Source organism: Anoplopoma fimbria, chromosome 19 (assembly GCF_027596085.1).
Source record: "Anoplopoma fimbria isolate UVic2021 breed Golden Eagle Sablefish chromosome 19, Afim_UVic_2022, whole genome shotgun sequence".
Lineage (NCBI taxonomy): Eukaryota > Metazoa > Chordata > Actinopteri > Perciformes > Anoplopomatidae > Anoplopoma > Anoplopoma fimbria.
In genome coordinates, this window is record NC_072467.1 from 20,566,191 (window position 1) to 20,710,369 (window position 144,179).

Below are 144,179 nucleotides of genomic sequence, written 5' to 3' on the forward strand. Positions count from 1 at the left end.
CCTCCAAGGTGTTGTTGAAAGAATCTAAGGGGTTGTTGGATAATTCATATTAACACAAGAGGGAAAATGCTCTTCTACAGAAAATGACTGTTGTTGTCGTTATTTTTAAGGTACTTCAAATATATTCCTATGTTAGCCATGCTAAACGCATACCTCTGTGCATAGAATCGTCTGTCTGTCAGTTAGTATTCCAACAAATATTACAATTTAGTGAAGATAGATCACATTACCTAAAGGACTACTTTTAATGTTGTTGATCCCCTAACTTTTACTGTAGCGCCACCTTGAGGTTAACATTTGTAATAATGCGTGTAATGAGGTATAAATCAATATGCTTTGTTTTGCCTTTTTGAGGTGAGTGGACTGCCTTAACATAAATTAGTTTGCTTAATCACTGTCAATTTCAAATTCAAGGTTCATTAATTGTCAGTGTACGACACAGGGTTGCATTTTCAGTTGTACTTTATATTCATAGCTAATTAGCAAGTGTTAGCATGCTTACATGCAAAACTAGGTGTTGGAAAATATTAAACCTGCTAGGCTAATATGATACAAAATGTATGGTATTGAACTTCACAAAAAGTCAAGAGTAAGAGTAATCTAAAAAGTCATAGTATAAAATGTCATAAAAAGTAATAAAAAGGTCACATAGTTTTTCATAGAAAGTAATATTGTAATATGTCATTAGAAATGCTATAAAAAAGTCATAAATCATAAAATGCCATAACAAGTAATAAAAAATCATAGTATAGTATGTCAGCAAAAAAGTCACAGTTTGATATTTCATAAAAATGTCCTAACAAGGCATAGTATGTAATGTCGTCAAAAGATTATAAGAACCATAGTATAGTATGAAATCAAAAAGTTATTAAAAAATCATAGTGTGTGGTATAGTATCACTTCCAAAATATTCAAAAGAAGATGTAGTATAGTAAGTCATGAAAATCTAATTCAAAACATAAAAATGAATAGTATAGAATGACATATAATGTTGGTTAAAAAAGTAATTGTTTAATGTATCATATAATGTCATAAAATGTATAATGTATATTATATATATATTTTATCTTTAAATGTCATAAAATAGTCATAGTACGTACTATATGATATTTATGAAAAGAGGCTGCAAGTAGATATTACTTCCCTTTAAAGTTAATATCCAGAGGAGTTAGCTATCAAAGACAAGCTTTGCATGTTATTTCATGAAACAACACCGACCGTGTTAAAACCACGCAGCTGAACATCTGAGGTCAGCTGCTTGTTGTTTTTCTCCGAAAGTATATTTCATTGTCAGAGAGCGTAAGCTATTTGACTGAGGCCTCTTCTAAGTCTGCCATTGGGCTGAGAGATGAGGTATTGATTTTTGGAGGACCATGCAATAATTGAAAGAACACATCAAAAACGAGTTTCAAACATGTTTGTGGGTTATTGAGGCCTTGTGCCCATGTTGTGTTAACAGTGTATTGACTACCTCCTTAATGCAGTGAATGCATTTTTTGTTAAGAGCATTCTTGATTGATTGCATTTGGCTTTTAATCAAAAGAGGCTTTCTGGACGCCTTTTTGAAACATTGCTCATTATTTACAAGTTGCTCTGTTTGCATGTCTTCTAGTACCAAAACAAAAAAGACAAAAGAACTAGGTTTGAAAAATTCAACTGCTCTACAGCTAAATATAAACCAAAAAAGACCCCGAGAGGAGGCGAGTCACAGCTACAGATCAACTGGAATCTCCTCTAGTGTCTTTGAGCTATTCTCCAATTAGATCAGTGTATCATGTCCTGGCATGGCCCATCAGTCTGTGCTGACAGCTCCATGACTCTGGGAGACCCTGTGAAATTTATCGTGCAGTCAGTCCCAGCCAGCTAGCAGGTTTACCCCTCAGTCCTTTTTACCGAGCCCAAGGTGGTTTCTGTCCCCAGTGGCCACAAGGGAAACAGAATTACTCTCAAATTTCTTCTGCAGGTTTCTGATAAACTGAACAGAGGAACATATGGTTATATATATGGATATATTTCTCAATATATCCAACAATTCATTTGGAGGACTGAATCCCCAGACATGGGTTTGTGATAATGATGTCTGCCTTAATATTCTTCTATGGGGGAAAGGGGATTTGGGTTTATTCTAATTGTTCTTCAGTCAAATCAAGAGAGAATAAGAATATAGAAATGAATGTTGCAGTGCTGTAATGCTTTGTAGCAGACAGTGATAGAAACCACTGTTAAATAAAAAAGAAGGATGTTGGACTCATAAAATGTGTAGGACTCACAAAATCAGAATAGAGATCTGCTGTACAATTGCAAAAAATATCTTAATATTTTTGTGCTCATTTAAGTTCATTCTTGACTTTGGAAACCTTGATGTAGGACTCTGAAGTAATAAAAAAAACACATTGCAGCAAGTCGAAATGCTCGGCCAATTAAGGGAAACAAAAGAAAAATGTAGTTTGAAATATCATAATATAACAATATAATATAATAATATAACTCAAGGCCGACTCACTCACTTTTATCTGTATCTCACAGTCTCCCCCGGCAAACTACTTATTTTTCTTCTTTATGTAAATTGTAAAAATAATCGGAAATTGGTTAAATGAGGCCTTTCATAAGTTCAGATTCCTCCACTGATAAATAATCATGTTTTTTATTCTGATAAATCTCTCTCATTCCGAGTATGATATAAATTGAAACAATATGGGTCGGAGTATGCTCCAACAAAACTGCTTGTAAAAGATTTTGTAATTAGCACCAAACACAAAGTTCATCTGAGGCTGATGGCATGGTCATTCATTTTGAAGGTATGTTTTTCTTGATGGTGCTAAATGAAAAAAGCACTGGGTCAAGTTATTATAATTCATCCTGAGGGGGCCATAAATAGTTGTTGACGTATTACACCACATAACAAATATATCAACCTCCTGGTGGCCCTACAGGAAAAGTCAGGGGATCAACAAAGTCATGATGAGTCATCATCTCGGAACCACGAATGTCCCTTCATGATGAAATGGCAATCCATCCAGGAGTTTTGGGGATATTTTAGTCTTCACCAAAGTGATGGAGCAAACCACATTTCGATCTTTAGATACAGACATGGTTTACAGATGTAATATGAGGATACAGCTATAGCAGCCGGATAGTTTGATTTGGTGTTCTTTTAATTTTAAGAGGACTAATGAAAACATTTGCCAAATAGTACAGAAATGTACACGGAGAGAACCAGTGCCGTCCTGCTTAGTTTAGCTGCAGCCACATTTAAATCCGGAAAACAAAACCATAGGCACCGTGGGACTGTAGAGCATTTGTACTTGTCTGTGTGTTTGTTTTCATACAGACAAATACGGCAATTCAAAGTGACTTCCCTTATTATACTGGCTGAGGCGCTATATGTTTGTGCATTCAAGTCAATCAAATAAACAGAAAAGCTCAGAGTTTACACTGCGATATGAGGTAAATATTCTACAAGTAAATACTTGTTCATGTAATTTTCCTATACTTACTGCATAGATGATAATTGCCAAGAGATAGCACGATCCTGTTCCCTCTCTCTTTTTCTCCACAGAGATCTCTTTAACAGCACACTGAATTTTACAGACCAATTAGAGCCATTTGATAAATGGAAGATCTCTGAAAACTTAATGAAAAAACTGCTATAAAGCACACCAGTATTGCATGCTAATGCATTTAAAGTCTCTACTAAAGTAAAACTGACTTTTCTCTGTTGCCTTGCTTCACCAGACACAATCACAATGATATGTGTGGTCATTAACGGTGAATATAGGACAGGCAGTGAAGTGGACTCCCTGTGGGTCCCGGCATCTGTTGCAGAGGGTTCAGCACTGCCATGGAAAATTGGACATTTAGGAGCCAGCTGGAGGACCAGTGTGCCCTGCTGTGCCACCACTACTCAGGTGCCCACTGGCTCCACGCCACCACCAGCTAGAAGCCACTGGACCAAAGCAGGCCAGATGGTGCCCTTGCCAACCCAAGAGCAGCCGCTGTGAACTGCCCACCGTCCACTGCCCATGTCCCCTGCCCTGTCATTCAACTCAGGGATGAGTTTAGAATCAGGATAACCTGAGGTAGAAAGTTTTTTGTGGGGGGAAGAAATGCTCAACTGAGCAGAGAGTGTGTTGGAATAAAAATGGGCCCTGTTACGCTGTGTGTTTGTTAATGTAAGCAGCTGCGAGGTAGAGTCAGAGAATCAGTTAGTATGGGAGAGGATGCTCCGCGGGGAAATAAAGCCATCTCAAGGCTGAACTCATTTGTCCGCAGCTGTGAACTGATAGATAATTATATTAGGAGCTTTAAGTGCTCCTTTGCAATACAAGTATTACTACCATCTCCAGAGGCACAGGACAAAGTAGGGAGGAGAGGAATCTGTGTGCTACAACGGCCCTTTCTCTGCCTCCGAAGATGCGTTTGTTGAAGTGTATTCAACACCAGGGGCCCAATTTAAAATCCAAATCATGTAGCAACACTGTTAGTATTGGATCCATGAAAGCCACAAATTTGATTTTACTTATTTAATTTACAGATTGTTGGTGTCTGATAGTGGAAGGCAAACTCTCAGCAGTATTGATAACCGTTTTAACAAAACACTTTTAATCTAGTGTGATATTACTGGTGGTACATGTAAAGCACTAGGTTTATGTTAACCTATTAACATGTGCAGTTAGCCCATTGACCCATCCAATCCAGGTTTTTCTCTCGGTTGTGTAACCAAACAGTGACTAGTTTCATAAACATACTGTACAAAGAGTCAGGCCACAAAAGCTACACGTATATTGCACTTGTATTCCTTTATAAATATAATATAATAACGTTGAGTTGACTGATCATTTATTTAACCATTTAAGATTATCTCAACAAACAATGAGCAATGTACATCTATGGAATGCCGTGTTACATTTTAAGGTAACACAAATATAGAATATATTTATTCACATATTATACAAGATAAATGAAAGAAAATTAATATGGTGTTGTCGGCAAAATATTCTCATTTTAAGGGCTTGATTACAGTATGTTGGTGTTTGTAAAGTCGATTCTAAACTTTGAAACTATTTTATCTTTTACAAAGACTTTGGCTTTGATAATCCGTCATATATTTTATCTTCATAAAAGTGTTCCTAAACAGTGTTTTAAACTTTAATAAAGCCATTATTTACAACTTACCCTTTATAACACAAGCCCTAGAGTAGAACCCCGAACCTGATTAAAACTGTGTGCAAGACCACGGAGCCAAATATTCATACATCTAGCCAATTAAATGAGGGCTGATACACCAATTAGTTATGCTTTTGACTGTTTTTTGTTAATTAAACTTTATCATTTTGGAGGATGTAGTTTGTGGTGCTGTTGAACTGTATTGCTTTATACAGAGAGGATTTATTTAGCCACCCCTCATTGATATAAATGGAGTGGACAAAATAATAGAAACACGGAAGTTATAATCTTCATAAAGGTAGGAATTGTTGTATTACACTGCCTCTGTTTTGGCTAGGTGTACCTAATAAACTAGCAACTGAATGTTGTCTTTAAGCACAATGAAAACACACTCATACATGAGCCAAACACAATAATTAAATGTAAATGGAAATACTTTATTTCACTATTACACAATAACAAGCTTGGAAAGAAAAAATTACAAAAAAAAAAGAGAAATGGAACAAAATGCTACAAAGCACCACATAATATAGACAATTCATAAATGTGGCAACGGAACCTTAAGCTAACTGCCTTTACTCTATCTAAGGTATCATCACTGAGAATTTAGAAATCAGCAAAAATGTTTGGGACATCAAGCACAGTCATGCCAGTAATAGTAATATCTTACAGGTTTATGTAGCGATGATGCAGAGTGGGGAACAGTGATCCTTAAAGGTTCACTCTAAAGTGGAGAGACAGAACAAAGAGAGTGGGTTGGAGGAAACTGTAGTCCATCATCTGTTTGGTATGATATAGGTCTGCTTTTGGTATAAAGAGGAGTTGAGGGGGCAGACGAGGGTCACAGAGTATTTGCAAAAACACACTCTTACTGCTTGACGTTCATGAGGTACCAGTTGGCTGGGGTTTACAATGTAGAGCACACAAGAAGAAGCAGAAATCATCAGAAAGTACCTGAAGGTTAAATTTGTACAATTGTCTGTATTTGACAATGTGACATAGTATAAATGATATTGATTCGTAAACCCAATCCATCTGGTCCAGCAGGCTAAATCAAATCCTAACAATGCAAACACTCTCTGACCTACGCCTGTGAGGAGGACAGTGAGGAGACATAAGGGTGGTGTTACTTCGTTTTTACATGGAGAACACTGTACAGGTGCCTTCAGGTCTGCCGGGACTAAAGGCACATGGGGTCCACTGAGCAACAGATGTGTCCGTTCTGGAAGTGAGAGGAGAGAGAGAAGGCAAATAAACATCATGAAGGGATCATGGTCACACTTTAACCACATCAAAGTCCTTGTGAAGCTCAACGGTTAATATTTTCAGGTAGCGGCGATGCTGCAGCATACAGATTCAGTTTGGCATTTAAGATCCCTCTGTGTGTCATTTCGGCACCAACTGATCCAAGGCGGAGTTATTCTACTGAGAATACAAACGTGAACGGTCTCAGAATAATTTTGCTTTAAACCAGGGGGAAAGATAAACTCGCTGGATGGCTAAAGGTTTTCAGGCACAGCGCTGTATGTGCTTAATCATCGAACTGACCAAATCAGAGTGCTATTAAACTGACTGGACCTGTTCAAAAATAATAAATCCACTCTCATATATTTGAATTCAATTGACATTTTTTGAAAGGTAGCATATATTTAATGGCTGTCATCCTTTTTGAAAGATGTAGACATCTTCGTCTGGCAGGCAGAGAGAAAATATTCCATCCTAGAAACTCCGGCAGGGGAGTCAGTCTTTGTGGATTAGTCCTAAAACTGAGGCAAACAATTTATGCTCACAATTGTTAATGAAGAGGATATTCGCCTGCATAGTTTACTTTTCCCAGTGATTGTTTTGTGTCACAAGTCCCAAAATAAAAACTTCTGCAGAGAAGCATTTTCTCCCCGAGAAAGTTTGAGTTTTCTAGATAGAATATCTGAGGCTCTGTACAGATTTTTAACAGTAATGAAGGATACAACGTGTTAATAAGTTAGCTTTAGAGGTGCTAGCAGGCAGATTTTATTAATGTTGGACAGAGCTTGGCTAGTCCAGTTTTAATGCTAAGCTAAACTAATTGGCTGCTAGCTGTAGCTTCATATATAGCAGACAAAGAAAGGGAAAATGCACATTTCCCCGAACAAATTTCAAACAAAAATTCAAAGAAAAGTGATTGAATATTCTTGCCTATAAAATGGCCATAAATTGTTCCCTAATAATATCGACTTTTGAAAGCAAAGTTCTCATATGGAACATCGCTTTTTATTTGTTATTTTCTCTGCTCTTTATTGTGCTTTCGAACAAAAAAACATTTTTTTTGAGTATGAATACTGATTTTTTGGTCTACAAAATAGATTGAGAGTTACTTATTTCATTAACCTCCTTTACTTTTATTTTTATTTTGTTGTACTGCTCTTTGAAATTTGGTCAGATATGTGTTGCTACCTGCAAAGATTTATGTGCAGATCAGATTTGGCAGACAGACAACTTAATCAACACCTACAGCCATATTTACCCCCATGTGTAATAAATACAGTCATGAGGTCTCAAAGATGCACAAACTGCCTCCCTAGTACAAAGTCTGGACCACAGTGTACTCTTCTTTCTCTGACAAAACAAAGAGGGTTCTCAATTTCCAAACCATATTCTTTGGGTATCTCGTCTGCCACTGAACTAGGCAAACTATCATTTGCTGTTTTGGGGGCTGCCCGCGGGGCTCGGTGCCTTACCTTGCACTGGCACAGGGTGCACTCTGTGCCATGTTTAATCCAGGAGGAGCCGCTGAAGCGTGAGATGTTGTGCTCGTCCGTGCACGTCTTGGTGATGTCGTTGCGGATGGTGTCTGCCTGGCAGGGGTCGGTGACACAGCGGGGACAGCACTCGCCCTCGGGCACCACGGTAAACTCGCAGTCCACGGGCGGGCAAGGCAGAGGCCAGCAGTCCACCTGCCCCTGCTGTAGAGGTGGAGGGAGACAATTTGAGAAAGATAGACAGACATGAAGCAGAAGAGAAACCGTTCAAAAATAATAAAAATCGCATTTTCCAGCCTTAAACAGGTTATTCATGCAAATACACATATTTCTCCTGACGCTGTATATTTGCATGCTAGAGGGAGCGTCTCCACTTGATACTAAGTTGTTAAGGTACCTAGAAAATATAGATGAGCAGAGCAATCTTCCAACACAGTCAGCATTTTTTCTTTTTTTTCAGACTGTAAAAGTAAATGCTCCAGCTTTTTAATTGACTTGTTCTCGTCCTCCTCTCTCATTGTTGTTCCCATATTAAATCTCACAGCAAACTTTCAGCACAGAGAGCGATATTGGATTCCTCCCCGTTGCCATTTTCTTTATTGCCCTGAGAAAATATATATGTGACCTTATTCATCTTAAATACTATACACTACATCATTCTGGATTGACCCACTTCTGCTTACACTGCTATCCATGAGCCTCCTCTGCTCCACACCTACTGTGGAAATGAAATATGGGCTCAGACTATACATGTTTAAGCACAGACGCAGACACAAAAGGCATACACACACATTAAGTTACAAGAGGCCTGATGCAAGGGTCCCACTGGGGATATTTAATATCACTGGAAATCGTATGGCTCAGCATTTTAGAAATGTTGTAGTAAATTAGGCCCGGCTATAAGGCAAAGGCTCATGCGGTGCTAATGCCCACTCCCTGCCTCCGCGTGGTGTGTAAACATTTGAAGAGGGAAATCCCCCCGAGTGGCACTCTTTGCTCGTAGCCAGGGGGAGGGATTGAATGTAGCCTCAGGTATCTGTCCCACGCAGCGAAAAAGGACATTATCATCTTTGTCTGTTTATGCAGATGTGGCCTATGATCACATAGGAGAAAGAGATTTTGCAATCAGCTCTTATTTTCCTTTCGCACAGAGCGGTGCGCCGTGGAAATTTGATAAACCTAGAACCGAAGCTTTTCTTTGATCTATTTGTGATATTTCACAAGGTTCTTATTTTGATCTGGCTTTGCATTCAGCGAGCATAGTATCTGTTATTTAATCTCTTTGCTTCTACTTAGACAGATGTAAGGATTCACTATGTTGCAACAAAATGCCTCCAGTAGATTAAAACTAGTGACATTTATATTTGCCTGGGAATCAGCCGGCATGTAATCACGCTCTTTCCTTTTATCCGCCCCGACCTATAGTGCAACCTATGGTGGAAGAAATTTGCTTCTTTGATCTGCTGGTGATTTAACAAGATAGGGAATCACAAGGGGGCCCATGTTTGCACATTCTACAAAGGCCATATTCCTGATTTCAAATGATTGCACGGGTAGCGGAGAAGGATTCGCATCTTGGTCTTGGGAGAATGATTTGCCCATCTGGCTGCTGTCACTGTGTATTTTAAGGCCCCTGCTGAGCCTGGACAGCCATGGCTCTGCTAAGTGTAGCAGCATTCAAGGTTCATTTCACGTCCCTGTCACGCTACTGGAGCCCCGGTACGGGATCGCACAGCAGCCCTCTCGCTTCGCCCCTTCAAAATGCTGCTCTCTGTACCGTGCGGCTGGTGGTCTTTTGATTTACTTCTAAGTTCCTGTGCATCTTTATTCAAGTGTGTTTTAATGCCCGACTGTGTGTATGCGTGGATGTATGAAAGCACGTGCATGTGTTGTGGTGGTGACGGGCGTGGCTGCATTCTCAAACATCGACCACATGTGTGCGTAACCGGTGAATACGAGGTACTCACTCGTGTTTGTATGCTGCATGTGTGCGCGTTTGCTCTGCTGCCGAGACCGGTGCGCCTGCTTTCTCAAATGCGTTTGTGTCTGTTTGTGTCAACATATATAAGTGCCTACAGAGTGCACAGCCTCAGCGAGAGTGAAGCCGAGCGAGCCCATTTTCAGCCGACTGTGCTTCCCCGCTGCCTCTCAGCTGAGCAGTGATTTCCCTGCTCTTCTATAATGGCTCGCTGTAAGAAATCTAAAACGCAACCCTCGGGTCCGGGGCATCAGGACAGCATTATAATGGCAGAAGGGAGGGGGGGCGGAATGGCATTAGCGTTGCTTCTCAGACCATAAATCTATCAGAGTGGAGCCAACTTATATCCTCTAGTATGGCGGATCTTTAATAGCAACAAAAGGGGGAGAAATAGGAAGGAGAAAAAGGAGTTGTAAAGTGCTTGTCTGAGATTCCACAGTGAGGATGATTTGTGAGTCACTGAACAGAAGGAGTGACACCAGTGTGGGTGTGTGGTACAGCGAGAGTGTGGCGGAGGCAAGACAGTGTGGTAGAACGTAAAGGATGACATTTGCATTTCATATGCATAATGGGTATGTGGTAGAGAGAGGCATCACAGGTAGAAGGATTTACTGTTGCTGTCAGGTTTACTGGGAAACACTTATGAAATGCCTCCCCGTTGTTTGAACAGCAGCACTGTGTAAACCTCGGAAAAGGTCGACACAGCAGAAGACCACAAAGAGAATAGTGCACATGTCTTACTGCGAAAGATTTATACGATGAACACAATGTTATCATGTTTTGTATGAGGAATAGGGTTGCATGTAGAGGACCGTCGACACCACAAACACACACACCTGCTGCAAACCCTCGTCAATCAACATAACCTTCTCAAAGAGAGGAGACAAAGTGTCACACCTCCCACTCTCCAGGCACACACATTTTCTCCTGTTCTCTCAACCTTGGAAGTGTCCTTCAATAAAAATGTATAATTCCATCACAGCATACAACAGTGCAGAGGGGTCCTTTGAATTCAATAAAATCTCACTAATCACTCAATCCTTTTCCACGAGTTGTAAAAGCAATCTTCTTTTTTACTCCTCTCTGCAACCTTCCTATTCACCTCTTAATCACTCCCTATCTGTGGCCACAGAAAATCTCTCTTTGACTTTTCTTTACATAGCGCCTCTACAATTTGTGAGCATTTCCATGGAGACTGGAGTATTTATTTTGTTTCTTGTATTGGCACTGTGGCACAGCGCTGAACGCTTACGGTGTTTTGGCTGTCACCGCAAATTGCTCGTGATAAAAGCATCGACTAAATGAATGCAATGCAAGCTTTATAAAACATGTGGGGGTTTATTCATCCCGGCCTTACTTACCAGGCACTGGCACTGCTGGCAGTTCTCCACCCATGTGTCCCCGCTGCCGTAGGTGAGCACGCCGTTCTGGTGCAGACACTGGCTGCTCAGTCGAGGGTCGCACTCGGGGCAGCAGAACAGGTCGGCGTTGGGGTTGTCGCAGTCGCAGACCATCCTGCGGCACATCACTTGGCCTGCCTTTGGACGGGGAGTACAAACACGTACATCACGTGAACACACACACATATATATATATACACGCATGCAAAGACAAGGCCGTTTGTTTGACGGGATCGTTAAACATGTATGCTGATAATAAATGTTGTAATAAAAGCTGGGTAGCCTAGCAACTGATTTGTGGGTTCTGTTTTATGTCTTTTCAGTCTGAGGGAAAAAGACACACAAGATTTAAATATATTTTATGATCAGTGAAGCTCAGTGGTTCTCCGTGAGTTTCTGATCATCAGTGTGGTGTTTGAAGGAGTGTTACTTGGCTGTCTAGCTGTCTCAGTGATTTAAGGTGCCTTCCACATACAAGAACAGCTCCGGGTCTGAACTCAACTCATTACCTTTGTCACTCACATCTGATGCTGCCACTTTAATGTACAGTTGTCTGAGGAAATAAACGTAGCAATGTTTGTTCCAGACACATGAAAAAAAAATCCGTTGATAGATCAATTCGTTGATTGACAGAAAATTAATCTGCACATTTTTTTCTGGCATTTTCATGCCTTTCTGAGATTATTGACAGAAGAGGGATGGCAGCAAATGAGAGGCGAGAGAGACAAATTTATACCTGCAGGTTCTTCAGTGTCCGAATACTATTTTGTGCACTAGTTTTTCTGTAGGATTCTGGACCACTTGCCCTGGAGCTGCAAGCGATACATAGAGTTTATGTAATTTGTGTTCCTCACGCCAATTAAATATAAGTAGTTTTATTTCTGAAATGTTTTTGAAATTAGCTGCCCCGCTGATAGATGCACTCGAGCGCTAAACCCCCTCCCATCTGGTGCTCCAAGCAGATTGAAACAATTAACTATTTGCATATTGCTCGACCTCAGTCTGGACACATCCCAGTCTTTGTCCCCTCTGTGTTGCTTGACCTTGGTTTCCCCCATCAATTAGTGGCAGCTCTCCATCTCATATCCAGCTGTGTCCGTCTAAACAATATCGTGTTCATCCCTCTGCTTCATCATTCGCTCAATACAAATAATTTTGACAGGCAGCTCTTCAATCTCTCAAATCAATTAATATGACTCATTTAATTAAGGAGCGATTTCTGCCCTGGTCCTTTGTAATCAAATGAATAATTTGTTGCTTGATCATTCACTACCGACACTAATCCACTATAATCACCTTCCACTACTGCCAGACACTTAGCATAATGTTGAGTGAAACGCTGAAATGCAAAGTATGGCTGGTCCATGACCTTATAATCATGGAGAGAAAATGTGTATTTGGGACTATAGTATTGTTCCAAATAGACTATAAGTGTTTCGGACCGACGGTTTCCAGATTTCTTGTCACTGGGGTGTCAGAAATTAATCAAAGTAGCTCCATGAAAAGCCTGAGTCACTCTGGTAAACCTTTAAAAATCACTACATATAGGTTTCCAGATTCCTTGTCACTGGGGTGTCAGAAATTAATCAAAGTAGCTCCATGAAAAGCCTGAGTCACTCTGGTAAACCTTTAAAAATCACTACATATAGCTCATGCTGTACTTAAGTGAAATTGCTCATCAAAACAGCACATCTGTCATTGTCAACAGCGATGTCACATCGGGGTTTTTGTTGTACCAGTGTTTCCATCCGCACACACTTTTTGTCTCTTTTCCATGCCCACACATTTTATTTGTTTGTTTTAAAAAAGGCAAAGGGGTGTAGACGAGGACAGTCTTTCATTTTTTGCAGCATTTGATTAATCACATCACTGCATTCTAACATTACCAAAAATGACTCAGCCTTAAGGGGTCACAAGCTACATTTAATAGCTAAAGATAAGCACGCCTGATGACACATCAATGTTTAAATGTGTATTTGTTTAAATAAATACCAGAAGTGTTAAGGTAGTCCAGAGCTGTGTTTAGTGTACAACAAGACCTATCTTCATTTATGATTCTATAACTTAAATTGGAGTTGTGCTTCTGATGACCTAATGAAGTCCAATGTTTACACTGTTTTTAGCTCTCTTTAGGTCTCCCTCAGCTCCTATCAGAAATATCTGCTCTTCAACTGCTAAAAGCTCCATTTAGTTGTTAACTTTGTCTCCTGTTTGGTGCTGGGAAGGTAGTGTATGTACAGTGGGGTTGGTCGAGCTGTTTAGCTAAAAACTGCTGCCTTCTGTGGCCATGAAACAAAAACATGAGTTGAAAGACACTGTATATAGAAGTGACACTAACCAACATGTTGTTAATAATTACATCTGGGTTCATCACTACGAACGACCCCTTATACATTTAATTTAGACCTTTTTCCAGATAACCAAAGTGAATGAAACAGCAAACTGGAACCTGAGATGCTCCTGAAGAATTTTACTTCACTGTCACAACTGTTTTGGGTTTTAATACTTTTTACCTAAAGGTGGCATGACATTGGTCTTTCATGCACAGTCACGTCGTGTCTAATTAAAAAATATCTCTTCCATTTCACCACTGTGCTTCAATCATTTTTTTTATAAATACCACGGATTGGTTCAAGGGGAGCAGTATGATTACAGGACAAAACAAGGTGACTTTGTTGCTGATTGGCACTGTGGGAGACGTCATCATTCATAGGCAAGAACAGGTTCACAGTTGCTTTGTTTTTCTTTGTTTAGACACTGGGATAGCAGAGGGAGGATAAACAAAGAACAGAAAACTCAATCATAGACCAGTTGAGTGCACATGCAGTGATAGAGAGAGGGAACATCATTACTCAACTCTCTATGGCACATGGCACATTTCTTCTGTTTCTATCGGCCTCCAAATCTTTTTTTATCTCATCCATCTTTCCACTTGTCCATCTTGGTCTAATTCAGTCAGTCCATCTACCTCTGCTTTGACTTCTCTCTGTCTGTCTCTTCTCTCTCTGTGATCTACATGTCCATCTCCGTCTGTTTCTTACCTGGCAGGAGCACACGGAGCACCTATCGCTGTCCAGCACCCAGATCTGCCCACTGTGCTTGACCTTGTTGTCATGGATACAGTCACCGGTGCAGTTGTGCCCGTGGGGGCACCGGCAGTCGTAGCCTCCGTCCAAGTTGAAGCACACGGTGTCGTTGGCACAGGTGTTCCTCCCCGTCTTGCATTCATTAATATCTACGGGGAGCATTAAATAAATGACATCATGCATATGCTCAGTGCAGGTTACACAGTTTATGCATAGCCTGTGGAAATGGGGATTTTTTTTTAATAACAAGCTCAGTAATATTTTCACTAGTAGCATGTTGGCAAGGTAAAAGAGCATGTCCTGTTACAGAATGGTTCAAAGCATAATAAATATTTGGCCTAGACAATGACCTGCTCTATGAACCCTTAAGTTGCAGCTCAAATGCGGCTTTAAAAATGTAGCAGTACAACATTTTTCAAATCTAATGTAACCCAGAAACCTACTTTTGGTGAAATTATAACTTTGCTTTGTGAAGCCCGGGCAGGTTTTTCTTTTATTTATTTTTTTGGATAGTGCCTTTCATGTGCCTTTTTTTCCTGCCTCTGCCAACTCAAATTGACAGGCAAGATGGGGTCAACGAGTCGAGCAGCGCTAGTACTATTGTTACAGGCAATGCTTCAATGTTGCCGTAGATTGAGGGTTTCCATTTTGACAGCTGACACTTCTCCTGACAGGCTGTATCAGAGAGAATGTTAGAGAAAATGAGCAGTCTGCAAAAAAAAAGCAATCTGACGTTTTGAGAGGAAAACACACTGATAATGACACACCTATCCCATCATACCACTATTTACAGGAGTGTAACGACACATCTCATGAAAGAAAAAGTTTTTGCTGGCGGGTGACTCATACTTCAACAAAGTTCTTTCTAATTAAGAGACACTATTTTCAGTGCTTGCTTCTCTAATCTGTCAACCCTGAATCAAGAAATCAAAGAGGAGACCTTTTAATCTGTGATGAGACTGAGTTCTTAAATCAGGGGCCATTCAATGGAAAATTGATTGTGTGTTTTCTACTAATGTGCCATTCTGGAGCTTTAAGATCGTATTCCTGCAATGCTTAAAACTATGAACCAGAATTTAAACCTCGTTTGAGTGTAAGAACTCTTAAATCTGAGGTGATGTGACATTGTCATGTTGAAGATTTTACGTCAAATTGGCATCACAACTTAAAAAGTTCAAAGCGACATTTAAAAAATGTAAACTTTAACACAAGAAAATATAAATAAAATTCAAACATAATCAACATGTATGGGGATATACTATCCTGGAAAAAAATAAGAAAATAAAAAAGAATTTCCTCATCGCTTGAAACATTCACAAAATGTCATGTTTTACACATGATGAACTCAAAGAAAATCTCAGAAAAATCAAATGATTCCCTTTGATATATCCAAGCTGCATTCCAAAAACCCGATAAAAATTAAACCATTTTCACCATCATTTTGTACCTTTGTGTGTAAAAGTTGGACTACTCACCTACGCACGATTCCCCACTGGCGGAAAACAAGCCGTTGTCATGGTAGCCATCACGGCATTCACAGTGGTACCAGCCGGGCAAGTTGACACAAGTTGATTTGCTATCACACTCGACAAAGCCGTCCGCACACTCATCAATATCTGAAGAGAAGAACAATAAGACATCCATATACAGTAGCTGTCTTGTTGGATTCAAAATATGCTCTTAACAGTGAATGGGCTATTGAGCTACATTACTGCCTGGTAGGCATTTTCAACATTGACTGACTTATAATTGATATAACAACATGGATAGTGTTTGAGTGAATCTAGTCCGTAGGCTTCATTGATCTAGCACAGTCGCATAGCCAGAGAAGGACATCTGTATCAATAAAAGATAGCAGGGAATGAATGAATCTAATATAACAAGCCTATTCGTAGAAGCCAGAGATTTAACCGGCTTGCATTTTGAAATGCCAGTAAAAAAGAAAATCCTACACAGTCTAATCCTCCAAAACATGCAGGCAAACAAATCCTGAGGTGTGTGTACACTTTTATTGAACTTTGCTTGGACATTAGGAGTTAATATGAGGTGACATGCACAGAAGCTCATCAAAGGGCTTTAACGCAGCTTCTAACGCGTCCTGTGGGCGGTTGTCAATAGATGGAGCTCATGTTTGTTTTCACTGGGCTCCACTTAGAAATATCCTTGACTCTGCCTCCTCCTTCAGCTCTTGTCTTTAATAAAAGACTTTGATTACATGCTCTGACGCTCTCCTCGCTGTCGTTTTTTTCCCTTTTCTTTTTCTTTTTTACTCTCTAACTCCCCGTTTCTGTTTACAATAGGCCAACATCCAACCCTTTTCTTTCAACAGGGGAGCGGGCAACTTTTCTGCAAACATCAACCAAGAACAAATCTAATATAATTTTCCAACAATGAGCATAATACAAACAGAGGGACGGATCACTCTGATATTTCAGCTAACATTTAATTAAACTGAGGGCAAGGCCCACACGAGGGAGGAAATAAATCGGGCTAAATATGTTAGGCCCAGACATGCACCGTGATTAAATGTGTCTGTATGGTCTGTGATGTTTTTTTTATGATTGTGCATGATGCATGATGCTCTGCTCTCATTATGAAAATGGCAGTGTGCCGTGTCTGACCTTCTCCACCACTGCCTGCAACAGTATCCCCCATGAGCATCAGACAGACGGGCTCATGGTCCCCCACCGCCCAGGCAGTAATGGGATTAAGATCTATTGGCTAATGAGCCCACAGCCTTTTAATAGAATTTCTGCAGCAGATTAACTGTTGATGAAATGTCCTGCAGATTAGGGCCCTATCTATTCAAAAAATGACCCGCATTTGTCTGAGAAGCAGGTTTGCTTAGAAACCTGCAGCATATTTCTTTTTTCTTTTTTTTCCTGTTTTCCATACTGGCCAGGTTCAAAAAGCTCTCTCTTTTGAAGTGGCAGACTTTAAAGCAAAAGCTCACATTTTACTAATTACATCAGTTTGGTGAGAGCAGAGCACCTCGTTCTCTCCCCTCAGGTCAGCAACGCTGGGTTAAAAGGACACTGCTTAAAAATCATGAGATACTCTTAACTACCTATCTCTTAAAAAAAGGAATATGAATTCTCCCCCACTCCTGAAGAGGAACATCCAATGCTCTTTGCTGCCTGTGTATTTGAGTAGGATAAAAGTGCAGGGAACTTTTAAAGGGAAAAGCTGCATGAGGTCTACCGGTATAAAAAAAACCAAAAGAAAAAAAAATGAAGCTGAATTTGTTTGGATCATCCTCTTCTCCCCCATAAGGCTGGATGAAACTGAGCAGTTGGATACTATTTATAGCAAACACTGATGGTGGTGGGAGTCTAAAAATATGTAAATAGCTATTTTCAGTCAGTTTCATTCAGGTGTTTTTAAAAACTTGACTGTCTAGCTATAACAACAGAGGGTTACACCCTCGACAAAAGATTCATCGTTTTCTCTTTTTACCGAGCCAAAACTGTCAGCTGCAATTAAAAGCCGCTGCTTCTCATCCTGCTGTCAAATCAACTCTTAAAGTGCTGCGGCGTTTTAGGATGACGAAACTCACTGTCGTCGCACCTTGGACTTGACAAGATAGAAACGTGTGAGGTACAGCAAGGACACAACATGCTTCCAAAAGTATGGCCTTCTTCTTTTATCATCTGGCGAAAAGGATAATGGAAGATCATTGTAATTATATCATCAACAGTGACAATCAGACGAGGGCGCTGCCTGAAAGCTCTGTCTCCTCTGAATCATGAGTGGAATCATGCGGGTGGCGCAGTATATTTTTCACTTGTTAAATCATGTCATGTTTTTCCTCTCTCTGTTCTAGAAGAAAAAGAAAAAAAAGACTATACAAAGAAAATAAAATTTGGCTTTTCTGAATCCATCTCCTGGAGGGGTCAAGGCCACGGAAGAACAGCTATTTTGGAGTTACCTTGCTTATGAAAGATGTGGAAACCTACACAAAGAGAGGAGGATGAGGACGGGCTAGATGAGGAGGAGGAGGAAAGGCGATGAGACAAACTGCGGTTAGTCTTCTCGTTATCCTGATTGGCAGCCCGGATACAAGGGCTCTATTAAGGCAGCTCTCCGAGGACAAAGTGAGGAACAAGCAGACGGTCTTTCTGCACCCTCCTGGGCTTGTTATGCCACTCTGCCGCGACCACCTCCTCCTACTCTTTCTTCATCCTCTGCCTTCGCCTCTCCATGCGTTCCCTTTTTCTCTTCACTATCTCTGTCTCAAAGCTCAGGCAAAAACCGAAATTGCCCTCGTCATCACCTTTCCACATCGCTGCAGTTTGCTGTGTCTTTGAGCAGAAAAAAGGCAGAGTTTAGAGTTTAGTCTTGCCTTCCCTCTTCTCTTCATCCCTCCCTTTCATTGTCCCTGCTCCCTCCAACCTTTCCACTTCGTCCTCCCTTTCTATTCTGACGCTGGATAGGTGCAGTTTCTCTGCTTTTACCCCGTCATTCTTTCCTTGCTCCCACCATTGTCGCTTCCCTCCCCATGTCTTTCACCTGCTCTGACTGACGGATAGCCCTGTGGGGGGTTTGCGGTTGCAGTTCTACGGTGTTGCATCACTGTCACCGCTACCACACGTACTTCTCCCGTACAGAAACCTAATTCAAACTGATTTCCATTCCCATAGAGGTCTACCTGGTAATCCTGATAAGCACCAGCAGGCATTATTTAAAGACATCTCTGGATCTTAACTGAACCTTCCCTCCTGCTCTAAAGTCAGATGCCATTTGACAATAAATGGATTTTAAAATTAGCTGAATTTGTCATGTGAGATCACGTTTACAATGACGGCTGAGGAATGGGCTGCAGAACCTATAAGTCGATAATAATGTGTAGAAAGCTTTTATCGGCACGTACATGACACAGCGATAAGGTAAGAAATGGATTCCTGATCCCTGTTCTTTAATGTACAGTAAAGTGTAATTGAGTGATTGTCACTGGTCCTCAGTCTTCATTAAGAGAATGAGCGAAACTCAAGTAATCAATCAATCATCTTGAGACCCGAGGCAAATGGAGTTACACACTGGGTTCCTAAAGATGAAACAGACACTGAAACGCAAATCCATATCTGCAAGCACTTGAGTGGGAGAGTGGATGAGTAATCATGGCAAATTGGAAACAAGCCTTGTGAACAATCGGTAGCTGCAAGCGCATGCAGAACGCGTATCACTGTGAAATTCCTCCACCCTTGAAATGAAATCACCATTTATAAACTGATCTTTGCAGGCAAAACATGTAAAAGTGAATTTCAGCATGATTGTTGAATTATTTGGAAAGTAAAACATTGTTTAGAGATATATCAGAAATACTCTTTTAACCTCGAAGCCCCTGAGAGGGAGGATGGATCATGTGTTTTTATTGACAGCTGGGCCAACAGGAGCACCAAGAAAACATAAACAAACTTGTGCTGTTTACTTCTTTTTTTTTATATCTGATACTTATTCAGTCTCTCTTCAAACTTAGTGCTGATGAATTTGGAACAATATTTCAAACACTGCTTGGATGGAGATTGACGAAATTTGTGGCAGAGATGGCGCCGGGAAATAGTAGAAAATGAGCTTGTCCAACCGGATGTTGCGTTTTTCATCACTGCAGATCGGAGCTGGAGCCGTTAAATACCTGTGAATATTGCAGAGTCAGTCCTGGGAATTAATACCGATTGTAACCTTTCCCACTAAAGACAAAGGAAAGATATTAATGTTTTTTTTTTGTTCAGTTGGACAGGGGCCTATTGAGAAGCACCTAGAGAACCAGTTTCCAATTACAAAACCAATTTCTCTCACATTTACACTTAATGTCCTACAGTGGCCTGGCTAATTAGCTATCAAGCCTGCAAAATTATGTTAGCAGTGCAGAATTTACCCACAGACAGAGAAACTGGTAGTATATGAGCGAAAAAACTAAAATTTTCACTCTGGGATACTGATTTTTTTCTCCAAAGGAAGCAGACATGTAATTAACAGAGCAGCTCTGTATGCCGCAAGAAAATACCAATTTGATTTCCATTGGCCTTTAAAGAAATGTAGCTGTCCAGTGTCCAGTGTGGCAACTACAGCAGCGAGCTATCCCTGGGAGATGTGTCATTTAGGTAGAAGCAGCAGGTTGCGCTCAGCTCCACGACAGCTCCGACCATTAGCTCGGCCTAATTAAGACACAATAATTAAGGGTGATGGAGTGAGGGCTTTGTTAGGCCATCTCTAAATAAATAATGAATACATAATCACTATGCTTAAACAAGCCGCTTGAGCTTCAACGGTCACAGGGCCCCCAGGCCATGTGGGTAAATTGTGGAGCAAGAGGAGGGAGAGAGGGAGAGCAGCAGCGATGCATCATGGGAGCTGTCAAGGGGGCGCAAAAAATTAATATGGTTTTAAATATTCACTACCTGCGCGTGAGAGTGGAGTGCGTGGCGCCCAGGGGAGATTTTAACTCTGATGAGGTTGTGATGTTTTTTTTTTCTTTGCCTACTATTGTGTAATACACGCTGTTAATACTTATACAACAGCAGAGCTTTAACAACTGCTAGAAACCTATCTGTCCTGTGCAATCTAACCTGGACAGCCCAGTTTGTCATGCACATGTAGCCGACCTTTATCTACTTGTATCACATTCACCTGAAAACTGTTCACCTCAAACTGTGTGTTTCATCATTATTTATCTTCATGCTTGTCTAACTCTGGCTGTCTGTTTCTTTGTCTATCTGTTGTTTTGACTGTCAGTCAGTCTGCTTAGTTTTTTTTTTTTATTATCTGTCTAGTCAGTTGTTTTTGTCTAAAACACTGACAAGCTTCCCGGAGCTCGACATCGATGTAAATGAGGTCTGAGGGAACAAACTGTTTGTCTGGCCCTGTTCGGCTCTCTGTCCTCGTCAATAAGCCAGCGTGACCTCGGGGCTCCACATCCGTCTCTCGCTGCCTTCAAAGCTTCCTCATGAACTCACTGGCCATCCACTTGTCTCCTCCCATCCGCCTCCCCAAATTTCTTCTTCACTGCTATTTTTTTCCCGTTCCATTTTTTACATTTCATAATAAATCACCTCCGTTTTTCGTCCCCCTTTCCCTCTCGTCTTATCTCCTCTCATCTGCCATCACCCAATAATTAAATAGCCTCTCCTTTCTTCGCTTACAAACTGTTTCTCTACTCTATGTCCTCTTCAAACTTACGCTTATATCTTCCTTCTCTAACTTATCTTCTTTCATCTTTCCTTTAGGAACTCAGAGAAACGTTCAGTTAGAGAAAAGGTTATAGCAATTCATTGAATGTTGTATTGAATATGGAAGCTCTAATTAAAAGGAGCCGTTTAGCTTACAACAAAACGCTCCCCTCTTTAGATCACATCTCTTAATCAGAGTATCCCTTCAGATGAAGAAGTGTGCTGATAAATGATCACGACTTGAGAAAATGAGTTTCTTTTCCCGCCAATAAAACGTGGATTTACAGTGTAGGTGTAATACACTAGGGGTCTCTGATGGTGCTCTCAAACATCACCCATCAGGAGTGTGTAGGAGTCACAAAACTAAATTACATCATTAACATTGAACATAAAAATCTTTTATCTCTTTCTCCTTGTCCTCAAAGATCACTGTTGATGCTAAACTAGCCTCCCTGTGATTCAGCGCCGCTGATGATTAAAAGTCCTTGTGAGGACGGATGAATTGAAAGATGAAAGGGAGAGGTGTCCATCCGCAGGATCTGATCAAATGCTCTTCTCCCTTAAGCTGCCCACAGCGTCCTTTGAGAAGCTAGCAAGAGGGCAGCCAAGGACAGCAGGGATGGCCATTAGTAATATAACTGACAGCGTAGTGACAGAACATTTTAACTGGTGGCAAAGGACCCTAACAAGCTTAGAGGGGCTTGAAAGGAGCAGATAATGAGCTGAAAAAAATAAATAAAATACAAATGCTATCTCCCCACTCTGCTCATAGAAACAGTTGAGCAATGCAGTCAATAACCACACATCTGTGGCCAAAACAGAAGGGGATGTTCACAGATGTTATGTCCAATTATTTATTGGCTGGTAGAAAATCTCCACAGACCTGGGCCCTGTTTCCTAAAAGCATCTTCAATCATAAAAACCCTTGTTATGAATCTTCTTACATTTGCGAGGTATTTTCTAAAAGCATCGTATGATTACATGTTCCCCCTGCTTTCAGATGCAACGACAACATGATTTATTGTAAGTGTTTAAGGTTTCGTTTTATTTAATCATTTCACCTAGGCTGTTATCAGGACAACTGTGAAATTCTCTGAGGGATGTGGAAATGGTGTTTCATGCAACATGAGCGAATATCTTTAAACAATACATAAATAAATAGCCCTGTAAGCTAAAAAAAAAGAAAGTAAAATGGAAATTACTAAGTCTTTAACCAGCTTTTCAAGGAAATATTTATAAAAACGTTGCTTTGCATCTAATGGCCATGAATTGTGCATTTCCAATGCCTCTTCTTCATCTGTTATGCAAAAACACCCAGTGCAAAGACATCCAGAACAACCTAAGCTAGTGAATATTTGCAACATAAACTTATTTACAGTATATATATATTTCATCAGTATTTTTCAGTGCATCCTTGAAGTAAATGTTTTTTTACTTATGATGCCTACACCTACGTATGCCTTCAATATTATATTATTCTCATCTTGCCGTAGTGCCACTTTTCCTGATCTTATGTCTTATATCTTATTTTATTTTTTTATCCACATAATTTGAAGCTGCGAGCTGGAGGCTCTGATGGTTGACTAAGTTGGACTACATTTACATTATGTGCTCAATGATTTTAAGATCTCTTTTGCCTGTTTTAAAGTATGCCTTGCATGTATGGGTATCTTTAGTGTCTAAATGTATATTGGGAAATAAGCCCTGGGCCAAAACATTGGGGCAAGTTTGCTTCTCTGCACCAAGTAAATGTCAAAACTAAAGAAATAACCTGCAACATGAACCCAAATGAAACGGGATACAAAATAAAATTGGACAACCAAATACATTGACTGCAACGTGAACAACATGAGTTAATTTAACCACATCAGAGAAATTCATTTACAGGTATGTAATCAATCACACAAACTAATAACCTCACTCATTCTAGCTGGCATTCGAACATCTGTAGGTTAAAAAAGAACCAGAAAGTATCAGAGGCTTTAACAAACATTTAGTTTTTACTTTGAAACATCCTAATAGGTATAGTAGGATATTTTATCTTGATTCCTGCAAGAAAAAGAAATTGGCCGCCCATTTCGCTGAAAAATAAACCTAATAGTCCAGCATTTGCCCATCTCTCAACCAGGCCATATAAGGAATGGAACCAGCCTGCGGCTACCACATTGACTATGCGGCATGTTCGGGCACACATTACATGGCTGGCCCTGCGTACATTTATATCCCAGACTGAAGTGTATGTGGCCTGCCGCAGCTGTGTGCTGCATAATTCATGATGTGTCAGAGTTCTCCACTAGCTGGTGTCTGTCTGTCAGCAATGCGTGTCCCCTGTCCCTCCCCATCCATTCCCCCTGAATGGTAATGACTAGCCACCAAGCGCACGCATACAGTCACAAGAGGATCTCAACTCAAACTAAAAAACACATTAACAAGCATCCTCATAATTGTACAGACACAAATGTACACAAACTATTACACACAAGTACACTAAAACACACTGACGTACAACAATCCAAAATAGGGAAGAAGGTTGACAATCAGCAAACTGTTCAGCGCCTTCTCATACGTAAATGTGTGTGCGTTCCCATGGCCGTGTGTGTGTGTGTGTGTCTATCCGCACTGCCTTGAAGAACTCCTGTTCAGTGTCTTATGACAGGCCGTCAGTCTGCCGTTTGCAGCAGCAGAAGTGCTGGAGTCCCTAGGGAGGCCTCTAAAAGCTCACAGGGTTCTGGGGGTGGGAAGCCCAGACTTAGTGAAAGCTTTTCCATGTTCATCCACCCAGCTCCGCTTCTCCTCCTCCTGCTGCACCGACTCCACCAGCCTCATTCCGCATCCAAATGCGGAGAAAACCCACTAACCCCTGGCCCCTCACCACCCATCTCTCTCCTTTTCGTTTCCCATTCCGTCGCTGCATCTGTCAGTTTTTCCCAACATCTCTGTATCTTCTTTTCCACTTCACCTCCTCTCACCCCCGTCCACTCCTGGTCGTTACTTCCCTTTCCTTTCCCTCCTCGAATTTTTGCATCTGTCACTCTCTCTGTACATCTCCATCACTTCTCCCCAAGCTCCCGTTCTCACCCCCCTGCTCCCCTCCCATCCTCCCCACCAGCAGAGCAGCATATCCAACAGTACATTAACCTCCATACATCTCTGTGAGCTTTGCCAGTAGACACTTCCCTCACTGGGAGCTCCTGTCACACTGCGAGGAGACTCCCCCCTTTCACACCGAATGACTGGTGAAGTCTCTAAACGGCTCCTGAGGCTTTGGCCCTGTAGCATTGGGGCCCTGACGGTGGTCCTGGACTACAAAACCTGAAGTAATAAATAAGCACATGAGGATGGTAGCTGTCACGGAGCTGACGGGATTGGGAACGAGTCAAATTTCGAGAGAGAGGAGAGAGATGTGCACTGAAGCAGCAGCTGTGGTGACAAACATCTTGTCGCCTGAGGCAAGTGGGGCGCGCGAGAGATTCGACGTGCGCGTTAGCGCTTGTTTTGTGTTTGGGTCCCAGTACCTCCAATTCTAATCAGCCTCAATGATGAGCGGAGGGGAGCCTAAAAACAGTCTGATCCCTGAGCCACCAATCTCTCATCCACTTATTCCCCTCATGGTGTGATTAAGAAAGAGACAACTGTATTTATAGAGACAAGTGTTTGCAACCAGTTGTTTTTCAGTCACATTGAATGGAGAAAAGAAAATGTATCTTAAATTGTTTGCCATTTATTGAGTATTGGTTGGTAATTAGGGAAGAAAATGTGAATGAATATTGTCACGTGTATGATTGAAACTTTTAATTAATTCACTTGCCTCTGTGTGTGTGCGATTGTTTGACCTGTGTGTTGGTCTTGTTCCCGTTTTTAATGTAGCCACTTCAATAAAGGTCTTTTAAAATTCTGTATTTAAACAAAGCGGTGTGCTTTGACTTTTTAGGGAATTCGTTACATATTTGGTGGACAGAGATATACATCACTTAAAAACAAATACCTATCTAAATTCTAACCTTGAAATGATTGATCTGATGAAAATGGAAGAATTAAAAAAATCGTACTCCACAACAAAGAAATGCTTCCTACAAAACATATTCATTTGTAAAAGCTTTTCAGATACCGACTGATGAATAGAGTCTTAGAAAATATTTTGTACATTATAGAAGATTCCTCCTTTTGATGGACTATTCTGTGACTGTTTTTTGAGATGCAGGAATCTCACAAAAGAGAGTAAAGTGAGAGAGGGAGACAAAGAGAAAAAAGGCAAGGATCTAAAACACTATGGAAGGTAATGAAATGTGTGATTGCCTGGACTATGCCATTACTAAGGCACAAGGTCCTCAGAACCCTCTCTGCCGCAAAACGGGAAGGAGGATAAGTCATTATGGTTAGGTGTGTTAACACATTCTCAGTAGCTTTTACACACACACATCCACAAACCCACACACTATTCCCCTTCCTCAGCTTCTCAGAGCAGCACCATGAGGACATTCATTTACTTTAAGGCAGGCAGTAAAAAGGACGGCTCGTAAAAAAAAAGGTCCTTTATGTGCAATCAATACCCGAACCAATGAGCAAGCAGAGAAGCTCAGTTTGCTTCAGTCAAACACAAGCGCACACACAGAGAGAACTGTCATGACTGGACTTTCTATTAGCTCGGTTGCTCATCTCCTCAAGGACACTCCACGAAAGGTTGAAACGGGTTATGAGAGAGGTGTTGCTGCTATAGATTAGACATATGGCGTGTCTAGCACAACCGCCAGGATTACAGCATTTCCTGGTTTACTTAAATCACCAGCACTGCAGGGGAAAACACACAAAATAGGATCCAAAGCCCCGATTCTTATCACAACGCTGTGTTTGACATATCTCCATGCAAGAGGGCAAGCAGTGATTTGGTCTTTGCTATAAACACAGGCTGACTTAATACTTGGTTAAGCTATCATACCATATTGGATGTTGTGCGCCAGGAGTTTGTGCAGTGGTAATTTGGATGTGGCATGGTGCCTGTGAGGAAAAAAATGCTATGCTGATTAATATGGGTTGTGATATGGGGTAATTCCCATACTGCTGCAACTGCAGATCAAATCCTCCATCGGGCCATTGGAAGAGGTACAAGCTCGTTATTCACCAGGGAGAGCAAACCCACACAGTCAGACGCACAACACAAACACACAGCCAGAAATGCATTCAAACACACACACACACACACACACACACACACACACACACACACACACAGTGGAGATATTGTGAGCATTGGAAACAAAACGTTCACAGATCAGCTGTTTTTGTCGGGGTCAGCGCAAAGGCAGCTCCACAAAGTTACAATGATCACTACTTTTTTAAACAAAAGCCCATGCCAATATAACCTAAGCGATAACTGTGATCTTAATTACCTTTCTACAGTAATCCCCCTTGCGCTTTTCTTTTGTCCTTTTCCCGGCTAGTTTACAAGAAAATAAAACACCTCCCTGCTTTATAGCATCTCTTCTTCCTGTTTCTCGTCCCTTTGCTCACATTCAGTCATAACTCTTCCTTGAGCTGTTTTTGAGGAGAGAAACTTATGAGTGGAACTGAAATGAACTCTTACCTGTCTCGCATCTCTTCCCCGTAAATCCTTGCTGGCAAACGCAGTTGTTAGGTGAGACGCAGGTTCCCCCGTTCTGGCACAATCCGTCACACATAGCTAGAGGTAGACCAGATGAGAAGAGTCATTACTCACAAAGATTAACGAGCATTAACTATGTAATTAGACCAGCAGCAGCATATGTATTTGCATACAGAATAAGAGCTAATTTGGTGAGTTGATTCATTACAGGCTCTCACGATATTATTTCGCTTGATTAATGCATCTCACCAAGGTTAATTTTAAAATATTCATTATCCATGGATAGACTCTTAGTTAATGTGTCCCCAAAACACAGAGAAGTCAGTGAAGTTGACAGAATGCAATGTAAATTAATGAAATATTTATACACAAATTATACTAAAAAAAACTAAGAAAAAATCCTATCCAGTAAAATGAGGGCTTCATATTATGTTAAAGGGGCACTACAACAATTAAGTATTGTTGATTTTTTGATTATGAGAAAAATGATCAGTAACTATTTTGATAAACTATTAATCAATTATTTGTCTTACTCAATAGAAAAATGAATCATTTTCGTTTTTTTAGCCTGTTGATTGGGGAAAATAAGTAATTTGACACCATCCTGGGCTTCATGAAATTGTTCGCCAGAAAAAAACAAAACAGTTTCCACAGGAGGATTAGTTCTACCGATGACAAGTTAAGTGATCTTTAGTGGGGAAATAGGTGCACTTCCCCTATAAATAGATTTCTAATCAAGGGATTGATTAACTGGCTAAGGTCAAGTCAATCTTCTAGTAAGAGCATAGATTACAAATAGAGCACGGCTCAGAGAGAAGCTCTCATTAAACCTTTTCAGGGAGTATAACCACAACACGGTTTTAATGGCGGTGATATGAGGCTGGGGAACTAATGTGAGAGGATTCGACTATGAAACAGACTGGTGAATATGCCTGAATAACTGCTCAGTAGAAATATCTTTAATTGGGACTTTTTGCAGAGCATCCTTGAATAATTTTGTAAGATTTTTTATTTTCACAACAGATTACAGTGTAATATTAATGGTGCTCAGTTCAAATTGATCCTTGTGTAAAAGGGAAGGTGGTCACAAAACCTAAATTAGAGACTTTTTGTCTAATAAAAAACAATACTCAGAGTACAATCTACAGTGCAGAGCCTTGCGTGAAGCAGAATTTAACTAAAAGTCAAAGATGTTGGTGTGCACAGTTACGTTTCGGTACATTACCATAAGCTTTAGAAACAAGTGTGTTTAATGGCCTCCCTGAAGACTGTTTATTATGTGATTTATGTGACATTGAAGATGATTTCTCTTTCATGTTTTAATGCTCATTATATGATATTTTAAGGATGCCGCGTCTGAGCAAAATGTCATTTATTTCTGCTAAATTCTTCTGGATGGATGATTCTTAATAACATGAGCTCTGTTTTCAGAAAAACAACCTTTTTTTGGAGGATTTTATTTGTAGAGCAAATACCTTCCTGTCTGACATGTGTTTCACTGCTGCAATGATAATTTTGGGGCCTTACAACATCAACTAACATGGTGCTGCTTACCTTTGCAGACTGTCCCGTTGCCAGTGTAGCCCGGCTTACAGGAGCAGCTGTGGCCTCCAACCATGTTAAAGCACAGGGCGTTCTCGTCGCAGTTGTGGAGCCCGCTGAGGCACTCGTCGTGCTCTGAAGACAAAAGCAACACCACAGGCGTGTAATCTACATTCTGATAAAAGCAAGTTAAAATAAATCATTATTCTCCCATATTCACACGTCCACTATCAAGAAAATAATACTTGATGAGAAAAATACTGAATGTTGTCATTGTAAATATGACGGATGATTGACCCGGCTGGTAATTTGTTTTTTACTTTCCATTAAGAAAAAGCGATTTTAGACTTAGTCTTGGATTAAATGACTTGATGGTTAGACAGCTCTGAGTCTGGTGATAACACATCAGTGACAAACAGCCGACTGGAGGACGAGCCATTTCTTTATCCCCCATCGTGATCCGTTATGAAATATTGTTTCAGATGTTTTTGCTGTAATTTGTTGTTCTTTTTTTCAGCACAATATGCAGTATGGATTGGTCTCAATTATGAAGCTGAGTTAACGACTGACAATACGCTCCTGCATTTGCACATACATGGATGCAGTAATGAGGTGCTGTAATTTGTATTCATGAGCCACTGGTCTTTAGTTTAAGTGTTGTACAATGGCACAATTGGCCATTAAGTACCAAGAGAAATGTTTCTTGTGAGTTTCACACAAGCATTAACGAAATGTCCCCTAAGGACCGCGACTCCCAAGCTCTCATCGCCGGTGCTGCTGTGAAGTTAGTGATATGGTTTGTTACGAATATCCCACTGACAAGCTTGACTAATGGCTACAGCCCATGACTACATACTGCATCCAACTGGAGGACTAATCTCCTCCCCTCTATCTGGAGAGGAGACAAAACAAGGTGGTTAAAAAATATTCAATGAAGGCCTGGAGAATAATCAACTTCTCTGAAAATCAAACAATGCAAATAGTGTTGATATCATAAAGTCAGTGTGGAGAGAAGCAGAAAGCAAGTAAAAACAGCTGTAGTGTGTGACAAATAGGAGCAAAAGTGTATATCAATACTTGGTGACAGAAAAACATGAGATACTAGAATTACAAAATGAAATGTAATTTTATTGGTGTAAAAAAATTAAAATATCTTGATGGAACCATAAAATCAGAGACTGTCTACTATTAACCAGCACAGACAGATAAAAGGATTATAATACCGAGTGTGGGATTATAAAGTCATATATTGTACAACATTTTTTAATGTTTCTCCACACAGTAATAACTGGTAAGCGCCTTTGTTACCATAATATCCACATGCAGGATGGATAATGCAACCCAAATAATGGAAATTAGAGCATTAAGGCTACAGGTTGCTAATGGTGGATAAAACTTCTTGTCATTACACATCCCACATCTTGTGTTACCTTTAGAGGACAGAAATGTAATGGATGATAAGGACTCTCACACATAATTGCCATCTTTTGCAGAAGGGAACAAAAATGTTAATAGGCCTCTTAAAAAATGTAATGATGTAACCTTATTGTAGCTGCAAGGGAGAAGTTTTGTTATTTTTTCATGATCAGATCAGACCGCTGTGTTTCTTCTTCTAATTTTATTGCCGTGAGCTCAGAAAAAAAAAACATGATCTGATTTCTGTGGAGGCTGCTGGCTCTGAACGTTTAACTGATTTGAAATAACATTATGTTCGGCTGTCAAAGAGGTGCATGATGTCAGTAGTTTATAGCCTGTATAACACCAGAAACCACAGCTGACTCTTCTTGAATAATTTCCCATTTTTCTGATTCCAACTCCATTGCCGTGTTTGAAATTTGCGAAGAAACCTTTTGCACCACAGATAAATGTTAACCTTCCTTAAACTGGAGTCCATCCCAGTGCACTAACTTACTGAACCCTCCTGGCCTCATTCTGGGGCCTCCATTTTTGTGTTTTTATTTGAATCCCTGCTGCATCCAAGATACTCTCACTGCAAAAGCGATGGAAATTCTCATCTGATGCTGGCTCAAGATTTAAACTACACAGTTAAAGAATTGTAAATCATTTGAGCCATCTCTCCTGCTGTATGAACAAGCACTTTAAGGCCCGCCCTTCGTCTGCCCCTGAACACAAAGGCAGATCTTTATCCCACTGGGACAAACAAAAGATGAATATTCGTCTATCCTACTTGGAGATTCACATAAATAATGCTTTCTGATAAGTACTTGCTTACCGAGCACAACATCAGCTGAAGTGCAGAAAACTTTCTGGACTTGTTTTAACCTTCTGAAATCTTCTTTTTATAATAGGGTGCAAAACAAAAAACGACCATGAAAAGTCTTTTTAACCTTCTGAAATCTTCTTTTCCTTATTTAAAGGCTCCCATTGACACCAAAAGGGTGAGAACAAAAACATTATCATGAAAGGTTTTTTGGCAGGAGCAATCTCGCTCTAACTAAAGTATTAGGAAAACATTTAGTTATTTAGACTTTTATTTTTATCATTTTGTATAACCATGTGTTTACAGTGCAGAGAAAACTTTCAAAGGCTGCTGAAAGAACGTGCAGTCAAGTGAAACTCTTAGAAAAGGTTAACACTCTTAGAAAAAAAAAGACTTTACTGCTAATCTGGGTGCAACGGTTTGCACTCTAGTGAATTTCTGGTCCACACTGTGCCTGGCGGGGGATGGAAGTACAGTCTATTCTCTCAGCTGTTTCCTATTGTTCAGACATTGAGCAGATCTCAGGAGCCTTCCTCAACCACAGAGATACAATTCTTTCCTTATGCATTACCTACCATTGATAATTTTCCCACAACTTGGGGCTTTTCAAATGCATGTAATTGTGAAAGACAGTGAGGTTCGAGGACTGAAAGATGCCACCTGAAGAGTAAAAGGATCAGAAATGTGAATTCTTGTTGCAGGAGACCTGAGCTGCATCATATATTTCCCTGCCATCATCCAATCCATTATACCTCCTGAACAGACTGTGGGCTCATCCAAATTGAAAGTGACATTGTGATGAGTTCCTCCATCGGGGGTGTGATGTATGTGTGTGTGTGTGTGTGTGTGTGAGATGGATTGAAGGGCACTTAGGAGGGCCCGCTGCTCTGCTCTTGCTGCATCTCAAACACGCACACACACTCACCTGCTGTTGGGCAGAATTAAAGTCTGCTCATGGGCATATAAAAACAGTAATAGGGGGCACAGGGGAGAGGAAAGAGAATATGCTTTTTTTTTTTTTCACAAGGTCACATCTGCCAGAGCAAGAAACAGCCAGCCGTCAGTCTGAACCGACTGGGCAGCAGAGCCGCCAGGTGTTCTGTCTGCATGTGTGTGTGTAAGTGTGTTCGTGGGAGACAGGTATTTCCTTGCTGAATGCTGCTGCTCGGGCTGCAGACAGATAAACAATCAATTATGAACAGCCTGTCACCAGGGATTTCTCTCAGGAGCTGGCCGTTTCCCCTGCTGCTTGACTCCCTCCACCTTCTGCCAAAACAACAGCAGCCTCAGCGTGGTCTGACCGCACGCAGGCTGCTTTCCTAAAACAAATCTGTAGCTTCGACTTGAACTTCACAATTACAAGCCTGTAAGGACGACGATTTTATGATACGTTTGTCGGGGGAAAACTTCTCTACAAGGCTGAAAGAGAGGATGGGAAAAAAATGCAAAAGCACAAAACAATGACTGTTTGGACAAATGATGCAAAGTCCCGCCTTTGTCTCTACATTATTTGATCAAAGGTGGTGGCGGCACAACGTATCAACAAATTTAGGAATGTGCCAATTAACGAAAATAAGAAGAAAGCTTCAAGCTGGCAAAATATATTGATATAAACAATGTAGTTTTTTCTTTCTAATTGGCTCTGCAAAAAGAACATTTATTTAATCTGTTTATAAGAAGCTCAAGTATACATATAATGTGTTTTGGTCAGAAAATCTTGAAAGTCAAAATTACTGTTGTTTGTTTACAAGAAAACTCCAAAGAACACCTTTTAAATGCCAAATCTTTAGCAGCATTGCTTCCTGTCAGATGCAATTAAGGTCCAACTGCCCATGCAATGCTTAAATCAAAGCAGACTATTTGGATGTCACGGAAAAAGAGGCAAAAACTCTGTTTATCCAACCCCGGCCCCATGCCATAGCCTTTGAGAAGTCTTCTTTTCTGATCTCTGTTGGTGTCAACCCCCTGCTCCACCTTTGGCCCCTGTCCATCCTTTCATCCCCTTCTGTGTCCAGCCCTCCCTTCTTTCCTCTGCCTCAGGAGCCCAGGTCTGGTTATCACAGGATTAGAACAAGGACACACACCTAGCATATACGCACACCTAGCATATACGCACACCTCAGGACAGCCTTCTTTAATAACATTCAAAGGGAGAGCACAACCAATCCGCTACCTTTCATGGATTAGCTGCTAATCTCACAGAGCGAGGAGCACCTCGGGCACTTTGGGGAAAAGACGAAGAGTAGGAAGAGGGGAAGAAAAAAGAGGAGGGAATCTTGACCTTCAAGATCAAGGATAGAGTGCTAGTCAAAGAAGGGGGCAAAAGAAAGTCAGGGATGTTTATTTTGCTAAAGGCTCCACTACAGCCTGGGCCGTTCCAGGACATTTATATTTAATCTAAACAAGTACATGAAGTCTGCGTGTTCCAGTCTACCACCAGCTGGGATCTGAACCAACCAATCCTCTCGCTGCGGGTGGTCATGATGTAAAATACAGACTTCTGTCCGAGCCCGCTGACCCCCCTGACAGGCTGAGGAGAAATATAGGGCTCCATGCAGTTTTGTCCGGGCTTAAATCTGCGGATCAGTCCTTTAATCCACTATTCTGCACGTAAACACCGAGCCATGAAATGAACTACAGTCAACTTAATCCTCTTTACTAGGCAGACTGGTTCTCATACGACACTGTAATGCATGCGGAAATATGGATATCAATACCGGGACATAGTTTCTGCTGAGTTTGCGACTCGTTAATTGGCGAAAGCCATTGAGGATGATAAAGATGCTCGTACATCATAAGAATGTACAATGTCAATAGGTACTGAAGGGGGCGGTTTAATGTATCCTTCCACAGCTGTAATATATCTTCTGGGCAATTTAGAGGAATCAGCACTCCCTTTGGACTCTTTTCAAACCGAGGCAGATGTTCTATTGCTATTAATAAACAGTAGATTCCTGCAGCTACTAGCTTTAGCATCTTCCCTTTTATTGTTGTCAATTACCGCCACTAGGGGAAGCAAGGTGACACTAAAGTGGCGTATCAGCATGTATAAGAACAAGCACCATGGTGTGTAATCCAGTTCTGTTCCTTTTTCCATCATTTCTTTAAGGCTAAGAGGTGAGATGTGCCTGTAGTATCAAGCTCTATCTGATGGTGGATGTGTGGGAGTTGATAGTGGAGTAACTCCGTCGGGAGACTGCGATGGCAATTTGACTGAAGCAGGGAAAAAGTCATTACATCAAGCCCCTGCATAAGCCTTGGTTTAATCACACAAATTGACTTTTATAAGGAGACGCATAGCTGTGTATTCCACTACAGTGACTTGAAGGCATTTTAATAGAAAACTACATAAAATCTAGTGACACAGTTTAATCCACTGGGTTAGAGGGTATTAATCTTCATTGTGAATCACAGGAACGAGCCCACGGTGGAAGAAAGACAAATGAGTAAAACAATAAAACTTGCCCACAGCTCAGAAGATTAGAGGAAACACGGCGAGTGAATTCACATAAGGTACAGTGGCTGCTGTATACAGTATGGAAAAGACTGAGTAAGCAAGGAGGTTTCTTCCTCTAAATAAATCACAAGAACACATGAAAGGAGATGACATATCTATTCCTCGAGCTCAGCGCTAACTTGTTTATGCTTTTCAAAAGCCTGCTCATAAAAAAGACACAAAGTCTCAAATCCTTAACTATGCTCTATTATTTCCTGATTTCTATTGACAGGGGAAGAAAGAAGCTCTACAGGGGTCCCAGATGTAGCAGGAAATGGGAGTTTTTAGCCGGCTGTTCCTTGTGTCGCTGAGTCTTGAGGCTTTAATTCAAACTCAAATGACACGGCAGGAAGGGAGCCTCAATCCTCCGGCGCACAGCGCAGGCGGCGGCGGCGGCCAGCCCCTTCACTCTGCTGCCGCTGAATTATTCGCATTGGTGCAAATTGCTTTTTTAATTACTGACACTGAGGAAATGTTGCACGGTCCCTCCTCCTCGGAGATGATGCACACAGGGAGCTACTTAGCAACGTGTTTCACAAGCTGCAAACAACTGGTAAGGAAGGAGGCGGATGTATGAAAGGATATTATGTTATTCTAGATGAAGGACGGGACATTACATTATGGAAGGATTACTGACTCAGATTCTTTATGGAACTTACTCTACGTGTGGTCCTGCAGTTGGCATTATCAAAATGCCATAACTTTAAATAGACGCTGTACTACAAGTGACTTTTCAAGAGTCCTTACAAAGTCATTCTGTGTTTCCTGTCAGCCTCTATACTTCCGATTCAATAGTTGAAAATGCCAAAACTCAAAGCCTTTACATATATTTTTTATCTGATGAGAATTGTAGTGGGTTTTCTAAGCTCTTTCACAGTATTTTTTTGATTCAAAGCACCTGTCGAGGACTTTCTGGTATGCAATAACTTTGTAGAGTTTGATTCCCAGAAGCTTAAAATCCCCTCGTGCTAGATTCAGAACCTTAAAAACTGACTGAGAATTGTATAATTTTCACCTGGGTTAACAATATATGTTATCGGAGCTTAGGGGTTAGTACGCTGGGTTGGAATCACATAACTAAGACAACATTAAATGAACATCCTCCTTATAAGTGTTCTTCCTTAAAAATATATATATTTTTGTGTGAGCCACAGAATCATTATAAACTTGATTTTTCATAAGCATGCAAGATTTTAAAAACAGGATTAAGGATCATTCAATCACTGTGATTTTTTTTAAGATTGTTGTCTCTGAAATGCAATTTCTTTCAGTTTTTCTGTTGTTTTTTTACTGTTTGCTGTTTTGTTTTTAAGTCTGCTATCTGTGTTTTTATGTGTTTTTTATTTCACTGCTGTCTTGACCAAGACCCCCTTGTTAAAGAGATTCAACTCCCAATGGTACTATCCTGGATAAGTAAAGGTTGAATCGATAAAAAAATCAATAAATATAATATTTATGGTTCAAACCCTAGGGAACTTTGCTGCGACTCTTTCACTTTTGTTTCCTGTCACCTTTCCACTATCGCTGTCTATTAAAGGCATGATCCAAAATTACAATCACGATACATGCTGTCATCTGTTTTGTGACGTAGCCTAGCTCCTTTTGGGATTGTCTCGTTGACTATATGCCCTAAACCACAGATGTAAGCAGATTTTTTTATACCAAAACATTAGCATGTATGTGTGTCTCCTACATCTACATAAATGTGTTTTTCTACTATAACTTAGATGACAAACTGAAAGAAGCTATTATGAACAAGCAGGGCTACTTCCACAATCATCCACAACACAGACAGAGAACAAAGACCGTGAATCATCCACACAATCATTTTAGATTGATTTGGTTTGCTTTTGAAAAGGACTTTGGTTTCAACTTTGATCAGGAACAAATGGGTCTGCAGCCTCCACTCGGTCTCTCTGTTTCTCATGTTCTCAGTGGATTTCTTTCTCGTTATCACACGCACACAGTACATTCACACACCAGATGAAGGCTGTCCACTCACACACGCACACACAATCACGGCAGTAAGTCCACACACACTTACTTTTATTTCCTGAAGTTAATCTGTTTTTTTTTCTTCAAGTTTTCAAAGCAACTATGGAAATCGCTTTTTGAAAAGCTCAGAGTTGCCAATATATCATATAACAAACAACGAGCTTATCTCACAATATAATAGATTTTGGAGATTCATATTAATAGTTTTTTTATAGAATAAATTTGACAAATCAACATTTTGACAAAGCAGAGAGATAGATGCACTTCGTTATCTGCACAAAGCATGCAACTCAAAATTGATTAGACCCTTTCTTTATCTCCTCAATCTTTTCTCCATTGCTAGCTTATGCTGAATCATAAAGTAATGGCTGTTATTGATTTGTGAGTGTGTGTTTTATTTTTAATGTGATGATAGCAATCAGAGCAAATCCAATAGGAGCAAATCAAACTGAGACATTCATCCCTACGCATATCAAATGAACGGGCCATGCATAAATGTAAGGTGACAAATTCTTAGTGTGTCTAAGAAAGCGTCTGGAATATGACGAACAAAAAAAGGGAAAAGGAGGTGTAGCACATGGCTAAGATTTACACGGGGTTCTACAGGTGTTGTATGATAACTAAATCTCTCTGTCGTAGCATGATTTTCTATTACACGGCTTCCTTATTCTGTCTAACACTGCACTCTGACACTGATAACTCACTATGTTTATATCTGGATATCTGGCTGCCTCTTCCTCTCTCTGTCTCTAGAAGTCTGTGCGTCTCTTGGCTGGAGCATTTATCATAATGAAATCAAAAATCATCCTCTAGTGTATGACTAAAGGTCCTAATTAAATCATTTCTATCCGGCGGTAACCTTCCGTAGGTATATAAATGCTTTAAAAGCTAATGCAGTAGAAACCTGCAGTGCAGACATATCTTCCTACTGAATCTCTTTATACTTGCACGTCCCTCCTTGTCTCCACACCCATACAACATCATAATATCGTCCTTATTTGTACGTAATTCAAGTCCGCCAGCAGCTCTCTACACAAAATGGTCGCTCTGGAAGCTGAAGCTATCAAAGCCGGAAGAGAAAACGGTGCATCTCCACTGTCAAAAGGTCAGCAGAGGAACTCACCTGTGCAGGAATAGTCATCGATCCTGATGTAGCCCGTATGGCAGATGCACATGAAGGAGCCAGGGGTGTTAACGCACATGGTGTTCTCCCTGCAGTAGTGCTTCCCCTCAGCGCACTCGTCAATATCTGAAGAGAGAAATAGAGAGAAGGAGAGAGGGGGGCTGGTTTAGATTTGGCTTGCTTTAACATTGCTATCGAGTGCAACTTACTTGTGGTGTGGATCAAACCACGCTTTTAATCAGCATTCTGCATTGATACCTCAAGCCTCAAACCTCAACTTCAGAGCCTCATGATCGATTTTGATTTGCTCTTTATTTTTTAAAACCGCTTTAGCTGAGTGACGTTCAACAGCTTTCACTCTAGAAAATGAGTTGTGAAAGGCCTCATTATGAAGGTAATGGTTTATGTTGTATTAATGACAGTGTCTGCAACGTTTTTATCCATGGTAGAAGGAACTATGGCACAAAATCTGTGAAAAAAACATCCTATGATATACAGTATGATGCTTCCTCAAAACTTGAAGAGGAGCGGGAGTCCAGAATAGCTGATGATTAAATGTCTGGACTCACTTCAGGTGTAGGCCTGAATACATTTGGAACACAGACAGCGTTAAATAATATTTCTTACTTTATCTGACAGTATTGAAATGTTTGAAAGGGACGGACAAAGATGAGGAAAATGAGAGGCTGAAGTTAATTGCATGGACAGAAATTAGTTGTCATTTATTTACAATATCCTGATGTGTAGTCACAAACATTAAGCTTATTTATCATATTTGTTGATGCGCATGTTTGTCGTTGTTTCACCAGCTCGCCTTCTGATTACACAAATAAGTTAGCTGGTCGAGCTTATTGTCTTGCCTGGTTCTACAAAGTTGGTGTTGATGTTTGGGAGCTTCCTGAATCCATCAAAGACGATGGAGCGGGCCATAATTGACTTTGGCATTCATTCATTTATAATTAGAGATAAGACGACATTTACATGTCGTCACTAGAGATGTCTTAGTAAAATAAAAAAAATGATCCGGCTTTGTCTGAATGATTTTCACAACAAGCCCTCTATCATCAGAACAACATAATTTGCCTGTGGCTTTATAAAGTCATCACAAATCACTGTTAATAAATAAATCTGTTTATGATCTCCTGATATGATGATATGATGATATGAAGATATGATGATAATGCGATGGATAAGATTTGCTTAGTTTAGGGAAAGCTCATGGTTTGGGTTTATATAACTACTAAGTCAAGGTTATGGGAGCTTTGTTGCCATGGCTACAATAATAAAGACGTTGTTAAGGTAAGGTCATTATTGTGGCCATGCTTATTTTTAAAAGGGTTAGTTGACTGTTGGTTTGTGTTAGAGTCCGATGTTTTACATCATCAATTGACTTCCCCCTTTGCTACTTTAATAATTACTATGGCCAATAGACGGCTTTGTCAGCACTAACATTTTTTTTTTTTGGAGGGCACTTGCTAAAAAGAAGCAGTCTTGGTTGGACAGTCTCCATTTTTAATACGGAGATTATCTTTACAGCAAAGTGACATCCCCCGCATTTTACTGTGGCCTAGTTGGGATGACTCTCACATCCTGGGAACCACCTTGTGCAGCGTGTCCTAGTTGGTTCTCGCTAAAGAAGGTTCCTTTAAGCTTCTATGAAGCCAGTGGGAAAGGGCTATTTGTCTTCATCAGAGGGAGACAGAGGTCGAAAAGCAGAGGGTCCATGAGAGGCCGGCGCTGAAACACTAAAGGTTGCACCACTCGATTTTCAATCTATTGAAAGTAAAGCACTCCACACAGTGGCTTGACTACCTTCTCCAGGCTTCTTCCGGTCATAGAGTTCATCTGTGTGCTTTTATCCTACTTTAAGTTGCATACGCTGTAAATAAAGACTGTAGAGTAAGAATCATGCCACTAGAGAAGTTAATCTAAAAGACTCTGCACACAAACACAGGTGTTTTCAATTATCCTGGCTGATTAAACCTCTGTTCGGTTGGGCAGAGGTTTGCTGTGACTAACATGGGGTCACCAAACAAGCACAGGCATTACATTACAAACCAGCTCTGACAAAGAGGTCTGATCAGGCAAAATAAGTGGAAACAGCTGTGCAGGTACACACCATGTATGTCCAAGCCCTTTAGCCCTTAAAAATGCAACGTGTGTAATGTGTTTCTCAAGTGCCTATATACAGTATATGTTATATTTAACCAACTACACTTTTTCACTTATCTTACCAAATTGGACCTCAACTCTGCAGTTGCACCTGTTAAAGTCAGACAAATCTGCATCGTTATGACCTTTGTGGTCAAGCGGTTAGAGGGCCTGCTCTGCATTAACTAGATTATTGGTGCTTGGAATTGGCATTTTTTCCCCCTTGATTTCCCAGATAATTAGCGGGCTACTCGAGTTTGGTGTCCTCAAATAATCCACAGAATAGCTCCATCCAATTTCAACGTGACCACAGATCTAATCAGCCAGAATATCTGAATAGAGTCCCAATGGACACTGACTGCTTCATGTGAAAAGATAGTTACCATAGCACCCATCCGACTCTGCAGCTCTATTCAGCTTTTAGCCACTTTAAGCTCACTGCTGTGTTTTTTGAGTTGAATCTCACCACTCCCTGTTTGAAAAAATCTAATGTGGCTGTTTCCAGTTTAACAGTGTGAACCTTATCTGGCTAACATGAAACAACGGAAAGAGGAAGGAAATAAGTGAGTAGTAAAGAAAGTTGAGTAGAGCATGGGAAACACTGTAGCCTTCTGGAATTGGTGAACCAAACAAGACCTAAAACGCAAAGAAATATGCATCTTGTAGTCAGAGATACAACTCCAATGGGGTGCTCTCATGTAGCCTGATAATTAGACTTGACAGCTGAGATAGGCTCCAGCACCCCTGCGACCCTTAACTGGATAAGCAGGTTACGGAAAATGGATGGATGGATGGATGCATTCCATGTTGTTGTAATAACCAATCAGAAGAGAATGACATGTCTGTCCCACCATTTTCAATCGTTGTCTGCCACTAGAAGTTCCAGTTGTGGTTGCAAACAGCGTTCTCCACATTGATCAAGGAAATATGTTAATTTAAGAGTTATTTCTGTAAGATGACTTACAACTAACGTCTCTGTAGCTAAATTTCATGAATGTATATGGATAGCTACTTAGCTATGTAAGAAGATAACGTCTCCATTCTTTATCCTGAAGCTTTGATTAGTCAGTCATTTCTCTAAATATGGGAAACTATCAATGGGCCTATCTGAATCCCTGAACAAATCTGTGGGTGGCAATTCAGAGAACTGGAACAGGCTAATGCACATGTCTCTTCTGGATGTTTTAGTGGGCAATTGTTTGCTAACGTGTTAGCTTAATAACTTGCAAAGCCAATGATCTATCAGGGCTGTGTTTCTGTGAGATTGTTTTGAAGGCTTACGGCATCCCAGCAATTAAAACTCAGTTAGTGTAGCTTTAAGAATATAATTTATTAGATTGTTTTTCCTTCTCACTCTCATGATTCCATATTTGGATCCATATTAGCTGTTGCCTTAGCAACAGCTATTCCTGGGTTCTTAACTGCATGCCAAACCATTAGACAGAAGATTCACTGCCAGGGTAAACAAAATAATCTTGATAATGTGATGCAACCAAATGCAAGACGATGCAAATCCAAGTTGATCTGAACAAAACCCGGCTGTATAATGTGCTCCAAGGCCTTGTTCCTGTTGTTAGCACAGGTCAAACGTGGACACTTTTTGAGAGACAAGGTCCATGGTCCTTGACAATTGACCAATTTATTATTCATTCACTGTATTCAGTGTCTGTAGCACGCAGGAGGACATTCACCCCTGAATATGTTCTGTGCCAGGTGCTTTTGCAAAGAGCACTTGAAATTGAATTTCAATGGATTTGCATTGGCATTCACTGGGCTTGCATGTCCTTGGATAGAGAACCGCCCAACAACACACAAAGTAAATGCTCTGCACCTGCCTACAACTGCATTCACATACCCTTAGTCCTCTTCCTTTCACAGTTTCATCAATACTTGCAGCCTCCTGCTATTCAAAAGCTTTACGGATAAATGAAACAGACAGACAATCGCCGACCACCTATGAAAGTACGCGTGTCCTTCACTAAATGAATGGAGGCTAATTAAACCCTGTGACTGTTTTTTAAAGAGAGAGATAAACAGAGATGTAGAGAAGGTAGGGAGAAAAATGGGAAGCTGAGGGAAAGGGCAGAAAGCAGGGCAGGTGAGGATAATAACTGAATTAGAGACAAAGACAAAGTCACGACAAGCTTCACTGTAGAGCTAGACTGGGAGATGAGACAGCCGGGGAGAGGGCGGATGACTGAGATAGTGAAGTAGAGAGAGATACAGACGGAGGACAGAAGGAGGTGGAGAGAAAAGGGCAGGCAAAGCAGTGGATTAAACAGAAAGAGCCTGAGTGAAGTAAAAGTGGAAGATAGTGAACAACTGAGATTTAGACGGCAAAGGAACAAAAAAGCATTGAAATGTATTAACTGTGGCTAAAGAGACACACAGTTGGAGAACAAATTCACTCTGTCCGCAATCGCAATGGTAACCTTGAGCGGAGGTCTTAGTTGACAGCTCTCCCACTTTGTGATTGGCCGTCCGTGCTGCAGCTTTGATTTAGAGCCTATTAACTATAAGACACCATCCATCCTGTCCCCCGGTGACAGCAGTTACATTTGCTAAAACAATATGTTAGGAGGTGAGATGATGAGGGGGCACCGCACTAGCGCATGGGGGGAAAGGGGCCATTTCCATCTCCGTCTCCATTAACACACTCCATTTTCTTGATTGGCCTGTCACATGGACACACGTGATGCGCCAAGCAAAGAAGGCTGGCCAAGAGTCAAGAGTTTTATCACTGAATGGAGTGCTTGGGGTCAATCTTTTGCCACGCCACGATAGATGGATGGAAAACGGCTCTCTCAACTACTGAATCAATCACAGTCATACCTGAGGAGGGTGCGTAACTTCGTATGGCTCGGACAAAAAACGTCCTTGTTATGAATAAAGAGGGAGATCTTTCAGTGTGTGCTGTCAGACAAAAACCACAGCAAGCTACAGCTGCTTTAGTATTTAAAGAGCTGAATTAAATCAGAACAATAAAGAACCTCATACTACATCACACCAGCATTTCTAATAATCCATATCACTAAAAAGTCAGCACTACAACTCAACATTATGACTCTGGTGAAGTTCACCCCACTTATCTAGAAAGGGATCTTACATTTTCAAAAGAGTAATATTTTTGTTTATGGGCTATGAGAATTAATTGTCAATTTCCAAAGGTTCCAGCACATCCTATAATTATTTTTTAAAGAGTGACCTAATTCTAAGGATGAAAAATTGGATGAAAATTTGAAATGTCTTACGTATCTGAATGCACGCGGCGTATTACTAGTGGCTTTGGGTGGGTGTGGTCAAAACCACATGCAACAGTGATGTCACAGTGCACTGGAGTACACATCTGCATCTCTTTTAAATACAATCCAAATGGGCAACCATAAGGATAATGAATAATGATAAGGAAACATATAATATGCTATGCACTGAAAAAAAGAACATTATGGGAGCAGAAGATATTTTATTTCCAACAAATGAATCATTGTTTATCTTTAACCAAATCCCCAAAGGGGTAAAATTCTAATAACAAGTGATCTGCACTCGGTTATGATAATAATAATAATAAACTTCATATCTGAAATAAATCCTTAACTAGAGATTCCATTGTGTCACAGAAGCTAATGGGACAACAGCTAGCCTGGTCATGACGCCCTCTAGTGCTGTTGGACCTAATGTAGGACAAGACTGCCTGTGTATGACAACCTAGCATATAAACCTATTAAGCCATCTGTTTATATCACATTGAATGATATAGATGCCAAGTGTTGTTCTATCGACTATGACATGTTTCATATTCCCACTGCTGCTCGAGCAAGCCATCTTGCAACTATGGGAAAGGGAATACCAGCTTATTGCTCTCCGCTTGCCTAACATGTAGTTTCTAAAAGGGAGCGTCCTCGCTATCTGTGTTTCATACTGCAGTAACACAAGGTCTGGGAGTAGGGAGATAACGCTGGCAATGCCTCTGGATGTCCCACAAAGACACCCGAATCTGTGCCGTTCCACCAGTGGTCTCTCTCGTTCTCTTTTATCTCTCTTTCATTCTGTCTTTTTCTCATCTATCCATCCCTCCCCTAACCAGCACGCTTACTCGAGCAGATGGTTTTCAATGAACGGCAGAGGGGAAAGGGTTGCCAAAGCATTGTCTGATGTTCTCCAGCAGCCAGCTCCCTCGTGGCCAGATTTATAGCAGTCAGAGTAAAGAGCAAAGAGGCAAAGAGTTGTCCCTGCTGGCCAAACAGTGTCCCACTCAGCAAATAATCTCCACTGCTGGCCCCGGCTCCTCATGGGCGGACAAAGGTGACAGAGGATGGAACAGGATGCCTCTTTTGCTTTTAAGGGAGTGCCATTGGATCAAATATTGAGTTACAGTTGGTGGCCAAGTTAATGTTTACATGATGAATATTTATGTTCTTTTTTTAGTCTTTGAAATAAGTTTTTAGAAAAAAATGCAATATTAGTGAAAAAAACAGTGCATGTGTTGCTTCAAGCCCTTGTTTTTAGTGTCCTAAGAATCGTATCTTGATAATATGACTGCAGGTAGCCAAAGGTGCTCATTTATACAGTCATGTATGTATACAACACATGTAGTGGCTTTAATGGCACATCTTACATTTCAGGAGTAAGATGAGAAGATCCATAACATTCTCATGTTGGTAAGGTAAATATGAAGTTCAGTTCAGCATCTGTCCACAGGTTAAAGGTATTCCTTGGCCAGACCTGGTGACTTCCTGGATGTGTCACATGAAGGCCACATTATTGAGATTTAGCGGTGCTGGTCGAGCCGGGTTATCTGTTTCCTGTCATTATCCAGCTAAAATAACTACTGCTGGTGGTAGCTTCAGATTAACGGACAGATATAAGTGTGGTATCAAAAGCTCCCAAATATATCACTCCCAACATGTTGAACTGGTTCTTCAATATTCAACTGTAATCGTTTGAAACAGTGATACTGCATTCTTAGCTATTTATCTCTCTCAAATAATTTTTTGAAATTAGAGGATTTAATTAGGGTTGCAACAAATCAATGAATCCACTGTTTAGTTTTTAAATTTCTAGATTATTCATTTAGTTAACTTTCCTTTTATTCTATTTGTTGATGTGGTGCATATTTAGGGCTATTAGCATATTGTGATGCCTCAAGTTGCATTGCAGGTAGTGTCTGGGAAAAACAGTTGAACAAGCAAAATTACTCTCAAAAGTACCTTCCTACATTAAGAAGAAAATAGCTGTAAATGACAAAGGTGTGGGGTGTTTTTTAATCACTTTGCTTCTTTATTGTAGAAATCCTTTGGGACAGTTATCATTTTCATGTGTGCTTTACTTGAAATAACAAAAAACTCCAAATGGGTTTCTTTGAAAGGCAGCATGATTTTTTTCTAAGCCATTACTTAAACATAAAATACAGATCTAATTTTGCAAGAGCTAATTATTTACGGCATCTTTTCAACTTACCAAATTGGACAATCACTTGGAAATAAACAGCCTCAAAAAAAAAAACATAACAAATGTGCAAAAAACCTCACTGCCAATTTGAGCAGTAGCGGGAGCCAATTAAGATGACTGAGTGTAAAAAATCCCATTAAGAAGCAACAAGAGTAGAAATCTGCATCCTGAGAGCACCATCATTGTCTAAATACCAGACACCCACACTGTGATCAATCACTGTAAACACTGAAGATCCTGCTACCTGATTATAACAATAAACATCAAATAAGGAAGTGGTGTAAGAGGAGATGTGTGTGTGTGTGTGTGTGTGTGTGTGTGTGTGTGTGTGTGTGTGTGTGTGTGTGTGTGTGTGTGTGTGTGCGTGTGGCATTGCAATAAAAGTGTGTTACTGTGTTTTGTCAAAGTATGCACACAATCCCTGCATATTCAACGATATTCGAAAGTTCCACCCAAACTGAAAACACTCAAGGATCCTTTTATGCAAACATTTTCCAGCCCTTCAATGACTGCATCGAGTGTTTGTGGGTGTGTGTCCATATGTCACATTAAACATGCACTTAGCACACTTTGATTTGGCATGCCTTAAATGAAGCCTGGTGCATCTCATATAGACCAAACATTGCCTTGTTTACATGCAGCAGTGTGAATGGGGTTTTGCTCTCATTAAACTGGGAAAGATTTTCTAACCCGAGTTAAATTGATGGAGCATCATCATCCATCACTAATCTGTGACCATGAGCAGTCTGTAGGCCAGAGGTCTAGACGATGAGTAACATGCAGCACAAAAGCTGATCTACTACTACTCTTGGTTCTTTTAAATCGGGGTTCAAAACATTATGAAGACTTAATAATAATGAATGTCACATTCTATTTGATCTTAGTCATACTTAAACACTTTCCGTTCTATTCTATTAGGAATATCTTTTTTATGTGTTTTTATATCGCCTTGTTTTCTTTTCTTAATGCCTTTATGTCTTTAATAAAGCACTTTGAATTGCCTTGTTGTTGAAAGGTGCTTTGCCATGACCAGATCACATTTAATTCAATCATGAATGTGTTGCCATGTATTTTTTTCCCTGTTCTTTTATTATTGTTGCATTGTCTTTCTTTATTTATATGGTTCTGTATGTGCTACTTTTGATGTATGCTTTACATCAAAATGCAATGCATACATCAAAATGCTGCATTCATTTTGATGTAAAGCAAACTGGCTTTACTTGTAATTAAATGTGTCATAGGCATAGGGATCTTTATTGACTATTTCTGAGTGTATCTAGAGCAGGATATTAATTGAGATAAAACTCAGATGAGGTTATACGCTGTTTAATTAATTTATTCATAATCTTTGCCCATATATTACTGGAATGGAAGAAAATAGCTTAGAGAGGTCAACCATCAATCAAAGGGCTTAGCTAGTTTTACATCATAAAAAAGAATTGTATGTGTGTTCTAGAATTCTTGATGAATTAATTAGATATTTCAATTAATAATCTATTCATAGTAATCGCTCATAGAAAAATATTCAGATCCTTCAATGAAGTAACAGAAGCAATACTACAATGGAAGAAATACTACATTTCAAGTAAGTGCAAATACTTGAGATAGGTACTTAAGAACTGTAGTTAAGTAAATGTACTTTGGTCTTGTGTCAAGGTTTCATTTCACAAAGTCCACAGTACTTTTATCAGCCGTCATGGATGTTTAAATTGGAAATGAAGAAAACTCCTTCTAAGTGTAAAGCAGTCAATGAACTAAGTGTGATCCCGTCCAGGAAAAAGGAGTAGAGAGGATATTTCTTCCTTGTGGCATTTGAAGGATATTGGTTAACCAGAGCTCAGATACTGTTATTTACTCTGGAGGGGAGGTGGGACTGTCTGTCTTGGGTGACATTTCAGCGGGGTCACAGAGGTGAGGTGTGTATAAACACACACGGCCAGTCAGAATGTGTATATGTTTGCCTGCGTGTTTATTTGTGTATGATTCATCTGAGTGTGTGTTTGTGTGTGTGCGTGGTGGGGTTGGGGTCGGGTGGAGGGTAGGGGGGCATCCCGGCAGTGATTGGGTTTTGGAGTAGGCCGTGCTCTTCAGTCAGTGCCAATTAGCCTGCTGCCACCTTGTGACATTCAAAAAACAGCAGCGGCAATCGGATCGGTCTATGTTCGCACACAATGGGCTTATAAAAATAAAAAACACACACACACATATATAAGCACACACACACACACACAGCTGTGGCTTACAGGCGATAAAACCTCACTCTGTGTGCAAGCAGGCTAGATTTCTTTTTAATCAATTTTCTTTGAATGTTATGACTAATCCAAAACCAACAATGACTTGATCCTTCTAACAAGTAGTACCTGTGAAGCCAAAGTCTGATTTGACTTGTTCATCTCTGCCATAAAACTCCATTGTGGTCCAAAAATCTATTAGAAACATTTCAGTGAGCTGAACACACAGTGGATGTTCTGGCTGACATGTTCCTTCATTACAATGAACATAAGCACTGTAGTTATCTCCACCTGTCCTCTGCTAATTTCACATACCGGTACTAGTGGACCAATCATCCTAAAAAGTTTTGTGCACATTTATGACTTTGGGGCTGAATGTTGCAGACGGTCCAGGAAGTGGGATTTGTTGGAAATTCAACAATAAACCACATCACCAGCTTGTACATGTAAATGTTCAATGCTGTGAACATCACAAACCCATTCACCTCCATTGTATTATCGATCAAACAAAAACTATGTGCATGGCTAGACACCAAAACACCTAAGTGATAAAATGTTTATTTGTAATTTGGGTGAACCAAATCTTTATTGTTTATGTTATCTATCTATCTATCTATCTATCTATCTATCTATCTATCTATCTATCTATCTATCTATCTATCTATCTATCTATCTATCTATCTATCTATCTATCTATCTATCTATCTATCTATCTATCTATCTATCTATCTATCTATCTATCTATCTATCTATCTATCTATCTATCTATCTATCTATCTATCTATCTATCTATCTATCTATCTATCTATCTATCTATCTATCTATCTATCATCTATCTATCTATCTATCTATCTATCTATCTATCTATCTATCTATCTATCTATCTATCTATCTATCTATCTATCAATCAAACTATAAAACTCTATCTATTTATGGATTTGTTCAAATTTGGTGCTCAGTCCTTAAAAAATTGTGTTAGTAAAATACCTCACTACACACTATACACTTTATATGAAAATAAAATGTCATTGCATACTTTGTCTCTTTCTATTTCCCCGATTTTACGGGATATCATTTTGTATTTCACATTTCCCACATGGATACAACACAAAACACCCAAGCAGCCCTTCGTTTTGAGCAATCCTAACGGAGACTTTCTAAAGTAGGGCATTTCAAACCCAGACAACAATGGGAAATGTCTCTCTGTCTGCGGTCCTCTACAATGCTGAGATGAATAATGGTATTATCTCAACACGTTGAACTATACTGATTGTTCAATTTAGAGACAATCACACAGTCTGTCACTTCTCCACTGCTCGCCCCTCTGTCTAATTCAGTCCTAAACACACGCATGCATGTAGCAAAATAGGCCTTCAGTCTGACTGCAGCGAGAGGAGGAGAGGATGGAAAAATAACTGGGCTCTTTTTTTTCCGTTGGAGAACTAAGCGCTCAAACGCACACATACACAGACATGCACCTGCACACACACACACACACACACACACACACACACACACACACACACACACACACACACACACACACACACACACACACACACACACGCACACACACACAGACTTACACAAAGGCAGGGCTAGTATCCCCCTGAGTTTTCCCTACCGCTGCTTCTATGAAAAATTTACACAGAAGTGATCTCATCGGCTATTTTGAGCCCATCTCTGACCTAGGAATGTTTTAAAGCGCTAGTATCTATCTGTCTCTGCTTTTTGTGATGTTTGTCTTTACTTGTGATAAGACTCAGAAAATGTGTGCATATAGAAACCTAAGTTCTTGTGGGTTTCGTTTCTTTCTGCTTTATAATCTCTCTGATGTGTTCAACACACAAAATTGCCTCTAAGATGGACTTCTCATCTCGTCTCACAGGCACAGCTATATTGAAACTCATCTAGAATTGAAAGCAGCCCATTTTACTCATCTTTCAGTGCATCTCCTTTCAGCCACAAAATAGTGTACCTATTATATGAAGACATTCTCTCATCTATCCATGGTATCCTCGATGTTTTGGCAAGACAGTTCTTTCGTTTTCAACACAGGACACACACACACACACACACACACACACACACACACACACACACACACACACACACACACACACACACACACACACACACACACATACAATCATATAATAAGTTACAGAGAAACACATCAAATCAATTGCTTTTAAGAGAAACCCCATCAGCAAATTGAGTCAATTTCAGGTTTCTCTGTGCAGCCTCTGATACAAACACTGCCATCCAATTTCATAGCGAGAGTGGGTCTGCTCTTGAGATGAACAGTGTTGATGTTGGAGGCACAAGTCTGTCGGCTTGTACTTACTTTCACACTGGTAATGGGATGGGTTGCTCCATGTTTGTTTCCACCTCAAAGAACCACTTAAATGTGATATTGCACACGTGATAATGTTGATTAAAAAAAAGCAACCGATCTGCAAGAAATACTATTAGAATATTTTCGCATTGTTTTCAGGATATTTTCAGGGCACAACAATGTCAATGTGTGAGTGGAATTTTTTTTTAGCTATGGTTAAAGACCAATTAAGAGTTTGGATATGTATCGTCATGTTTCATCTTTATCACATGATTCGACACCTTTCACATTACACATTTAATCCATTGTTAATATAATAAATATTGATTAGTGCAGCTTTATAGTAAAAACAGCAACACTGCAAGGTAAACAACTAAACTGCAATACAAATAAAATCCCTGTATTCAAAATTGTAGAAGTATAAGTTAGCTAAATGTTCCTGAATCTCAAAAGCTAGTACTCATGAAGGATGGCCCCTGGTGGATTGTTATTATAGTGCATGTAAAATGTAAAGGTAACTTCAGGGTGGGCAAAAGGATTTGTAATTTCTTATACATCCTTAGATTATGCATTGCTATGATAGACCTTGCTGACTGGCAGCTTATTAGCATTTATCACCTCTTAAAATAATAGACTGCTGTCTGGACTACTGGCCACCCGAAGATAATTGTTATAAGCCCCTGTGTAGTGTTTGAAGAAACTTTTAATACACAGGGATATTAAAGACACCGTTGGCAGATTTTCAGATCTATATCATTGCAATGTATTTTCTGAATAAGTGTACTTTTTCCACTAATTATTATTTTCCCCAATTCCTTGGGGTGTATACAGTAAGACCATTCTGTTGCTTATATAGTAATATTAATACTTAACACATGTATTTGTATAATGCCCACATATTTTTTGACTCAGACTTTGGCATGTTTATATAACACAGCATAGTTTACTTGAGTTATAGATAACAGTATGACTGCAGTTTGATTCCACTTTATGCCAATGCTTAATAGAGTTGGGATTAAATAATGTGCACTGTTTTAAATGTGGAAACATGTTCAACAGACAAGTCTAGATATATCATACTAGTGTCTACTAAATTGGCACATCTGTCAGTCAAAAATAGTTTGTGTCAGTGTGTATATAATCAGCTGCATTCAAAATGTGTACAGTCTGTCAGCACAATGCAATAACCTTCCTGAGACAGCCAAACCCTAAATAGAGGAATGAACAATGTTGACATGAAATGATCAACCTTAATTATCCTAACTGAAATATTATCATTACCAATTATAATACTTTACAGTTTTTGTACAAGTCATCGTACATGATTAGAAACATGTATAAAGAGTTTTATAAAGCCTTACAAATAAATGATGTATTATGAATGGGCTTATAATGTGCTTATAATTAGAGCTTGCTCAAATCTTTCACTTTCCAATATGTACACACTTTAACAGCATTTCTTTTTCCGAAACCACAAAATGTTTATGCAGACTTTAACACATTGCTTTTTATTAAAATTAATAAAATTGATAAATATTTGAGTTGCCTTAACTTCAAGAAAACATCATTTTTACTATGATATTGCATTATATGAAAATGCACTAATACGGTAAAATAACAAAATATTGAATAAATAGGAAAAGCTGCTCCTGTGGAAACGCTATCATAAATTAATTTACTAATATTGACCCTATAAACAATTTAGTATAGGAAAGGTTTGGCTCACTCAGACGGTACGGATATCTGGTATTACTGTTACCGATGTATTAACATATGAGCAGCATTTTTCAGTTGGTGTAGGTGGAGCTAATTTTAACTACTTATTTTTGCAAAGCATTACATTTAGTAACAGATGTTTTGGATGTAAAATCTTGATCTGCAAAGTAATTAGTAGAAAAAGAACATCTGGACATCTGGAATGCAGTGGTGTATACTTATACATATTTAATATGAAATTTAAGAAAAAAAATGTTCAAGCGCCTCAGAGTTGGACTTTTGCAAGGTGTTTGAGTAAATGATAATAACTTTCCTCCACTGTCTGAATGATCTTTTCAAAGAGATCATGGTCTAACACTGGTATGGTGGATGAGGCCGGCATTTGCCATTTGAACAAAGCCTACAACCAACAGTACGATTTCCCATGAATTCAACACAGATAGTATCTACAATTATGCAGACTCCCTAAGACTGTCTAATTACCTGGACAACTGCTCCTCTCTGTAGATTAATGTGAGATCTGCAGAAGCTGTGAACTTCTACGCTTTCATTTAGCATCCTGGATACAGTAACAAAAAGCTCTGTGTGTGTGTGTGGACTGCGGGTGTAGATAAAAAAAGGCCGAGGCATGTACTCACAAACAGATGCTCTAAAAATGCACACACACACACACACACACACACACACACACACACACACACACACACACACACACACACACACACACACACACACACACACACACACACACACAATGCAGAAGGAAGATCAAGAAGACTTTATATTGACAAGGCAGCTGTCAAGGTCATAAGCAGAAGATCCTGAACAACTTTGATGCCATGTCTGCTCATTAATACCTGAGAGGCAGTTATGACATGATGTTTACTGCATATTTTACTGCGGGATAGCATTGGAGATGATAGAGTCATCACTTTTTAACGATGCATCTGGTAAAATTCCGTCAAGACTAGAGAAGGGGAATTCAGCCGAAGCAAATCGTCAATTCAGTGAGTGAATGTTTGAACTCTTATGCAGGTTTTTAATAGCTTCACCATTACCATGAAATGACCTGTTCAATGAGGTATAGAGCATGCTATTCAATCATGTTATGTGGGACATTCAGCAGGCAATCAAGTAAAACATTGTCTGTTTTTATAAGAGAGCAGTGCTGACATAATCAATCGCATTGTGTTTTATGTATAAAAGACATCTGAGCCGTGGTGTGCAGTAATGAATGACCTTTATGATGGTGGATGGCATGACTGTAATCACTGCCCCAGCAGAGTGACATTAGATGAATGTGAACATAAAGCCCTTGAGCATGTTTTTATATCACAAATTGATCAACTGACTGAGAAACAAACATTAGTCTCTCAAAAAGCATTCCCGAAAAGCAGTCATTGTGTGTTGTGGACACAAATAATGAGAGGATTACAGTCTCCCATCACAAAAGGATTATGTGATAAAAGCATGAATTCAGCAAAGTGTTTTCATGGGTATTTAGAAAATGTCTACATTATTTGCAATCCAATGTGTATGAATTTATATATATATATTTTGGTTTAAATGCAATCCAACTAACAAAAAGCAGCTCAAATATAAAAAGATGGTGCTAAAATGACAAAGTTTTTTTTAGGGAATTCTTTATTTACTATGCTGGATTTTCTACCTTGAGCCTGAAGCAAGTTTGCGGAAGCAGCTTTTATAATGTTCCAGAGTGAATACCAGCACACAACACTTTTATCACATCTCCTACTGTCCTTACTGTGAGATGACCCGGGCGGGAATAAAAGAAACATAATAGTTGAATTAAATTTAAAGGTTAGGGCAAGGTGTTGTTTCGTGGTTATATGGGCACGACTAAAGGAAAGAAAGTCAGTGTGAGCACGCACACATTTGAAGAGTTCAAGGTCAATGTATATTCACTTCCCCCGACACCCACACTCTGACTTTCCTCCATGTTATTTCAATGAAAAACATGTCTTTGTATTTCTTTGTAATCATTTACAAAGAAATACAAAGTTTCTTCTTAAAAAAAAAAAATGAAAAAATCAATGTCCTCCCAAAAAAAAAGAGCAGGTTCCTCTCATGACCCCTTTGATGCAGCCCAGGCACGATCACAACAAAAAAACAAACATAATAACTCTTGAAAGGCAAATACACTTCTGTTAAAAGTCAGAGGTTGTTATTCAAAACAATGCCATACCTTCACAGTAGGCATTATCGTCTCGCAGCGGGCGGAAGCCATCCTTACAAACACAGCAGTCTCCCGCCTCCAGGTTCACACAGTCGGAGTGTTCCACGCAGCCGTGGCCCTCTGAGCAGAAGTCGTGACCTGCAGGAGGCGCGCAGAGGAAAAGGTTGAGACCCCGAGAGGAGTGATGGAGGGCCGGTGGAAAGGTTAAGTCATAGTATCACAACCTTTACTCTCAGCGTCCATACTGTGGCTACTTTCCGAGCCATGTTTGGGTAAAAATTACACTAATTTGCTATATTTCCATGCTGTTTTATATCTTAAGGGAAATAAAACAGCAATAGCCCGTTTTAATCCATTTCCTAAGAATGTTTGTATTATTGCTTTTTTTTCTTTTATGTGAAAGTAACAACTTAAAATAGTCACTGTTCCACCATATTAAAATAATCTTATACAGGATAGAAGCAATGTCGAATAGGATCAAGTTTCCTCCATACCTCTGCAGACTTTGCAGCACCTGTCGTTCAAGGTGATCTGCTCCGACTCAGCACAGTTGAGTTCGGGACACGGCTCGCTGGGGACCGAGCGGCGCATGCTCCTGTCCTGTGATGGGCAGAGAAACAAATCCTCCTGAGCTACTTCTTAGGTCCATTCTGCCCCCCCTTCCTTTGCTAAAGACCTGGATGTAATTATGAAGGTAATTATTCATCAACTGTGTTTCCTCTTTCACTCCCCCCCCTTGTGTATTCATTACAAACCAATTACTCATTGGCCAATATCAATTTTTTCCCCCAACTGCTTCTGAAAGGAAATAAAAGCGGTCTTCTTCTCTCCTCCTGTTATTCTCAATGTTTTACATCACGATTCATGATGCATCTCTATTATACAAACATTGAATCAATCTCGTGGATTATCCCTGCATGTGTGTTTAGTCAGAGTATAAAACCTGATTAGGGGGTTCCTTTTCCCAGCATGCCTTTGGCAGGTCTCTCTAATGCTCTCATCCGTGTCCCTTTGACTGATGCTAATTTAGAATCATTAACACTAGTCACAGTTGGATAGAGACGATAAATATGCTTATTCAAGCTAATTGTAGTGGGCAAATATTTTACTTAAGGATCTGTCTACAGGTCCAAGAAGTGTCATGACCTCCACTTGTACGTACGGTACTTGCTTGAAATTCTGGCAAAAAAACTTCACCTAAAAGTCCCCAAACAACTTTCCTAACAAGCTGTGCTGTCTACTTCTTGCCACCCACTAGCCAAAACTTGCCCCCCCCCTGCAGCCAGCAGGCAGACAGAAGATCAGAGGCGTGACAAGCAGCTGTCAGGGGAAGCCTGCAGGAGTCTGCTATAGTGGGCTGATTGACAGCACACCCCGTCCCCATTTCTTTGATCTGCCTGGGACTGCCAGTCAGTTAACGGGGACTACAGATGGGCCAGGTGTGGGCAAGCAAGCCAGACAGCTGTCTGAAACTGCAGATTCTGGTGGGGCTTTGCAGGATTCATGGAGGGGCTGGTTGATACAATAGAGTTGGGTGATTAAAAACTTCAAATCACTTTTCGGTGATTGATTGGGCCTGCCAGGTATAATGTCATCAAGTGAATTACTCCCCAAAGTGAGCGACCCACCCATCTGGTGCGTTTCGCAGACAAAAGCAAATAACTCTGAATAATTGGGAAATGAATATCGTTTGGGACCACTGTGGTATCTGATGATTGGTACTGAAGAATGGCTGTGGCATCCTGTGATTGACAGGTGCACTGCTCCGGCCTATGCAATTGTAAACTTAATTAGAGGGATTTGGCCAATTTGTTTACATTACAAAGAAAAAGCTGACAGGCCAGATCAATAAAATTTAGTGGATGATCTTGCATTCTGGCTTATTGAGGTTTGATTTATCCTCTCAGGCTTGGCCAAGGTAGCTGTGGAATGAGTATTTAGTGAGCTGTCATGCATCACTACATGGAAATGATTAGAGTTGAAGTGCTTGGTTACATGAGTTATTATGGTGTCTCTTCCTGCAGAGGATTGATCAAATATTTTTGGAATAAGTATGTGAAAGTGTGTATGTGTTTTTTTAGTTTTGTGTGAGTGTGTGTGACTTACCCTGCATTCAAACAGCAGGCACCTGCCAGAGGAGTCGCGCACAGCCTTCTGATCCCCCTCCACAAGCTCTCTTCCACCAAACAAGCAGACAGCTGGTAGTAGAAACACAGAAACATCATCAGCGCAATCACAAATAAAGACATCAAAAATAAACTTACACATAAAAGCACATTGCTCCCCTGGAAACACAATTGTTTTTGGATTAATGCAGGTGAATGCAATCCATGAAATAGCCCCTCTAAAGATGTTTGTGACTGCATGCATTTTAAAATTCATTCATGATTTTTATTTTATGATTTTTTCAATGCATGCATTCAGGATTTTTACATATTATGTGAGCTCAATCTGTTGTTGAAGAAATTCAAAGCTTAGAGTTTAGGTTTGTAATCTTTAGAAACAAGCAAGAATAAAAAAAGAACTGTCCAACTAAAAACCCAGTGTTGGGTTGTCAACTCTTTTACATTGAAAGTAGCTTAATTTACTATGATTTATTGGATTTCATTCAAATAATTCTGTGTGATTACTTTTATAAGAGTAGATTTCGGGAAGGTAAATTGAAAAGATGGATCCATTTTTTCCTTAAAATTAGACAAATTATGACAGACTCCTCATATTTACAGATTCCAAAGCAAGGTCTTTGTAAATGTATTAATTTATAAAACAATCCAAAACAATGAAAAATCTAATTACTTTATTTATTACCTAGTTAATCTACTCATAATCAATTCCCTACCCATTTAATATTTTTCTCAAGCTATCTTATAACAGATTCTCATTAAATTTGAATCTTACTATCCCCCCAAATATATTCCTATTTATACAAATCTAAACTCCTACACTTGGTTGTGGACAAGAACACTGGCATAACACCAGTAATCTTATCTAACTGTTATCTAAGCTGTTTTACCTGTATGATACAATCTGTCCTTGTTATTTACAGCTTTGCTTAAGTCCTTAGGTAAATTGAGTCAAATCAAATCAAGCATATCGAACCCAATTAAGCATGATGAAATAATTAATATGTAGAGAGAGCAGGCACTCCTCACTGCGACGCTAAGGAGAATCCGCTTCATATTATTTTATAGGGCGGGATGGGTCTGAAAATAATCACATGGGCAGAAAGTCCGCGTTTGATGAGGAGCCGGGGTCAGACAGTTTCAGACTGATATGAGGAAGAGAAATGATTGACACCCCAGGTCAGGCCCCATCACAAAGCAGTGTATCATGAAAGCGAAGGACTTCTGAAACATTTGACGTTCTACTTGACAGACTATAAAAAAAAAAAAAACAGAGTCAGAACTCCTCCCTGCAAAGCCTTGTGCTGCCAGATAAGGCTTTAATTTGGAGAGCGAATCGTGTCTTTGTAGTCGGGAAACTTGCGGCACTCTTCCCTCCAAAGCCGGAGCATGCGTAATTAGCTGTGTGTTTGTCTACCTCGTTGAGATAAGTGAGCACAGGGGTGTCGAGTTTAAGGGGATTACCAGCAACGTGTTTATGTTTGTGTAACACAGCAGCAGATTCGGAGTCATATTTTAAAACCACTGTGTTGCAGTCATGACCCATGGGTCAGTGGAAATGATGCTGACGCGAGCTGATCACAATCCAAGGCTAATGGTTTCTCGCTGATAAAAAGGCTTGAATCTTGTCTATTATTTGCTTTGCAAGAGGAACAGGAGAGCAACGGCAGCAGCGCGTGGGAGTGTGTGGTGAGAAAGTTCTCAAGTGAAGTCAGCTTGCTCGAGCTGTGGAGTGAGATCTACAACGTAATATTATACAAACATAAAGTATCATTCATTTGGTCTGTAGCCTTCTATAATTCACAGAGGATAACAGTACTGAATTACCCAAATTCATTCCATTGTTCAATACGTTGACAGACAGTTCTTTCCACCTTTTAAAAGCTAATACGTCACGTTTATATAAGTTTCATTTGGGATATTACCAGAAGAATGATGGGGTGAGAGAAGCTAATATCCTCTGAAATCCTTTTTTATTGGGAGAATATGAGATGCAGAGTGCTGCGGTGAGGAGGCTAATGAGAGTTCATTGCTGAATCTTGTGGGAGAAAAACAGACCCTCCATGTAGATATGTGATGAAACAGAATTATTTATCCAGCAAGAACATATCAGAGCTCACAAGTTTAAAAAGCGGACATTTAAGAAGACACTATCGCCAGTAAGAGTGTGCGTCATTTGAGCCAATTAACATATCTGTCGTCCTCACTTTTTCTCAAAACCTCAACATGTCTGCCATAAATAGGAACTATTTTACATCACATGCAGCGCTCCCACATTTACTGCCGCATGTCTGTGTGACTGGTGGCCATCTGTGTTTTGAAGCCGGCTAGTGAATAATTGATTGGTCCATGTATATGCAAAAGGATGGATTCATCTCAAGAGGCATGTTAGGAGGTAGCTTAGCAACACAGCAGAGCCCTGGTCAATTGTCAGGCAGCCCTTGTGGAGGCGTGATGTGTGCTCTGAATCTGGTGGTGGTTGTTCTTGCCGTTTTGTGTGTGCGTGTTGGTGCGCATTTGTGTCCATGATTGTGTAAGTGTGGGAGGGTGATGGGGTTAAGGGTACTCCACTCACGCTGGCACTCCTTGCAGCAGGCACCCTTTACGTAGGCAGGCGCTGTGCCCGCGGGGCACTGAGAGGGAGGGCAGGAGATGGCCTCACATAGTACAGTGCCATTCTGGGGGAAAGAGAGAAAGACAACACGTTGTTTAAAAAAATGACTTCTGTAGGCCAACGGATACCGGAATGTTCAGGCTGATATATTTACAGACATTACATTAATATCAAGGAATGAAATCTGATGATACTTCTGCTGATATTGTCTTTTTCACAGACATAAATATTTGGGATTTTAAGGAACCCTTAAATGTCTTAATTACAGTATGGGGATCATGATATTTGAAGTACTAAGTGAGACATTTTACAGTTGAAAAAGTCTTGGTAAACACAATGTAAAGAAAACACAGTTTCTCAACAGAAATTCCAAACCTAACTGCAATTTATTTTTATTTTTTTCAACATTTAAATTTCAGCATTATAAATGCTGGTGTGACCAGGCCTCCTAGTTATCCCCGACTCTGTTGCATTTAGTAAATATGCTGGAGGGGAAATCAAGGGTATGCTTACTCTTTAAAACAGTAGAAGCCCTGTGTTGTAAAGCTACAGTAGATTTCCCCAGCAACCTGTAAATGTATTTCAATGCTTTCTCCTTTTCCCCAGTTGCGCCTGTAATTAACATTGCTTCCACGGATGAGAGCTCTGCGACGGTAACATCTATGAACCTGATCCACATAATTGATAACATCTTAATGCATGACCTTTGAATTTTAAAGGTCGCAGCTAATTGCCACACATAAGGTAAGGAACATATCCTATCTAATTCCTTAATTGCAGTCCAGGAATGGCAACACACCGTTCCTGGTGAATGAAGCAATATCATTGGATGAGTGGGCAGAACAAATCCCTTATGATAATTATCATCTGTCAAGAGCAATTAGGTATGGTGCACTGAGAGATATGTGATTTCCTATTTTTTTTGCATGTTGGGTAGTGGTGCGCGTAGGCATCTCATTGGCTGGATGGAGGAGTTCAGTAGCAATGAATGAGTTTCGTGTTCCAAAGCTGAGTAGACTGACAGGGAGTGAAATCTGTTTGCTAATGTTGTACAAGCCCCAGATCTCCAATCGCTTCTAATTCTCCTTTTGGCAATTATTCACACTTTATGTAGCACAAAGTAGACCCTTGAGAGAGCTGAGCATTACTAAGCACTGTTGTTGATGTGTCTAATCCTGAGTACTGTGGAGGTTTTTCAATACAGTATCTTTTTCTCGGGTAACTGGGGCAACCCGCCTCTAATGCAAGGAAATAATGAGAATACAAGCCGTCGACAATGGGGCCCCTGCACTCTGCACCTCAACACTACCAAAACACCCCCACACACACCCCCACCTTCATACACTTAATGAACAGGGGAACGACACAAAAGGCAAGAGCTACAATGGGAGCGTCGACCGTGGAACTGTAGATACTGAAATACACACACACACACACACACACGGAACAGATGCGTGCACTCACGTCACAAAACAACACACAGTGTTGCAGACTTGATAAAAAATGCATGTTCTCCCTTTCTCTCAGGCACAGAAGAAACACACACGCAAAGTCCCACACACAGACAAACACACATATCTATTTATTTATTATATGACGCACTGACATGCCTGTAAACATGTATGTAGTCATGCAACAGCCACACAATCACATACAGTATGCAAGGCACATAATTGCAGATACAGTATGTTCGCTCACACAAACACACACACACGCACACTTACACCCACACACAAACATTTAATTAAAATTGAATGCCTTCCCTTGCTCTTTATTACTCTAACATAGACACCCATGTACTGAGTGTACACACACATCAACACACACACACACGCAAGTGAAACCGCACCGTGCATGTGCAGTTCTTGCAGCCATCTGTCCAGCCCTCGTCCTCCCTGTAGACGACCCCCTTGACGCTGCAGGTTCTCTCACAATAGCAGCCATCCAGCCCATTCATCTTCTCCTCCGCCCTGGACAGCTGCTCTCGCCATCCCCCCCGAAAAACAAAAGGCAAGAAGGAGAGAAGATGAGAGTCAGCCTCGTTCTCTATCCATATTCACATGTAGAAATCAAGGGCTTCAAAAGCAAACCAATGGCATAACAAAAGTAAGTCATTAGACACAATTAACCCCATTTACACACACAGTTCCTGCATCAGAGCAGAAAAGACTTGAACAATAGCCAACGTCTAATGTTGGGACGTCACTGACCGCCTGTTGCAATCAATGCAAATGTCAGAAACAGGTTAACAAGTGGATATTTTCTGAAGATAATACTACATTTGTGGACAAAATGTCAAATTAAGACACATTATATCACATAACATTACCTTGCTGGATGTTTTTGCAAGGATATCCTGCAGCTCCATGATTTTCTGCACAAGTCCGTGGAAATCATTGCATGTTGGGCATGCTGAGATAAAAGAGACAACACGGCACACTGTAATTTAGTACAAAGAAAACAATTACCTGCAATCATAGCAATTTAGGGTAATTGCAAAAAAAAGTGTCCACACAAAATTAAATATGTATTTCAAAACTCAATCATTATTGCATAAAAATGGACTACAGCACAAACATATAATTCTACCATTTATTTACATAGTGACTTACTTTAAGGAACATCATCAGCAGCTCACCGCAATATCTGTCTTCCCTTTCTATTATTGGAAACGTATTTGGAGGTGTCCTCTCTCCAAGAGGAACTAATTTATTATAAACTGCAGTAAGCAGTGCCCTCTGGCAACTTTTTTTGGGATGCGTGGGGACATATAATCTGTGTAAAAAATAATTTCAAACCATGATTTGTTTGTGTCTTCCCTGTGAGCCTGGGAAGAAGATTATTTGCAACAAGCTGCAACAGCCATCATGAAGGGGCAGGCAAAGAAAATATTGCCACTGCAAAGATGTATCATGATAACATCTGACAAAAAGGGTGTCACTGCAATAGGAGGCGATCTTTGGTAATCGCAGTGTGTCAAATATAACCACATCAATGCTAAAAGTCATGCTGAACTAAGATTTTGATGAATTAATATACTTTTTATATAACATTTCTTAAATAAGTGGAATGGGTTCCTCATACAGACAAACTTCAAGCCGTGGACACAACGAAGCTGCATCAAGTTGCATTTTGTCTAAGTTATCCCCACAAAAATATTCCACACTTCCTCAGGAGAGACTGTGGGAATTCTCTCTTTTCCTAATTGATTTACTATTTGCAAAACATTTTAATAACCTAAGTTTTCACGAGGGAAAAATGGTTTCTCAATTGCTGAGCTGCTTTAAAGTGGTTTTACTCCTGTTAGTATAGCCTTTCAGGAATGAAAAAAAAAAAAGAAGCAAATCAGTGCAATCAAGCTCCTTGCCAGAGGTAATTGAAATTAAATTAAACACTCAATAAAGTGTTTCTTTAATGTGTTAAGGAAGAAGCTGCACTCACTTCTGTTCAGATCTGGACACTGTGAGATGTAACCCTGTGGCATCACCAGGATCTGCACGTCCTGCATCACTCCCTGCAAACACAGACACACAACAAGCATCTCAATCAAGGGGAACGACTTTTAGAAGGCAGGCGGGCAATAAAAATGAGATGAAGCATGTTAATGTGCAGTAAGTGGATAAGGGCCGTGAGGGCCAGTGGTGTCTAAGTGTGCTTATGGTACATTTTCCACATGAGGTAACATGGAACCAAAGGAAATGCAAACACAAAACCAACAACCCTGTTTATGAGAGCCTTGGTAACTGTTGCAATCATAAAACAGAACACAATAAAACAGCTTTAAATCCGAGAGTGATTGTAAATTTGTTTTTCTGGGTAGTGGGAGACAGAGAAGTTAGTTGTGAGAGAATATGTCGCCTTGGTCGTCGCTCGGATGAATCATCTCATAACCGGACACCAACAGGGAGTTAAGTGACCCAGTGATGTGGGAGTTTTAGAAGGGGGATGGAATTTGTATTTTTTTTCCCTCCAATCTCCTCTGATAAGCATATACAAGAGATACAGATTAAATTTGATTCCTAACACTCAATTGATAGCTTTTCGTCCTGTGGCCGAAACATATACACACACACTTATACACATATGCACACGGATACTCTGTCGCCATGGTAACCTGGGCCAGTTCGTTCCTTGAGTGCATTTATTTCCCTTACAGAAGTGGAGCCGTGCAACTTAAGAGAAATTGTTTTTTAAATTGTCTTGCCACTTCAATTTACCGGCCATAAATTTAGAATCCTGCGTAAATTATTTGCTGATTTTTCACGGCAACAGGCTGAAATGTTGATTGGTGTTGTGTCTGTCAAGCTTGTCATGAAACATAAGACTATACTCGCTATTGCTACCGATGCTTTTTGGAAAGTACGTAGTGTAAGTTACAGTGAAATGTGACAGTTAGAGCGTCCCTAAAATTGGTTCATATATATTTATTTATTTATTTATTTATTATTTATTTATTTATTTATTTATTTATTTATTTATTTATTTATTTATTTATTTATATTTTTTTATATATATATATATATATATATATATATATATATATATATAAATGGATGAATCTGTCATCAAAAATAGTTTAAAGAGAAATATTTTTGGGATACTTGGAATAAGGAATAATTACCCCAAGATACAGGATTAAATGTAAAATAAAAAATTAATAGTATTTGATTAACTTAATGACCACCTGTGTTGTAATGCACCACTATCAAAACAACCAGTTGCTAGACTTTGCTTTGCACCTTCTGGGGACTAAAAAAAGTGTCAGTGTTACTGTGTCAGTAACGTGTGGGACGTCGATAGTTCTCCCATCTGTACCGGAAATGTGAATTTGTCAAAAACAACAAGTGGCAGAGTGAGAGATGAATCACTTCTGGTGCACTAAGATACAATTCCTGATAAATTCACACTTAAAACAATTGTTCTTCACACAAGGGTGAAGAACAATTTGCTAAATCATTATATAAATCCAGTACAAATGACACAGCACTGATGAAATTCCAAAACTGTGTCACCAGGTAAGTAAGATAAAATAGATTTAGCTCACTTACGATGTGTGTGAACTGCAAAGAAGATATTTATTGAGCTGTGAGGCAGGAGTGCAGATTCTCATTAAAGTATTTACTATTAGTGTTGGGGATGTGGTTTTCTCGTCTTCAGCTGACGCCCACGTACGGACATCGACTGTTTGTGTGTCTGAGTGCATGTGTACTAATGAAGCAGTGTGTTTTAAGAGGAGACGTGCCTTCCTCGCAACTAATCAAGGCTTCAGAGAACGGCGAGGAGAGATGATGCTACGTGACAAGATTAGTGAGTGACCTCCAAGGCTTCTTTCATCTCCCAATTAACACAGAGGAAACTGAACAGCTAGGACACAATGTGTAAAGCATTAAAGCACACACACACACACACGTACGTAAAAACATCACCACATCATCAGACAAAGAGCAAGTCACTAGCAGACTGATTAAAATAGTTATAGCTGCAGGTAAGCTGACATTTTGCCCCAACATGTCTCCCCAGGTGGGACATTTTTAGAGTGCAGTCCTGTCTAAGAGAGGCGATATATGCCTCCAGGCCTGATAAACAATACTATGGACTAAGCTTAATGAGCACAGTCCAGAGGCTATTTAATGATTTCTCCCAAATAAGCGTTGTGGGGGTGGCTGAGATAATTGCACTGGGCTTAGCTGCAGACTAAGGGAGATGGAACAAACAATGACAAAATAAAAATGTCAATTCCTAGGGTAGGCAGAAACAACCCTCAAATTAAAATGGTAAGCCTTGAGAAATGCATGCAATTAAATCCAACAGCTATAATAAATAAAACCAAACAAGCCAAGCAAAGAAGGAGAAGATACAGTATAAACCAAGTTTGAATGTGTGTGTTGGGGGGGGAGGTACAGCTCAGATGCGTTTCCGCAATTCTGAATCATTTATCACAGATCAGAACAGTCATCAGCAATCATACTCTGAAAGGGAAGTTTGTACACCAGTGCTAACCTTGAAGAAGCCATGAGCAGAGTTTCTCTGTCCCAGCCAGAAGGAGGCATCCTCAGGTATGTCCATGTACGGGGCTTCCACGACCCGCTCATAGATCCTGCAAAACAAATACACAATGGTTATAAGTTTTGTTAAAGATTTTCAATATTTCTTTTTTATTTATTTCTAACTTATTTTCATCCATCTACAGCAACAATAACCCCCCTGCACTGCAGGTCCTGCCCTGTTAAATCCTACTTTTAACTCTTTCCCTGAGGACGGTAGAGATAGCCACATGCTTTCCTTGATACACATGGTGCGGCCGTCTGCTCCTTTAATTGTGCCAGGGTGGATCTTCAATCCCAAACAGTAACACTCCTTACATGCAGCAAATGCATGTATACAGTAATGCGGGGTCAACTCAAGGTGTGTTTGACCACCATTGAAACCATTCATATGAGACAGCTGAAAGAGCGGCTGTGGCAGCGGAACTTATTTACACCGAATAATTAACAAATAAGTTTCAGTTTCATCTGTGTTTCACGTATGTTCACTTCTCCATACTCTTTCTTTGTCTCTCTCTCTCTCTCTCTCTCTCTCTCTTTTCTGGGAGTTATGTTAAAACTTCATTATCATCAAATGTTTTATTTTATTTTTCCTGTATGAATGGGTTGAAAAAATTTGAGCAACTGTTTAAATCTAACTTCTAAAGAACTGACACAAGAGTGATGAATGACCAGGAGTTTTGCATTAAAGTGCCAATTTACAGCACAGTGTTTCCTGCGACCTTTTGGACCTTTTGGTTTTTTGGTTTTTTTACCCAAGACGCTTGGAAATTAGACATTTGAACTTTGAATAAAAATAGATGCTATGTCACAGCTACAGATAATCATCTAAAGTAGGGATGCACCGATCCAATTTTTCCTTTCCTGATAACAATTTCAATACCCCAAATCAAATGATCAGCCAATAACAAAAAATTATCCGATACCGGAATAAACAATTTGTATAACCGACTAAGTGTAATTCAGTGTTATATGTATTTTGTAAGGTGACAAAAAGGGAAGTATCGCTGTGGCACATACAACTGAGTTAGTGGCTTACCATGACTCCGTGAATAGTGGAGACACTGAATTTTACAATGATATTGACAAAAACTTAATTTAATGTGAATCGATCAGGTCATGGTCTATTCCCCGATCCGCTTAATAAGGTCAGCATCGGGTCTGATACCAATCCGTTATGTGGGATCTATGCAGCCCTAATCTAAAGTTATTTTGAAAACACAGGAGAAAATAATATCTGTATTTAAATGTCTATTAGTCATACAACTGGATAGACTCCCATCAGTATTCTCCAAAACTAAAACATTTTTATTTCATATTTCATTGTGACATCTAATATAAATCTATAAATTCATCACCAGCATCTTACCTGTTGCAGTCAACGTGTAGGATAACATGAGAGGCACTGACGGCCACAGAGACCTTGTGCCACTGGTCGTCAGCCAGGCTGTAAGGGAACACCTCAGTGTGGGGCTGTTGGCCTTTGGTGCGGTAGTGAAGACGGACCTCACTGCGCTGGCCACTGCTCTCCAGCTCCAGGAACCTGCAGAACCAGAGCAACCTGCTTCTAGTAACAGCCACCCAATGACAGCTTCTCTATGAGAATTTGCAATCCCTGCACTGTACATGTGTCATGTTGCTCTAAAGTCTCATTACTAGAAACCTTATTTCTGTTCACTAAAAAACCTGCATGCATCACCAGAGTGTCTAAACTGGTGGGCTCCTCTCAGCACAGTGCTGACACGTCACTCGTTTCCAAGCAGTGCACTCACATCTCCTCTGATATGCAGCACCATTTAGAGTTTAATCACATCACTAGTCAAGCATTATGGTACTATATTGCTGTTAAGTGCAACATCAGCAACAAACAACAATAGCCCGAATGTAGAGGTTCATCTCTTTACATTGGCGTATTAGTATTCCAGCAGAATCCCCTTCTCCACACCACTGAGATTCACCCAGCACAGTGACACTAATGGAAAGAGCTGCCGATACACACTCGTCACCTCTGCCTTTAAAGACAGACTTATTTAAACCAGAGTAATTTGCTGGAAACATTATTCAAAAAGAAAAATAGACACTCATGCAAGTGTTGCAGTGGATTGATTTATCTGCAAGCTAAATCTAATAGATTTACTTTCCCCAAGCCATGCATGAACATGTTATCCTGGCTCCATTAATGCAATGGCTATCATGTCTGACTCTGAATTAGTTCTTTTCATGTTTCCGAATGAAACCATGCAGTGCTGCTTTTCTTTGCATATGAATGGCTGGGAAAGCTAATCAGCAGCGGGGGAAGTCATTAACATCCCTGTGAGCTCTCTCCTCAGGACTGCCTTTAATGTACAAACTGTTCAATCAACGCATTATGTGGATTCAGATTGCCGTTCTGATCATCCAACGGCTCAGCTACCACTAACTAATGGAAAACATTAGCATGCTAACTGCAGATACTGTCTCATCAGTTTTTGATCCGCAATTCCAGACTCAATGTTTGGATCGTTGATGGACTGTGAATAATAAGTTGGCATACAGGGTGATTTGCTGTGTTTACTCGAGCGCTGTGTAAAACATCTAAATACTGATCAAATACAAATATTCAGGTTTCAATCAGCATATTACAGACTGCTGATAAGACAAAACAGAGGGTGGTACTATATTTAGAAAACAACTTCAATTATGCTTTATCAGCGGGGCTTTATAAACAGCTTTACAGTGCTCCATGGCACATTTTGAGCTCAAATTAACTTCGCAATATGCATGTTTTCAAAATGTATATTTCAGATTATATGCAACACTAATTTGTACATTTTACTGCTCTATATATATTTGCAAGTGTATCCAAATAACAAATGTAGATGTATTTTTGAATGAATGGCATAGGCAACCCTTTTTTGATGTATTATAGAACATATTATATTCAAATTATAATGTGAAATGTGAGCTGATCATACCTGTGCTCAGAGTGATGAATGGAGAGGATGACCCCAGAGTTGAGGTGATCCTGTTTGACCGTCGCCAGCACAGTAAACTCATTCTTGCCTCTCAGCTTCTGGACCATTTGCTCTGAGACCTCAGCAGGAGCCATCACTTCCCTGGCAGAACCTAGAATGAAGACAGAAATATCAGATATTATGTAAATGGATAAATGATAAATGGCTGCATTTATATAGCGCTTTTATCCAAAAAGGCTTTTTGGATACAATTTGCCTCTCTTTCACCCATTCAAACACAGACACTCACGGACAGATGGTAGCAAGGTGCTGCCCCAACCAGCTGGAGCAATTTAAGGTTCCCCATTTGGAATGGTATAGGCCCTTTCATCGCTGTTATTTTTCCTATCATTTCTATTATTCACACCAGTGAGAGCCAGTTCCTAATGGAGATGGTACTAACATTTTTAGGGATACAAGGAAACAGGAACATTTGCTGAACAGGACTAGAAACCATTGGGTTGGGATTTCACAGGCCATAAGCTGTAAATATTTGATGTATACACATAAACCCTTCACAAATTTGAATTCATAAATGACAAATCAAGACTAAACCCACTAAACCGCTTGCTAAAATCAAATTAATTTATTTTGCAAGTTAGTGAACCATTTAGATCTCAAACCTGTTTTGGTAAAAGGTTATTGTAACCTCACTTCTAAAAATAATGACGAGAAAGTTTGTCAAATTAAGGCGAGCCACTTTAAAGCTTTGAATGTCAGGTCATTCAGCTCAAACAAAATTTGACGTCATCCACTTGCTAAATTAATCAGATAACTTATTGCTACTAAATATTGTACCTGACATTTTAGCTTCTATCACTTATCCCAAAAATTGGATCAGTGGATCAAACTCTTCGTTGGCTTGGTGTAGGACTACACACATGAAGCTAAGGATTTGAGCAGTGGACGCAAAAAGGCTAATGGTGCTGGTGTGGATGGGAGGGCATTTTCTGTGTAGTTAGCTGGTAAGCTCCTCTTTGCACCAGTGTGCCCCCTTCCTCCTCTCCAACTCCACACAGACGTCTATGCTACTTTAATGGAGGCATCAATAAATGATGACATTTCTCAGAAGCAATCACATCAAAGAGTTCACTTCCAGCTACGGGATGCATGCAAGATGCCCTGGCACACTTAAGCGCTCCAGGAAGCTAGCGTGGCAGCTTTTCCTCAGTGTATTAACATTACTTCCAGCTGGTGGGTAAGTCACCAATTAACACAATGCAATGTGAAAACAGCAAGCAATGGCATGACGAGGACTGGCACTCACAGTGTACTCATTGGTTATATAGGATACAGTGTTTTCAAACTCTTTTTTTTACTGTGAACTTATCGTGCTAGCATTAGTCTTTTCCGGATGGAGGCTTTTAAGCCCATCAGGGTCCATATTTTGAGTCATCTCTCTCTAAACAAAAATGCTCACTAGATCAGATGGCACTAGATGCATTACCATCGGAGTATCATTCCAGTGTCATTGGCTGAGGTTGGACAGATGGTCCAATGACTGCAACAGGAGTTCTGCCTAGCGATAATCTGCTGCCATCAACAGATCCCACTTAATAACTAAATCCAAATGACCACTGTTGACAATAATCTCAGAAATTATAGGAAATGATTCAGATTTTGAGGGGCACTTTGATCCAAATTACTGAATTGTAATCAAAGTTACAATTTGCCGTCTTTTATTTTATTAATTTTTTTTTGTAGAAAAATGCTGTATGCTGTTGGTAATTTTTCACTTCTGAAGCAAAGATTGAGCTCAAGCCAAACAGGATTTAAAAATGTCTATGAATATATGCGCTGGTCAGTCTATTGCCACGCCATGTGTTGAACAGAGAGTTCACTGATATCTCAATCATGAGCGAAATAAGCACTGTGGGAGCAGGTGTCAGGGCGGGGTCCAATCTGGGAGGAGGTTGATAAGGCAGGTGGGGGGATGGGGAGGACTGAGGAACCTCTACCGCTGGGCCACTCCCAGCTTGGTGGCCATGAGCCTTTGATCTATGAGTGGACGACTCTCATCACCGGACTTAATACTTGGAAGGGAATAAGGGTTGCTTCAAATGGGACTTTGGGGGATTGGGGGGGGGGGGGGGGGGGGGTGGAGCCATCTCATCATTCAGAAGGAGTGATGAGATTGGTCTGTGTATGGGTTGCCTGCATGAAAAGCACAATGATCTCAACCCTCTTGAAAGGCACTCACACGAGGATTAAGACAGCTATAGCGGCAACATCTCTGCTTTCTAAAAAAACATTCATGAAAGAGCAGTAGATGAGTTTGTGCTGTGAGGAGAAGGCCAGCATTCCCTCCTGCCAAATCAATGTGGTCCTGCTGTGGGGGGCCTTTGGTCGATTATCTATTGGCAGGCGCCTGGATGGGGCAGCCACCTGCTCCTAACTACCACTCTGATGTGAGATACTGACACAAAATAGCTTGAAAATGATGATGTAGCACATAAAATTCCAATCAGCACATTTTCAGCACGATTACACAGCTCTTGTCATCCATCCTAGCTGTTTACAGGCTATGCGGACCTTCCGAATGTGAAAAAACTCGTTTTTGAGACATACAGAGTTTTATCAGCTGACAGGAGATCTCTAAAAGCCTCAGGCTCAGTAGCGTCCCAAGCAAGCGTGGCTTTCGGCTATAGCCTAATCTTATCTCCTGGGTACATTGTGCTTTAATGGTTACACTCAGGCCATGATTACCATCCCTCGGCTTCATTTCTAATCTCAAACTATCTAATGTGGTCTTATTTAGTTTGACCCCTCGTACCCACACAGCTGTAATCTCCCCACAGTCCCATCACTGCGTTCTCATGGATGTATATTGGCAGCGCTGTGCCAGTCACTTGCTCACACATTTAGCATTTAGAACAGGAGCCCTGCAGCACAGCTTGAGATACCAGATACACCCAGCTTTGCCACAATCCTTTTCTCACACACTGCTTTCACTTCCACCTGTATTTACAGAAAGTTTTTGTACTGGAACAATGTAGAGTTTACTCCCTTTTTCCAACAAAGAGAACATATTCTGAAGGACAGGCCGAAGGATATTTTTATCTTAATTAGATGTTTGAATTCTAATCTAATTATTTTCCTTAGTAAATTGGCACAATCAACAGTTATAATGATATTAGATAAGACGATCATAGACACTTTTGTATGTGAATAATGAGGACTTTCACTTGGTTCTAGTGGATTGCCAGGACAAAATAACACCTCCTACCTCTTTGCAACAAGTCTTCAACAACATTTTGCAAATAAGCCATCTCTCGACCATGAGAAGCACTAAACACAGAGAGCCAAGACGGGCCTGAATAAACACAGTGATCCAATCAGCAGAGGAAGGAACACATAGGGAAAACCGAGTAAAAGTGTGGTCCATTTTCTTATTGCCTAATGTTTCCTATTTGAAAAATGACATGGTGTATTTCAAACAACACATTTTATCTGCCGGCCTGAGTGCAGGAAGGGATCTGCGTGGGAGGTTTAGGCAAGAGAATATCTCTCCAGAGGGATTAGAGTAATGATAAACTCTCCACCGGCAGCAAACTCCAAACCCTTCATTACTGTCAACACACGCGCAACGCTGGTACACAAACAGGTGTAGTAGGCAACACGGACCGACACACACACACACTTTGAGGCAGACATTTTGACTGGCCTACTCCTTCAAATATTGAGTCAAAAAAAGGCAATAGACGGGCACAAAGATATGCAGAAACATGGGCTAACACAAAGATGGATGCATACACACACACACACACACACACACACACACACACACACACACACACACACACACATATGACCACCCTGAAAAAGCTGGTTCTTAGAGCTCCTGAATATTCCACCGTGCTCAGTCAATCTGCATTCGGCGGACCATCTCCCCCCACTGTGTCTCCACTCTCCTGGAACAAATACAAAACCGAGCCAAGGGCACCTCCAGAAATGCTTTGGCCAGCAATTTCTCCCCAATTCTCAGATCACCTCCCCAGTGACCGCCTGTCTGACATTCACACGTACACAGACCTAATGACAGCCTTCCAGCCACCCAACTGTATAACTGCCCTGGAGGGAAAGAAATATCTCCATGGTCACCGATGCTCCTGTGTGGAACATAGGATCAGGCTCGCCTCAGAAAGCAGCAAGCACAGCAGACTTTGACCACAGGGAGTTGGGGATAATGTCAGTCAACAGTTTGGAAAGGTTGGGTAACTTTTTGGGGAAATGCACCAGAATATGCTGCAAAAAGAAAAATACAGCATATATGGAAGGAAGTGGGATGAAAAATCAGTTTTGACAGGATTATCTTGTGTTCGCTAGCAAATGTCACCCGCCTTATCTTTTTTAACTGGTGTCAAAGATCCACTATTAGATCATACAAAAAACATTTTGTCTTTCATTGAGTCCTTAAGTCATATTCTCCTTAAACTATTTAGATCTACCACACTGTACAGTTTTTTCAATACAAATTGACAAGAATCTTCTGAAAATGGGTGAAAGAATACGGCAGATTGCTACACTATGCCGAGGAGAAAATCCATTTGATTATAGAAAATTCTTCAATCAATGATCCCTACACTTTTTAGAGACTCCTATTTAGGTTTATTCTAATAAAGTACTTATATACCTATAAGAACATCGTCCATACTATCCCCAAAGCTGCACCAAATACTAAAGTAAAAAAAAAAAATACTAAAGTAAACAATAATGTGAGACTTCTTCAGCCTGTTACACAAATCAGCTGGGTATTTTTTCAAAAGTTACAATCTTTTTTGAACCACATTATCACTTTGTGTTCCTATCCCTCAGCTATGGCTCAGCAAGAAGACTGGGGAGGCACATAATTTCTTACTAAAAAGCCACTGGAAAACCCAACTGATTTGTCTGATGCACACTGCAGAAATATTAGCTTCAGTTAGACTTTGGAATGAATGTTTACACAGAGCAAGGACTGTGGATTTCATTGTTCCCATCTATTACATCGATTTTGAAGGGATTTCTTTGCAGTATGGACTGGAGTAACAACTACTGCAACCAACAGTCCCTTGATGTATAATGGACATGTCAGTATTGTTTTCAGATCAACTTTTTTTTAAATGGAAACCCCGTCTTTCAAGCTCCAAGGGAAAATGAATTTATATCCTATTACAAGTTATTTTAGATTGTTCTGTTTTCAAACACTTATTCCTTAACTCGGCTGAATTGAAGAAACAATAGCTTCGAGCACCTCTAACTTGAAATATTCAAGAGTACCCTTGCTTATTTCTAGGACAAATTGCCTAAATTTCCAACAATTCTACAAGTGAAAGTCAATTTTCTCATCATCGAGATTACAACAACTCCTGTTGTTTTGGAGAGAGATGTCTGAGAGAAAATAACCTGCGTGGCATAGCTTGGGTTTGAAGAATACAAATGTTAACTGAAAAGCTTTGTTACAAACTGCAGCTAGGAAACTGAAAGCTGTGATCTTCTACAGGAAGGTTGTGTATAACAACAACAATGAGTTACATTAAGGGCCGTGTTTAGTGCTGTTTTTGGATCAAGTGAGAATATCTTAAGCTGTACTGCTGCGATTTTAACCACTCTTTTTTAATCAACCAATTGTTTTTGAGGTTTGATACAAAATAACTCAAGTGCTCATGATTATTTTAATTGTTTAAAGGCCGAGAATGTTGTGCTAAAAAACAATCAGTCTGTTTGTGCCCATTTTACCCCATTAGCAGAGTTTTTTATTCGCTGTTTGTAATTATTTACATGATACGAGCACATTTCTCCACATTACATTAGATTTCAAAGTGCATTGTGCAACAAACTGCAATAAGAAAAATGGCAAAATATACTCAACATGTGAACCCTAGATGCACTGTGTGATTCATTTGGTAGCGGTGGCACTTATTCAAAGCACCTTACAGCACAAAGAGAGCCTAAAGTTTAGCATGAATGTGACACTGACCACTTTTGTCAGTGTTAATTACCTTATTGATTCCTGTAGGTAAATTCTCATTTTGCTTTCTTGTCCTTCCTTTGAGTGTGCAGTTCACTACAAAACAGCCTTTCTTAGAACCTGCTCAATAAAATACAGCACAAAGTCGTGGAGCTGCTCTCTGAAAAAGACGCTTGAATCTGGACTACAGGACTAAGCTGCCCTCACACCCATTAGATTACATCCTTCTACACAGCCCAATACTCCAGTGTATTGTGTAGTTTACTAGCAAATGCAGCCCCTTACAGTGGGAACACACTATTGCCATTCCCATGCAAACACATCTATCTGTTACACTCAAATTAATGCAGGATAACAAACTCGCATTCAGACATAGTCCCCTCTGTCCTCCTCCCTCCTTCACACACACACACACACACACACACACACACACACACACACACACACACACACACACACACACACACACACACACACACACACACACACACACACACACAGTGTTGCTGTATTATAAATGAGTCTCTTCCATCCTGTTACACTTCAGTGTCGCTGCAGTCAGGGACATAATCACCACAACATACACAGAAACACTTCACTGGCAGTGTTCAAACAGTCTGAGCAAGAGCATGCCTCACACACACACACACACACACACACACACACACACACACACACACACACACACACACACACACACACACACACACACACACACACACACACAGAGATACAATTACAGGGGAGTCCTGCTCTGCAGCTGAAGGGATGCTCCTAGCAATCGTGCTGTTTGCACAGTTCCAATGAGTTGGGTCCATACGCTTGTAGCCAGAGAGGCAGACTGGTGTTGGTGTATGTGTGTTGGGGGAAGGGAGGGCTCCTGGGTGTGGCCCCCGTGCTTGTTTTTTTTACAGAGACAGATAGATATCTTGATGTCTAGATATTAAAAACTGTGGGGGAAGTGCTAATGATGGGGTGATTTTGTGACGTGGCTGAGCATCACCTGGTATCAGGACATAAGAGGAGCATAGCCCAAGGGGCTTTTCTCCCTCTCTATTATGCCCGTCCCTCAGGTCCACCTCTCCTAATGCCATGCAATGTACCGCTGACAGCTACCTTCAAAAGCATGGGGAGAGGGGGGGGGGCGCTAAACAGCAATCCCCCCACTGCTCACTGCTCTTCTCTTTCTCAGATACACAAAAAAAACACACTGTGGCAGACAGAGATACAAAGATATAGTTAACAGCAATGTGAGCACCAATTTTGCTTATCCACAAACACACGTTTCTTAACTGTGAATTACACTCTCCCCCTGGTTCATTTTCTTTCAGCTCTTTCAGTAGCTACCACTCCTCCTGCCTCCATCCAGCACCCAGAGATAACAGCCTTCCCTTCGGGCGGGCAGGCGGTGGAGGGGACGGCCGTGGATGTGTTCTGCCTGCTATCTAATGAGCGTCGGAATGTCACCGAGGGCCTGTCTGCTGGTCCCAGCCAGCCGAGCATCCATACATGTGGAATCAGCACAGTCTATCAAACAGCTGGCAGACAGCTCTGCGCCGCGTTTTCTCTTCTCTCTTTTCGTTCTTCTTTGTATCTCAGCTTCTCTCTCTCTCTCTCTTTCTTTATCTCCCTCAGTCTTTCTGCATCTTTACAGTATGTGCCTCTCCCTGTCTATTTCTGTTCACAAACAAGCAAGCAGGCCCAGGTCTGCTTTGCCGGTATGCCTCTTCCTGCCTCCCCCTGCCTCCCCCATTACCCAACGTCGTTGACTTAACATAGACATCCTAAATGAAGGATTGAGGCGAGCTCTGCCATAAATAACGCACCGCCTTCTCCGCCCGGGTAACTAGCAAAGGTAGCGCGGAGAAACAAGAGAGCGTATAACGACGGCGAGGTGCCTGTCGTGATTTTCTTTTCGTGACAAAAGCTGTGGGAGCTTCTTTCTGTAACTGTCTTTGTTTATCTCATTCTCTCCCACAATTTCTCCAATTCTCCCTGTAGTCTCTCTCCCTCCCTCCCTCCCTCCCACTCGCTACCTGCCTGTGTAAAGCACTTCTGAGCGTTCTACACAGAGGACATCAAATGGCCTGCCTTCACAGAGGTGCTGGAGTTGCTGCTCCATGCAGAAGTGATGCTGTCTCAGCGACTGCACAGGGAGATTAGAAGACATCAGGAAGGAGTAGGGGAAGAGAAAAATGTCGACAAACGATTGTGGTGTTTCTCCATCCCGAAACAACATTGTTACTTTGGTACATTATGCGATCCATGTTGAGATCATCCTTGTGAAGATTTGAATGTTGCCAACGTCTTTATTTTGACACTGATCTGGGGGAGCAGAAGGCAATTCCTTCTGTTGCTACTTTTGGCTCGGTTATGATAGACATCTCCCTCCCTGTGATGGGGCTCATTTAGAATGTAATGAGTCTGACATCATCTGATAGAGATGTAACACTGGCGAAACCGGGCACATAAAAGTCAAGTACGGCCGCTGCTTTGACACCTCAATTTTGCACAGTACCATTTACTAAATGCCACAGATAACATATTTAATTGAGCCCATGCAAACACTGCCGTAAAACAACATGGACATCCGTCTAACTCCTCTACCCATTTATATTTTGGTTACAGAGTGTGAGTGTTCAGGCTGCTTTAACACTCCAGAAGATCACCAATGGGTAAATTCTAGCGAGGGGCCCGTTCACTCACAACATACATCTCCGTGAACACGGGGTTTTGTCCCTGCCTAATCTGATTATGCTAAATCTGTCGATGATTCTTTGCGTGATTCACCCATCTCTCCCCCTCTGCTCGCCCTGCTCACCCCACTTTTTCATGAAGACCTAACATTGCCTATTGTTCAGGCAGTTGGCAGTCTGAGGGCCCCCAAACTCAGTCCCGTTATGGTGGGGGAAACTGCAAATCCATCGCATGCTGCTTCCGACAGTCTCCTGCACAGTTGTGCTACGGACAGTGAGAATCAAATACAAGCATAAGGGCTGGAGTATGATCAGATAATCTGGGATTTACAAATCAGGCATCTCACTAGAGGAGCTGATCTGTGGGTAAATGGGCTGCATCCTGTGAGACTTACAAGTTGTCTAAACTAAATATAAAAAGGACAGCAGTATTTGTGACAATCCCTTTTCATTAAAAGCACTTTGGTCAGCTTTGCTTCACATGCAGATCGCCCCATCTGGACACATTTTATCTTCCATCTCTGAACTAAAAAATACAAGGAGTGTGTGTGTTACTGTACCTTGGAAGTGGAACGCTCTAGTCTCGCTGTGGAAGCCCTGGACCTGAGTAACTCCATCAAAGCCTTCTCCAAGCGTTAGTTCATCAAACACGCTGATGCGCAGGGCAGGGTCGACCCCAAAGCCTACAACTGATTTGAAAAACACACACAAAAAAAAAAAAAGAATGTCATTGTTGTTACCAGGCAAAGGACACCTGTGATGCTATTAAGACAAATCAACCTGCTGGTGTCAGGAGAAGAGATGGGAGCTTAATGTACTGTTTACAAGCTGTTAGATCAAGTAAGTCTGATTATTTTTTCTGTTAAGCCTAGATTGCAAAAATATCCTAAATATTAGAGAATGAAATGATCTGTATTACATCTTATCCTCTACATGTTGCAAGAGATGGTTATCAGTAACAGCCCTGTGTCCTACCTGAGGAGGCGCAAAATATGCCGAGAACCAGAAATAGCTGTGATAATCCCATGGTGAACGTATAAAAAAAAAATAAAAAAATTAGTCCATGTTTTGTCCACTTCCGAGAGACAAAGTGTTGTTCAATCACATGCGAATGATGTATCTATTACCAATCCCAAACGCTGAGCGGAGGCATCATCACAACTTTAGATGCCCAATGATGCAGCAACAACAGCAACAACAATAACAAAAAAAAAAAAAAAAAAAAAAAAAGCAAAATCCTGCAACAAGGTAACAGTGTATGCAAATTATTCCATGTAACGCAAGGTTTGCGCCATCAGCACCGTCAGCGGCACAGGTGGCTCACAGAGGAGGATGCACAAAGCGGAGCTGCCGCTGCCTCACCAGCCGAACAGACGCTCCTACAGCAGCGTGAATGAGAGCTGAGGAGGGAGGAGGGAGGAGTGGAGAGAGAGGGAGAGAGAGAGGGAGAGAAAGGGAGGAGAGGAGAGGAGGAGAGGGAGGAGAGGAGAGGAGGAGGGAGGGGAAACCTGTCGAGGAGCAGGAGAGAGAAAGGAAGAAGGACAATGAAGCCCCCTTGTGGCCTGAGATGAGGAAACCCTTGATGTATCATAAAAACAGGGGCCACTAGTATTGATTGCAACCACGCCTGTTTGCCAAGAGAAGGAAATGTCTATGGGGGGGGGAACTAATTGTCGTATGGGTCAATAATTTCCTATAAATTCCGTAAAGCTTTCCTGGAAACAACTTTGTGATTTGGCAAAAAAAATAAAATACAGTCATTAATTCCGGTAAAATGCTAAACTGGTGTAGAGTTCACAGGAGGGCAGCAGTAGAGCATGCAAAAGTTAACTTTGCTGCCCTATTGGCCATCACCACTATGGTAAAAGAGGTTTTTTTTATCTCAATAGATGTGAATAAAGGTTGAATACATAAATAACAAAAGTTTGCAGTCTGTCTACAAGCGTATAATTCAACATATATGAATGATAAAGTTTCCAGTAATGATTAATGAGGGAAAACTTGTGGTTCTTCAATGAAATTCATGTTGAAATAAACAATTTCTATCAAACTCAGGACAGCAAATTTAACTAACTGAAATAACCTGCCAAATTACAGAGTTATTTTAACATTTCAATAACGTATAAGAATGTTGTTAGAAAAGAATGGACCCAAAGAATAACACTTTCACATACATGAATTATATTTAAAGCAACTGAAAACTTTGTTTAAAGTGTGACATATGTCTCTATAACATAATATTCATGACAATATTTAAAGTTAAATATAGAGGAATCAACATTCAGACTTATTATAGACAAGGCGTACTGTGATGTCACAGCAGGAAATCCACAGGTGAAATAAATAACATAACGTGTGTGGTTGCATTCCATGTAGGTTTACCACTGTCAAAGCCTGCTGCCTCATTGGCTAGGCTAACCTAAATGGAATGAAGCTGTCATTAATGATAGGCTTTAAGTTACACATGTGCTTCACATGTTATCACAAGTCAAAACGTCTAAAAGGTTTATTATAGTGTAACACCCAGAAACTGCCTCCTTAGGACTGTGTAGTTTTTCCAGGTTTGATTGACAGTGGCATCGCCATGGGAACATGAGCAAACATCCCAACAACTGTCATCAAATTCTGATTTAAAATCTTGTAAAGTAAATCTTGCATGTGAAATAACCAGAATTCTTTGGCAGAAAAATTGTGCATTAATTCAGGACCCCCATACCTTTTACAATTGATAGCCTAGCAGTTAAATCAACCCTTTAACATGCAGTTTATTATCCAAATGCTCTCAATCTTGGATCTTGCAACTTTAATGCTCTGAATATCATATTAAAAACCTTTAGAATAAACTAGTTTGTATATCTTGGTTTTGTTGTTATTTAAAAAAGGAGCTTTACAGAGGGAAATTTGTCAGTACTGGCTTGAGAAGGAAGAGCGTTAGTGCCTGTGATGAATTAAACTAAACTATGTCTATGCCTAAGTCTGACCTTGGGTTTTCAACATTTTCAAAACTTCATGATTTAATGGTGCTTAATTTTATTTTACGCTGTAGGAGCTTAAAGGAGGCCCATGACAGTAATGCTATCCAGAGTTGAGTTGTATGGGGCTTTCTTCAGGTGCATAAATATACTGCAAAGCAGACTACAGAAGGGGATCAGGGATGGGAGTCATGTTGTGTAAAGCAGAAAATGTGAGACGCATTTTACAGTTCCCAAAGGATCTGACTAAAAAGATCTTCAATTGGGCTAAAGCTAACAGTTATCCTTGGTCAAATGAGGGTGCTGCGATAATTTATCTTTCTGATTAACACCTTATAGGCAAGTGTAATGTTCAGTGTAATATGAAGAAAGATAATATTAGCATTAACTAAGTTTTTTGATTTTCTTTTTCTCATACTTACTTGTGTGATGCTACATGTCCACTATTTAAGTCAAAGGATATAAAATGGCATAGAATTACTACAAACATCTGGATTTGCTGTCTGTTAGTCTTAAAGACATTCCAGCTGTTCCCCTGAATGGTGGAGAATCCCTAAGCATTTTTACCTCCTTGGTGGGTTCACAGAAGTTGTCAAAGTCAAATGGCAACATGATAGTCTTGACTCTGATACATTAAAGTGTAACTTGCTGTGAAACATCCTGGGAAGGAATGATGAGACGACATTATGAGCAGAAGGTAAGAGGTGTGGAAGCCTTCCTCCTCTGTTCATGAATGATTGTTACAGCTTGACGTAGAAGGCCTCATTTACTCCTCTCTCAAAACATCTGTCGTATCTGTCCTCATACACAGAGGTCGATTGAGAAAATACCAACTGGCTCAAGAATTAGGTCTACCAGTGGGCCATAAATGCTGAAATTGTCCTATTATCAGAGTTATGACCTCCTGTAAGCAAACCGTTTCCTTCTTTTATTTAGTTAAGTTGTAGTAAAGTTGAGGTTTGGCTTTTTGGCAGGTGGTATGAAAATGTGTGCCTAGCTATCTGTGTGACTCAGCCTTGTTAATGCCTTTTTATAGAGCACAGATGCTTTGTGCTTTGAGTATTTCTTAATGTGTTTTGCATCTTCTTCATCCATCGAACCAATTACCATTGTAAAACACAACCATTTATCAGCAGCCATGCCATGCTAGTGATTATTTTTTTATTAAGAGGAGGATAAACAGTTATTTTTCCCTTGAATGCTAATCAATTTCCTGCCAGATGGACATGAAGAGCAGCCTTTTCGTAACGGCCTGTTCAGAAGCGATCCCAAGTCCACAACAAACCCCAGCCAATCCCTGGATCGCTGGGAAAGTGTTGGCTGTGCTGGTCCGTTGAATCGGAGGCCAGCAGATATGATAATAGGGACAGTTCTAGATTCTGTGTGGTGCTAAGCTACATCCCAAGGACTCCAGAATTACAACAATGTATTTGTCATATCAATCATCCCTTCCCCTTGAATCCAGTTTTCACTAATGCCATTAACATGTTTTGTTTTAATTATGATTCATGCAAAACTGATGTGTTTTGAAAAATAGGCCTTTGTCTGTCTAACTAACACAGCTTGTTCATAGGTCCACGGTGTGTGGCTAATGGGTGGCTGTTGTCAATAAAACAAAGGCAGGCAATGGTTCTGCAGTGGCAGAGAGTGTCACATCTGCTGCACGAGAGGGCCCCCAATCCTCTATTCATTATTAATAATACCAGATTTCTTCTGGGTACAGACACGGGAAATGTAATTACTTTGTTATGCCCATAAGTTGTCATTTCCTAAAGTGCCATCAGGAAAATAAGCGTCATTAAAGCATGTCCCCAGCCAAGAATGAAAAGTAATAAACGTACACATTGCGAACACACACCTACTTTCCTGCTATTCACACACACACACACACACACACACACACACACACACACACACACACACACACACACACACACACACACACACACACACACACACACACACACTGAATCTCTCAGGTCAAGGTCAGTGGAACAGTGGAAGTCCTTATTCTAAAAGATCCAGATGGGTGATGCATTACCTCTCAGAGGCTTATTTGCTGTGGCCACGAAAGCACCATATAGACGTACTAATGCCATCGAAAAAATGGAAATTGCTTGCAGTAGCTGTGCCAGGATTGAAATGATCAGCAGAAAAAAATGTCCCTATTGTTCCCACAGGGCCACACTGGGATACATTTGTTGCATAATTGACCTTGTCTGTCTTTAAAAATCAGACAATTAAGAATCATATTAAAAGCTGTACATCTGTTTGCTCAGTAATGTGTTTAATATTCATTTTCACCACTTTGACGGGTTATAATGAACATAGAAAAAGTCCCCATATTCAAAAACTGACAACAATACGATTCAATGTTAAGCATGGGTGATATCATTACACAGCCACCATTTGTATGTTACTTTGTGTTGTCACTGCAAGACTGCAAGAACTGCAACAGTACAACAAGTTTAAATCCATAAAACAACATTATGGTTAGCAATGCACAGAACTACAAAAACAAAATATAGCATTAAAGATGTAAGATATCCTGGAACAATCTAAAACAAAAACTTTATTTAAATGTATTCATGCCACTGAAATACACATGGTTTACATTCTCTCAGTGCCATCTTGTGTGCGTGGTAGTGAATTGCAGTGACCATATCAGAGTGGAGCAATACTGAGGTACAACAGATAGTGTCGCCCTTGGACCACGCCAGGGCTAAATACTTGATGACCATGAAGATAGGGGCAACACAAAGTAACTGCAGGAACAAGGTCGAGGGTGAATATATAAATAAATAGACTATATACTGCAGGGCCTCCATCAAAGGTTAAATAATGTTTTTGTCAAAGGGTTTATCTTAAGCCTGGTAATGTCATCTCATTTGACTTGTTGAGTAGTATCATCCTGGAATACATGAATACCATAATGTATGTATGCCAATGTAGATAAAAGGGTGAAACTTGATTCACTAAATATTGCAATATTGCTGATTTTGTTGGCCTTTCCTATATGGCTATATGTCTTGATATTGAAGTTGATATTAAGTCAATATATTCTGAAAGTTATAATTTTTCAATTAATTAATTATTTCATTTGAAAGACTTAACTGTGGTCAAGGACAATGGATTCAGTTTTCAATTTATGTTCTTTTAGTCATTGAGCGTTGTCCTTAACGATTAAATGACTTCAACAGGCTCCCCTGCCCATATGCGGATACATGTTTTTGTTTTTTCTTAACTTTTCTATCACATTACCCCCCAAAAGAGTGAGTGGGTAGGCTTATGTCATTGTTTTGCAAAAGCTCCATTTTCTCCACACACGAATAGAACAAGCAGGCATTTTAACATTTATCCACTCTTAGTCGGGTAATGGAAAGACTCCCTTTTCTGAATGAGAAAAACACCAGATTAGCATGGACAAAAGGGTTAAAAAAGATGTTTATTAAATGTTACCGGCTTAATATGGACTTTAAATCGAAGCATGGTTATACGTATGTTGATCTTTTATAGACTGTCCACGCAGTGCAGTTGCTGAACACAGCCACTCCCATTCCCCCTGGATCCCATTGTGAATGTGTGCAGTGAGCTGGCTCATTGGGTCCTCATGGTGAATGGCCAGCAGCCATTCACTCAGCATACAGAAGCTCATTAGAACTCTATAGACACACAATTGTGAGGCTCACATTAGAAACTTCCTCCTCTGAGGCACAGACACCGCACACAAAGTGCCAGTTTGCTGCTGAGCTAAGCGCATTGTCTTCCTGATTCATAGAGCTCGGCCCTCCATTCACGATATTAAGTTCGAGTGGTGGAATATCAATTGCGTGTGCAATGGGCCGGTATCTTTTTAAGAGCTTTAGTGGGGTTAAAAGAGAGAGAAAAGGGATCTCAGCCGGTCTGCAGAGTGCTAGCTTTCAACAGGGCTATTGTGAGGATTCTGAATGAAGGGACCCCTGTTTTTTTTCCCTCCATTTCTAAAAAAAGAGATGGACATCAAATAAATTCACATGAACTTGCTTCAGGGTGTTTCCAAGGCCTGTTTAAGAATAGCCTAATTATACCCCCCTCCCCTGGAGAGCTCTATTGGAATCTGGCTAATTAAGAAGTGGTGAATCTTAATGATGATACGCTCTTAGCGATGCCTTTTTAAAATGTGCACAGAAGTCGTGTGAGATTGGTTCTACCTAAAATGTCTATGAACAAAGAAAAAGACATGATTCTAACAGGAATAAATCGAGCCTTCAGGAGCGTTGTTGGTTTGGGGGTGCTCGTAACAACTTTTAGAATTGCTGCACATTCTTATTTGTTGCTGAAAGGCGAACAAAAGTGGAAAGAAAATGAAGCCTTAAGAATAAACTAAACAAACAATGTTATCACATAAAACATACCTTGACCACAATCAGGGTCCTTTTAAAATGTAAACAAATACAGTTAATAAAAGCACAGAGAGCAGTCCGGGGTTCATTCCTGTTTCCTCTCTGTCACATAAACAAATGACTCTCCACCAAACAAAAAGCCGTGGGGGACTATCACATGTTCACACACACTCACTACACAAAAGTAGATAGCGCACAGACTTGCTAACACTCATCGTGTGACAGAGCGCTATGCCTTCTCCACCAGTCTGAGGAATAAAACCTCAAATTTGATTACAAGCAACCTTTGGCTCCCTGGCCGTCACACAATAGGCCGGGCTGTCTGGGCCAATTTCCATGCTCAGCATGAGGTATCTACACGCGCAGACTCGAGCTCCGTGCCGACCACCCCCCACATCCCCCCCTCCCCGACCAGTGTGGATATGCCTGTTTACTGTGCCTAAACTCCGGGTCTGTCACCCCTCTTGTTGGACTTCCTATTCTAATTCTGAGGATCATTAGTTGCAGTGTGAAAGGTTACACAAGCCTCTCATTGGACGTGTTTGTACCAAAACATCACTACACGCATGTTTGTCAGTTCGTGTGACCATATTATTTCTACAGTTGCAACCTTCAAATATGCAGCAGATGCTCCCACAATACTGACAACTGGCACTGAATAAATATTTCAGTGATTAAGTCTGATGCCTGTGGAGCTACATGGATCTCTAAATGCTGACCTAGACAGAATCCCACTAGATATAAAATGCATCTGTAAATGTAAAAATACAAGTTTTGACTGACTGGTAACTAAACTAGCCTATAAGTTACCAAAGAGAAACACATAACGGTTAGGAAGGTTGTCTTTAATCCTTAAACAGATGAGGCCAATGACGTGGTGTTTTTTAATATGATGCAATATTTAAATAACATTTTTAACATACTTTCAACTTACAACTTTCTTTTTAAAGTTTTTAATGGAACTATTGGTACAATTCCTATTAGTGCATACAATTGAAAAAATAACCCACCAAATTGATAAGGAAATACAATGTAATTTACAACATAGAATTCAGTCATCGATTAAGGCAATGTAAGGTAACATTTCTCAAGAAGATTAAATGTTTTCCTCTCATGATCTTCTTGCACTTTTGTTCATCTTTGAGGTGAAAATGATTTGTGTTAAAACTTGATTTCATTACTTTGTCAACCCATATTTACTCCCACTAAGGTGGTCTGTTTTTCAGATCATTTTGAAATCAAGAAAACCCTCACGGAGCAATGTTTTTGAAATGAAACAGGAAAAAAAAGCACATTGTAAATGAACTGCTCAGGGGTTTGAATGAGGCACAATGGGAGGCTGGAGAAAAGAGAAAACTATTTACTACTGGAGAAGACTGTTTGGTGCATGTTAAACTTTGGCCAGCAGTTCATTGTCTCTGGTGTCTATCATTTAATAGGCTAGTTGACATAATGAATGAGCCAGACCCACCTTCTGCCACTCCAGAAAGGCCCCAGCCTTATCTGAATTGAGAAGCACATTAGAGCCTCTCGGCCAATCACGACACAGCCCTGTAGCAAAGTGAAGGGCCGAAAGAGGAAGAGCAGAGAACTTTTGTTTTCCTCAGAGTTTAATGAAGTTGGCCTGGTCACTCAAGAAGGGATTAAAGGAGAATTTAGTGTCACTGAGCAGTGACTGCTGAAGAGGGAACTCAAACGTTCGGGTCACTGTGTGAACAGGATGGTCTCAGTCCAGAGCTGCACCAGGAGGAATATGGCTGGCTCTCCTCCTGCTTTACCCGGCTTCGGGAACTCTGGAAAGAGTTTTCTTATTGACAATCTGCTGCAGTCGCAGACCCCTTCAGCCCGTCATGAAGGGACAGCAGGTGGACACCTGAGACGAGCAGTGTGTGAACGTCCGAGGAGAACCTGGGGCTCTGAGCATGGAGCCTATCAAAGCCAGGCCCACAGTCCACAGCAGGTTAAAGATTTAGGAGGACCACTTCTGCCACACTCAGGTAAACTGATTTTGTATGAAAGCAGAATAAAACAAAAAATCTAAGATTATATTTGGATTTATCAAAGAATTTAAATGTTTGAAGCTACAAAGTTACACTGTGTGATAGAAAGCCAGCTATTTTATTTATTTTTCTTCCATGAGTATTTAATTTTTCCTTGATAACCCATTATATTCATGTAATTAATAAATAATGTTATTTTTGATATATATATTTAATAAATTTTCCATTTTTAGCCTTGAAATTATTAATAGGTTTTTGGAATTTATAGGTTATATGCTACTTTTTAAGAGATTTCACAGATAAGTGTGCCATAAGTAACTGACAGACTGCCATTTTTCTATTTTTATAAAATAATTTAATCAAGAAAGATTATTTACCGCTGAAATTTCCCTTCTTTGATTTTGCAAATGTTCTCAGCACATGTTGCTTTGTACTACCAAAATAAAGAAAAAACTTAAAGGCCTGTTTTATAACTTAAATTGTGAACTATATTTTCAAATGTTAATTTAGGTCTGTGTAAGCCATTTATATACTTGATGGGAATGTCTAACTCAGAAGTTAGACATTCCCAGTAGTAAGAATTTAGTGAAATCTTACTTTTCAAACGATTGGGTACTTAAACATTTTAGAAGACATATTTCAAATAGAAATGACAATGACTGCAAAGATAAGATAAATTAAACATTTAAAATTAAATTTCTATAAACCTGTGCAAACTTTACAAATATATGACATTTCTAATTATGTTGTGTTCATTAATAGTGCCAAATTGTTTTTTAAGCAATTTATTTTTCAAACAGAATTAGTAAATACTTACTATTCGATTGCATTGTTTTCAAATAAAATATATATGTAAAAGCATCTAAATATCAACAAAAAAATAAAAATTACATCTCGATGCTTCACTTAAAGCTTAGCACTGCTGTAAAGATATAGATAACAAAAAGGAGGATTCCAAATGCCTTCAAAAGACAGCAGAGATCCAGGTATAGTCCCTTGTGTATTACACCTGTATCACCTGTTTAACACGTGACCATATCTAACTGTTCCTATCTCCCTTTGCAGGTGTACTGAGCAGCGTTTTCCTGCGGAGCCCACAGTATCTGCTGGCATGCTGCGGTGGGTCCAGCCCCCCCCCTGTCTTCTCCAGTGAGTGTTTTATGCCTCATCAGCAATGCTTCAGCTACTCTCTAAGCATTAGCAGCAGGGTCTCTCATGCTTTCCACAGCTAATTACTGATGCAATGCCAAAGAGCTAATTCTCCGTTCAACTCTGCACGGCTCTATTCATAACCATTCACGGCTGTTTAGGATGGGGAAGAGGGGTGGGCTGTGAAGCTTTTCAGAGTCCCCGGGGCCCCCTATTTTGTACTTGCGAAAACACACTTTTACTAGCGCAAATATGCAGAGCAAATAAACATCTTGTCTTCTGTCATATTAAGATTATTACCAGGTGTGAATTTTTACAGCTGAGTAAGGCGGATTGTTTTAAAGCTTACCACCCCCTCAGCATAAATAAGTTTGGTTGTCAATAGCTTCAAGTCTAATTTTCATGCTGCAAGTAATTTGGAAACATCCAGAAAACCCAAAATTGCACCGAAACTTTTCCTCTGAACTGTGCTTGAACTGTTTCAGTTCATATAACTTGTGTAGAGTGCTAGTGCTCTATCACACTCAAATTAATTAAGACACACAGCCGTCTTATTTTGGTACTATCCCACAGCAATTGGAAGTTATTCGTTTCTGCAATCTATGATGCTCGTCAAATTTTGTGAAGGAAAAATAGCACAAATCAGAAAACCCTCATCCCACAGGTCCCTGGAGTCCTCTTAGTAGGTTGACACTTTCCCACAGTGCCCAGCAACACAACAATGCCAAGTCTGGCCGTGACCAATTGGCACTTTCACTCCACCATCCACACGCGACCTCACTGCAATTTTTCACTGCAGCAATGAACTCCGCTTTGCACAAAAAACTCGCCCATTTCTCTACAGAAGAGGGCTGGTCCCGGAACATCCCCCGGCCATTGTGTGGCTAAAGAGCTTGGTCCTCAAACCCCCCTCCTTTCTCCTGTCCTTCAACTCTCATTCCTTCCCATTGGAGACCCCTTGACTAGGATATAAAGCATTCAATGAAAGTGACTTTTATAGACTTTTTCGAGCTCATCTTCACATACAAACTGGCTTCATACCTGCAAGAGAAAAGATTTAGTGTTGGGCCACTGAGCCATCGAGTAATGGCATTTCCATTGAACGGCTCTATTGTTGGTGTCCCGCAGGGCTCTATGGTTGGCCCACTAGGGTAGACACACACGTTGCCCAGGAATGACCTGGTAATCAGCTATTTAAGTGAAAGCCATTGAGTCCCAATAGAGAAGTGAGAAGCATGTCCAAACCTGTTATGTGCTCCCTAGAGGTGGTCTATGTGCAGATTTGTCGTACAGATTAAAAAGGCAACATTGAATAGATCGGATAAATTGTTCCACTTGACTTTTGTTGTGCCTGCACCTGTGAGTGAAGTAGCGTGGGATTGCTCCTCACAGTTCACCAAATCCTTTTTTTCTCAGTTGAAGTGGCTTTTTATTCTCTTTAGTCACCCCCAGTTTGTTAAATTGGACAAATAGATAAAGAGAAATCAAAAGTGAGTGATAAAAGGAGTGTGACAAAAAGAGGCAGGATCTAGGGTTGAAAAGGTTGGAAATGTGGGATGTTTGGTAAAGTGTGCATATTGATTGTTGACAGAATTGGATTCGGTGCCATTTAAATCAAGATTCTCTACATCATGAAACACAAAATTATCCACAGCGAGATGAGCCAATAATATTCTATTTCATCTTAATTCAGTTCACACAACTTCAGTATTCCCCTGGCCAGTGTTGTAACCTTGGTTCAATGAAGGTACACTTAATTTTCAACAATCCACTTATGACAGCTCCTAATCGATGACCCATATCTCACTGATGTTGAAATATAGTAGCTTGGATTCACAAACTGACATTAATATATCTTTTTTTATGTTTCAGAGGGAGCAAATATTCGAATGTGGTCTGCTGATATAAGTCCTAAATCACGCAGAGGGATCCTTAGGAGGGCTGTGTTCTCTGAAGAACAACGGAAAGAGCTGGAGAGAACTTTTCGGAGACAGAAATACATCAGCAAGACAGACCGGAACAAGCTGGCAGCTGATCTCAGTCTCAAGGAGTCACAGGTAAACAACAGGAATTACCTCATTTTTGCCAGAATAATCTCTTATCCTAAAAGACCTTAGGCAGGGAAAAACATCTGTGTACATCTTTAGCCATAATGATAACCATAACCATACCACCATTTATAATTCTCCTGCTTCTTTAGGTAAAGATCTGGTTCCAGAACCGCCGAATGAAGTGGAGGAATTGTAAGGAAAAGGAAGTTCATAACACTCGCTCCCCAATGGATGAGCTCATGGCCCAGGGTCTTGCTCAGGAGGAGGAAGAACCATCGCAGAAACAATCTGACTCAAAGAGTGAGAGATCACCTCCACAGAAGAGTGTCTGGGACACATGAGAGAGATAGCAATGAGTGGAAAGTAAACCAATGACTCTCAAATCCACAAAAACCTGTAAAAAGGCTACTGGGAGGGCGTTAAAATTGACGTGGATGGGAAACACTGTCTGTGAAGACTAACACTGATAATATTAACCTTTCAATGACTGTAATTGTCTTGTTCCATCATAATTATTATTAGGTTCAACTGGTGTGTCAATCATCTTATTCCATTTCACTGGCTTCCGTAAGCAATTTATTTGTTACTTAACTGAAAAGTCATTACAGGAAAAATGTCCACTGTAATTGTAATCAGTTAAATGCACACATGAGTCACTTCATTAAATGCATTTACATATCAGACTTTTTTTTTAGCTTTGGTCAGCTTTATAGTAATGCTCTCTTATTTGGTATATCTTGTAAATATGTTTGTTTTTTCATGTTCATGAACACATAGATCAACTGTAAATAAAGTGTTTTAGTGAATCCTGATTTCCACATTGATTATTCTTACTTTGTTGGGCTCTCTGAAGCAAAACCATTTCCATATTATTAAACACAATATTATACTCTATCTACCATTTTCTATAAATATAAATAGCTTGTGTTCCTTTTTAACAAAAAGATGACCAGCAAGCAAGAAGGTTAACTTAATTTTATTATTTATATTTTCTTGCTCAATGCTCAAAAGAAAAAAAAATACCTATAACAATAATACTGAGAGAGGCACGCACAATCCTCTGCAGTAAAAGCACAAATTACAGAACAGTAATAATATGTATAATTAAACCAAACAATAAACAGACAATTCCAATCAGCCAAATTTAAAGAGAATACACTAGACTGCTTTGCTATCACTATTAACAGTCCAGTCCAGGAAGGGTGCTGCATTTTAGGATGCGGAGATAATTTTTTACTTTGTTGGAGTCTCTGCGGAAGCAGTAGAGTAGATCATGATGGTCCATTGAGTTGAGTTCTCCTTGTTTGTGGAAGGAAAAATCAGAAGAAGGGACCAAACTCCCAGGAGAGATATAACCCACAGTGTTGCCAAGCACTCCCAAACGCTTCATCTGGGGTAGATGGAAGAAACAATGAGGGAAAACAATTAATTATGTCAAGGAATGAGTAGTATTTTACAGAAAGAAACATAGCAAATAACCAAGAGATAACTTAAAATCAATATAATCACCGTTAGATATGACCAAACAACACAAACGTCAGTGGATCGTTACCTTTTCAACCATTATTGTCACTCCTTCCCTCAGATGATGCACCATATCGCTGATCTCCAGAGCCTTGTTGGAGCTGTAGTGGTTGAAGTCTTGATTCTGATCCTGAGACATGCTCCCGTAGAGTTGAGACAGGGGGCCACCCCAAGCCCCAAGCAGCCTCATGATCACCTCTGCCAGTTGTTCTCTCTGCACATGAAAGAGTTGCTTAAATAACTAGGTGGTAAAGTACAACTTCATATTATCTCTGACAAGATGCAGGGCCATCGCTTCTGTGCATGATGACTATATATAATATCAGTAACATGAATGCTCACCCCGAGCCTTTGTGCATTCTCCTTATCGTCTGGTGTTAGTATGCCGTATGTGTGGCACCTCCGTTTTCCTATGAGGTTTTTCCTGGGAAAGAAATATTGCTCCTGCAAAGACGGACACACATATCAGACGTTGTGATATCAGGGCTTGGAAAAAAATAGCCGACACGAACCACAGTGATTGATTGCGGATGAATGGAGGTCCAAAGGTTGATGGATGGTGATGGATGATCGATGTCAGAGTTGAAATAAAAGAACTCACAAACTCAGAGTGCAGATCACTGGAGATGCCGTGCATTCTTGAAGACTGTTGTATGACCCTGTCGAAGAGATCAACCAGGGAAAGAACATGGCATCCAGTCTGTCCATAGGCACAGATCGGAGCGGCAACAACCTTCATGGAACGCTCCAGGTACACCAGTGTAAGAACTGCAAACAAAACTGAGGGGGAAATAAAACGTGCAGTCACTTAAAATCACAGCAATACATTTAAATAAAAAAAATGTCTGTATTTAATCATCTTGCCATCTTACCCTGTTTCATGGTTCTCTTCTTGCAGTGGAGGACCAGATGATGAGTGGAGGTCTTTTTCCAAACCAAAGCTACTATTGTGGAAGCTGACTCATACTGTGATGACGTTGTTGATTAAACAAACCCAGGATAGAAATGGGATTTTTCTCTTACCACATCATGTGCTTCGCTTCGTTAAATACTCAGTGGAGAGCAGACAAAGCTAACCCAGGCGGTAAAGGCACAACAAACTATAAATTAGCTTATTATCAATTTAAAATAATGAACATTTGTGATTGGTGTAGAAAAACATTAATGTATTAAGAAAACATTAAGACATAAAAAATCTACAAATACAGATGAATTCTCCGCCAGGCTGCCCACACTCAAATTAAGGTTGAAATAACTGATTCTTATAAAAGTCCCATGTTTTGCTTTAGCAGTACATAAAAAGTATGATAAACCAAGTCAGTACAAACGCATACATTTGAGATCATTATAGTCTAATTGGGGCAACAAACAAAATTAAAATCTCTTAAAGCACTCAGCACTTTTTAACATTTACTTTAAACTACAAGACATCATCTGTCAGGAGCACTACATAAAAATGAATAGGATCACAAAAGTATAGAATTGGCCCATCGTTCAACGACCCCAGCTAAAAGTGTTCAGCCTGGTATTGAAAACGAGGCCATTCAGATGTAAAGTGAGTGATTTGTCTTCTCATTAGCGCTGCATAGTATGCCCAGGACCACAGGTCATCTACAGTGAATGAGTCATTCTACAGTTGCCTTCTACTCAGCCACTTTTCACATCACGCAATGACTAATTGGTTAATGTACTGCACAATATTATAAAGTCAAGTTTTCAAACAAAAAGGGGTAAAATCCACAATGAAATGAATCCTTGTATGTTTTATTGTTATATTGAGTTATACATCGTCTCTGAACCCTTTCCAATACTTGCAATGAAAAGGGGGGCCTGTAACTATAATAGTGAACCAGTGTTCTACTTCTCCATTAGTGTGCCACCTTGTGGAGAAATGTGAAATAAGTAGTGAGGGCAACAGATTAAGAGCACCCTCTCATGACTTTTTCCCTTTGCTGTATTAATTCCATTGTTTCCACAGGACGATAAAGGTCTAAGCAGTTTGGTTAAACACAATTATTACTGTTAAACATTACACAACACATAGTATAGTTTTGCAACATTTTATTGTCACGTTTTATCACATAAAATACACATAAAAAAGATGTTATAAATACACCAATATCCTTATAGAAAATAGAATCTACAATCGATTTACATTAATTAATACTATGTACAAGTTTGAGTGCATTCTATTACTGTGTGCTGTCAGAGCAGGGATGAGATAGAGAGCTGCTGAGAGAGGCAAAGGGTGTCGATGTTCAGCTCTGTTCTTCTACCAACTCAGCTTAATTTACAAACTCTCACCAATACCCAATGCCAAGAAACTCTCCATCTTGTTGTCTTAAATCATACTTCTTAGGTGTGGAATCAAACACAAAGTTGGTTCTTGTCTGAGTCCACACATAAAACACAGATTCAGAGCCCAAGTTTTTTTTTACATGCAAGTATCAATTCAACACCATTCAACATCTGTGGTGCTTCCACTTGCGGGTGGCCACTGCGATGTTTGCGTCTTTTTTGTGCCAAGGGAAGAGACGGATGAGAGCGAGGGTACCGTTGGGCTGCACGGAACCAGACAGCACGTAAAGCTGTGAGCGTCCGGGGCGCACGAGGACGTTGGCACAGCGGAGGTTGATGAGGAGCCACTGCTGGAGAAGGTGCTGGGTGTCATAAGGCAGCAGAGGCCCCTGGCGGATAAACTCAACACGGCCCTCAATCTCATACTCTGGCTCTCCCATGGGGAGGCGATGGCGGTGAAGTTTGGCAGTCACAGCTGAGGAGAAGAGGGGGGAAAAAAAACAATTATTATCTTGTTTGGAAAATTACACACAATTGTAAAAGAAAACCAAAAAAAAAACATGCCCATACAACATTCACATTAACAAACCACAGTGAAACTTACCAAAGTCATGCTGGCAAAAAGTATCCAGGACTGTTTTCATTGCAGGAGCCTCTTCCACAGACGGGCAGTTTTGGCAAGCAGGTTTGGGTAAGTCTGTGATTACAAATTGAAACATAATTTAACAAAACTGGAGGGCACACAGTAATTATAGGAAATCTAAAAGAGCAAGCACTTTGTAGGCCAATCTGCCAAATGGGATGACAAGGCAGTAAAGTACACCAGAGCTCTAATAATTAGTCGGTGGTCCGTGCATACCTTTGGTGAAGTCGTTAAACTTTGCGTGGGGAGAAAGGCACATGTCCTCCTCAGCAGGAAAGCGGTCACAATCAAGTGCCTCGGGCCATGGGTGACCCTGGCAGGCGAGCACGGGGGCACAGCTGTCCCTCACTGCCAAACACAGGCTACGGCATGGTTGAATAAATCTGGAGGAGAGAGAATAAAAAAATGTTACAGAATGAATGTAGATTGTTTTTTTTTATATATATTTCATAGAAAATAAACAAAGACAGTAAAAAAAAATCTCCTTACGTGTCAAGACAGACGGGGGCTATGAGGGAGCAGAGGAAGGTCTGGGCTTGAGGGTGGCAGCCAGTCTGCAACAGAGGCCTCCAGTCCTCTGAACGTGGCACCACCTCAGCTTCCAGGTTGCTGTGACCCAAGAAGTTGGGCAGTCGCATCTCAGAGTATCCGACGTCTTTGCAGACTTTCATCTGGTGTGGGATAGCGACGCAGCGAGTGGACTGACCCATGTCAAAGGCCATCAAAGGACACGTGAGGGTCAGGAGAGCCAGGGTGAAGAACGCAGCCATGATGAAGGGTTTTGCAAAAAATCCAGAGAGTCCACGTGGTAGATGGAGAAGCTTTTCTTTTTTTTTTGCTGAGGTTGCCGGGTTGTCAGGAGTCTCCTCCTCTGTCCTTGAATGGCTTTGTAGCTGCTGCCGGCTGCTTTATATACAGCAAGGTCAGCCAGCCCCATCAGTCTGTAAGTCTGTTATCAACTACCTATCAAAAGACGCAGAGACGATGTGTTTGGAGACAACGGCTTGTTTTGTGATGACTGCAGACAGAAGGGGGGGGGGGGGGGGTAATAAGCAGTTGTAGGGTGTGTGTGTGTGTGTGTGTGTGTGTGTGGGGGAGTAGGGAGGGGGCACAATGGGCAATCATGGCCCAGCTTTCACTGACTGAAGCCCAGTGAAGGAGTCTGTTTCATTTGCTTGGTACAGGAGGTAGAAAAAATGACGTGAATGCATCATGGAAAGGACTCAAAAATGCTAAATATTGGCGTTCAAAGTCCAATTTACTGCTAGTTAGCACACAACCTTTCTCAGCGTTTGCAATAGTGACTCAGCTACCTCAAAAGTGAATGTTCTTTGGACCACTCCCAATAACATATTTGCTTTGAGCACAGTAAGTGAAATATAAAATGATGCCAATTTGTTTTTGCATTGGCTGATATGCAAAAAAAAAAACCCACAACCAAATCCCATAAAGAGGCTTTACAAAAACCCCATCACTGAAAGTTCCTTTAGAAATAAATCGGAGGTTTTTTTCAGTAGACAGACAGACAGTCTCCTTCATATTGCCAGGCTCTTTCATGTGTCACTGCTCCCTAATTGGAGGGTTTCATCGGCAGAGCCTCCAGTTCTCATTAGCAAAGTAGAGTCTCTTTTGGCTCACCTGGCTTTGATCTCCCAATAACACAAACTCACAGACACATGCAAAATACTGTTCTCCTACCTCTTATCTGTTTCATGCATCAGCAACAAAGATATTCTGGCATCATCGGCCTCTTTACATGGCACTCTACACACAGACCTGTGTTATCCTCAAGAACAAGTTCATGCAATAAAGACAAACATTTATATTTTCTTGCCACCAGATATCAATTGGTTTAACTTTCATGGTACTTATTACCATAAATAACCAGAGCAACATCTGCTGTCAGGCCGTCACACATATACACCCTCAGTTATAACATGCCAGCATCCCACTCAAGACAGCAGAGATCTCGTCCTGAGATGCAGACCAGGAGCACAGACATAAGTGCTAATTTGTCTCGTTCTCTCTTTCTCGTGTATTTAAGCCTCTTGAATTTAACAATAGAACTACGTAACAGCATCAACGTATTTGTTTGGATGTCGTCTGTCTCCAGATTTAGATGTGTATCTCGGGCCGATGCCTCCGGGCCTTTTTGAGGACTTTCCCCTCATGAATCAGAGGTCTCTATCCCACCCACAGTCTGTCGTGCTCATTGTGGAGTCAGACCATGCCAAAATAAAACCCAGTTCTAGTTTTGGCCCCGCTCTACATTTTCTAAGCCTGTATCCCAACCGTGTCTTCATCAAGGACAGCCAGCCAGAGCCCTCCATCGGCCCCAGCTAAGCCAACTTTTACTGCCTGATCTGATGAGTGGAGGCTGGTTCCAGTTCGGGTAGACGAGCGTAGCCCCGTAAGAGGGGACTAACTGGGCAATTAGAGTCACAGACCAATTTAGGAGAACAATAGGTCCACACATTTAACAAGCTCCCCCTGCCAGGAGCCCAGCAGGGGTCTGTTGTTGGGCCTAATGGCTGCCCTGTAGACACAGTGTCTGTGTTGGTAATGTGTTGCCTGCCCCTGCCTTAGTTAATGAGAAGGTCATATGAGAATGAGATGAATGGACGGGCACCTGTCTGTCAAACATGCTGCATCTCTAAGACAGACAGCGTAAGTACTGTGTGTGGCTGTACACTGAAACAACACAGAAATGTACTTATTTCTACAGGTTCAAAGTCATTATATTCACTGGGTTTTTGTTTTTTTTCATACCGCTTTATTTCACATAGCTACATCATTTGGGCTAAATATCAGGCAAAAATCTGAAATTAATTTTCTACCATTCAAAACAGACATTAATCCTCATAGTTTCTGTACTTAGCAATTCATTTCTTCTGATTCTTCGCTACCAAAATGTTCAACAGGACCGGTATTTTAAGCAGAAATCCACCATAAAATTATATTCATTGCTTTCATGTAACACATATGAGAAATAATATATGTGAAATTGAATAAGTCTCATCTCAAGATTAAGTATGAAGTTTCAGAGGTTGAGCACCTGTCAGCGGCCCTCCATCTGGCCAAGGTAGCATGTTTTTTTTTTTTAAAAAGCCTTGTGAAACACAAGTCGACATTTACCTTTATTACATTATTATCTTGCTATACACCGGACCAAAACATGACTTGTCTAGGCTTTTCTCTACAGGTCCAAAGTCAATATATTCACTGGGTTTAGGAATTTCACTTGCTAGTGCACATCATCCTGCTTAAATTCATTTATCTTGAGTGAAAGAGCTCGCAAAATGAGTTTTGTGAAACATTTTTCTCTTAAACTGAAAGTAGAGATGCAAGACTGCAACAACAGCACACTTTGGTCATTTAACCAGAATGTGGGGTTGAAAGAGTTTAAAAGAGTCATTTCCAATATTCTATGAGCACAGAGTCACTAGTGGTGTCAATTGACCAACTTGGTCAACGCAAGACTTCCAGCTTCAATATCCAGCTAAGAAAGATGTTTGCAGATGCTGAAGTTAGCATCCAAAAATCACATGAGTAGCATAACGTGAATTCTGTTTGGGGTATTTTTCCCCATCATAATAACGTCCTTTAATATCAGAGTGGGTCATCAGACGGAACACCTGAGACATACATCAAAGACAGAGGTGTGTTTGGGAAGGAAAGCATAAAGGAGGGGGGGGGAGGCAGGGTGTCTGAGCTGGCCTGCCTTACAACACAGTGAACTCAGATAAAAGCTGTCTCCTCCAAGCACATTAAGAGACTCATTAACTTAAGAGAGTGAACCCCCATATGCCTCCCCTCCCTACTGGGCTCCAGCAGGACTGACAGTCCCGTGCAGACTGTCAGTAGCACTCAATCGTCACATCCAGTCTCCGGGCCTCGTGGGCAGACGCTGCCACGCCGAGACTAGCAGACAACTTGCCCCCCGGAAACTACAGACATCTGTAGATCAACTCGGAACGCTAACCCTGCGTGACACACTCCACTTCAGAGAAGTCAAAACATGGACTTCTGTTTAGTTTCACGTTTTCAACGAATATCTAATATTAAACCACTAGGAACTTGCTGCAGCTGCTGTTAACAATTAGGCCAATGGCAGACAAATCATTTTGGCACAATTGCGCAGTGGCAGACTGATGCACTACTATGACGCAATTCACAATAATTTACCCTTAATATGTGATAGTTTAATTGAAAAAATCTTATGCACAGTCAAGCACATCAACTTAATAATCACATGACACGGACATAATTGTGCAGTGTACACACGTCATCTTTATTTCTACCCCGCCGCATGGAACTGCTTTTTGTTTTCACAGAAACAAGAAATATCTCTTTACAAACAAATTCCATTAACACTGATCAAGACAGCTACACTATGAAGACAGTCGACAGAGAGAGAAGCCCAGAAAATGTGAAGGGGAGGGGGAAAAACTTAGAACACGATAAAGACAGTCAGGTTGACAGAGCGGAGGTACAACATCCATGATCATGTCGTCCTCTTATGTAGTCCTTTGCTGTTCTGCAACACTGTGGGAGAAAAAAAAGAGGTGATTAAAACAGGACTGTTTATGTTCTTCATAGTCTTTTTTTAGCTCCTTGCATGTACTCTATCACACAAAAAAGTATGCTAAATAAATTGGAAACTGCATCTTTCCATAAAAAAAAACTGAAACCTACCACCAACCTAAAATCAAGCAGATTCAATTTTACTATTAAAAAAAACATGTTTACAGTTGGTTTATGCCATATTACCTGTCTAATTAATTGATTCATGAAGTTTTCAATCCAAATGACTTGGATTAGGCATGTCTACATTGTAAAGAACTAGGCAGTTTCAAAATAACTGAATATTGAAGGCATGTTTAAAGTAGATCTTATGGCAGAACAGATGTATCGGATTACATTAAATTGTATAGTTGTACTAAATAAAGCAGCCAGTGAGTGTAATTATCCATTATGAATAAGGACTATATGATGGATGAAATGTTTACATACATCTCAGAGTCTCTTAAGGTAGGAGGGGGGTCACAGCCCAGATATGCCCCGTTGATGAAGCAGTACTGCAGTAGAGCCCTGAAGCATAAATCCTGGAATGGAACCAAGGAATTTAAAGTATTTAAGTGCTCATAGTTAACAAAAAATACATGTTTAATAAAACCTAGGATCAAAGTGTTTTGTCACTCACCCTGATGAGAATGTGGGGGTTTCCAACAATTAACAGCAGGGCTTTAGGACGAGTGATGGCCACGTTGAAGCGTTTGGGGTTGGCCAGAAAGCCGAGTGCACTCTGCAAATCATCACTCTGTACCGATTCATTAGAGCGCACCTATGTTATAAGAGAATGAAATGAACTGAGTAATTGCCAAAATAGGGAATAAACAATGGGAACGTTATGATGTACGATTGTGCTCCACATTTTTTTTTTTAAATATGAAATGTATAACGTCATCTCACGCCATCTGACATCCTCTAAAGCCATCCAAATGATTATTATTAATAACTTTCGGAAATATTGCGTGCAACAGTCCACCTTCTATTCCCCTTTCTTTGTCACTCTCTATATTTTGCGTCAATCTATATTTGTTGGCATTTAGCATTCCAAGAAAAACATTGGATGTTGTTGTTTTTTCTCCCGCTTGCCACACACAAAGGGAGGCACACACCTGTATTAGCGTTGTGGTCCAGCAGCAATCTAACAGCACCATTAATTACATACCTAAAACCACTAATAAAAAAAAATCCTATTTTCCCATTTTTTAAGAGTGATGACATAAACAACAACAACAAAAACAACAAACATCTCAAGCTTCCCTCAAAAACCTCAATCCCGAGCTTCAAGGTAAAAAAAGAAATGACATTTGATACAGCCCTTTTCATAACGTTTACTACTCATGAAGCACAGAGTGAAGTTTGATGAGCAGGCTTATGGAGAACAGAGATGCGTCAGATCAATCAAAAACAGACTGCAAACTGGTTTGTACGTTATGATTGAATATTCACTCCCGCTGATCAATGGGGCTCAGCGGGCAGACATGCCACTTCACCAGAAACATCTCTAAGTGCACAGCAGGGTTCAGATTCTAGAAATTATTTTTAGAATATCTTTCTTAAAGTAAATTACCTGAAATCTAGGTTTAGGGGAAAAAAACAATCTTCGATCATCCCTTCAATTGTCAAAATACGATCTGATGGCCCATCGGCACTAGTACAAACAGTATACCTAACATCATAGTGTATTTCCCATTCTTACTGATGAATACTGTCCTATTTGCGATATAAAGGAACCGTTTCTTTTTTAGTGAGGCAAAGTATAACTTGATTTCTCATAAATATATTAGTTAGACCTGATCCATTAAATTTTAATGTATGTGAACATCTTGCTCACACATCATTTGGCTGTACAAGGTCCAGGAACAGAAATGATTGCCGACTCGTCGGCCTTTCTCTCCACAGTCAGCAGAACCCAGCCCTATTTAACATCTTAAGATTTGAAAAAAGTGAAAAAGGGCATACTGACAAGTCATTATACTCAACCACAAGGCACTCTGGGAAGAACGTTTAAGTAATTTCATTTCTCTAACAAACGCTTATTTAATTAGTGGAGTTCAAGCTGTGATTAAGACAAACTATTGATATAGAGGTTTTTGTTAAATCGGACTGCAACAACAAACGTGCCTAAAACCTGGCAGAGTTTTCACTACAATGACAGACCACATGGTGGTGCTAACAACTATTTAAAATCTGGGTCAGTAACAGCTGAGCTTAACCACCCAGATGTCCCTCCATTCCCACATTTTTTGAAACACAAAGTTTTAACAGCACTCAGAATTTGGCCAATCTCCTCTACATTTGACAAGTCTGGACTGAGACAAAAAAACATATTTAAATGGAATTTTGATACACATGTGTTGTATTGCTGTACAGAATCTGCACTTGATTAAAGTTGATGCCAATTAAAATCCAACAATGGACATCTCATTTAGAAGAAAGCCCATTCTGATTTTCTAAACTTCTATTAACCCCATTCAGTTTTTGCCTACCGTAGACATGATGATGACCAGGAACTCTTGTCCTTGGAACTCCTCCACGGAGCCCACTTTGATGTCAGACAGGCCTACCTTACCCAGCAGCACTCGAATCTTCTCACACTGGAGAATAATAAGAAAACAATGACACTGCTGGTTTACAATATGCACTTAAATCCATAGAAGCCATTTAAGCTACCTCGGAGTTGAATGTGAAATGACACAGAAATAGCTTTTCCCCACTGTTCTAAGATGGATAGATAAAGTGTAATAATGCTTTGATATAAGAAGGCATAATACACATTTAGCAAATGAACCATGCAGTCTTACTTGTTTCTTGTAGGGGGCAATGATGCCAATGTCAGAAGGATCCACAGGGTTGTAGAGCTTCTTTGCCAGCTGGCAGCAGTAGATCATGACCTGAACAGCCTCTACTGGGTTGAACCATGACGGGTTGTTACCTTCCCTCATTTCTGTGCCCTAGGGCAGAGCAAAATCCAAAGAATAAGTGTTGGAGGTGAATTTTCCAGTAACTTTAATAAGCCCAATATGGTTTACATTTTTCAGATGTAATTGGTACACATTATAGATGCATACTCTTTAAGTTTCTCATATGTTTAAAGACCACTCACCCTAACTCCATGGAAGAGGAGTGGGAAGCCTTTTTTGGGCAGGGTTTTCCACTTGCACAGAGTCTCTACTATGGCCCTTGATGCTTTAAAACACAGTTCGCTCTTGTAGAAGAGCTTGGAGGGCAGCGTGAGCAAAGCCTCATGAGAACGGTAGTTGTAGATCAGCTTCGTTACCTGCAGTAGTAAAAGACCAGCCTTATAATCTTTATCCATACAGTGCATGCAAATATTCTCCAAAGGAGTTATTTTTTGCTCGTCTTGATACACTGGCAACTAACTGGTATCAACAATGGCACTTAAATATATATATATATATATATAAATATAAATATATATAAATATAAAATAATATATATATATAATATATATATAAATATATAAAATATATATATAAATATAAATATATATATAAATATATAAATATAAATATATAAAATATATATATATATATATATATATAAAGATAGGAAAAATGCTACAAATGTCATCGGGCGCTCTGTAGCATAGCAGTTGCGCAGCATATGTAACATTTCTATATTCTATATCTATATCTTCATTAATGTTAATGTGATACTTGCTATCAACGAACACCTTTAATTTGCTAAATACATTTTAAAATGTTTGCAGTGCACCAACCAGCTTAGGGTTGTATCCCCAGTCATGTCTAGAGTACAGTGGGCTGGCCATCAGTCTCTCCAACATGGACACCCCCAGGCCAAAGGCAGAGGCCAGCTTGGACTTCACTATCGGACCCAACTGACAGGGGTCACCGGCCAACACTATCTAAGCAGGTGAGGGAAGAAAAGTCATTATCAATTAAGAAAGCTCAGGCAGGTTTTCAATCATCAGTAAGGCTTGTTTTCTTTTCTTTTTTTTGAACCAATATTTCCCTTAAAGAAAATTGGATCCACACTAGAAACATGGCTGGTGCAAATAACATTTGATACCCAGTTATGACAAGCCTGCACACAAAACAGAAGCATTGGACAGGGCCTTTTGAGTTGTGCATGTAGTCAGTGCCTGTGCGTTTGTGCCGACCTGTCCATCTCTCTCTGATAAAAAACTCATGGGGATCAGGGACTCTGGCTCTGTGGCCTGGCCGGCTTCATCCAGAAACACGTGGGTAAAATGTCCCACTCTGAGGAAAAACAACCACAGTTAATGAACTGAGATAATAGGAGAAAGAAGACAGGACAAAAGCTGCTCAATTAAACCGTGAACAACTATCTCTACTACAGCCCAGGCCTTACTGTAGTCCTATATTATGGAACATGCCAGCGCTGGAGCAGGTGCTGACCACAATCCTGTGAAAAGAGGCATTACGGATGTCCTCTCCTGCCCTTGAGTACAGTCTCAGCACTTCTGGGATGGACTGAGAAAGAAAAAAAACAGAAATATCAACATGGCACAAACATTTTAGATGATAAAGCAATGTACTAAAAGGAAGCTGCAGACAGAGCTAGTTACCACAACCTCATCAATTATTCAAAGGGATTACTGACAATTGCACCGCCCAACCTGGTGGCAAATGGCGATGGCATCTGTACACATCTTACTGCACAGAGGAGCATGCATATTTTCCCTTTGATCACACACACTTTAAAGTAGGTGTCTGCACAGTGAATGTCTTTTCCCTTATGCTGTCAAGTACCTCTTCCTGCCTACAGGACGCGTTGACACGGGCCAAACTTGCAGCATGCAGGAAACCACTGTTATGTAGGCGTACGCAGATGAGGTCAGCAGCACTGTTGGAAGGAGTACATACGAGTACCCGACTACTGGGCAGAAAGTGGTAAACCTGGAGGGGGAAAGAAGCATTACCAACAGAGGACCAGAATGGGAGTTCTCTTGAGAGACATATGACAATATGATGATGTAAGGCTGGGTTATCGTATCAAAAATGACGATAACAGTACCAGTACCTTTAAAGTGACACCAATACCAACTTTTATTTGATTTCTACTTCTCTCGATACCCATCATGTGAATGAAAGCATTCAGCATTCATCACCACCACAGCTGCTGTGGTAGCGGGTCTATCACACAATGAATTAAATCAAAGAAGGCTTGTGGTGATTTGCTGCAAGCAAAACCATACAAATTGCCTTCTTTTCTTTTAGATCTATGAACAAAAAAAGGATTGAATACAGGTATCCTTTTAGGAGCTAACCTCTTTGGGAGCCGCCATTGTTGTTTAGAACAAACAGTTTCTCGCGTGACCACATGACATCGTGAGAAACCAGCTGCAATGTAAGGTCATAGATACTACTTCAATACATCAAACTTAAAGCTTGTTAGATGTATCTGTCCGAGAAACACGACGTGTTATTGGTCTAATACTGCGGCCAGAAAAACAATCTCAAAGTTAGGAACTCTTATATCAGTTTAATTTAACATTAAAAGGGTTTCTTTAAAATTGGTTTGTTGTGAGAGAAACTTTGCCTTTCAATAAATTCAACGCCTGATTACTGGAAATGTTCTACAGTTTTTGCAGGTCTGTCTGTACCTGTAGTATGGCCTCTATGATGGTGATGGTCTTTCCCGTGCCTGGAGGTCCAAACAGCACATAAGGACTGGGCCGACACTCCCCTGCCAGGATCCTCTTCACTGCCTCTCTCTGAGGAGGGTTCAGGTCCGGGTTAAAGAAGTGCCCCATGCTGGGGATGGGTTTGGATGGCACACTACCATCTAGAAGCGATTTCACATTTATCATTGATGTTCTCAATGTTATTTGATGACAGGTAAAGTTTGTACCAAATCAAGACTCAATTGTGTACCTTTAGTCTGTGTGGCCTTTGACTCCATGTTGATGGAAAGGCTTGAAACCCTTCCATTTTCCACGGCTGGAACCTGCTTTTCAAATTCAATCACACTTAATCAAAACTAAAATGAATGACAACGTATTTCATTTTTTCGGTCTTTCACCTCATTGTCCTTCATTGTTTTGTTCTGGTCTGGCTCATCTATCCACTTTCTTGTCCATTGAGGGTTCTTAACAGTCACTCCAGAGGGGAAGAAAACTGCACAACCATGTGAAGATAACAGGAATTTGAATCTCTTGGACTACTTTTAAAATCAACTTACAAATTTGTATAGTAACGAAGAAAATAACAGATCAGGGAATCAAATCTTTTTATTCAACATCCTTCTGTAGAACAACTTGAACTGCTTTTTAAAACTTGACAGTGGTTTGGGAATTTCCGAACCTTTATGATCCATGTCAATGTCACACTTAGACAAATAATATTGTGCCTTCCAAAGAGTACTGAATATTGCATGTGATTGTATGTGCAGTTGACTTGTATGAAAAAGAAATCGGACCTCTTTATCGTGTGTAAAATGCCACGAAGCAAACAGTGTTAAAGCAATTTGAATAAAACCATAACTTACTCTCCCCAAACTGTTTTGTCTGGTCAAGTGCGTTGTGACATCGTCTCATGGTCAATCTGGGGATGCAAGTTAAAATACTTGTATTACAACTCTGAAGCATTATTTCTGAATGAAATATGAGTGCATTGCATTTATGAAATCAAAAACACAATCATTTTTTCTAACCTGTTATAAGAGAACTCAACATCAAGCGGCTCTCCGAGGTAGCTGCGCTGAAAATCTGAGTTCACTCTCAAACTCACATTTTCATCATTGATCTGTTAGTCAAAAAAAGGAACATTAGATTAAATCAAAATCTAATCCATACGTTTCTATTTCATTATGTAGAACATAAAAAAGGTTGTAAATGATATCCCCCACCTCTGCGACATAGCCAACGTACTCCATTACCACACCTTCCCTCTGTGGTTTCTTCAATACTATTCTGTCACCTGCAGAGCAAACTTGTCAAAACCCTTCTTGTATTGCTCCAAAAAAAATTATAACATCAACCTTTGCAATAATTCAACATTGACGAAGAAAGACACTGGAGGCCTTCTCACCTATACTTAGATTTGGTCTGCCTTCGGCCAACCCAAGGACCTCTAGGTGCAGGTAGGCCGCTCCTTTCCTGAGAACGGCCCCGATGATGGTGAACTCTCTTATTTCCTTCTCTGCATGAATCTCTTCCAGCCAGAGAAGGACCGAAAAACGCAAACGCATGTTGGATGGTGATAGCACCTGAGCAAACAGGCACAGCATGAGAAGAAAAATGTGATATTTCAGGGGATTCCTGAACACAAACTGTATTTTTTTTTATTTTCCACACCGCAAAGAACAAATTTGACTTTATTCTAAAAGGATTATCTAAACTTCATCCTGGGCAGGCTCACCTCTCCGAGGCAGGGCTGAACTACCAGCACGTCTTTCTGTGCCTCCACACAGTCTCTGAGAGCTTGGGGCAATGGATAGTTGGGTAGGAAGTTTGGCAGCCGCCGCTTCATAGGCCTATAGGTGGGAGGGTCGATATTAAATAAGAGGTGACAGAAATGAATACATTTTGTCATTTTTTTGGAAGCTCCCTGCATGCAAAAACTACAAATAATCAATCAAATCTACCCATTCTCAATTGTATATATCAACATTAGCAAAACTAAGTGCACAGAGTAAGTGGCAAATATAATAGAGTAGCTCTAAGGTAGGAAGGATATTCATTACTAGCTCGATGCTCTTCCTCATGAGCCAATGGAATCAGATACCTTGGTATGTCTTTTGGAGCAGAGACAGTGATCACGTTTGTAGGCATGGTTGAGATCAGACGTACATCTCTGGGACTGTAGGGCAGCGAGGGCCTCAGCAGTTTCTCCTCTTTACTGCCCACTGTGACCTCAAGGCGCCTCCCGATGGTGAAAGAGGAGAAGTGCAGCAGCAGCAGCTCAGCACAGCGTCCCAGGCTCCTGAGCGATTTCCCACATGGAGTTCAGTTGTACAGACAGATAACATACTAACATAAAACCATTTTAATAAATATAGCTTTTTTTTTTATATGGAAAGACAGCATTCCTTGACCCAATGAAAAATGTTCCTTTCTACATTTATATTTTTGATCCATTTCTACTCCAACTGTTTCTGTTATTTATACTAGTGCCACTACAGTAGGGTTTAAAAAAATAACTTACTTTGCTTGGCAGGCTACTACAATAGGCAACCTCTCTCCTGGGGGAATATCCACATCTCTCTCCTTTCTCGTTGAACCAGGGGAATCGACAGTCTCCTTCAGCACCTCACCATTTGCTTTGTGTACCTCTTTTGCATCACCGACTTGTTTTTCTGAAGACTCCGAGTAGTTTTCTCGCAAAGGCTGTCGTTTCTTTCTCAGTGATGTGGAGTCTTTGCCAGTAACCAGAGTGAACTGTTCCTCTGAGTCCCAGCCAGCAAAGTCACAGCCCTTTAGCCTGTGGGTCTCTGAACCTTTATTTCTGTAATCAAGAATATACAATACATTTTATTGGGCTACTGGTGGAAATAATCATTTTCTCATTAACAGGTATTCCAAAGTTGTCTCATTTTATCTCAGATTTGGTATATTTGTAACAAAAGGCCTCTGGTGGCCAGAATTTTAATGGTGGTTGCATAGATTAAAAAAATATGCTTGGACAATAAACAATGCCAATAATAAGAACTATACATCTATTTTACAAAGGTTTTGAACTAGTGCTTTAATTTAGATCTACTCTGAATGTGAATATTTTATTTCTTCTTTGGTCACTCACTGTATCCAGATCACCAGCTCTTGTTTCTCCCCCATCATCAGATCCACAAACTTGCCATAGTCTGTTACTTCAAGCCCCCCTTTGTTTTCCAAAATGCTCTTGAGTTCAGCCTCTGGGAGATGTGTACCAGAAATATTCCCACTGCAACAAGAAATAAATACTGATCTGTATCATCCATATCAAAATTTGAACGAATATGGAAATAGAATTTCACTTAAAAAATACAACAAATATCAGGTTCCAGCTGCCCAAATGGGAAGATTTGCTGCTTTTTTTGTCATATATCACAGTAAACTGAATATCTCTACCTTTGGTCAGACTATACAAGAAAATTGTAGATGTCACCTTGGACTCTGTGAAGTTGTCATCGGCATTTCTACATTGTTTTTTGAAATTTGAAAATAATCCTTAGTTGCAGCCCTATAAACATAGAAGAAAGTCCAATACCTCTGAAGGCAGGGGGCCATGCACAGGGCCCTCCAACAGTACAAGGACTGACTGCTCTCCACCATTACGAGGTTGACCAGGTGCCCTGGCAGAGGCTGGTAACAGGCAGGCAGCAGCAGAGAGTCCAGGCTGAAGAACACACTGTCATCCACCACTCCATTTTTACCGTACATGCTGGTCACATGCACCTGGAGACAGTGGATCATTCAGAGCAGGGGAGAGGAATGAAAGAAGCGGTTAGATTTATAACCAAATAAGGTTAGAATATTTATCAAATGCATTAGACGGACATGAATAGGCTTTTTAGCATGAATACTATCTGAGTTAAGTACAAATTCAACTGAAGTACTCAAAGAGTACAAAGTTGTAATGAGTGAGTTAAGTCAAAAACATTCAATGATGCCATTACCTTGTCTAGGCGTTGGTACCGCAAAGGGACCACAGAACGAGCCTGGGAGGTCCACTGGTTAGAATTGATACAATATTTTGCTTGGACCCAGTCTCCTTTCATTGGCTGGTAACCTGACAATAATATAAGAAATTCAACATCAGCCTTCAGCTAAGTGTTACTAAATATTGGTGTAGCTGTGACTTAATCTGCTCTCAGGTTGAGAGCTAACCAAACATAATTTGTCAAAAAATAGAGCTGTAATATCTGTCAAAAAATGCTGGACAGTTCTGGGACTGAAAGACTACTGTGGGTGTAGACCACAGAGTACGTTTATGCAAAGCATCATGGGGTCAAGAGGCTTACAATTTTAATGCGTTAAATACAGTGAGTATCGGTACCATCCCATAGACTGCAGCGTGGGAAGTACGTGGTCTGGTTTATGTAGCCGCCATCTCCATCAAAGGATGTGACTGTGCCGATGAGAGGGCGCAGCTGCATTCTGTCAGCTTCTAGAGAGGTTCTTCCACCATCCTCCCAAGCATCTGCACTCTTCTCCACCTAAATGACAGGATTGAATGGCAATCAAGCATAGGTTAAATTGACAGATAGGCATCAGCCACCTCTCAGTCTATACCAACTCTTAGTGGAGTCACAAGACAGGAAAAGAGATGAATTAACATTTAGATTCTGATATTTGATAAAGATAGATGGAAAATACATATGGAATATTGTATGCCCCATTACAACAAAGCCCCCCCAAACTAAACTGACACAAGGACAAGGAATATATCAAATGTATGGTGTTTGCAAATGCATGCCTATCTCCAGGCCATGGTCAAGCCCTACACCCCCGCCCGACCACTTCGCTCTGCTGCCTCAGGGCGAATGGTTGCCCCGTCGCTCAGAGGTCCCTGCGGCCGATCCACCCGGTCACAGCTTTTTTTCTGTCCTGGCCCCTCAGTGGTGGAATGAACTCCCCACTGACGTCAGGACAGCAGAGTCGCTGCCCATCTTTCGGCGCAGGCTGAAAACTCACCTCTTCAAGAAGTACTACCCTGAGCCTTCCTCGTAGCACTTATTGCATTCATATTAGTTTGTTGCACTTATTGCATTCGTATTAGTTTGTTGCACTTATTGCATTCGTATTAGTTTGTTGCACTTATTGCATTCGTATTAGTTTGTTGCACTTATCCTGTATTATTGCATTCGTATTAGTATTAGTTTGTTTCTGTACTTTTGCTCTGGTTTATGCTCTTAGATGCTTGTTTAAGAAAGGAGATGCACTTATGACTTCTGGTGACTAGTAGTTCTCTTGAATACCTATGTTGAATACACTTATTGTAAGTCTCTTTGGATAAAAGCGTCTGCTAAATGTATGATGTTTGCAAATGCATGCTTGAGAGAAGAACAGGATTCCCACTCTTAAAGCTTTCCATCCCCCTTGGGCACCATCTTGTACAGCTATGCAGTTCACCAAGTCCCCTTCCTTCAGAGGCATCCCGCCCAACACCTCTCCACTGGTGAAGTAGACCGCATCGTCTATCATGCCATAGTCCAGGCACAGCTGGGTTACCGCACTGCCCCGCAGGTGGCGGATATTCTTCATGCCTGACAAGCAAAAAGAAATGTGGAATAAATATATTGTTGGGTTTTACACACATAGCAACACAGAAAGATGAAGCTAACTCAGTGAAATGTTGCATTTACCTGGTGTAGCGGAGGACAGGCCCTCTTCATCCACCTCCACAGTCCTCCACAATGGAGACACCAGCTTAGACAGCACACACCGCACTGCAGTAAGCATATCTGCAAAGGGGAAGCTGATGGTAACATTACCTAGTCATACACACTAAGAAAACAGACAAGAACAGCTTTGTTTTAACGTCGCAAACACGTGTATATGTCACATGTCCAAATAGCCTGATGCTAGCTAGCTAGCTAATTAGTTAGCTCAAGGCTAGCTTTTTACATATTTAAAGCTTATCATAGTTAGTTTAAATCTACCTTAGCTATAGAGCAAGGTGCGACGTGAATATGAACTTATTTGGGAGTAGTATTTAATGAGCAAATGAAATGTGAGGTGATTTTTAAGTTACCGTTCTCATAGCAAATGTTAGCCTAATCAGGTCAACGTGACAGTTCACGTGTCGGAGTGGAGCCCGTTTCGGCGCTTCGCGAGCACGCGTACGCTGGTTCAAGACGAGAACCTGACGCAAACCGAGTGGCGGTGCTGACTCAACCTTTCATAGATGTTCTGTGCATCCCATAATGCACCGCCAGAACCAGCCTTGTTGAGGTAAGTTGTCATTTGATTTATTTTTTTTTATTTTTTTTTTTTTAAAGTGAGTGAATTGTCTGCTTTCATTGTATTATTATTATTATTATTATTATTATTATTATTATTATTATTATTATTATTATTACTGGAAGGCCTAAAAGCAGTATTTATTAAATGCATGTATTTAATGATACCTCAATGAGGTACCAAAAAGAGGTATGATTAAATCATTTCTTAGGTATTTCCTTCTTTGTCACACTCTTTCTGAGTTCACAGTTATTTGTGTCGGCTAAAGCAGTTTGACATTTTTATTGTGTGAGATGACATTAATCATACAGATTTGCAAGTTTTTTAAAAGGTCGACTGGGTATCAGCAGTGTGGATGAATAAAAACTCTGCTTTAAATCCATATTGCTTCAGATAATCCAGTGTGAACCCTTTTGCTTTTCCAAAATAAATGAATGCATTGCAGTATGAAATTAATATTAAGCCCCAGCTGACTATAAATCTATCCAGCTTGCATTTTAGATACATTAGAGCATTAAAATACCATCTGTTTACTTGCTAACTGTCTTATTCACCTCTATCCTGCTCTTGCAAATGGACTGTTTTTGGCATCTTGTCAAACACTTTTTTTTATTTTTATGATTTTACGTCTGGAAGGAAAACATTTACAGCAGCACTCTGCTGCACATTCTCACGGTGCCATCACATTCACACCTGCTGTCTGCCAGTTTATCCTCTGTTGCTTTTCTGAATTTATGACACACTGTATTGATGAGTCATCGGTCTGCTGATCTGATGACATGGTGTGAAATGTCCCCCTGTCATTATCCTCCTCTATTTGGACACACAACTCTTGATGCCACTCAGTATCATTTCAGTGTAAGATCAAGCTTTGACTCGTCCAGATAGACCTTTTTAATATGATAGTGCTGCTGCCAAGTTTGATCCCTACAGCTTTCATCCTCTTATGTCTTAGTATTAAAACCATATTTCACTTTAGATTCTCACTGTGTGCCTACCAGGGTTCTCAAATATATGGGTGTTTTTTTTTTTTTACTTTTAGTAATGCCAATAGCCCAAGGGATTCTGACTATCCATGGATAAATCATTTCAGTGTCTTAACATAAGACTTTGGAGATTTATGTCAGGCAGCGCTGCCAAGATGTAACATACAGTATATCACAGACTATAAACTTTAAATATGTTTTTATTCTGGCAGCTTCTCTGTAGTTTTGAGAGCTGTTTTACATTATGTACACTAAAACGTATTTCGATACGTATTAGGGATGTTGGCATTCAGTTTGAAAGTGTCTTTTATATTAAGTTTCATAGCTTAATATAACTAAACGCAATGATCTGCAGGCATACAGTGTAAGCAGAGACTCTGTCACTCTCTTTGTGACTCTCATCCTCTGTGAAATCTGTAAGTGTCAGTTTAGACACATTGTATGTTTAAAGACCGTATCTCTTTACTACAAATCACAAACTTTATATTACGCCCAACCATTTCTCAAATTGTAGCACCTAGATTCAAGATGTTTTAATTAACTTTTACTGCCTACCAGGGCAGTAGCCAGGTTTTAAAAAGTAATGAGGTGTGAGTCCAAATTGGCTCCACACAGCTTCAGGAATGAATAACTAGCCACAATAAAAAAAAGATATTCTTTGGTAGGATTTAAAAACAGAAAACTCTACATTTTATTATTTAATTAATTTAACCTTTCAGATATATTTTGTGTAAAATTTGATCTCCACACACTATGGATTTGTAAAAAAAAAAAAATGGAATAATTGAATCTGGTATCGTCTTGCATTTAAAAGTGTTTCAAACAGAGCACTGATAGATAAATATATACTGCAGATTTAAATTAAAAGCTTGATAGATATTTTATTTATATATAGATGGTCATTATGGTAATGGTGCACTTGCAGTAATGGAAATAATAGACCACTCTTGATTATCCATCAGCATAGAAGTTTTTGCATATTATCTCACTTCATGTCTATTTGGAAGCTGTCCTGCAGCTTTTGATTGAAGACGCACATCTTTCTCACTGGATGGAGTTTGCCCAGTTGTTGTCACAGAAGTCTAGATTTAAGTTTTTCTGAGCACTGCAAGATATCTCACTCATGTTGACTTAGAAAAATGAGATTCAGGGTTTATTCTTGACCTTAGAAAAAGCAGTTGATGAAGCAGTCAAGGTCCATTTAGTAGCTGTTCTGGAGCTTTTGATCATATCACACGATCTTGCAAAGTTATTAAACTTATACTGTTATTTTATATAATATAATTGCCCTAAATGTCATGCAACAATAACTTTGACAAATGTAAAACTGGGCATGACTCTGTGATCCCATTCAAATCTTTGCAAGCAGCTTCTACACTGCCATATAAAATTAGTTTTATTTAAAAAAAAATGGTATGCTTTGGAAAATGCTCAGATGTCAAGTGAGGTCTGTGTATGATTGTAGTTAATGGACTTGCAAGTAGTAAAACATGCAAAAACACTGACACGGCCTGTATGGCAGAGCAGTTATGTTGATTTACAGCTGTTCCCAAAAAGCATTTTTATGTCGGTGCTTTAAGATAGTGTGCCTTCAGGAGACTGTGGCAAGTGCTAGCACATTAACATTGAAAGTCTATACATGCACCATTTAAACTGTTTCCACGGTTGCTGCCTAGAATCATATACACTAAATTCATGAGCACGTCTTCTTTTTCCTTTTCTTCTTCTTCTTCACATAGCTGTCACTCTACATTCACCACTAGAGGGCAGTGGTGGCCCTCTTTGTACCGCTGCTCCTGTAGTCTTTGCTGCAGAGTGCAAACGAGGCCAAGGGAGGAATCAGATCAAATACTAATCTCAGAGTCTGTGTTGCTATAACTGGACACTCTACTTACCCTGTTTAATGACAACAAAACGGCACGAATGCTCAGAAAATACGCCAGCTATTCTCAGGAGCATAGGGGAAAACAGATTCCCTCCTTAATCAGATAGTAATGGACACGAGCTTATAGACTTCCCCCTCTGTAATTAGCAGCTGAAATACACAAGCATATACACAAGCACCAATACAGTCAACACAATCTGATTGTTGGACAGAGATTAGTCACAGCAGGTTATCTTCTCAGGGTGCCTCTAATATATACGGAGAACAGTTGGCTTGCTGCCAATATTGCAAAGAATAAGCATGTCAACATAAAGTATTTACAGTAATTGGAAATGATAACAAGCTTAGACAATAAACTAATCTAATAGAGTAAATATTTTCACATGATGACATCTATTCAAAATGGTTTTTTTATACTTGCCAAGACATGTTGTCATTAGAGAAACGTCTCTTCAAACTCACTTACTTTATTCAACATATATTTGTGTGTCCCCGAAAACAAATTAGATTAGTCCTATATATTCAAATCTTACCACGAAATGATATTACTATTATATTATCTTAAAATATGAAAGGCCCTTTAGTACCTTTTAGACACACAATACATCTTTATAGAAGTAGAGGGAGAATGTTAATCGTCAGATATCAAACTCTAAACTGTAGATTTTTCAGTGGTTAGCGAACACGTTTTGTTTGTTCAGGTAACAAACAAATTGTGTGTTTACAGTGGGCTGAAGTATAGTGCAGCCCACATGAAACATGGGATTAATTAGATGATCCCGTCTGAGATCCGTCTGCATTCTCGCTCAGTATGGAAACCAGATGCAAATAGGAATTCATTTGGCACAATGGATGTATATAAAACACAGGGGAAGTGTAGGAACATTGCATTGGCACACAGAGCCAGTATATTTTGGTCTGCTGTTCATTATATTGGAAAGAACGGTTCAGTATAGCATTACATACCTAAACAGTATATATTTCATATATTTTATCATTTTGTTTCACAGTGCTTTGAGTTCTCCTCTGTTAAAATTTAAAAAACTGCAGGCAAACTTTCTTTGAACTATTATTCAGCAGCTGGTGTTTGTGACAAAAAGCAGATTTCTGTTTCTGAGGATCAGTATGCAGCTTTGCCTATAACTATCCAGTAATGCCAAATCCTTTATTATCAGCTAGAGATGTCAGGGAGCATTCACCTTCACCAAGGTTGCACAACCCTTCTGTTGTTTTGATCCAAAAGATCCAGAGACAGAAAAGAAACACAGAGACAGACAATAATGAGGAATATGTAAAATGTTTGTTTTTCCTCTGAGAGTGTGCAATAGCTCATTTAAGATAAAATGTACAAACAATTCCAAATATCTCAATGCTAAGATATCCTTTAAAAAAATCAACATATTCATATGGATCTGCACCAAAAATAAACATTTGTGTTATGCACAAATTCTATACACAATTCTGTCATTGTTGTGTAACACTGAAAAGTATACAAATAGTGTAAATTGCAGTTAAATGTGTTAAATTTGTCATTATGTAAAAGGATCATGTGGTTGATACTCTTTACTGCCCCACTATTGATTTGCCCTTACAGTTTCCTGTTCTGACATGTATCAAGTTTCCACCTGCAGGCCTTGAAATCCAGAGCTGCATCCACTCTGAGCCTTTTTGTCCATGCAATTATTAATAGCTCGTTGTTGTGCACTAGTCAGCATATTAAATGTTTTCACTTTTTCTACATTCAGCACTCAATTTTCTTTTTGGTACTACTGACCCATTTGAGAAGCCTTTTTACATTGCCTTTTTGTTGAATATTGAATACTAATAAAAGGTTACAATCAACTTTCATCACCAGACTGTTAAAGGGTTAAAGTTGTGGGACGAAAACACAGACATCACCCAAACCAGACAACGCCGTGATAGTGACCTGTCAATCACAAGGTAGCCACGCACTGAAGCATGCTCTGCTCTATCGTTTATTAGAATCTAAATTGAACTGTAATTTACTAAATGAACATCATGCTGTATTGACGAAGACTTGAAACTAGAGACTGAGACCATAAACTCATGTTTACTTAGGTAATAGGCTTCTACACAATCAGACCTTTTAGCAATCAAATGAGTCGCCCCCTGCTGGCCATTAGAAAGAATGCAGGTTTTAGGCACCTTCAGATAGGCATTATACCCTTGTAGACTATTGTCGCGAATTCGCTTCAAACCGCTTCCGGATTTGTTTAATTACTATTATGCCCAATTATGCCTAATGTCGCTAATTTGCCTCATACCAAAATGTATATATATTGTATGTGCTATATTGAAATTAACAATCTCCACTTAATTTAGCATCTGCATGACAGAAAAAAACACAATTTTTTTTTTTTTTTATATAATTGTAAATAAATTCAGGCATAAGAGAAGAAGGTTTCAGACCTGGTCTTAGCAAGAAAGCAAAAAAAGTCAAATTATTATTTTAAGGATGTAAATGTGTCTCTTGGAGGATAATAAAAAAAAAAAAGGGAATAAAATCATAAAACATGACCTCCGTGGTTGAGGTTTAGGCTAATTTTAAGATAAGAGATAAGATAAGATAATCCTTTTAGTCCCGCAGCGGGGACATTTACAGGATTACAGCAGCATAGAGGATAGTGCAAACAACATAGTAAATAAGCAAATGAGCAATAAAAAAAACAGTAAAGAATCCACAGTAACTGAAATATTATATATACAGACATAAACTAGTATAACTATTGTATTGCAACCCCTTTATATGAAAGGGGTTGTGTAAATATGATCAATGGATCTGTATTGATTAGATGTTTTTTTTGACAAAGATGGATGACTGTGGGTGTAGCATATTGCAGGGGGGGGGTGTATCACCTCCTGTGCGCATTATTATTCCCAGCTACGCCCTTGAATTCAGCAGGCAGACCGTCATATCAGATGTGAGCAGCACAAAGAGGAAAAGACGGAGAAGGAGGAGGAGGAGGAGGAGGAGGAGGTCTGCGTAAACCCCGCCTCCAGCCTCGGATCCTCTCGCAAGTCTTATTCACAGCGTAGAGGATAGAGAGAGAGAGAGAGAGAGAGAGAGAGAGAGAGAGAGAGAGAGAGAGAAGAAAGGCACACGGAGAAGGAGAAGAAGAAGAAGAAGAAGAAAGCAAAGGGGGGAGCAGCAGAACGACCATGGCAATATCCAAAACGTCTCAGCCTGAGATAGTGTCCGATCACAGCGCACCTCCTCCTCCTCCTCCACCGCCGTCGACCTCTGCACGGGGCATGCAGCCGCACAGCAGCAGCAGCAGGGACGCAGAGCCCCGATGAATGAGGAGCCGTACCTGGGCCGAGGGACAAACATGAGGGTCATCTTCATCCAAAACGCCGGTCTCGTCGCAGCGTTCTCGCCTTGTAGATGTGAGTCGGTGGTGTCGGCAGCGTTTAGGACGACAGATGAGCTGAACGAGCCCCACTTTTACGCACATAGATCCCGCAAGTCGACCGAGGAGTGAGATCAGACCAATTGATTCAGCTCTTCTTTTTTTTTTTTTTTTTTTTTTAATTATTATTATTATTATTATTATAATTATTATAATTATTATTTTTATTGGGATAAGAGCTTGCACATACATTATAGCCAATGTATCTTATATTTGAATCCAGTGTGTTCAGCTTCTGACATGCAGCCTGCTGTCGAAATCTGAAAACGTGTTTTTATTACATTATTGGCACTATAATTATTTCTTTAATCCAGTGATACGGGACTATGTGTCAGGTAAATGTGTACCGATAATGTCCTTTACATACTTGTGTGATTAACCCATTAGCTGATTGATTAGGATATGTAGAGATAATAACATGAATAGGTAGGAGGAGGAAATCTATTCACTCTGATCAAAGACAACTGATCAACCAAGACAATCTGGAAATGTTAGTTTCCACATGTAATAATAGGCTATGACTAGTTCCTTGTAATTTATTTATTTATTATTACTATTATTAGACCTTTTAAGTATTATATTATCGATTTACTCTAGGTAGGTTAGTTTGAAATATTTAACAGTGGGAAGGGTTTGTTTAAAACACTTCCCCTAGTGAGATGGAAACCGCTTATTTATCGCCCCACCGGGGGGCCACACGTCCCCAGGCCCAGAGGGGTCAAACCTCGGCAGGAGGTGACCTCTCCCCTCCACCTCCGCCTCCAGCTCCATCTCCATCATCTCCATCTCCATCCCCATCCCTGCATGCCGGCGGCAGCTCCGCCGAGGAGACCCCGGCAGGCAGCGATGGACGGAGTAACTCTGGCGTGAAGAAACACCACCACAAGCACAATCTGAAACACCGATACGAGCTGCTGGAGACCCTGGGAAGAGGCACCTACGGCAAAGTGAAGAAGGCCATCGAGCGACGCTCCGGCAGAGAGGTGAGTCACCCCACAGCTGTACACATCTGTCAGGATGCTTTTAGGTTAGGTTGGCCCAGGCACTTGTTCAAACATGCTGTAGCCACTACAACAACAACAAAAAAAAAAACCATTGGTCCCGATAAATAAGTGCTTTGTTGCTCTCACAGGCGTGTGCATGTCCTGTCTCCTGGGAATTCCCCTGTCCTATGCTCATAAGGGCCCCATGGGTCCCGGGAGCTGTGGCTGCACACGCCATGTCCTATGCGAGGCCTCACGACCGGATGCATGAGTGCAAATCTGGCTACTGACTGACTGATGGGACTCCAGGGGTCCCAGTAAACATCATGGAAAACAACTAACAGACCCCCAGAGATACTACTAGGGCTCACTCGCTTTTTTTTTTTTTTGCTCAATGTTGTTGACACATCCTTTCGGTTTGTTTTTTGCTATGAGAATGTGATTGCATAAGTCAGTCCAACACTTTCTGTTTCTTTATGTGCAAGCTATATAAATATATATATATATGTATATGGCCGTCTGTGCTCAACATCTGCTGTAATGTATTTGTAGGCCAGCACATGTTTCCAAATATTATTTTATTTCCCCCTGTGGCAAAATTTGACCCCTGTGCCCGTTCTGGCAGGACGTGAGAATGCCAGTGGGGAGACTCATAGGTCAACAGTGTCCCCCAATGGTTTCATAGCTCCTGCGTGCTTGATAGGGGAGCCATAAACCCCTTCGGTAGGGCTGCTCTCACTTGGCCTGTCCTACTTGGCTCTGTGTCCTTTCTTCTGTATGTTTTCCTATTTATTGTTGCCATGGCAGCAGCTGTAACGGGATGTATTTCACTTTCACTTGCAGTGTAAAGTTGCACAACGCACATATGGACTGTTTGACTGGAAGTGTCAGAATACATTATTTGGACATGAGTGAGTTTGAGATATTGTTTTTATTATTGTTTTAGCCAAATTGGCTCAAATTGTTTGGCTTCTGAATTGTTTAGTTTGAAACGATTAACAGTATTTGACAGCTACACACACTAGAATACCATGCTGTTATTAATGTTTACATTGAATCAAATAAAATGAAGTCCCCCTAACCAAAATCCTCCCTTCATAAAGGTTAAAATGATTTAAAGAGGTATTGAATCAATTTCATGGTTATTTTGGAGGCTGTAGTTCGGGCTGCTATTGATCTGTATTGCATTACACAGACAGGTGTTTCTGTCACTTAGCCTGCCCTCGCTGGTAGAAATGCGGTGGGCAAAATAATAGAAACACTTGTCAGAATACAAATAACTATTTGTAGGTCAAAACTCATTTGACCAATGCATTCCATTCTCCTGTAATCTGCTGCAATGTCCCGTGCATAGCATTTAGCCTTTAAATAGCATCTCAGTAAAGTATAGGACTTCCTTGCAACACCGTGTTTCACGTGGGAGTTTGTATATCCTTTGAGAATCGGCGCCTGAAAACAGACAGAACATGATTACCCACCACCTCACGGCCCATGTGTGTCTGCCGCTGCGTTTGCTAGAGTTTACTTGACCTCTGACCCCAAGGTTAGTCCCCTGTGTCCGTATGGCAGATACAGCTGTTCCGTGAGACTGTTTTTCAATCATCTTGACTGTCCCCCATTCCTGAACCCAAATGAGAGGAGCAGAGATAACTAAGAGAGGAAGACCGACTGAGAGAGTTTTGTGTGCGAGTGACTGTTTTGTATCCACATGTGTTGAATGAGCTGAAGGCACTCGGGGAAGATTGATTAGATGTGGGCACATTCAGTGTGTCAGCGAAAGTGGAACCGAGTGACTGTCTGCTTTAATCTGCAGAGCCCCATGTCGTAAGTGCTTGGCATCTCAGTGCAAACCCAACAGTATATGGAGGAGTGCAATTGATCATAGAGGTCATAGTGGGGATATGTGACGTGTGCGCACAAGCCTCTAGATCAGCGGTTCTCAGTGTGGGGTTCGGGTTCACCCCAGGGGTCCGCGGCGCACACATTTTCAAATTCTAATTTATTTTGATCTCATATATGCCTACCTACATAATACATCAATCTTCCAATGTGTAATAATTACATTTTTAAATTTACAGTGTAATAGTTTTTGTAATCTAACCCATCTATAACTCTAAAAATCTGCAAATATGTTTAATACAGGTATATTATCTTTCTAATACCTTTCTGTTGTCTTGTTCTTTCACATAACTAAGACTATGGAAGTATAAAAAAAAAAATAGGATACGTCATATTATTCCAAGGGACATACATGAGGGGGTCCCCAGTATTATCTCTACCTTGTAAGGGCTGAAAAAAAGAGACGCTCTGCTCTAGAAGATGTGTGTCATGTTTGTGTACCCGTGAGAGAAAGACACTGTCTGTCTTAATCCAGTATTTGCTATCTAGGTGACCATAGTAAAAAGGTTATGGTGACAGCCGGGCCTAGAATGGGCTAGTGACACATAAAAGGCCATCCACAGCAGGAAATGAGATTGAAAGGGAAGGTTAATATCCTGTATGGGGGATCCATCACAGACAGGAGGAGGGGGTGGTCCGTTTGCACAGAGACACAGGGAAGCCCACCACCATAACAAGACCGGGGCAGCCTCAGTTAAAGGGGCTAGAGAGTTATATTAATACGAGTTTAAAGCACCAGATTACATCATTCCCCAACAATGGATTCACTGGAGAGGTACGCGAGAGGGGGGGGAACACTAACATTCCTCTGCTATATGCGGTGCCGTTGATGAGGTATTATGATTCCTGGCTGTGTTTTGAGAATAAAAGTTCTCTGGAAAAGTGACCAACCTCTTCCTCCCACTCACTCTCTCTGTTTAAACCCCTCCCCCCCGACTCCCCGACTCTGACTCTGACTCAGAAACACATACACACACTTGCAACACAACAGATGATCGTGATCTTTAGAGAACGCAGAGAAGGGGTGAGCTTGTGATGAATACTTCATCTATTTTAATGGCCTGAGAAAGCACAGGAAGATGTCAGGCTCCACTGAAGCGAAACATGGACTTTCACTTCAAACAGCTCTGTTGTAGACAAGAAAGGGGGAGGAGGAGGGGGGGGGCAGACAAGGGCCCGGCCCCCCCCATCCATCCATACCTGGCAGGGGCCGGCGTGGGCAGCAGTGCAGCGCCCTGTTTACTGTGAGTGACAGTAATAGGGATCCACTTAAGGACAAGCGTAGCTGTGTCAGCCAGACCGGCCAGCTGGCAAGTGGCTGATCTGAAGTCCTGTTTAATGATCCACATCGGGGTCAGGGCAGGGGAACATGAGGAGATACACCAGAGATGCATGGCTTTGTCTCAAGCCCAATGTGGGAGAGCTGGATCATTCAATGAGTAAACATGCAGGGTGGAATCAAGATCACGGCTGTTAAAGATTGATTTCTGCCCCTTTTCTGCAGAAAAAACTAAACGTTTTGGTTTTAGGCAGCAGTTTTACAGTGGAAGTGTTTCTTGCCTTTGCAAGTAACTTTTGGAGGTCATCTCTCAGTTGTTGTCTAAATTAATGAAAGTCCAAAAATTTTTTTACTGACGTTTGGGGAATCAGTGGTAAAATGTTGACTCTGATGAGGTAAAGAAAAAAACAACACATCAGTGTTAAGACACAAACAACATTTCCCAATTATGAACACAGCATGTGGACCCCCTGGACCCCAGCTTGTTTATTATGGTATCATTTCTTTAAATTCTATGTAATCAAGGCATGCTCTGGAAGGAAACCATTCCGGTTTGGGGTTATTTTTATTGATGTACACGGTAATTAGCTTGGCACTCGCTACTGCCTGTGGTTTCTGCTGAATGGAATAAAGCTGGGCTCCTCAGAATACCAGCGCTTCGCAAGGAGAGGACAAAAGTTTAAACCAACAGAATCCAGGGCTAACAGACTCTATAGATGCCTGATCAAAGCAAAAACTCAGGACTCAATCCAGAATGTTTAGGCTACAATTACAGGGACATGTGCTAGACTGTGTACCCTCGATTGGTTTCTTTGGAAAAGGCCCCTAACCTCTGGTTTAAGTAGTATATAAAGTGGAGGTTTGAATGCATCGTGTTGCAGCCGCCTCTTACCCCGGTGGCATGGCCATGACAGTGAAAAATCGTCAAATCAAGTGTAGTTCTTGACTGTTGAGCCTCTTGTAGCCGGCCCATTGGCAAGGCAAGCGGACTAAATCACTTCCTCAACCTCTGCCTATTCTCCGGATTCCTCCATAAAACTCCCAGCAGGCCAGCTGTTTTCAGGCTATTTCAAAAGTAGGCCATTAGCCGTTGTTAATCAGAGCGACTAAAAATAAGAGACCGGGTAGTGATGCGGTGTCTTCTCAAGGACTTTTTGACGGGTGGAGGAAACGCGGCTGTGTCTGATGATTCATGGAGGAGCACTCTTGACCTCCGTGCCTCCCAGCCCTCCTCCAGGGACCGTGAACATTTAACAACTAGCTTACCTCTTTTTCATGATACCCCTCGTCCTCAGCTGGGTGTTTTTTTTTTTCAGAAAAGACCGTTGCTATGGAAACGCCACGTTTCACCTTGTGAATCTGACTTCTGATCTCTCTCTTAGAGACGGGTCGGGGAGTCCAGATCAGAGACCCAGCCCAGACTCTGACTAATACCTGGTTAAATGTAGGCCCAGACCTTGAAGGAGGACAAAGCAAGCCTCCATTATGGCATCACATGTCAGGTTGTTTTGAACCTTCATTTTGCTTCATACAGAGTAAATTACACAGTGTGAGACTAAGATGACACCCCCTACCTTGTTTGACTCATCTGGCTGTCATAACAGCGAGGCCTGGTGCGGAGGTCAAAGGTCGTTATGCTGCCTCAAAAGGACCCCTGAGAGGGGGGGGTAAATGAGGTTGATTGAGTGTTCTAGGGAGAGAAATGTAGCAATACAGTACATACTGAGCCGGCTCACATGTTTTTACTGAGACATTCAGATGTCACATGTGCAGTATGTACTCTGTCAGAGCCATGTACATTTTAAAGTGCACTGATAAGATAATGAGTGTGACAAAATCAATGTGCTCTAGTCTTATTTTTCCGTTCCAAATTAAATCAATAAAGTTGTGTAATCAGATTAAATGTACAAAAAAGGAAAATGTGTGGCACCCAAGCTCTCCGTTACTGTGAAATCTAAATGTTATGTTGTGCTATAAATCAGCTGATCAAAGCGACCTCTGTCCTCTGTTTCCAGGTGGCTATCAAGTCAATTCGGAAGGAGAAGATCAAGGACGAGCAGGACATGGTTCACATCCGTCGAGAGATTGAGATCATGTCATCCCTCCGCCACCCACACATCATCTCTATATATGAAGGTGAGCGTTTGCCGCATATCTGCAAAGACACACGACAAATCATACACGCCCGTTTGCCATGAACGCACATCTACAAAAAACACACACAAAATGTACCCCTCCCTCGACTCATTCAGCACTTGCGGCCGAGTTGCAGGATTGTCATGTTATGACATGCAGATGTCATAATAAGACCTGGACTACAGCTCTGGGATGTTATTCATCTCTTCTGCTCTGTCTGGCTGCCCGGGACAGTAAATGTTTGGATGGTCTTTGGCGGTGAGCGCCCAGATCTTTCTGAGTGTGTGCGTGTGTGTGTGTGTGTGTGTGTGTGCACGTGTGTGTTGAAAGTCTGTGTGTGTAAGAAGGGTGGTATTCTAAGGGATTGCCTCTCCCACATCTAAGAGGTCCCATCTCTTGTCTTCTCTGGTCTTGATCTCAGGGCCAGACATCTGCTGATACTTAGAGACAACTGCAGCTGGGAACCAGACTTCACTTGTGTGTATGTGTGTGTGTGTTTGCAGATATGTGTGCATGCATACGTCTTTGTACATTTGTGTCTATGTATGAGCCTGTGTGTGTGGTTGTGTGTGTATATCAAGGGGAGATACTGAATTGACCTTGGTGACCCAGGCATGCACCCTGTCTGACAGCGCTATGCAGTGGGAGGAAAGACCTTAAGCCTTCCCTGGAGCGACATCAGCATATATCTACCCCAGGAAGCAACTCTCTAAATATCAAAGCCTTCAAGTCAGGCTCAAACGGCTCCTTCTTTAAATATGAGCCCCTTTGAATGACCTTAACTTTGCTGGAAGAAAAACATAGATTAAAATTAATGGTGAGTGTAAAGGTTAAACAATTCCCATTGAATTCCTTCAACATATTGCATGCAATTAATCATCTCTCATAATGTAGTCTGGGGTCTATGTGCAGGCAATTAAAGTCACAAGGTGCTGCAGCGCGAGTCGGTTTCATGTGATTTGTGACTTGTGACTATTTTTATGCCTGTGTCAACAAAGCAACGGTTTCAGTGCCCTTTTCAGGACAGCTGCCCTGGCACAATGGCAGCCGGCCGTGTGCCACTGCCCAAACTGGCTTACCCACTGTCCTTTTGTTGGGTGTCAAAGTCCACAGGTCGTTATCGGTTAAGTGAATATGCGACTAACATTACTATTTGTCATGGGAACGTGCCAGCAGTCAGCTGGAGGGCCGAAGTGCAGCCCGAGTTGTATGAGCTCTGTAGGTGAATGATTTAAAAGAACACCCACTTTTATAAACTCCACGGAGGCTGTGTGGTGTTCCTCTGAGCGCTGCGCTGCTTTATCAGCGGCCTACTCCGCCAACAAACTCGACCAGACTCATTGCTCTCGCTCTTTGGTGTTTCTCTTCAAACCCTACGTTTACTGTTGTGGCCTGGCCTCCACCCAGCCTTGCTTAAGAGATGTATAGGAGGCCCCGCGATTTGTGTATCCGGCAACACCCTCTTCAACAGCCCCTGCTAACTGCCTTGTGTGAAGCAAAGCTGAACCAGATGTGTTGGTGGGGATTGATTTTTACCACTCCCTCACATTCTGCATCCATCAGCATGCTGTGCTGGGCATTTAAAAGCAGATTTTGCTCTGCGCTCCTCAGGCTAGTTACCCTAGTGCCCATTATTTATAACAAATAGTCAACCCCAAAGAATGCCATAAATGCAAAAATACGTCTAACTAGCTAAAATGTTAGTAGCACGTTCATGTATGTAAAGGGGAGCCTGACAAAACTGACACAAGTTAAAGGAATAGTTTGAGTAGTATACACAGTATATATATTCTGCACTTATTCACTCAATTTGCTTGTTTGGAGAGAAGATCAATACCACTCTCATGTCAGTAGAGTGAATATGATACTATGAGACTTACTACCAAATCAACCAAAAAACAGTCAGCGAAATGTGTTGATTGACCAAATGACATAAAATATGTTAATTAGTGAGTTTTAGTGGTGGTGTTAGACATATTTTGTTTCCATGGGAGAAAGTCAGGCTCGTTTTTCCCCCTCATTCTTGTCTTAAGGCTAAGCTAAACTTACCAGCTGCTGTATATTTACCGTACAGATAATAGTTATTGATCTCCTCCTCTCAGCAAGAAAGTGATTAAGTATTTTTTCCTAAAATGTCTATTCCTTTAAGGAGGTAAATGGAAATACGGAGGAGATTTGAATACTGAACAGGCACACACACACACACACACACACACACACACACACACACACACACACACACACACACACACACACACACACACACACACACACACACTGTGAGTGAAGTTTTATTGTAATCATTATACTGCATTCTCTAACGGTGACATAAGCCTGGATCGTCATTTAAACTCTGAAGATCTTTTGTCATGGTAGCTAAGATCAGTAAATAAACATTCAAGAAATAACCTGTTCTCTTTATGTGAACTCCTAATTCAAAGAGTTTGAAGTTTCCAATGTTTGCTTATTTATTTTCTGCAACAATAGTACTCCACCACTCCCCTGTGTTACACTTTGTAGTAGTAATCTTCTTTCCCCTTTTTGCAAGCTTGCGACATGGTCTATCATCAGCGAAAGCAATAGGACAATAGGTGTTAATAAGTCAGATGTGAGGGCTCGACCTGTGAACAAAGCCTGGTGATTGACAGCGAGGCAGTAGTGGTGGCTGGCGTTGGCCAACGGGCTGTAACAAACACAAGTTATGTAAGCCAGGTAATTACTTCACCACCAGGGGTCAAAGGTAAACGCGAGTGCACAACCCCAACACGGATCCCAGGTTTACTGGGCTAACATCCACCCTGTTACTCCACGAGCAGCCAGACGGTCACAATCAGAGAGCATTACCGTCACTCAGCAACTGTGTGTTTTTGTAGAGGATTACATCTTTTAAAAGGACCCTGGGATTTGTGTGTGTGGGCGGGGGGGAAAGTAGTGTGAAAAACTATGAAGGTGCTCACTCAAGGGTGCAGAAAGCAGAGGCCCTCACCCCCGGTGACCCCGCTGTGTGGGAAAATCAACCCACACAATACGGAACCAACATGGCCGACTGTGTTGTTGTCATCTCCTCAGCCTTTCTCTCTCTCTCTCTCTCTCTCTCTCTCTCTCTCTCTCTCTCTGTCCTTCTCCGCCTGCCCAACCATTTTCATTCCCTTCATGCCAAGGAGCTGGGAGAGAAAGTATGTTGCCAAGTGGAAATTATACACTAGAAGGCTAAATACTGACACAGAATGATATGTTTGGTGACTGCAGTGGGATAGGAAGGCATTACAGGAATACAACTGTAATAACATTACAGTCTCAGGTCACCAGATGTGCAACAAGTCGCCATTTAAATCCAAGTGATACTCTCAGTTAACGTATATACAAGATTGGTTACATGAACTAAACTTGACTTTCCTTATATTTCACACACAAAAATACAGTTGAATTATCTTAGAATAAACATGGTATGCTCTTACTCGTATTGAGTAACGCTTGCATGTTTCTGATATGGGCCCAGGTCTGCTGTGAGAAGGAAAAGTCGCGCCGTGTTGCCACAATAGGCCACAGTAATTTACGCGATATGAACACTCAGTATGGTGGTTAAGAAATGTGGGAGTGTGTTGTGAAATGTGATGACACGATGCAAAGCTGAAGTGCGATGTGTCGAGGGCATCGCTCGGCGCTGTAGTGCAGCCTCTCTGTCTGCAAAGTGAACCTCTTCACTCCTCGATTCCTTGAGTCTCTGAGGGGTGGGCTTGACTGAGTTAACAGCCCCTCCTTGCTATGTTGTGAAGGAGCCAGACACACTAGGTGGGGTTTGGGTGATGTAACCCTGGGAGAAATGTAGAGATGTAATGTGCTCCTCTGGAATTTATATTCCTGCTACAAAACTGAAGGGGGGTTTGAACTGGTTTATTCTGCTTTTTACATAACAATGTTGAATTTGTGATTTTTGATAAACTTAGAATGACTTTACAAGTTGTCCTCCCACCTCTCTTGCCATTTAAACTCGATATTAACGGACTCCAATTTGTTTTTTATCTTTTCTCAGTGTTTGAGAACAAAGACAAGATCGTGATTGTGATGGAGTATGCCAGCAAGGGCGAGCTGTACGACTACATCAGCGAGCGGCGGCGCCTGAGCGAGCGGGAGACGCGACACTTCTTCAGACAGATAGTCTCCGCCGTGCACCACTGCCACAAGGTGAGAAGACCCATACCATGCTATACGTAGAGAAGGAAAAAAAAAAACATGAACATTCAGTCTCTGACTTTGTTTTCTAGGCCACTGCATGCTTATTGTAACATTAACCATGCGCCTCCACCAGTATGCCGTACAGCCAGTTAATCTGCAGGCCGTACGCAGTATGCTTTTCTTGGCGCTGGTGTTCGGCACTCATCTGTTTCTTAGCGAAGAAGGAACACAGGCCACTTTAATTCAGGCTTACACTCCGATTACAGTGCGCCAAGCAGACCCCGCGTTAATTCTCTCCTCATCTGTTGACACACTGATGGATGTCCCGAGATACCCCCGAAGCTTTCCCCCAGAGATTTAGCACCAGCCACACCTCACTAACTCCCATCATCAAAAAAAAAAAACCAAGGTCCAAGGGCTTGTTTGGATGGGCTCCCCCTCTTGTCATCCTCCTCCCAGCTGGAGATATGGATGATGTCATGATCCTCAGATAGGAGAGTCCCAGACAGCCATGAACGATGAATCATCCCCACCAAGCACAGCCTCCCACCGGGTGGCGTGGTGTGAGTCACTGACACAACAAGCAAACAACCGTTTCTTCCTCGTACCCACCAATCCGGATCATGTGAACATGAGCTCCCTTCCAGGCGGTAACCAATGGGAGATGCCATTCAGAGCGCAGCCCTGGGGGGGAGTGACGGGTGAAGTCACTCCTCCACATCTGAGCTGGGTTCTGTCTGTCTGTCTGTCTGCATACCACATGTTAATTCCCTTTTTTTCTTTTTTTTAAGCCCATGCATTAACATTAACACTATAGTTGTTTCTTTAATCCCTGGATGTTGTGAGAACATAATTCATTCAGGATGGTAATTACAGGCTCATGTTTATGTGAGTCTTTTTGAAAAGAAAATCACAGCAGATGTCAGCAGTAAGACCCCAGAGGGGACAAGACCAATTAAAGAGTACGAGACCAACAGCCTGCCTTGATTTCCCCCGAGATCTCTTAACCTCTCATCTCTTAATACAATGGACTGTTTATCACTCTGATTCATCTCTAGTGAATAATGCATCAACTGATGCATCAATCATGACTGTGTTCCGTTGTCTTTCAGAATGGAGTGGTGCACAGGGATCTGAAACTGGAAAACGTGCTACTGGATGAAAACTGTAATATTAAGGTAAGTCTGCCCCTCGATCTGTGACTCAATCTGTGTGTGAGGGATTATTAATCACCTGGCTACGTTAAAATTCATACGTACCCTTGTTTCCACAGATTGCTGATTTTGGGCTGTCCAACCTCTACCACAAGGACAAGCTGCTGCAAACCTTCTGCGGCAGCCCGCTCTACGCTTCACCAGAGATCGTCAATGGGAGACCTTACCGCGGCCCAGAGGTGAGGCCCAGTGAACAATGACAATGACTAAAAAAAAAACAGCTGTTTGTGTGTGAACTTAATTTCAAGGACAGGATTTCCTATTATGTATCCATGTATGTATCATCATCATCATCATTGTCCTCCCTGGTTGTTAAATTTGTTCTGAACCTCCCAGATTACTCACCTTATATAGCTTTCATCAGTATTATCTCACTAGTGATTATCATCACAACATAGGCCTTATAAAAAAGAGGTGGATAGGCTTTATTTTTTGCTTCTTTGATGGGATTACTGTTAGTCTCCAGTCAAAGGGAGGCCTCTCTTGCATCTCCGCAGTGGGTCAGCTCGGATACTGTCTGCATCCCTTGCCCTGTCCTCCCCTTCCCACAATGTCTGGGTCCTTTGAAGTGAGGAACTGGAGGATAGTTTTCCCTCACTTTCTCTTCATCTTAATGGGATCGGAATGAGCTTCCACAGCCTCAAAGAGACGCTCACGGTCAAAGTCAAATAGTTTTGGTGAAAGAGAGAGTGAAAATGTCTCCCCAAAGCCACTTATCTGGCAATTCCAGACTCATTCTGAAGGGCGTCGTCTCTAAAATTGCATCAGTTACATAAAACAAAGCAACAAATCCGGGGAAAAAAAAAAAAAAAACTTGCATTTTTAGATATTCAAGTCCAACCATTCAATTTAGCGTAATTCACTATAATTTACTCCGGAGTGCTAAAAACTACAGCAGTCCGATTGCAATCAAAATTACAGAATCCCCGTTTGGGGTGAGGCCACAAATTACAGCAAACACAGGCAACGAAAATAGAACACAACAATAGTGCGTGCCCTGTCTCGTCCTCAGGGAACGGACCAATGGCAACAGGAGGGAGAGACATTCTTGATGTGGGTCCAGATCCTTTAGAGGAAGTACACTAGCTCTTTAACCAGCCCTATCTGATTTCCTCTTCCTAGACTATGTCTCAATGCATAGGCTGCAGCCATCAGACGCTCATTCCTTCAGAACATCTCATCCTCCCTTAACCACAGTCAACACACACACTCACACACACATCACATTTCCCTCTTTGTCATGCTCTCACATACACACACTGAGACAAGTCATCTGCTGACGAATGCATGGCAGCGTGTCTCTGGCGAGTCATCAGGGGCCAGGATATCAGGACTCTGCCATCTCTGCTGGACTCATTACCCTCTTCCACTTCCTCCACTTCCCACGTGGCTCTGCGCCTCCTCGTGCCCCAGACACAAAGTCTTATGCAACCGCTTACTTAGAGAGCCACATTGCATTAGAGTTGGTGGTCAGAAAGTTCTTGCTTCTGCTTGACGGTGCGGGAAAGAGTGGGGGTTTTGGAGGAAATGAATTATCTCTGTGGAGACGTGCCATTTCCCACCAGCATACTGGCATTTTTTCATTCTTTTTATGAAGGATGTGCCGGAGAAGCACTGCAGCGTTACAAGCTCCTTAACAGAGATGTTCTTAGGTTAGAGTTAGGACGTAAATTGTGGCGCTTATTAATGTCAGAGGGAACTCAAAAGTATAACACACAGGTCTGCTTTGATGTTGAGCACATCTGAGACATTCATTTGAATTTAATCAAAACATGAAGATTGTATTTCCATTGTGGAACATCAAACTAACACACCTCAAACGTTTTATTGGCCCGCTGCTAGTGTGTCTACCACGTATGATTGAATAAACTAGTTTATAACCATATATGTTTTTGGTTTCCCCCAGGTGGACAGCTGGGCTCTTGGGGTGCTGCTGTATACCCTGGTCTACGGGACAATGCCATTTGATGGTGGAGACCACAAGAACCTCATACGCCAGATTAGCAACGGAGAATACAAAGAGCCCACTCAGTCCTCAGGTACTGCAGGCATCTCTGTTTGTATTTCTTATGTTTTATTTCTTTCTCATTTCATATAAAACTATATCAATAACTATACTTGACAAAATCTAGTCAGTGAGGCACACTGTTTGTCATAAACTGCAACCACTGGCCCCTGTATTTCTGTCTATAAATCGTTCAGCACTCGCTTTATGTAAATTCCAGAAAATACTCGAAAGTCCATTAACTGTTGAATGGAATATGGATCAGAGTGCTGTCTATGTACACATATAGGAGAATCTGCACAATCCATTATGTATGATGCTTTTTATGTCCAGACATTTATAAAGAATGTCATGAAGTCATACTGCTCGTTGCCTTTTGGTTACGCATTAACAGTTACATTTTTAGTTCTAATGGGACCCAATCATAAAGTAGGAACTGAGTGCAAAAATGCCATTTTAAAAATGTAATTTAACCAAAAGTGTTTTTATGCCTATTATTACTGAGTTGAGACACTCAAGTAAAGAAACTATCATTATGTGAATTTCATCACTGCCCCGTGTTGTTGTGTAATTTAGCTGAAGATGCATTATTGTGGTTTACACCGAACAATGGAAAAATAACATGTAACATATTTAGTGACTAATACTTTAAGGAATTTTGTATTTTTTTTAAAAGCCTCTTAATTCAATAATTGCAACTTATGAAAAAAAAACAGTAACTTAGGGAAAACCCACATCGACAATGGCCAGTTCTAGCGTCTTTGAATTTAGACTTTTAAGTAGTGCTTTCAATGTCAAACTCACTCTCCACTTCTCCATTCAGTTCTAGTAATAGCATAAAATGTGATTAGATAGATGTTTTGATGCTCAAGGGCATTATGGCAGGTTTTACAGATTGCTTTTCTTCTGTTTCCTGCTAGATGCCCGAGGATTGATCCGCTGGATGCTGATGGTGAACCCTGAGCGCCGGGCCACGGTGGAGGACATAGCCAACCACTGGTGGGTAAACTGGGGCTGGAAGAACAGTGTGTGTGACTGCGAGACCCAACGCGATCACGGAGGCTCGCCCATGCTGGCCCGCTTCCTCGACTGGCAGAACCGCACTGAGCCACGTGGTTCTGGAGCCAAGGCTGCAGCCATGCCACAGCTGCTGCGCCAGAGGCCCAAAAAGTCCAAGAAGGAAAACGTTGAAGCAGGACAGGCCCACTGTGGAGAAGAGGACAAGCCGGGTCTGAAGAGACCCAAGGGGATCTTGAAGACCAGGGTTACTGATGAGCAGCGGTCTGCCAGTCTGGACGAAGTGGAGTTGGGCCAGGCGGCGCTGCCTCAACAAGCCGAAGGCGGGGAGGAAGCCTCAAGTCCAGATCAAGAGGACGAGGAGCTGAGTCTGGGTGGGGGCTCGCCAGCAAAGATGGTGCCCTCTCTGCCCAGGAAAGGCATCTTGAAGAACAACCAACAGCGGGAATCAGGGTACTACTCCTCACCAGAGCGCAGCGAGTCCTCCGAGCTTTTAGGGGGCGCCAGTATGTCTCTGCTAGCCACCTCCCCGCCCAAGAGAATGATGGGGAGGAAGGGCATCTTGAAGCGAAACGGCAAGTACTCCACCTACAGCGGGCCTCCGTCAGCGGCAGCGGTGGCCAGTGTCCTCGGCGAGGCTCCCTCCTCGACTGACTCCGGTCTGTCCCGAAGTCAGAGCCGGCCCTCCAGCATCGTCGGGGAGGACAGCTCCGCCCTGTCCCTGTCGCCCAGCTCCCTCAGCGGGGCCGAGTGGCATTCCTCCACCCCCCACCTCCGCCCGAACATCAGGGCCTGCGTCTCGGCTGAGAACCTGCTGCAGCTCGCCAACTTCAAGGGCTTCCAGGCAGCCCCGCCGCTCCAGGGACCCAAGTTCAGCCGCGGCCCCAAAACGAAAGGCTCCCCGGGGGACAATGGCAGCTTCTCCTTGCTGGGGGACCTGGAGGACATGACTCAGGTGTACCAGCAAGCCCTGGACATCAGCGGCAACCTCACCTAACAGATGGGTGGCAGAGAGAGAGAGGAAGCAGAGGGAAATCGATCATGACTGTGTGTGTGTGAGTGTGTGTGTGCGTACAGATGTTTATAGGTGGCGTTAACGACCAGTGTGTTACTGGGATACACCTTTTGGGAAGTAGTGGTTTTCCAAATGGGGCTGAAATCTGGATGGAAATGATATGTTTTTCGCACATACATACACACACAGATGTACACACTTGTGCACTATTCTGTCCGGAGGAAATTCTGTTAGGGTTAGAGAGGAGCTGGCACGAGAAAATGCCACCCAGTCTGCTTTCTTGGCCCGCCCATAGACTTTGCTGTGTTCAACATGTTTACATATTCAGCAAGAAGGCAAGTTAGAATCACAAACGCAGCAACCAGAAACTGGTTGGCTCTCCTTGTGCACCACCCATTTTTTGAGTTTGAGTTTACAAAAGCACCTTAAAACTCACACAGAGCACATGCTTTTGTGATCTTTACTTCCTTTATTAAAAAAAAAAAAAAAACAAACCAGGGTCTTGTTCCAAAAATAACTGACATTGCTGATTATTTATTAATATTTTCGTAGCTTTTTTACGTTTTAAGTGCAAAACTGGTGGGCGCTGGCTGTTACTGGAAGAGTCCAAAGCTCCTGGTCTCCAACTCTTTGTGTGGAACTGACATATATAATTATGTTACTCCGTGATGAGAAACATATATATTACTCAGCATATATAACTGTGTCTGCGATTGTAAAACACGCGGGCAAATATACCTTCATAAAAGCGTATGTCCTATATATGTGTATGATACTAGGGAATATGTAGGAAGTGCCTTTTTTGATTCATAATAAAACAATTATGTATGTCATTTCCTTAAAGTGGAGGGAAAAGCCAGGCCAACCTGTCACCAGTTGTGCTTTTTTTTTTTTTTTTTTTTTTTTTTTTTTTTTTAAATGTTGTTTGTGAATGTGGAGAAACCCAGGGCCTTTAGCGCACAGCTTACTAGCTTTACTTGTTTTGGGGTTCAAAGGTCAATCTCAGACAGTTGAGATCAAACAGTCTCGTCTCCCCGACCCCCACCCGCTCCTTCCACATGTAGAATCACACACAGATATGCCAGGATCCTCAGGCCGCCTCAAAGGACCTCCTCTGTGGTCTTTGTCAATGTTTAAGCCCGTAGTTCGGTGTGTCAGCAATTTAGGTGGTTTTGTTGAGCACAGATTTGCTGGCAGCACTGGAGGTCTGGAGGGACTCACCTAGTGGGGCATTTAGTGGAGGGAGATGGGGGCAGACACCATCTCACAGTCCTGGAATGTGCCTGGCTCTCTTAACCTTGAAAGTTTCACATTTTTTCGGAGCTACTTGATAAAACAGGCTGTTTAGTCAGAGAACCTTTCTTTTCTTACCAAAGACACATACGGTGGTTTCTATTGTCAGGCTTGTTAATATTTTACCCAAAGCCATTCAGAACGGCTAAGCAAAGGTTGTTTGTTTAGCCTGCTGATGACACAGCAAATTCCTCAGACAAAGGCTGGAGACGTGTTGGTGCTGGAGATCTCTATCAGCCCCGGCCCGACTCAGCACAGGTGGGATCTGCGGTGCGTGCTCAGCCCTCCAGCTGTGTATACTAGTCCATTATGTCAACGAAGCACAATTAGCCAGCTATTGTTTTCATTTGAGAGTAAGAGAGAGGCAGAGCGTAGAGATTTATAGCTAGAGGGAGAAGAAAAGCGTGTGAAAGAGTGATGCTTGGAAAGGTACGGAGGTTGGAGAGGACTTTCCTGTAATACGCAGGAAAGGTCAAGGAGTTAGATTTATGATTTGGAAGGAACTGTAATGTAGAATAGTGAAAGTAAAGAAAGTGAGTAGAAAGAGTAGATGGAAAGTTTTTAATTTAACCCAAAATGTGATGAAAGTTTGGCATGACTCAGAGGAATGGATAGGTCAGGGACTAATGGGAGTCCTCTGGATTTTTCTTTGACTTGGGAATCCCCATCGGTGAATGAAATCATACCCACTTTGACTTAGTTCACGTTTGTTTTCATTTCTTTTTGAGTTTTTATTTGAGAAGCTGGAGGCTGTTGATACAGCTTGTCTTGAGGGTCAGTCAGTGTGTGATTTGTGTGTCTAGCATGGCAATAGAAAGTGTGTTACACTTTTCCACAGCAGCAAAGAAGTGGGAGAACGGTGACTGACATCATCCAAAATATCAAATGATGTGGATGGAAAACCTCGCAGTAGATTGACCCAGAGGAAGTAGATCACATGTTGAATGTTTGCAGTGGTCCTCTGGGGTGAAGCTAAGGTCCTGGGTATGGATTCCAATGAAAAGACCCGTATTATATTGCATTTTATTGCCTTTTTGTATTGCATTTTATTGTCAACTGGATTTACAGTGAGAAAATTATACTATGTTAGTATTTTTTGTTTTATTATGCTTCTGTTTTTGATTTTCCAAAATATAAGAAACTTTATATTGCTTTATGTTATGGCAGAAAATACTTCTTTCCTGGAGGTATTAGAATTTCTAGACAAATCTGATCAGAAGTTGGTGTAGTCTCAGTTTCCATCTGTTTTGCTTCACCTGTGGGGGAGAAAAGTCCATTAACAACCTCGAAATAGCAAAAAAACAAATAAATGAATTGGCAAAGGGTCGAAATACAAGATTATGTACTAATGTATCAATAGCTGACCCTAAGAAAATTGCATTTGCACCTATACCAAAGCTGGGGAGGTCCCAAATGCATCAGGAGTAAAAAGAAATAAAGCAATGGAAAGAATCTGATGACGAAACTTTAACTCTGCCAAACTGGAAATACATGGTGCATATCTGTTAGTTAGCAGAAAGTCTAATCATAGGAAAACTTGACTGGATATTGTTATGACAGTAATAATAAATTAGTATTATTATGTTATTTAAGTATTATTTTTGTTAAGGCTCATTACTATTGATGGCTATTGCCACAGTTTTTTGGTCTGTTGGTAAACCTGGACTGCCAAGGTGGATTAAGTTGTGTGCCTTCGGTATCTTTCATGAACTTTTTTTTGATAATGAAAATTATTATCAATGTGTTTTTATACTTGTATTTATTGGTGATCAAGCCATTTAATTTGTTATCCAAATACTCCCAGTTCATGCTTTGGCCTGCTTTAGACTGCGTGTTGTGTTCAGGTCATACTGCGCACAAAAAATATAATCATTTGTTCGAACTAGAGTGGTATCATCTCATTTGGAAGGCAGTGGTCAGGCATGTATTTTAAAGAGTAAGAAATGAACAGTTCTTCAAATCCTGTAAAATGTCTTAATTCATCCATCTGGGTGTATTTCTACTCAACACAATGCCTCTGTAGTACTGTATCAACTCAAATAAATGGATCTTGAAAGTTACACGTGTTTGTTTTTATGCTGTGTGTTGTCATTTGAACTAAAAAAATAGTGCTATTTAAAAGTGTAATTAGGACATTCCCTTGAAGTGGACAAATAAACTGCCAATACAAACACAAAATAGGCCAAGATTTCCATCTCTCGCACACTACTAGTGTTCCTTGAATCTATTTCCAGTTCCAGAGTTCAAGTCTCCTGAGTTTAAGCCTGACTTTCAATGTCCCCTTTAAAAAGTTATTTCTGGTTTGATCCAGTGGTGGAGCTGGATAAACAAATTGTTCCCAGCGGTCCGACTGGGACAGAACTACAAATACTTCATCAAACGCTCGTGTTCTTACAGTTGGGACAAGTGAGAAACAAACTATTTCTGGAGACATGTCCTAATTTCTTTTTTAAAGGATGTGGGACCCAAAAACCTACAAGAAGGCATGAAGGAGGACAGCAGTGGTGATCCACATAGCAAAGGTGTTTCTATTTGCATCATTAAATGTAACATAATGAGTAAAATTAATTGATGGGGCCAAAGGGTTAAGGTTAAAATGCCAAAATAAAAGAATACAGGTCATTTGGACTCAGTTTGAAAGAAGTTGTTAAAACCTCAAGATCTGCTTGAAAAACAAAGCAGAGCTACCAACCAGAATGTGAAATCAGCCAGTGTTTCCACACAGCCTCTGCCTTAAATTAACTTGATGGATTTTTAAACTGATACTCCACCCAAAATCTATTTTTAAGCATTTAAGTGATTCCATGTATGCTTGAAAGGTGGCTGTAAATCTGTTTACAGTTAGTCCCTCTCCTCTTATAGCACTACTGGTCCTGTCGGTTACAATAAAGTTCAATAATGACCAGATTGCAGTGGAAACAAGTATCAAAACATCCACAGAAAGTTTAAACCAGCTATTTAATTAACCTTTGTAAAATAATCCATTCTGCCTATGTCCATTCGTATGCTTATGATGTTCCAAATGTACCATATTTCTTTCAAAATCTTTTTAAAGGCACAACTTTTATCAGATCCTCACAAACAACCCTGTCGAGCCTATTATTGGGCATGTATATTCATTTACGCACAATAGGGCGCCCACCTCCTAAACTACAATAGAAACAACAATAACAAATGGGCCAGATTCAGGTTTACCAGGTCAGCCAGTGGTTTGTTGGATGAGAAATCTGCATGTGTTACAAATGGGCAACATAATTTACATGAGCCATGTATAAGGACTGAGATGAAACCAGCCTTTTGTCAAATATATGGTGATTAAAACATACTTAGCATATTCTGTAGCTGGGCAGCAGAGTGGTTAATGATGCAGGAGCGGAGACATTATTGGGGCCAGACATCCTCTTGTATTGCCAAACTTGTGTACATTTCACAGTGCACTCTGGCTTCAGTTCATTCAAGTTCACTGATTATTATTGTTTACTGTCCATCACGTTCCCAACAAAAAGGAGTTCCACGCTTTATCTGCAGTGCGCAAAAACTTTCTTGCGTTTCACTTTCTTCCCTCCTCCGTCTCTTTACTCTTCACAGGCTCATGTTAAGATAAGACAACCAATAAATAGGACAAATGTAAACCATGTGACTGTGATACTGTGGAATTTTGTAATACTTTTTCCAACATGAAAACAGGCCAACACTTGAATTGATTACACAAATTTGAATACAACGGACCATTCTGTTCCATTTAGGACAAAAATACAAGCTTATTAGAGATGACTTTTACGTCTCAATAAGACACTTGTTTTTCAGAAAAGGGTCCTGTGTACGCAACGGGATCGTCTTGAACATTGGTATACTCACATAAGGTGGTTTCTATTGTCTCTCACATTGGCTTTACATCTCGTTTGCTTTCATTTTCTTTTTGAGCTTTCATTTGAGAAGCTGGAGGCTGTTGATACAGCTTGTCTTGAGGGACTTGTGTGTCTAGCAGGAAATAGTGGGAGAACGGTGACTGACATCATACAAAATATCAAATGATGAGGATGGGAAACTTTGCAGTAGATGACCCGAAGGAAATAGATCACATGTTGAATGTTTGCAGTGGTCCTCTGGTGTAAAGCAAAGGTCCTGGGTATTGATTCCAATGATGACCCGTTGTATATTATATTGCATTTTATTGACTTTGTATTGGGCAAAAATCCTTAGGGCAGTTATGTGACAAAAGTGTTTACTTTACGTCTTTAATGAATAGTGTTGTTTTTTTGGACCCAGCACACCTGCTGGTAATTACCGAAAAAGTAGACTGTAACAGTTTCTGGAGAAAAGCAATTTTTTTGTCATTAGAAAACTGACAGAGTCAAACAAACAGCAGCAGACAACATGGAGGAGAGAACACAGTTCATGTCTGGCTCCGAGAAGAAACGAGTATCTGTTTTTAGGAGTTGGAGACTCATTTGATTGTCGAGGGAGAACATTGCTGCTGCTGCTGGGTTAATGTGATCCACATTTTTGCAAGGGGGAGTGGGTGGGCGGCTGGAAGCTCTGCAGTCTTTCGGGGCTTTGGTCCTGATGAGTAGGACAGCAAACCCAGCTCGTGCTGGCCAGACACAAGCTGCAGTCTTTGGAAGAAGACAACATGAAATACTTCTACAGTATGGTGCAGAGCAGGATTTAGGTTTCCTCAATCACACATTGAAATTGTTATCCCAAGTCTGAAATTGGCCTTTATAAGCTCGTCTGAGCTATAAAAATAGCCTTTAAGCCTTCTATTTATAAATCCCTCCTACATCAATATTTTTTTTTGTCACACTGACAGTGAACTACAGAAAATTACATCAATCATCATCTAAAGTCATTATTTCTTTTGGGAAGTTTTCTCTAAAAGAGCAACATAATTGTCGTTGGAACAAGCCGAGGTCTCTTTTTATTTTAATGCAAATTCCAGTTGTCTAAGTCAGAGGCAAGCAAGAATCAGATGTCAGACTGCAAGCAGAGGAGAAGCAATAATGTGGCAATTATGCAACAATTTAAATGCTTTTGGTAATAAATGGTCGGTCGTATTCAAAGGCCAACTCAAAACAAAAAGATCTTTTCAGATTTCCACGGCTGCACCCCTGACAGTGATATGATCTGAGTTTCAAAGGGATTTTCTTATGTCTCTAGAACAATTTCTGGTTCCCTTTTTGACCCCTAAATAAAGTCCAGCTGCTAGACCCTCTGAACTATTCCCTCCTTCACCCTCCTCCCTCCACGTGCAGAAGGTGAGCCTGTTTTACCCCTGAGGTGGGGGTTTATTGGTGGAGCCGGCATACCCAGCTACACATTGAAATGCCAAAAAAACCAGACCCCTCCCCACATACCCCTTCCGGTCCTTTAGTGTGACCCCGACTCTATGCCTTCCAGATATGAAAGTCTGCATAATGTTGAAGGATATAAGCTTCTCTCTACTTCTACCGTGAAGCTCAGACTTGAAAAGAGGCCTCTCTTTTTTTCTTCGGAGCCCCCTCGAGCTGCCTCGGATAAAAGCCGTCACACGCAGAACGGATTTGGTACATGAAGGCTGAAAAATTTACATGCGCTTCAAATCAGTTTACAACTCTTTTTGTCTCCCAAAGAATGGCTTCATAAGAAGAAAAAAAAAAAAAAAGGGGGGGTGTACTTCAAATTGAGCAAAGAGCTGGCGGAGGATTTGGCGAGGTCAGTGCTGCCTTGGCTCGTCAGGCTGCTGTTGCAGGCAGGATGTTCCACACTGAAGGTTTAGGGTGGCTGTTGTAAACCGAGCTGCCCATTCATTGCAGGAAAAATAAACATAGGGCCGGGCCTGAAGAAAAAGTCCTGAGTACAGTGAAGCATGTGTTCCCTTGCTTCGCTGACACATTGTTTTAGAAATAACAGTCTGAGAGGCCGCTTTCCGTCCTTTTTGCACATATGCACACAGATGCATGGACACACTCGCATGTGCACATTTTTATAACCTCTTTCGTTCGTTCTTGCTCTCTCAGCAAGCGCTCACACAGGTTCCCTAACTCACAGCCCTGCAGGACTCTCTTTCCTCTGCGCCGCTGTGATAACATTGTGACTGGATATGGAATGGAATAAAGCACCCTCCTTTCCTGCTCCGCTTCCACTCCTCTATCATTCATCCTCCATCCAGCGGGCTCCCTCCACACAGCCAGCTCACCATCCCTCTCCTGTCCAGATGACTATTTTTAGCGGCAGCGCTGCTATTCTGGAATTTGTTGCTGACTGGCTGCTGCTGGGTGTCTGGGCGGCGATCTCTTCAGGAATGTCTGGCCCACTCTCAAACCACTCCAGAGTCCCAGTGCAGGGTGGAAGGCTTGGGGCTCTGATTACAACGTTAAGCCCGCTGTAGCTGTAGCTCACTCTCCCTCCAGCAGAAACACATAGTTGGACTGAGGGGAGAACTTTCTCTGTCCTATACCCCTATAGTACTTTTGCTTTTGTCAGTCTATACGTGTGCTTTTTGTACTTTTATTGATAAGGTTCGTAGTAAGGACCAAAATCTGTTAAAACAGTGACACTCTTACCATTTGGTCCTCACAGGGTTAACTATTACAATTTAGGCTTAATACTTGGTTTTTGGTTAAAACTGAGAAAAAACTCTTATATCGGTCAGCGGCCAGTTAGCTTAGCTTAGCATAAAGAATGGAGACAGGGGAAAACAGCTAGCCTTGTTTTGTCCCAGGCGGCAACCTCGGGTCTGAAAAGGGAAGCCAATATAGAAGTACCTTAGACGTGCATTCTTTCTGGTAGCCAGCAGGGGGCGACTCCTCTGGTTGCAAAAAGAAGTACGATTGTATAAATGTTTGTGAGAAAATTACTTCTTACTTGATAATTACCTCAGTAAACATTGTAATAATGAATTTATGGTCTTAATAGCTAGATTCAAGCTTTTTCAATACAGCATGATGTTCATTTAACAAATTATGGTCCCATTTAGAGTAAAATAGACAATAAAGTAGGGTATGCTTTAGGGCATGGTTCCTTGTGATTGACAGGTCACTGCAACAAAGTTGTCCACTCGATGAGACCTCCACTTCTTATATACAGTCTATGCTCTGTCCCAAGGTGACAACATTCTTCTACCAGCACCTCTGAAGATCTTTAGTGAGATCCCAGCCAAGAAAAGGTTATTCACATACCTGCCCATGAATGCAAAATTGATATCTTTAAACTTGTACTGATTAAACAAATAAGATACAAGTGAGCTAGAGGTGCTGGTAGTTGGATTAATTTGAAATTGGACTGAGCCAGGCCAGCTGTTTACCTCTATTTCAAGTGTTCATGCTAAGCTAAGCTAACTAGCTGCTGGCTAGAGCTTTGTTTTTTCAGAGAGTTATGGGAAATGGTATCGACCATCCACCAGAACTCATTGCCAGAAAGCAAATATGCATATATCCTAATATGTCGACCTATTCCTTTAAGGTAAGGGTTTGGGTTGATGTTAGAAATGTCGTATTTATGGTTAAAGTCCCATTAAGTCTCCAGGAAATGAATGGAAGTCCATGCTTACATGTTTTGGTGTGTTTGTGTGTGTGTGTGTGTGTGTGTGGTCCATGAAAGGAAAATAAGCAGCACTAATGGGAAGTTTTTCCTGTCTTGGATCAGGCTTTAGGGGTTTCAAAGCAAAATTGTTTGCAGTGCAGGGAACACCGTCCAAGCCCACCTGTTGCTCATGATTGCAGAGATCTGCTTGAGCTGGGCCTTGTCGAGAGACATACTGCAGTATGCCACTCAATAACATCAATGGACCGGGTAGGCCCATTCATTCCACAAGATTACCCAAGCAGAGGCGATGCACTACAATGCAAATGAAAAGTACATAAAGGCATGGCTGAAATGCTTAGCAAGCGGAGAGATGCAATCGGCAGTGCTGCTCACATTTCTTTATCTATCATCCAAACATTCAGATATATGACAGAGCTATTTAAGACAACACTGATGCTTGTCCTTTCAGTAAACCAAGGCTCTGTAGATATCTTACACAATGTGACTCCGTGTGTATTTTGCATACGTCTACATCATTTTTAATGAGATAAACCCTGCATTTCCAAATGGCAATGAAAGTTTATCCTGTGAGGGAGTTTTCCTCCAGGCCAAGTGATTAGGACATGAACAGGAGGGTGTAAAAATAACACGATGGGACACAGCCAAGTTCATTAAAACTCGTATTCAGGCACACGTTGCCGCTTCAGAAGCCAAGAGGAGGAAATGCTTCCATGGCACCCTCTTATTGTACTCCCTGAGCTGCTGATAAGAATTCCCATCATAAAAACATCTTGTTCTTGTTAGCATTAGGATGTACAAGGTCGAGTATAAAAACTGAACAATCAGCAGTATGAGCACGGACGCAGCTAATTGGCTTTGGCCCTTCCCAGTAAGGGGATGTGGGTTTAGCTCCAGTATGGCGGGGCCGAGTCTAGGCCATGGAGAAGAGGGGAGACTGGGAGGAAGCATGTCAGACGCTGTGGCCGAGCCATCCAGCTAACCGGCCAGTCAGGTAATTAAACAGCCTTCAGCACTCTGTATGTATGAAAGCTGTCTCTCTCCGGAGTGTGAAAGGCCGAGGCGAGGGCTGGGAAGCAAAGTCGTTCTTGGCTAAAGCTCAGAGATGTGCGGCCTGGTTGCTCCGGGACCCAATCCAATGGCCGCAGAGTTTTAGCACTGCTGGTTTTAGCTCATCCTTCAATTTGGTTTTTGTTTCGGAGGCTTTTGCTTTTACCAACCCCCACCCCCAATCCGATTCACCCGTAGCTTTAAGTAGAAATACAGCAGAGAGAACTGGATGGATGGATGTATCCCCCAGCTGGATAACATTCCTCTGGTTTCCACTTGTGTCTGCTTCTCGTTTTTTATGGGTCAGTGTTTCTGTGATTAAAGTTTCTTTTCCTTTTCCCCCTCCCTCTGCTTTTCCACTCTCTTTCCATTCATAGCTTTTTTCCTCTCTTCCCTTCTTGCCCGTCCGTTTTTTTCATGCAAATTTAAATAGTCCCCAAAAATTTGACCAGGGAAATTCCCCTCCCGTTTTGTCCTACAGCCACTTCACCACCAGGATAAAAAAAAAAAAAGAAACCTCTTTTGGCTCATCCTGTAAATATAGTCATTTGACAGTTCAGTCTTGCAATTATTCCACCGGCTTTATAGATGTGTTGAAGCAATAAAAACCAAGTTGTCTCGGCTTAGTGTGCAGTAGTGTTGCAGCATCACTATCACACTTTCTCACGCTGCCACCCAACAGAATCTACTCACATGGCCTTATCATCTATACCAACTGACTGGCCATCCTCAAGCTGACATTGCAGTGATTGATATGAGCATGGGTGTGGACTCCTTGTCGTGCTTCCTCTTCCTCCGCTGCTCTCCAGACGTGGCTGCTTCACACGGAGGGGGGGTTTGATTAGACTCCACGTGTGAGATTTATTTTCTCAAAGTGGTGACAAAACAGAAAATCATATCAGAGTACGGTATGGTCATTTTCAATTAATCTAGTTCACGACAAGTAACCGAATTGCAGCATCCAGAAGCTGGATCTATGTACGACCACGATAGCCATACACACATTTATCCTAGAAATTCCAACCTAAAATGGGATTTCAGCTCATCATTACAAATAAGTGTTTTTTTCCACATCCTGTCAATTAATCCTGTTAGAGTAAACTATTTGCCCAGTCTCGTGTTCCAGCAGCTAGTTTGGAAAAGTACACTCTGTCCATTACAATAATCTGTTCAGTACAAGTAACCACACATCAAAAAGAACTGGTTTTTTCGTATCTGACCTCTTTGCCACATTCAGACAACCTGGTAGTAAAACCCAGGTTGACATTAATCCCTGTCAGGGTGGTCCATCTACCGTTGTCTCTTTTTAAAAGGAGGGGGGGGTAAACTTCCCAGGAGTATGTGAGGCCTGACATTCGCTATCCCATTACAGCCCACCTAAGACACAGACATGCACATAAAACAACGTGAGACACAAGGTAATGAAGTGCTAACCACTGAGGTAATCACTCTCGGAGCAGCGACCCTCTCCTGCTCCCTTCTTGTCCTTTCACCCTTGGTTCTTCTTTTCCAATCCCTCCCCTCCTCGTGTGCTTTAACAATAGTATGTCACTAACGAGAGATTCCAACATATAAGTGAAAATGTGTTTCTGTCCCAAGTATGCTTGTAGGAATCGAAACAACTATGAGGAGGTTTTGTGGTTCTTCTCGTGATGAGGGGATTAAAAGCAGCCTTTGGGGGGATGAATACACATGCTTCATGGGTTTATTTAAGAAAAGAGGAGCATCCTAGACAGGTATAGAGGTCTTTATTGCCTGCCAAGACGAGGGGTGGGGAAGTTCTTAAGGGAACGGTTGAGTTTCAAATAAAAGAAAGCGCTCTGCGACTACAGGTGAGTCCCGTTTGATGCTCACTTAGGGTGACATTTGGATGGGAAAGCTGCGCTTTTTTTCCCCTCCCAGGCAAAGATACAAATCTCCCTTTGGCAGCTGCGGTTTGTTGGGCGGGGGGTTGGCTTTTGGGGTGTCTTGTCTTAACATGGTAGATAGGCTGGTGAGTTGTTCCTGAAAGATTCCCTTTATGACTGATGGCCATCTGGGCCATTTCTCAGTGTGTGTGTGTGAGTTTTCCTTTTTTTCCTCCTCTTTTTTTCCCCCTCCTGAATAGCAGTGAAATGTTGAAGGAAAACAAATGAAAAGATAGCGCTTTGAAAATGGATCTGTCTCAGCAGCCCACCACCACCTCCCTCCTCCTCCTCCTCCTCCTCCTCAATTCTGACCCCCTCCTCCCTCCACTTGTGCAGGCTTGACGAAAGAGTATACCTCTTTTCGTCGCACGCAACAGGGGGAGTGGGGAGGGAGGCTTGGGGTAAAATTAAAAGAGGGAGTAGGAAGGAATGAAGGAGACGAGAGAGGAGGAGAGAGTGACTGCTAGAGGAAGATCCATCTGAGGACGCACGATGATAAAGACTGTAGAGTAGCTAGATAGAAGAATGAGGGAGAATAAATGGCAGTGAAGTTGTATGTAGGGGAGGTAAAAGGAGAAAGTAGAGGGTTCTTTGCTCTGGACAGCTGAAGAATATTAGGAGGTTCAAATGGCTGAAGAACTGTACAAGGGGCAGGAAGAGTACAGTGGGTTTTTCAGAGCTTTTATGCAGACAACATCCACTTGTTCCTGCAGAAAAACAAGTCAGTTTCCATTTGTTACATAGTGTCTTTTCAAAATAAATTTAAGTTAGGTTTAGGCAACATAACCATTTAATGAAGCATCGTGTTAGTTCATGCAGGACATGGAAGTCATACGCCCTCAGCTGTAACCACTATCCACCCTTTTCAGTTCAGTTCTTTAAGTTCACCT

General features: G+C 40.9%; 6 protein-coding genes across 8 annotated transcripts; 2 read left to right on the forward strand and 4 right to left on the reverse strand.

The window, feature by feature from the left end:
- Positions 1 to 5,713: 5,713 nt before the first annotated feature.
- On the reverse strand, positions 5,714 to 77,038 carry nell2a (neural EGFL like 2a). Its single transcript, XM_054620256.1, has 20 exons — positions 76,987 to 77,038; positions 76,572 to 76,700; positions 67,327 to 67,477; positions 65,742 to 65,915; positions 64,329 to 64,425; positions 61,770 to 61,842; positions 60,658 to 60,740; positions 60,178 to 60,306; positions 58,290 to 58,392; positions 55,698 to 55,789; positions 54,086 to 54,191; positions 53,601 to 53,729; positions 37,511 to 37,636; positions 28,688 to 28,810; positions 27,116 to 27,211; positions 15,844 to 15,984; positions 14,324 to 14,517; positions 11,244 to 11,420; positions 7,884 to 8,108; positions 5,714 to 6,388 (listed from the first exon to the last, which is right to left on the reverse strand). The coding sequence occupies exons 1-20, from the start codon at positions 77,036 to 77,038 to the stop codon at positions 6,347 to 6,349; spliced, it is 2,442 nt and encodes an 813-aa protein (XP_054476231.1). The 3' UTR covers positions 5,714 to 6,346.
- Positions 77,039 to 85,085: 8,047 nt separating this feature from the next.
- dbx2 (developing brain homeobox 2) lies at positions 85,086 to 88,906 on the forward strand. Its single transcript, XM_054619234.1, has 4 exons — positions 85,086 to 85,362; positions 86,431 to 86,514; positions 88,387 to 88,571; positions 88,715 to 88,906. Exons 1-4 carry the CDS (start codon positions 85,086 to 85,088, stop codon positions 88,904 to 88,906), a joined length of 738 nt encoding a protein of 245 aa, XP_054475209.1.
- Positions 88,907 to 89,745: 839 nt separating this feature from the next.
- On the reverse strand, positions 89,746 to 90,971 carry LOC129107982 (prolactin-like). Its single transcript, XM_054619601.1, has 5 exons — positions 90,962 to 90,971; positions 90,691 to 90,869; positions 90,432 to 90,533; positions 90,118 to 90,303; positions 89,746 to 89,955 (listed from the first exon to the last, which is right to left on the reverse strand). The coding sequence occupies exons 1-5, from the start codon at positions 90,969 to 90,971 to the stop codon at positions 89,746 to 89,748; spliced, it is 687 nt and encodes a 228-aa protein (XP_054475576.1).
- Positions 90,972 to 92,551: 1,580 nt separating this feature from the next.
- Positions 92,552 to 93,800, reverse strand: szl (sizzled). Its single transcript, XM_054620734.1, has 4 exons — positions 93,520 to 93,800; positions 93,247 to 93,413; positions 92,992 to 93,084; positions 92,552 to 92,862 (listed from the first exon to the last, which is right to left on the reverse strand). The coding sequence occupies exons 1-4, from the start codon at positions 93,798 to 93,800 to the stop codon at positions 92,552 to 92,554; spliced, it is 852 nt and encodes a 283-aa protein (XP_054476709.1).
- A 3,505-nt stretch (positions 93,801 to 97,305) lies between these two features.
- mov10l1 (Mov10 like RISC complex RNA helicase 1) lies at positions 97,306 to 109,405 on the reverse strand. 3 transcript variants are annotated; one of them, XM_054620068.1, is made up of 27 exons: positions 109,281 to 109,405; positions 108,892 to 108,990; positions 108,605 to 108,792; positions 107,583 to 107,742; positions 107,203 to 107,315; positions 106,794 to 106,981; positions 106,347 to 106,487; positions 105,753 to 106,052; positions 105,333 to 105,530; positions 104,967 to 105,081; positions 104,637 to 104,814; positions 104,455 to 104,525; positions 104,260 to 104,351; positions 104,095 to 104,150; positions 103,630 to 103,724; positions 103,482 to 103,554; positions 103,211 to 103,392; positions 102,357 to 102,503; positions 101,956 to 102,077; positions 101,744 to 101,843; positions 101,342 to 101,488; positions 100,706 to 100,879; positions 100,404 to 100,553; positions 100,089 to 100,196; positions 98,234 to 98,374; positions 98,044 to 98,135; positions 97,306 to 97,575 (listed from the first exon to the last, which is right to left on the reverse strand). In XM_054620068.1, the coding sequence occupies exons 2-27, from the start codon at positions 108,986 to 108,988 to the stop codon at positions 97,548 to 97,550; spliced, it is 3,456 nt and encodes a 1,151-aa protein (XP_054476043.1). In that variant the 5' UTR covers positions 108,989 to 108,990; positions 109,281 to 109,405; the 3' UTR covers positions 97,306 to 97,547. The 3 variants fall into 3 exon arrangements, with proteins under 3 accessions (XP_054476043.1, XP_054476044.1, XP_054476045.1); XM_054620069.1 differs by having other exon boundaries at positions 108,892 to 109,033; XM_054620070.1 differs by lacking the exon at positions 109,281 to 109,405 and adding an exon at positions 109,189 to 109,251 and having other exon boundaries at positions 108,892 to 109,033.
- A 6,973-nt stretch (positions 109,406 to 116,378) lies between these two features.
- Positions 116,379 to 132,007, forward strand: nuak1b (NUAK family, SNF1-like kinase, 1b). The gene is made up of 7 exons (XM_054620270.1): positions 116,379 to 116,774; positions 121,968 to 122,088; positions 126,122 to 126,273; positions 127,377 to 127,442; positions 127,538 to 127,657; positions 129,385 to 129,517; positions 130,404 to 132,007. The coding sequence occupies exons 1-7, from the start codon at positions 116,451 to 116,453 to the stop codon at positions 131,495 to 131,497; spliced, it is 2,010 nt and encodes a 669-aa protein (XP_054476245.1). The 5' UTR covers positions 116,379 to 116,450; the 3' UTR covers positions 131,498 to 132,007.
- The last annotated feature ends 12,172 nt before the right edge of the window (positions 132,008 to 144,179 follow it).

Excerpts from the sequence above, each read along its gene's own strand:
- nell2a (XM_054620256.1), bottom strand. The coding sequence starts at position 77,038 with ATGGGATTATCACAGCTATTTCTGGTTCTCGGCATATTTTGCGCCTCC. Across the intron at positions 60,741-61,769 it reads GTGTCCAGATCTGAACAGAA|CATGCCCAACATGCAATGAT; the intron begins GTGAGTGCAGCT and ends CTTTTATCTCAG. Across the intron at positions 53,730-54,085 it reads GTGCTGCAAAGTCTGCAGAG|GTCACGACTTCTGCTCAGAG; the intron begins GTATGGAGGAAA and ends CGCCTCCTGCAG.
- dbx2 (XM_054619234.1), top strand. The coding sequence starts at position 85,086 with ATGGTCTCAGTCCAGAGCTGCACCAGGAGGAATATGGCTGGCTCTCCT. Across the intron at positions 85,363-86,430 it reads ACCACTTCTGCCACACTCAG|GTGTACTGAGCAGCGTTTTC; the intron begins GTAAACTGATTT and ends CTCCCTTTGCAG. Across the intron at positions 86,515-88,386 it reads CCCCCCCCCTGTCTTCTCCA|AGGGAGCAAATATTCGAATG; the intron begins GTGAGTGTTTTA and ends TTTATGTTTCAG.
- LOC129107982 (XM_054619601.1), bottom strand. Across the intron at positions 90,534-90,690 it reads GTGATCTGCACTCTGAGTTT|GAGCAATATTTCTTTCCCAG; the intron begins GTGAGTTCTTTT and ends CCGTCTTTGCAG. Across the intron at positions 89,956-90,117 it reads TGACAATAATGGTTGAAAAG|ATGAAGCGTTTGGGAGTGCT; the intron begins GTAACGATCCAC and ends CATCTACCCCAG.
- szl (XM_054620734.1), bottom strand. The coding sequence starts at position 93,800 with ATGGCTGCGTTCTTCACCCTGGCTCTCCTGACCCTCACGTGTCCTTTG. Across the intron at positions 93,414-93,519 it reads GCCCCCGTCTGTCTTGACAC|ATTTATTCAACCATGCCGTA; the intron begins GTAAGGAGATTT and ends TCTCTCCTCCAG. Across the intron at positions 92,863-92,991 it reads TTTTTGCCAGCATGACTTTG|CTGTGACTGCCAAACTTCAC; the intron begins GTAAGTTTCACT and ends TCTTCTCCTCAG.
- mov10l1 (XM_054620068.1), bottom strand. The coding sequence starts at position 108,988 with ATGCTTACTGCAGTGCGGTGTGTGCTGTCTAAGCTGGTGTCTCCATTG. Across the intron at positions 108,793-108,891 it reads CCTGTCCTCCGCTACACCAG|GCATGAAGAATATCCGCCAC; the intron begins GTAAATGCAACA and ends TTTGCTTGTCAG. Across the intron at positions 104,151-104,259 it reads GTTGAGTTCTCTTATAACAG|ATTGACCATGAGACGATGTC; the intron begins GTTAGAAAAAAT and ends TTGCATCCCCAG.
- nuak1b (XM_054620270.1), top strand. The coding sequence starts at position 116,451 with ATGGAAACCGCTTATTTATCGCCCCACCGGGGGGCCACACGTCCCCAG. Across the intron at positions 127,658-129,384 it reads GACCTTACCGCGGCCCAGAG|GTGGACAGCTGGGCTCTTGG; the intron begins GTGAGGCCCAGT and ends GGTTTCCCCCAG. Across the intron at positions 129,518-130,403 it reads AGAGCCCACTCAGTCCTCAG|ATGCCCGAGGATTGATCCGC; the intron begins GTACTGCAGGCA and ends GTTTCCTGCTAG.